This window comes from Vipera ursinii (genome assembly GCF_947247035.1).
Source record: "Vipera ursinii genome assembly, chromosome: 2".
Classification (NCBI taxonomy): domain Eukaryota; kingdom Metazoa; phylum Chordata; class Lepidosauria; order Squamata; family Viperidae; genus Vipera; species Vipera ursinii.
Window position 1 is genome coordinate 196,925,332 of NC_139513.1, and position 144,179 is coordinate 197,069,510.

The 144,179-nt window shown below is 41.7% G+C and overlaps 5 protein-coding genes and 1 long non-coding RNA gene across 11 annotated transcripts; 2 read left to right on the forward strand and 4 right to left on the reverse strand.

Moving 5' to 3' along the window:
• Positions 1-490: 490 nt before the first annotated feature.
• On the reverse strand, positions 491-13,075 carry SLC25A51 (solute carrier family 25 member 51). Of its 2 annotated transcripts, none has more exons than XM_083357182.1 (3): positions 12,925-13,075; positions 10,805-10,878; positions 491-4,021 (listed from the first exon to the last, which is right to left on the reverse strand). In XM_083357182.1, exon 3 carries the CDS (start codon positions 3,982-3,984, stop codon positions 3,103-3,105), a length of 882 nt encoding a protein of 293 aa, XP_083213308.1. In that variant the 5' UTR covers positions 3,985-4,021; positions 10,805-10,878; positions 12,925-13,075; the 3' UTR covers positions 491-3,102. The 2 variants fall into 2 exon arrangements, with proteins under 2 accessions (XP_083213308.1, XP_083213307.1); XM_083357181.1 differs by having other exon boundaries at positions 12,887-13,075.
• Positions 13,076-22,097: 9,022 nt separating this feature from the next.
• On the forward strand, positions 22,098-62,068 carry FBXO10 (F-box protein 10; the record flags this gene model as incomplete). The annotated part of the gene is made up of 11 exons (XM_083357178.1): positions 22,098-22,131; positions 27,503-28,093; positions 29,074-29,931; positions 40,620-40,769; positions 43,322-43,458; positions 49,986-50,056; positions 54,347-54,499; positions 55,488-55,763; positions 57,009-57,319; positions 60,184-60,365; positions 61,891-62,068. Exons 2-11 carry the CDS (start codon positions 27,509-27,511, stop codon positions 62,066-62,068), a joined length of 2,901 nt encoding a protein of 966 aa, XP_083213304.1. The 5' UTR covers positions 22,098-22,131; positions 27,503-27,508.
• LOC310636962 lies at positions 48,022-49,210 on the reverse strand. Its single transcript, XR_014491842.1, has 2 exons — positions 48,858-49,210; positions 48,022-48,191 (listed from the first exon to the last, which is right to left on the reverse strand). It is a non-coding gene; the product is annotated as an uncharacterized lncRNA (long non-coding RNA).
• A 2,647-nt stretch (positions 62,069-64,715) lies between the features above and the next one.
• Positions 64,716-89,955, reverse strand: POLR1E (RNA polymerase I subunit E). 3 transcript variants are annotated; one of them, XM_083355136.1, is made up of 12 exons: positions 89,802-89,955; positions 88,253-88,356; positions 87,022-87,098; positions 85,310-85,395; positions 84,415-84,470; positions 81,885-82,029; positions 80,632-80,739; positions 79,129-79,225; positions 77,080-77,213; positions 75,528-75,609; positions 70,144-70,275; positions 64,716-65,435 (listed from the first exon to the last, which is right to left on the reverse strand). In XM_083355136.1, the coding sequence occupies exons 1-12, from the start codon at positions 89,863-89,865 to the stop codon at positions 65,429-65,431; spliced, it is 1,092 nt and encodes a 363-aa protein (XP_083211262.1). In that variant the 5' UTR covers positions 89,866-89,955; the 3' UTR covers positions 64,716-65,428. The 3 variants fall into 3 exon arrangements, with proteins under 3 accessions (XP_083211262.1, XP_083211260.1, XP_083211261.1); XM_083355134.1 differs by lacking the exon at positions 64,716-65,435 and adding an exon at positions 66,852-67,658; XM_083355135.1 differs by lacking the exon at positions 64,716-65,435 and adding an exon at positions 66,853-67,658 and having other exon boundaries at positions 88,253-88,351; positions 89,802-89,870.
• A 2,296-nt stretch (positions 89,956-92,251) lies between these two features.
• Positions 92,252-104,159, forward strand: ZBTB5 (zinc finger and BTB domain containing 5). 3 transcript variants are annotated; one of them, XM_083355132.1, is made up of 2 exons: positions 92,252-92,417; positions 101,300-104,159. In XM_083355132.1, the coding sequence occupies exon 2, from the start codon at positions 101,304-101,306 to the stop codon at positions 103,329-103,331; it is 2,028 nt and encodes a 675-aa protein (XP_083211258.1). In that variant the 5' UTR covers positions 92,252-92,417; positions 101,300-101,303; the 3' UTR covers positions 103,332-104,159. The 3 variants fall into 3 exon arrangements, with proteins under 3 accessions (XP_083211258.1, XP_083211257.1, XP_083211259.1); XM_083355131.1 differs by having other exon boundaries at positions 92,258-92,497; XM_083355133.1 differs by lacking the exon at positions 92,252-92,417 and adding an exon at positions 99,450-100,097.
• A 1,228-nt stretch (positions 104,160-105,387) lies between these two features.
• On the reverse strand, positions 105,388-116,940 carry GRHPR (glyoxylate and hydroxypyruvate reductase). Its single transcript, XM_083356791.1, has 9 exons — positions 116,773-116,940; positions 115,085-115,215; positions 112,596-112,668; positions 111,560-111,676; positions 111,175-111,263; positions 109,833-109,937; positions 108,809-108,944; positions 106,103-106,233; positions 105,388-105,626 (listed from the first exon to the last, which is right to left on the reverse strand). Exons 1-9 carry the CDS (start codon positions 116,862-116,864, stop codon positions 105,505-105,507), a joined length of 996 nt encoding a protein of 331 aa, XP_083212917.1. The 5' UTR covers positions 116,865-116,940; the 3' UTR covers positions 105,388-105,504.
• Between the last annotated feature and the right edge of the window lie 27,239 nt (positions 116,941-144,179).

A 144,179-nucleotide genomic window follows, 5' to 3' on the forward strand; every position in this document is an offset into this window, starting at 1 on the left:
CACTGTGACCATCATAACTATGAATCAGTTGCCAAGCATCTGAATGTAAATCACAAGACCCTGGGGACGCTGCAACATTCCAGCTGACCGGTGCTTCTTCTGGGCTCAGCAGAAGCGCCAGGATCAGCTAGAGCTTGGTGCTGATCCTGGCACTTTTGCTGAGCCCTGACAGCCCCTAAGAAGCGCTGATTCTGGCGCTTTCGCTTAGCCCTGACAGCCCTGCAGCTCCAGCCATCTCTCGCTCAGGCTTGTGCAGTGCTGCCACTGGTTCAGCTCATTCCCCTCCCCTGCTACCACTTTTCTAGTAAGGTTGTGTACCACCTGCCAGGTGCCAATGTACCACAGGTGGTACCTGTATCACTGGTTGAAAAGCCCTGACCTATTCCACATAATGTTGAATTTAATAAAAAGTTTAAAACCACGCTATTCTCTGTAGTTCATCTTAATTAGCAATTTAATATGTTTGTCTTGCTACGAGAAACATTTTTTTAACAAAGAAACTTGCCTCAGCTTTACATGCAACTTGACTATAATATCTGCTAGCCATAAGACAGCAGATATATCCAAAGTAAAATTATTAAGAAACAAAGCCATATCAACACTGGGCAGGATATGTTTAGGACTTCCTGTAGTTTTACAAGTTAAAAAAAATAAAATTCTATATGCAAATTTTAAGTTACATTATCTCCACAGCCTCCCTGGCCAAGATACAGAAAAATCTGGCCACTAATGAAAAGACATCTATCATTTTCCTTTGACCTGATTTAAGTATTAAAGATTATTGTTACGGAAGCAGAAGGTATTTTTTCCCCTCGTAGAAGTTCACTGGTCTCCACAGAATGTTTTGGATGGTTGCATGAATGGGGAGAACTGATACTACACATACGCAGCCAAAACACACACATCCCCATTCATACAACCACATCTCCCCACTAGAAGCATAAATCATAGGATGGGGGTAGTTGAACCTTCTTTCCCCACTGATCCAGTTTAAAAAAACCCCCAAAAACTGTTCTTGCAACTCGACTATTTTAAAATATGGCCTCATGTTCTTCGCAGTTTCACTAAAGGTTGTTCTGTTGGGCTGGGTGGGGAAGACTGGCCTGAGATCCCAGCCATACATAGTGGGCAGACAAGGACTATGACATACCTACAAATATTCTCTGTCTTTATGGTCAGGGAAAAACAAAACACTATTACAGAACATTCATTTCAGGAAACTGGATTTACTTGTATTTATTCCACCAAAGGAAGTTACCAAAAAAAATCCCTCTGGCAGAATTATATTTTACCAGTTAAACATTCAACACACACACATATATATATATATATATATATCTCATTACAACATTCAAAATAGTAAGCATTCTTTCATTTTGTGCTTGGCAATCCAACTGTGAAGCTAAGTATCCTAAGCATCAAGAAATCTAGAAGATCAATTAATATTTGATTTGGGGCACTCTCGTAGGGGAGGGACAATAGACAAAATAAAGTAAAATCCCTATCGTCTCAAACCTACTGTTATCTCAATTTTAAGAAAATAATTCTAACACTTGCAGAACAATCAACAGTTTGGGAGAGCTTTCCTGTAAATCATAAATAGGAAATATTACTGCCTATTTGCACAAAATCTCCCACCCGAAATGATTATTTTGGCTGAATTTCCTCTTGCTAACTCAACCGTTGCTTCCTATTTTGTACGCACGTATGTTTGTTGGCATGATTAAAAATTCACAGACGCCCTATGTAATATTTGCAGAGACCTTTTTTGTCCCTTCTTTTTTAATATATGCATGGTCCTTCACACGAGTTCATAGACTCTGAATGGACAGGCTATATGTAAAGAAGGGATTTAGGCAATTTTGTCACTTATTAAAAGTGGACGAATCTCTTCTGCCAGATTTTTCTTGTATGAAGACAAATCTACATTAAAGAAAAAGCAAAGGGCAAGGTAGCCTTTTGCAAACTCATCTCTCTTCCACATGAACACTCCTGAGTGGTGTGAAAAACTCTGTAATTTTTTTCAACAGATTAAAATAAAATAAAATGAAATAAAAAATGGCAATAAACATTTCGTTTTGGTATACAAAAATTCTGCAGAGTTGCGTTAATCAGTTGTACTGTACCACTAACTAGTACCTGGAATTATATCTTGTTTACTTTTGGTTTGCACCAATTGTGATTTGTATCAAAATTTCTAAACCTGAAAAGGGTGTGTCTGTGTGCGTGTGTATGTGTGTAAAAGAAACCACCACCCCGGATTAGAGTATTTCACCAAAAAATAATAATTTAAACACTAATTGACGTTGCAAAATTCAGCGACAGTGAAAGATGAATATTTTAAAGCTTTTCACTGCTTTTCTCACTCATTCCTACACAGTCAACACCCACTATTTAATAGTAGAGATCTATCCAAGTTTCTAAAATTTAATACTAATTATGGCAAGATGCCAATTGCATCAGTAGTGCTCCAAAACTACTTGGAACCTGTTTTAGAACAAGAGTTTTCTATTCTACATTTGGCAGTCTCTTTTCAAAGTACAATATTCATCATCATCATAAAAAAGCAAAAAACAAGAGGGGGGGACATGAAGCTTCATGGAAACTCAAGGTCCACTTATTACAAAAATGCTACCATTTGTTACAAATGGTCAAGCAACAAATTAAATATCAGGTTTTTTGCTCTGCTATTTTCTACGAAGTGCATTCTTTGGATCACCAGGAGTGTTGGTTCAGTAAAGCTGAAGGTGACCTGCAGCAAATTTTCATAGTCCAGCATGAAATTTAGGTTATTATGCTTTTATTATGCTCACTGACTTTATATTTCAGGAAACTTCTCAGTTAATTATTTTTAGTCCAACAGCTGCCACATCCATAGATTGGAAGGCCAAGAACAAGAGTGAATACAATTATATTTTGAACTACTTAGGCACTGTTTAAATAACTGATATCCATACCAACTGAAACTACCATTTGTTGGCAATTTAGTTTCTCAAATGTTATGGAGTCAGAGATATTTGCGAGTGTTTTCTCATTATATCCTGGAAACTGACAGCTCAGGATTGTCCGATGCTCAACTGAAGAGAGAAAATTAGTAACCAATTATAGTAATTTCAATAAGAATTCGTAAGTTGCATTAATTATTCCCCAAGAAATCAGGGACCGGTGATAATTTAGATGGGCCCCTCGGAAGAGATGTGTCAGTTTCCTGTCACGCTCTAGCCAAATCTTCATAAAGACTGTGGAAAAAGACTGGAATTCCCCACCAATCTGTGACTGCATGCGGGCTTTTACAACATTCACAGGGAAAAACATAAACCCCAACATAGCACCCAATACCCCTCCACATATAAAATCATTGATCAGATGAGTACTGTAAGTTGTCGCTTCTGGCAGGCACTGCTTGAGGGGTCCTCGCAGGCCAAAAAAGAGAACGTTGCTAGGACCGTTCCGAAGTAGGATTGGCACCAAGCCCCGGTAATATTCCCTGGCCCCGTGCTCTCGAAGAACTCTGAATGCTTGGTAGGTATTTGTAAATTTGTCATGATGTTTGTAGTCCTGCAGAAGTGCCTGCACACGCTCAAAAGGGGTCAAGACGGCTTCTGTGGTCCCCGCAAGCACAGCTGCTAAGCTCCGGGCAAAGATTTCAGGCGCACTTATGTGTCTGAGGAGCACAGAAGACAAGTCTTCATACAGGCCAAACATCAATGCTAAGGTTGTGCTCTTCTGCATCAGCGGAGGAAGGACACCTCGGTACAAGTTTCTCATTCCATCTTTCTGTAGCTGACATATTGCGTCTCTGGTTCGTACCCCATACAGCTGTTGACGAAAGAGGAGTTTCTGGATTGGGAAAGTTACTGCAACATTGGTAATGGCTGCACAACAACCACATAAGTAATGTTTGCCTGAGGTAACTTTTACAATGCGATTACCAGTTTGATCTGCCTTTGCCTTGTTAAGAAAAAGGTCTTTTGAATCCGCCATGCTGCTTGTTGTGTCCTCACATAGGTATTCTCTTCTCCTACAAGAAGTAAAAGTGATTGAACAAAGCCAAAATATATCTGCCTTCAATTTAGGTTAAAAAAAAATGACCACATTAAGAGGTTTAACTCACTTCTTCATTAGTTTTCTGATGTTTTATGCTGAATTTCAGAGAACATCCTACTTCAAAAGTACTAAGAGCATGTTTTCAACTTCTGCTTTCCTTGTAATAAATAAAGCACTATGAAAATATTTTTACAGATTGTATTATAACAAATCTGAAAATATTTACTTTCCAGGATCTCAGCCAACCAATTGATAGTACACTCCTTCCCAATGGACATACTGTTTCTCTTTGTTCAGTTTCTTCTCAACTGAATTAATATTTAGACAAATTATTTAGATATATCTTACATATTAATGCATATGAGCGTTTACAATGTACCTTATTCCAGCAACAAGTCCCATGTTCCCTTTAGTAATAAATTAAATTCATTAAAAAATAAAAATAACTTTTGACTTCCACAGGGTTGAATAAAATAATAGATGCACAGACATACTTGAGATTTCCAACATCTTTAAAAAAATAACCAGCCTAAAGAAGAACTTACTTTTTCCCAATTAATGAATGGGGGGAAAAATGCAAGCCAAATAAAAAAATAAAAATAAAAATAAGGGCCTAATGTGTTTTGGTTGCTTTTGTTTTGCCTTATTAATTTTTCCCCCCTTTTTTGTTAACTCATTTTATTCAGTCAAATACAGCATACTAAATTACAGGGGTGTTACAACTGCCGGCCCGCGGGCACATGACGTCGCGGGTTTGACATGTCTGTACTAAAATTTGACTCAGGAATAGATAATGATTAAGTCTATACATATACATAGGTCTATACATATGTTGTATATAGTATTTTTAAAATGTGTGTTATGTATGTGTACACTTTGAGAGGAAGCAACTAAATTTCATTCTTAATGTGTGCCATTGTGCCCACAGCAAAAAATGACAATAAAGGTTATTGTCAAGTCAGTATGTATTTATTTAATTTTCCAAATATTTCCTTCTCATCTTGTTTTGTCCTGCCTACCCTAATTCCTTACTTTTATTTTATTTTTTATGTGCCCCTGAGTCAGTGTTGGCTCCTGGCAAACTGCCTGAACTAATCCTTGCAGTTTTCTTGGCAAGGTTTTTCAGAACCACAGATATTGCTTCCATTTTTTTTTCTTTTTCTTTTTGCTACCTTTCTGCACTTCACTCAGCTAAACAAATAGATGCTTCAAATCTGCTCTTGTTCTCAGTTTCATTTTTTGGTATTCCTTTTCCAAACCTTGAGTAAACACCTATCCTTTAAAAAAAAAAGGAAAAAAGAAATATCACTTTTAAAAAGAAAGAAGTCATCCTAAATTCTAACCACCATAGTCAGAAGAAAACGGAGAGCCTTTAGCTGCTCCTCCCACTATTAAGGCACCTATTGTCCTGATTAATAATAAGGTGAGGGGGCACTCAGCTACCACCACTGAGTTTTCTACTCATTGTTTAGCAATTGTATTAGCCAAAAGGAAAGTCTTATCATTTTATTAAGGCCCACATGCTTCCACTCCCCCCCTCCCTATCCCACATATCAAAAGCAGCACTTCAAAGGGGTAGAAACCTATTACTTTTTCTTTTAATTGGTGTGAGCCGCCCAGAATCACTGAGTTTCAGGCAACATTTAAGTCAGGGATGTCAAACTCAATTTCATTGAGGGCCGCATTGCGGTTGCCCTCAAGGGGCCGGGTGGGTGTGGCCAGGGTGGGCGTGGCCTACTGGGTGGGCGTGGCTAGAGTGCATATGGCCTACTGGGTGGGCGTGGCCAGCTCTACATCATTCGCATCAAGGGTGCCTATGGGGGCCTGGGCAGGAGTGGGACAGATCTGAGGGTCTCTGGCAGAAGGAGGGTCTCTGGGCCAGGGCCAAGGCAGTGGGGGCTGTTCCCTCACTGTTTCCAGGATGGCTTTGCGGGCCACATGAAACTACTTTGCGGGCCAGATCCGGCCCCCGGGCCTTGTGTTTGACATGTCTGATTTAAGTTTAACAGATTATAGTTGTTACCTTAAAGACAACGGTCTCCAACATTTCCAACTCGGTGGACCAGTGAAGGTGGAGGTCGTGGTGGGCTAGAAGTGACCATTTCACGCACATGTGCATGCATTCACAAATGCAGGTTCTCTCACACACACACATTCATGTGTGCTTGCCCACCACTTCCGCGGCCTGGTTCTGAATGGGCTGTGGACCAACATCAGGCTGCAGATCAGGGGTTGGGGACCCCTGATATAGGAGATACACCATCTCTCATGTTGAGCCAAACTGCAGAAATGTACTATGTAGAGATAATTCATGTGTGTTTTGTCTTTGTTCCTTTCTTGTTTAAACTTTCCAAATCGACAGCCACATTGCATGAGCAAAACATTGTATTTTTGATTATTTGTAATTATATTCTACATTAGCAATAATTTTTTATTTGCCATTATATATTAAAGCATATTTTAAATCATAAGGCCAAAACATCTGGCAACATAAAACAGAAGATTTATATGTAGGAGTATGTGATGACATGATGATTATTAGTATGTTGCATTCTAGCCAATTCCAGTAGTAGCATCTATCTGTTCTTCAGCATGAGTATCGACTGACACAGCTTGCTTTCTAGTGTCTGATCTTTCAGCTCTGGAATAGAATTCTATTAATATTAATAAAGGCTGAGTTGTCAAAGGAAGTGCTCCAAAGTCTTTCTGATATTCAAAATTATTAAGTGTTAAAATAACAGAAACCTACATGTCTTTAAATGTTTTTGTTGCTCTCTAATGTTTTGGCTGAGCTTTATCCTAAAACTACACTGCTACTTTCTACTCTGGACCAATCCAGAAGAGAAACACTTCCATTTTTGGTGTGTGGAGTATGATAGTACTCTTACTACAACAGAACTTTCTGCAATGGTGAAGCCAGTTAATAATATGCTATATTACAGTATTATGAAAAATAACAAGTGCTTAGCTGATTGACCTGCATATTGCAAAAATCAGGACTGTTTCAGTGTAGGATAATTGGGAAACTGCAGTTAAATACAGAATGTAGCTGGTTAAGTAATATCTCTGACAACATATCATACCTACAGGGAGTGCAGAATTATTAGGCAAATGAGTATTTTGACCACATCATCCTCTTTATGCATGTTGTCTTACTCCAAGCTGTATAGGCTCGAAAGCCTACTACCAATTAAGCATATTAGGTGATGTGCATCTCTGTAATGAGAAGGGGTGTGGTCTAATGACATCAACACCCTGTATCAGGTGTGCATAATTATTAGGCAACTTCCTTTCCTTTGGCAAAATGGGTCAAAAGAAGGACTTGACAGGCTCAGAAAAGTCAAAAATAGTGAGATATCTTGCAGAGGGATGCAGCACTCTTAAAATTGCAAAGCTTCTGAAGCGTGATCATCGAACAATCAAGCGTTTCATTCAAAATAGTCAACAGGGTCGCAAGAAGCGTGTGGAGAAACCAAGGCGCAAAATAACTGCCCATGAACTGAGAAAAGTCAAGCGTGCAGCTGCCAAGATGCCACTTGCCACCAGTTTGGCCATATTTCAGAGCTGCAACATCACTGGAGTGCCCAAAAGCACAAGGTGTGCAATACTCAGAGACATGGCCAAGGTAAGAAAGGCTGAAAGACGACCACCACTGAACAAGACACACAAGCTGAAACGTCAAGACTGGGCCAAGAAATATCTCAAGACTGATTTTTCTAAGGTTTTATGGACTGATGAAATGAGAGTGAGTCTTGATGGGCCAGATGGATGGGCCCGTGGCTGGATTGGTAAAGGGCAGAGAGCTCCAGTCCGACTCAGACGCCAGCAAGGTGGAGGTGGAGTACTGGTTTGGGCTGGTATCATCAAAGATGAGCTTGTGGGGCCTTTTCGGGTTGAGGATGGAGTCAAGCTCAACTCCCAGTCCTACTGCCAGTTTCTGGAAGACACCTTCTTCAAGCAGTGGTACAGGAAGAAGTCTGCATCCTTCAAGAAAAACATGATTTTCATGCAGGACAATGCTCCATCACACGCGTCCAAGTACTCCACAGCGTGGCTGGCAAGAAAGGGTATAAAAGAAGGAAATCTAATAACATGGCCTCCTTGTTCACCTGATCTGAACCCCATTGAGAACCTGTGGTCCATCATCAAATGTGAGATTTACAAGGAGGGAAAACAGTACACCTCTCTGAACAGTGTCTGGGAGGCTGTGGTTGCTGCTGCACGCAATGTTGATGGTGAACAGATCAAAACACTGACAGAATCCATGGATGGCAGGCTTTTGAGTGTCCTTGCAAAGAAAGGTGGCTATATTGGTCACTGATTTGTTTTTGTTATGTTTTTGAATGTCAGAAATGTATATTTGTGAATGTTGAGATGTTATATTGGTTTCACTGGTAAAAATAAATAATTGAAATGGGTATATATTTGTTTTTTGTTAAGTTGCCTAATAATTATGCACAGTAATAGTCACCTGCACACACAGATATCCCCCTAAAATAGCTATAACTAAAAACAAACTAAAAACTACTTCCAAAAATATTCAGCTTTGATATTAATGAGTTTTTTGGGTTCATTGAGAACATGGTTGTTGTTCAATAATAAAATTAATCCTCAAAAATACAACTTGCCTAATAATTCTGCACTCCCTGTAATGGAATAAGTTCCTTGAATTCAAATTCTGAGATCAATTTGAAATGCTAAATCTTTTAAAACCCTACTTAATCTGGGTCCTGGTATCTTAAGGAATCTCAGCTTTCTTTGTATTTTCCATTTTCTTCTAATGAGGCAGGACACTACAATGAGGACTCTTTCTAATGTGACATGTTAAGGAGCTCAACAGGAGCTTCACCACTGCCCGACAAAGATTGTTTTGTCTTCCTATGTGTTATCTATACAGCATTTTCATCTACAATATCAATAAATAAAATTGTCATGGTAACCAGGTATTTATATCTGGCAAGGAAAACTGGATTATGCAGCGGCCTGAAGTGCAAAGCATTTCAAGGTTTTGCTTTTTTATGGTTGAATTACCTTTATTATCTCTATTAAGTAATTAACATTCGTTGCATAAGTCTGCTGCTGATCTGCCTATAAACCTGTTGTGATTCAGGGTCAGCCTGTGGGTTCGGCAGTTGGGTCGGACGACTCAGAGGAGGAGGAGGAGGGGGGTGTTGAAGAGCTTGCTGAGGGGATTGGACAGCTTGATGAGAGCCCCCAACCAGGCCCCTCTCATCTGGTCACGACGCAGACCTAGCTGTGTGAGCCTGACAGCGTGGATGAAGATGACCGACAGCTGGCCCTGTTCAAGGACGCCCGACGCAGGAGGCAGTCAATCAGGAGTAAACAGAGGAAGGCAATGGGGCTCCTCGGAAGGAGGCAGAGAGAAGCCACGCCCTGAACTGTATTTAAGGGGGAATGCGTGGGAGGGCTGGTTTGCCGAAGGCAACCGCTTGAAAAGCTCCTGTTTCTTGGTTTGTGTCTTGTTCTATTTGTTTTTGTAGCAATAAATTTGGCAGGCGTAATTCCAGCCTCTTGCCTTCTTGTAAAAGGGGTTGTCCCTGCCTTTTCTGCAGGGCCGGTAGCAGGCTGGTACAGAACAAAACCTGCCTTTCCAGCCACATTCCTGTTTGAGCAAAAACAGGTCATTTTAAATCTTCCTCTTACATTTCTTTTCACCCATGTGTTACCTATTTCTTCATGTTTTCACCTTCAAATTCTGCATGGAACTGCCCTAAAGCTTTCTCCCCTTCTCATTCTCTAATTTGAACTCAACGAGAAAACAAAACACAGAAGTGTTATCCTATGTCAGTTTAGACTAGAAGAGACTAATTTAGGAAAAATAAAAAGATCACTGAGGAATGGAAATATTTTATTGCAAATAAACCCAAAATTGGAAGCTAGCAAAATACAAGACTGGATTTTGAAAAGGAGGAAATTCCATCCTTTAACTCCATACATTACTCTTAACAGGAAGTTCCAGAAAAAAGTATAGTGGAGTACAATGCTCTCTATTCTATTATTTTCCTTAATTTTGCACTTTCTTAAAAGGCACTCCATATTCTATATAGAATATTTTACTGTTCTACCATGTTAAGGCAATATAGAAATCAAATGTATGTGAAAGGTTAGATACTAGTTCCAGCGATTACAATCTACCAACTAAACACACAAAAAATGAACAATGGTGAAAGACAATTATTTTACTGAGACAGCATTGTTCTAACTATATTGAGGATGTATCAAAATACAGTGGTAATTTATCACTATATTGATAAATTATCAATAGGGGGGAAGAAAATAAACCTACTTATAGCCAAATTCAGATAAAACAATGCCTCACTTCTCAGCATGATGTGGACTGCATTCATGTGACAAACATAAAGAACAATGGGGACTTCACTAAGATTTAGGCCTGCTAGTAAGGACAAGACAATATTAAAATTTATTATCCCCGCACCAGAGGCACAAATTCATTAACAGCCAGACTGCATGTTAGTTTATCCCAGCTGCTTTCTCAGACATCACCACCTGCCAAGATGTCATAATAATAGTTTAAGAGAAGGTAAGTTATAAAAATTATATGTACTTGTCCACATGAGGGGGAAAGTTCTTTCTTCTTATTTTTTGTAGTTTGTGTTATTTTTTTACTTTAATTGTAATCTTAAAAAAATTATATGAAAATAAAAGTGTGATAACAATCGTCTACATTGGGGTGCAAACTATAAGGAAGCCATCATAGTGAAAATGAGATAATTACCTTTCCTATATGATACAAAACAAGGTTTTCTCTGTATAAGTAGCATTCTGGAGCAGGTCTTCAAACTGTTCTGCCTAAAAAGGAATCAATAGTCTTGTTTTATTTGGCTGCAAAAATTTAGTTGGTGAGAAGATTTATTTTTTATTTTTATTTTTTTATTTTATTTTAATTCCATTTATATCCCGCCCTTCTCCGAAGACTCAGGGCGGCTTACAAGCTTAGCAGTAGCCTTCATTCTATGTATATGCCTGCTTATTAGGGCTTTCATACACCCCCCAAGCGGCATTATTACAAAGTCAGCTTAATTGCCCCCAACAATCTGGGCAGCAGAGACATAGAAAATTAGATCTACTGCTGTCCAGTGCTCATCGTAATTTGTTTATTAAAAGAATATTTAATTTATACTTCAGCTTTTGTCTGAATTTACTCAATTTACCATCTGCATTTATAAAATATTCTACCAGCTTCTCTACAGCCACTCTGGTAAACTTTCCCTACTATTTGGGTAGGGAAAAAAACTTCCTGTAACTTTTTTCTTGAGCATGGGATAAAGATTTTTCATGAGAGTATAGTCATAACTCCCAAATCACTTATTTTTACAATTTGAAGAGATTGTGAATGCTACATAACTGAATAGTATTCCAGTTACACCATTATTTACATAAGGCCATCCAGCCTCTGCAATCAAGCTGGCAGTGAAATTTTTATTATCTAACATTTTAACAAGTCTTTCCTTGTTATTTACCTGTATTCCATCATAATGATATTGGCTTCCCACTATACATCCTTTCAAATATAAGCCCATGAGAATAGAGAAAGACTTGCTATTTTTTGTTTTTATTATTATGTTTTGCAACATGCTTCCTCTTGGTGCAAATTTAAAGCAAATGGCTATATATACTGATATTTGGTATTCATTTGTTACGATTTATTTAAACTGTACATGCTTTATATTTCAACTATAAGCCAATTTTCATAAAGATCTCTGTGAATACTTCAAGAATATCACAAATATTCTGTCACTGCAATGCTATAAAGAAACTCTAACATTATCTCAGAATTGTAAAAATGATTTGCCCATGAAATATGAAAGCTTCACATAGCTAAAAATTATATTATATTGTACAACTATCCGTTCCCTCCCTCCCCAAATAAAAACACTAATATTTCAAAATCCATGTTAGAACTACACTTTTACTTAGCCTATATACGTCCATCATAACATTTGTACAAATTTTGAGATCATGCATATTTTTGCAAATGTGCAATTTCTTTTACAGATATCACAGTTTTGTATTACAGCATCCAAACTGCTACACGTAATAGGCCCTATAGTGCAAATGAAAGCGAAAGTCCCTGCTATAAACAACACTCTGCAATCCAAAACGTTGTAACTTAGTATGGTAAAAATATCTTAACAAAGAACCAGTTCTACACCAGGAAAACCATTTTTTTTAACTGCTTATGGTTTAATTTAATGGGTGGCGACTGTAAGGCTAAGATCCCATACACATTATGCACATAACAGCACGCACATATTTTGGGCTAGTTTTTGAAGCATTTTGCAACTGAACAGAAACGCATTTGATTTGGGTCCGTGAAAATTTGGGGTGCGTGTGTGTGCCATTTTGGGAGTTCTACAAAATGAACCGACCCCTGGAATTAAGAAAATGATTCGAGGGCCACATGGTTAACCTCGCTGACGCGCTTCTCAATGTTTAAGATGGGCCAGGGTTCATCCCATTTTTACCCTACTGGTTTTCCACCAAAGGGGAAGCAGCTCAGGCCAGCAAAGAAAAAGCAAAAAGCAAAAAAGCAAAACACCGCTATAAAAGGCAGGATGCAATCCCTTATTTGGGGGGGTCAATAAAAGAACAGAGTCTGGGATTGGTTAATCAGGAACGCCCTTCCCCTCCTCCTCCCCCTGCCTTTGCCCGAGGTCAGCCGCCAGCACCTGCAGCACAGCCCGCCGCCGCTCTTTTCCCCTTCCCATCAGCATCTCCATTTTGCCTGCCCGCCTGCCTGCCTGTTTGTTGCATGGCTCGCCTGCCGTCTTTTCTTCTCCTTCCGCCACCTCCTCACCTGAGCTACTCCTGACCAATCCGCGACAATTCACTGACCCGCGGCGGGCTTCATGTCGGCGGCGACGGCGACATCGCTCTTCCTCACGTGCAAAGCAGGCAGACAGCGGGCTGAAACACTTGTGAATGGAGACCCCGGGCCGGCCGGGCAGCAGCAGCAGCAGCAGCAGCAGCAGCGTCGGCCTTTCGCCACGCCCTCCACCGCGCGCCGCAGAGACGAAATGACGCCAGCGAGTCAGGGAGCACGTGACCGGCGTCCTCCAATCCGCTCCACTCGCCTTCGGCGGAAGGCCGGGTTGGCGCTTAAAGAACTAATAAAAGACGAGGAAGGCCTCGCTTGGGCTGCTTTCTCCTTTCAGGAAGAAGGCGGGCTGGGTCGAGGCCGCTCCAAGCGAATGCCTTGGCTTTGAGGAAGGAAGGGAGGGAGGGAGGGAAGGGAGAAAAGGGCTTCCTGTTTTGCCTGGTTGGAGGCGGCGCTGGAGAAGGTCAAAGGCAAATGCAGAAAATTCAAAGGCAAATACAGAAAATTCAAAGGCAAATGCAGAAAATTCAAAGGCAAATGCAGAAAATTCAGGCGGCTGTTTGGCGGGTTCCCCACCAGTCCTACCCTAGAAGGATGAAAGTAGTGACAGACAGACTACGGGGCTCCCCGGTGATCAGAATCGACCTCCCAAGAGTCATTAAAAGGCCGGGAGACAAAAGAGGGCGGGGTGGGGGTCAGTAATTGATCGATAAATGATGAAACGTCATTGGGTCAGTTAATTTTTGTGTGTGGGGGGGAGGGTGGGGCACTGTAAAAACTCAAGTCCCTAATTCCTGGAAAAAGGTGGCTAAAAATGAGACTGTGTTACCCAGGGTTGGAGTTGTCTTTACTATGATGGTTGGTCACAGAAGTCAGCCAGATGTTCAGACTGGATTTGGCATTTTTATCCGCCGGTCGAGCCCTTCCCAAGGACCTGGGAGAGGCAGATGTTTATGTTTATGTTTTATGTTTTATTTAATTTATATACCGCCCTTCTCCCTGGGGACTCAGGGCGGTTCACAGGGCATATAAATAAAAATAAAATACTATACAAAAGTTAAAACAAAGATTAAATCAGTGCCCAATTAAAAACAATAATGCAATCTAAAATAACAATTTAAAACCCAGCTCCCCCATCAGGCCAGACCGGCCAATTCAAACAAATGGGTCTTCAGACCACGACGGAAAGTTCGGAGGTCCGATGCCGTCCGGAGCTCCACCGGCAGTTGGTTCCACAAAGCCGGGGCACCCACAGAGAAGGCTCTCCCCCTGGGGGCCGCCAGTCGGCATTCCCTGACCGGAGGCACCCTGAGGAGGCCCTCTCTGTGGGAACGCACAGGGCGGAGGGGAGTTGAAGCCGGCAGCAGGTGGTCCCCGAGGTACCCCGGACCCATGCCATGTAGGGACTTAAAGATCATAACTAAGACCTTGATGTGGGTGTTGCATGGTGTTAAAAAGATGAATCATCTGAGTATATAAGGCTGTTCCCAGTAAAGCTGCAATTGAATTTGTCGATGCTGATGGTGTACAAGTGGTGCTATAGTTGTTTTGGAGTTGCACCCGTGGCACCTGTTACTATTGGTACTAACTTTGCTTTCTTTTTTTCAGTTGTTCTAGTTCTGTTTGCAGGTCTTTGTATTTTGTTATCTTCTCCAGTTCTTTCTCTTCTATTCTGCCTTCTCCAGCCACTGCCACGTCCGCTAGCCAGACTTTTATTATTATTATTTGTAGTACTATTAGTTAAAGTATTGTTTATTAAATATAATGTCTGAGTGTCGAACAATCAGAAGCTTCATAAAGGGTTGGGTGAGCTTAAGAGTTTGGGGACCCCTGTTAGGAAGTGATGTAGCATTAGCAGGTTGGCTCCTTAAAAGGCTGTTTGGGTGTGGATTCGTGTTTAATAGATAAGAAAATCTCTACACTACTGCAGATCAGTCAGACAAAGAATTAAGGGACTCCTGCCCTCCCAAATGGCATTTTGCTCCAGGCATCTGTTGAAATGGACACACATGCAGGCAACTGCAGACACTATAATAATGTTAGTCTTTAAACAGCCATGAAATCACACAATCCATTACATTATATGTTCAGGAAATGATTGTACAATAAAAATTATAAATACACAATAAAAATGATTTGCAAGAAGGAAAAGAGAGAAAGTATTCTGTTTGCTTGTTAGGAAAGATTTCTAAAATATGTCTTTAAAATATTAATTTGAAATGGCTTATGACAATGAATAATAAAACTGCTGAGAGGATCCTGTGTGTAGAAATGTACTTTCCAATGTTACTTTATACAGCACCACCCCAAAATAGCAATATATAGCAATTACTATAAATACTGATTTGTTCCCATAAAGTAAATGTCCATCTCTGACTTCTAAGCAAACAATTCATTAAAAAAATCAGAAAGGTCAGCTATTGTTTCACATGAGGGAGGGGAAGGAAGGTAGAGGTCTCAGCCCCAAATCCTTTAATCCCATTTCTCTTTACACAATACTGTAATGCGTATTTCTCAGAAAACAGCAGTATCAAAGTTCACCAAAAAATCACAAGATGAAATCACTGACATACCTACATAACAAACAGAGGATGCCCAGCAAATCCCATTCCATACGTAACATAAATAAACCAAGAGAGTACTTGGCTGGATATTCCTATTCCAACTTGCTAACCCAATGCTCCTACCTCTTTTATGAAGAAAAAAGGTAGTTCCTTATGTGTACTATAGGTCACGATTACAATACAGTTCCTGAAGTACCGTATGTAACCATTAAAGATGGTTACTTTTTCCCCATCATGTCTTGTTGATGGCTGCAGAAGGCCCACATTATCCCCAAATTTAATCTCAGGGTGGTTTATAATCAGATTTACATGAAAGAGAGACCAGACTATTAGCTCCCTGTTGTACTAATTATGGGTAATTTGCAGTAATGTTATTTGGATGAAGACCTAGCTTGTCAGTTTTCATAAAATATATAAATCATTTTTTCATAATATTCTGGTCCTTGTTTGGACAATTTGGTTACTTAGAGGATCCTGTTCTCCACACAGAAATAGATAAGGCATCTCATCAACAACTTCCTTAATACAACATTTATGCTAGAGATTCCTTCACACCTCTCTTTACTGTAATCTTAATGTACACTGCTCCTCTAAAAATACAAACATGGACACAAATGAACAATAAAAATATGTAACTCAACTTCAGGAAAGATGTAAAAATTTATAACTAAAAGGTTCTTTGCACCTCACCTGGACTCTGCACTGCCACAAGAGAAATAAACCTCACAGCTTGAAAGCCCTGCTCTATGCTAATTTTCAGATATGTCTGTTAGATTATTTGAATTACTATCTTTTCTTTAAGAGGGTTATCTAAATGCAGTATACTATATTCTGTTTGGAGGGGATATATAAAATGGTGACTAATTTTATTATATTAATTATACTGTTGATTTGCTTTGCCAAAAAAAAAGATTCTGCTATTGATGAATGTTGGTGCAGATTTCAGGAAATCAAAATCTGTTACCATGCTTGAAGTCTGATGCTTGCATTTTCACCATATTTTTTCGCCATTGTATTTGGGCAGGAACATTTCTAACAAAGCACTGCGTTCCAGCCACTTACGTTTATTTTATCAGAATGCCATAGGGCTCAAGTGAGGCTCTGAAGTAGTCTTGGAAATAAAGATGTGACTAGATGTTGTTGGTTTATATTATAGCAGTTTCTTGTTTAACAGAGCTTTAAAAATATTTAAGAGAGTTTAGATTAATGTGCAGGGAAGCTTTGCATGTGAAGTATTTGTCTGCAAACACGCTGGTGGTATTAGACACTTAAAAGGCTCATACATACAAAATACATTATATTAGTATAATGTAAAAAGGGGTCACTAAGATCAACACCAACTTGATGGCATATAATCAGATCAACAAATGCAAATGGTAAAGCAATCTTTATTTCTCAGTGTTAAAGTTAAAACATTTTACTAAGAAACAAAGTTATGTTGAAATAAAACTATAATTACTGCTTGTATAAAACTAACAAAAATATGAGGAAAGATGGACTTCCCTAAAAAGAAATGTCAACTTATTGATAGAAAAGGCCATGTCCTTTATGTCACCTATTGCACCTATCCGGCCACTGTCAAAATACTTACTCTGGATAAACTATATACTTGTGAGCTCCATATGTTTATCAAACACAATAGAGAAAAGCATGTCTTATGAATATACTGAAGCAACCTTTACTATTCCAGTTCTACTGATACCGGAGCAGCTTTTCAACTTTGTAAATATTTTCAGCACATCTCAATGCATGTTTACTTGGAAGTTGAAACCCTCAAAACCTAGGTTTTACTGCCATCTGGTGGTCTCATAAAATGTTCAGGGGGGGTGGCTTCTGCACAAACTGTCTGCCTCAATGCAAGAGTGGCCCATTAACAATTTGTTGAGCACAACAATGCCATCTTGAGTTCACTCCTGGCCCACCATAAAGACAACGTCCGTGTAGCTTTTCTTGCTCTATTTCAAAAGGTGGTGGTTGTTTTATTTCTGCTGCTACAAACTGAGACAAGCCATCTACCTGTGACAAATTGTCACAAGATATTTAGAGGTAAAGGCTCTGGTCCCTGATTTTCACTAATACCGGTAGTCACCTCTAGGCAGGCTTGTCCCATTATCCCAAGAAACCATCTGGCTTACTTCTCTTGCCAACCTGTAGGTTCCTGGAGAAGCAGGTAGAGGAAAGAAATAGAACTTTTGTGTGCCAAATCTCCTGGTAGTAAAAGACCTTCTTTACCCCATAGAAGAAAAAAAAAGTGGGGAAAGGGAAAAGTGACTTTTGTCTTGTCAGGTCTCTAACCCCCCCACCCCCCAAAAAACCCCAATTATTCCATAAGATCAGAGAACAGCCAGCAGAGGCTATGTTCTCCCCTGCTTCTGTTTATTCCTTCTGCATAGTGGCCCATACCTTTGCACAGCCACATCTGTGGAGAGAGAGAAATGAGAGAGAAAAGCTTTGTTACCAGTTCTGCTGCCATCAAATAAAAAAAGAAAAAAGAAATAAAAAAGAAAAAAGAAATGCCACCCAAGAAGGTCCATTTTGCCTCAGGTATGATGCTTGTAGTGGTATTTCTCCCCATAAAACAGGCTATCCACCCCCATAGTTTGGGGAGACGTTTTGTAATTTGTCAAAGGTTGTGCCTAATCAATGGAAGAAGACAATCAGGACTGCTCCCTGTGGCTTCAGCATTAAAGTTGCAGTGAGGAAGTGGCACACGCCTCAGCTAAATTTTTGGCAAGCCAAAAGCAGGAGGCACAGGCACTTGTTCAATGATGTTCTAGAAGATCCCTGGACATGTGTTATAAGACATATCCCAGATGGTAGGATATCAATGGAACAAACAATAGGAAAGTATAAAAGTAGAAAGCAGAAGTAGAGGAGAGTCAGTTTGGTGTAGCAATTAAGGTACCCAGCTAGGGAAAAAAATGGGGATTGTGAGTTCTAGTTCTGCCTTAGGCATGAAGCCAACTGGGTGACTTTGAGGCAATTCCTCTCTCTCAGCCTTAACAAGGAGGCAAGGGCAAACTGTTTCTAAAAATCTCACAAAGAAAATGTCCATTCTTTTCCAAGCAGACTTCAGCAGTCAAGTGACTCAAAAGCAATATTTGGATTGAGTCCCACTTGGACACTATTTCACTATCCTTGCATCTTTTGTTAAGAAAATCAAACAGCAGGTAAAATGTACATTTCTTTTTTTTTTTATTGAAAAGTTTTAAAATACAGTTTTCCTTTAAAAAACCCCCCTTCCCCCTCCCTCCTCCCCTCCCTACCTCCCCCCTATCTCCCCCCCTCCCCCTCTCCCTCCTCCCTCCCCTGCCTCCCCCCCCACTTCCCCTCTTCCCCCCCTCCCCCCCCCCCGACTTCCCAGAGCAAAATACAAGGTATATATCTAAAAAGCAATCATAAACAATCATATACTAACAATTATAAACTCTAAAATCCATCACTCTCTAGCTTATATAGAGTAAACCAATCCTTAATAATACTAAATATGTATAAAGAACTAAAATAAAAGAAAACTAGCGTCATTCCCATCTATGTTCTTCCACAATTCACTATTTCCTAAACAAATTCTCATTTACACATCACAAACACCTATCCCTATTAACCTCTCTAGCCAAAATAGGCTATAATAGATAGTTCTTACACAAATTAACCCGCATTAACCCACAAAACTTTCTTCCTCTTCCTCTGTAGTAAATTGTCCATTAATTCCAAATTGAAGATTTTGTTACCATACATATCATCCCAAAACTCTTAAAAACACAACTACCACTTGACTGTAAGTATGTTGTGGAAGTTCCATAGATTTCTACTGGTCTTATTTTTTTATCTTTTTTGAGCGTTTTAAGGCAGCACGCGTCACCCTCTGTTCTCTAGGATCATCCAAAAGAGTTGCAGCTTGATCTCCTCCTGTACCATTCTCGTCTATCTGTCCATCTTCATCCTCTTGATGTTCTCCTTCTCCAGATCCCTCTGCAGCTTCCAAAAGTGTTGATGGGGTTGCTTTTAAGACATTGTTGTAAAAATCATGCGCTTGCTTCACAGTACCCAAACAGTACATTTTGCCTTCATACATGAAGCTCAACCCAGCTGGGATCTCCCATCTGAACCTTATATCTCTTTGCTTGAGCTCTTGCACAAGAAATATAAAGTCCTTCCTTCTCTTTAAAATCTTTGGAGGAATTTCTTTTAGAACCAAAACTTCTTGACCAGCAATCACAACTTTAGTATCATAGGCAGCTTGTATAACTTCATCTCTAATTTCCCTTTTTACAAAATAAACCACCACATCTCTAGGCAACTTTCTCTGTTTAGCAATCCACGAGTTCACACGAAACACTTTGTCCATGCCTTGTTTTATTTCAGATGCTGGATGGTTCAATACCACCTCAAAAGCCTCAGAAACCAGCTGCTTTAAATCTTCCTTAATATTCTCTTTTAGGCCTCTAATTCTAACAGCAAACTGCATCTGGTAAAATTGAGCCAGACTCAGTTCGCTATCCATTTTGTCTTTTAAATCTTCAATTTCCAATACTTTTGCTTCTAATATAGCATTCTTTTGAGTCAAATCTTCCACTTTGTCATCCAGCACCTCCACACATTTAGCTACTTTATGCACTGAGGACAAAATGTCTACCTTCATCTCTCTGAATTTCTGTTCCATCCTTTCTTCCATTCTCTGCTCCAATTTCTCCAATTTCTCCTCCATCTGTACAAATTTAACACCCATTGACTCCAAAATTAGCTGGGTATGTTTTTCAAGATCCTTCAACGTCAATACATCGGGAGAATGCAACGCCTGCAGTAATGATTGTTGTTGCACCGGAGAATTTCCAGCACTCCGAAAAGTTCTAGGAGGAGGTTTAGCCGCCATCTTTTACTTACAATTGTGACGCACTTTCACTTTAAGTTTTAAGCAAAGTCCATCAAGCTCGAGAGTAAAATAAAATAATCCTCTTCATCTCTTCAGTAAAATGTACATTTCTAATGTACTAATAACATGATTTATATTTATTGAGGGATGTGCAACTTACAAGAAACATACATTCTTGAGCTTTACAGCATTGCATTGGTCTCACATAGATCAGGGCTTTTCAGCCTTTTCACCCATTGCACCACTTTTAGGATATGGCAATATCCAAGTACCACCAGTCACCTAGCAAGGTATCAAAAACTTGATGACCAAAAAAAAAGGAAAAAAGTGATGGAAGTACAGGTAGTCCTCAACTTACAACAGTTTGCTTAGTGTCTATTCTAAGTTACAATGGCACTGAAAAAAGTGCCCCCCAAGCCACAGCTGAGCAAGACACCTGCCTACCTGCCTGCCTGGTGGCGCTCTTCCTCCTGTCCAAGGTTTTCATTGTTGTGAGCATTTCTGTTGAGGATTGGCAGCGGGGGTGGGGTGGTGTTTGGTTTTTATTCCCATCTACTGGGTGGTTGCAGCAGGTTTTGGTTACTTCACATGACCCTGGGACACTGTGACCATCATAAATATGAATCAATTGCCAAGCATCTGAATGCAAATCACAAGATCTTGGATATGCTGTAACGTTCCAGCTGATTGGCTCTCCTTCTCGGCTCAGAAGCGCCAGGATCAGTGCTGCTTTCCAGCTGGAGCATGGCGCTTATCCTGGTGCTTCCACTCAGCCGACAGCCCAAAGAAGCGCTGATCCTGGCGCTTCCGCTGAACCCTGACAGCCCTGCAGCTCCAGCTGTCTCTCGCTCAGGCTTGTGGGGTGCTGCCACCGGTTCAGCTCATTCCCCTCCCCACTACCTCTTTTCTAGGATGGTCACATACCACCTGCCAATATACCACAGGTGGTACCCATACCACTGGTTGAAAAGCCCTGATCTAGATCAGAAGTACCATGTATAACTTATTTGGTAATAAGGTCCTACTGAAGTAACTGGAATTTACTTCCAAATAATCATGTAAGAGCACCAGTTTGATGTCCTGGTGAAAGCATCAGGCTAGAAATCGGGAGACCCCGAGTTCTAGGCCTGCCCTAGGGCCAAACCAGTTGAGTGAACTTGGGCTAATTCCGGCCCTAGAAAGGAGGCAATGGCAAACCAGGTCTGAAACTTAGCCAAGAAAACTGCACAAACTAGTCCAGGCAGCTGCCAGGAGTCAAAGTATGTGCTGGCCTGGAACACAACCAAGCGCGACTGTGCCCGTCCTCACGGTAGGTAGGAAGACATTCAGATCAATTCTGCACATCATTCCCTGCTGCGTTACACGCGGGGATCTGATTGCTCGTTTGCGAAATTGGGAGATAAAAACCACTGCGATGAACTCGGATTGAATGGCGAGCGCGTCCCATAAACTGCCGCTTTCCCCCATTTCCGTACTCGTCCGCCCTCCCCTGGGGACCCCCAGAAATCATGTGATCGTAACGCTAGAGCTACTGAGGAGATGATCTCTCTTTTTCCTCCGCCTTCCTTCCCTTGGAAGATCTCTATGATCTGAACGCCCGTGCGCGCTGAAGCAAGGGGCGTGGCTCCCGTCCCCGGGTGTTTTCCTTCGCGCTCGCGCTCTAGACGCCAGCGGAGCGGGTAGGATGCTGTAGGAAGGGGAGGCACAGGATCCCGCCTGATCCATAAAAGAAGGCGGGCTCGCAGACTTGTGATCAGGGATCGCTTTGTGGCTCTGCTCGCTCATCTGTAAGTCCCATGGCGCATAGAGTGAGACTTTGATTAAACTTGCCTAAGGATAGGCTTGCAGAGTATATACTTTACTTAAGAGGTTCCTACTGTTGATATCTTGGTGTGTTCATTATTTTGGATTAATGCCGGGTTAAAAGCTTTCTTGCTGTTTTGGTTGGGATGGGAGCAGGCGATAGACCGAGATCAAAATGCACCTTATTTATTCCATTATAATCCTGTCACAAAACTTTGGGAGGCTGGCTTTTACCTACTCCTGAACGGCAGAAAAAAAAAGAATTGGCAATGCAGAATAGCTTCTTCTAGGACTTTTTGCTGCCCCATCTCCACTACTCCGGTGGTCTCTTGCTCAAGCAGATCTTGATCTCAGGGTCTAAGCATGCAGGGTTTGACTTCATTTTAAAAGTGTTTGTGTGCTGCCAATCTGTTTAAAGTTAAGATGTCCTTGAGTAGATCTGAAGACTGCAAGAGTGTGTAGTTTTCTTGGATTGGTTTAAAAACCCGCTGATCTAACAATGAAGTGATACTCTCAGCATTTGATAATAAGTAGTTTGTGTGATAAAGTAGAATTTAATGACACTTATCCGTTACCTTCCATCAGTAGAATAGAAGTTGATGGAATGAATTTACCTCTTTCTGTGTACCATCCAAATCTGCAGATATGGGTGATGTTTGGATGGGGAATCCTGTTGAATTTGTGGGTGTTTTTTCATGTGAAGTTGAATTTAGCCCACTGTTTGTTACTGTGTTCAGTGGAGCTTATTCCCAGTATGGGCTACTGAGCTGAACTCTCACTTTTGCTCCTTCCTCTAATGCTTCTGAATTACTTTTGAAGAAACGCTTTAAATGCAGATAGTATTAATTGCTTTTCAATTTCTGTTCTGAAATGGTGTTTCAGGAGTTTTAAGTTCACACATAATTCATACAACTACCTAATTAATAAAAGTCAGCTTGCAAGCAAAATACAATAAAGCAACATAAATAGTAGGGCTAATTAAATTCCTGTATTACTGGGCAATTTTATGGACTTTGGACAATAAATAAAAATATGGAAATTATTTGCTGTGGAAAACCATGAACAAAATGACAAATCCTGAGAAAGTAGACAACACTGTTCTGTGTGAACTACTGTTCCAGATATATCTTCAGGTTTAAAAGAGTGGAATCCAAAATGGTTATGCCAGGACCCCTGAAGACTGATAATTCTGCTCCCTTTTTTCATCATGAGTAAATTGAATGATCCAATCTCATCTGGTCCATTTGAATCTCTCTGGGAAGAAAGTAAATCCAGAACAGTGAAGCTGTGCAGTATCTGATTTCCTCTGGTGTTTTGAGATTAATTTCTTGGTCATGACGTCCAAGCAAGTTCTCTAACAGCATGTTGGAACCTGATAACTGTTAGAAGCTAATTGTTTAATATATGGACTACTTATACTGAAAGCCATTATATTAGCCAACATGTATCCTCTCTCTCCTTCAAGTCTCATTTATGTGTCAAAAAAGTGTTTGTCTCTGTTCTGTGAAAGGGTGAGGTGTTGCTTAATTCCGCATGACTCTTCCAGGTCTTTACCATGTTTCCTCTGCACAAAACTCCTTGGAAGAGAAGGCACACTGTATGTCAAAAAGAGTTCTGAGTTCTCTCATGTACAGGGCAATCTGGCCAAAAAATCCTGGTTAGTGTCATCTCTGCCTCATCTGTGGCAGAGCTGCTTCTTTCCATCTGTGCTTTTAAACAGCCAAGTGTCAAGTTTACCAGAAACCTCAAATACAAAAACCACTGGTTGCAGAGCAACGTTGTAATACAAAACTGAATCCAAAGCTTAAAAATGCAAAGCAGCAATTCTTTGTGTGTGTTTGTATGCTCTTGAAAAGCAGATCTTTTTCAACTCAATATTCTCCAGTTGGGTTAGATCAGTGGTAGGCAACCTTGGCTCTTTTATGACTCATGGACTTCAACTCCCAGAATAAAAGAGCCGAGGTTGCCTGCCCCTGGGTTAGATGGTAATTCCCCTGAATCCAAGCAAGCCTAATGGGAATTGTAGTCCGAAACATCTGCTGATTAAAATGAATTCTGCCCTAACAGCACTTTTGCAGAAGAAAAGTACTCAGACCTGTAGCTGAAGAAAATTACCTAGATAAACAATTACAGGTGGTCTTCGATTTACATGTATTCATTTAGTGACTGTTCCAAGTTATAGTGGCACTGAAAAAGTGACTTATGACCACTTTTCACACGACCATTGCAGCATCCCCATGTTCACCTGATCAAAATTCAGACACTTGGCAACTGGTTCATATTTATGACAGTTGCAATGTCCTGGGTCATGTGATCACCTTCCCCATCTGACAGGCAATAGCAATAGCTATTAGCAATAGCACATTCTCAGAAACTCATAATTCTCATGAAAAGCAGTACAGAATTAAAATAGCATACTGCCAAACAGATGGAGGCAAAGCATTTTTATCTTCAAAAGAGCCACGTTTTAACAGTTTTTTGGAAGATGATTAGAGCTGAGGATGTTGAGTGGGGAGGAAGCATGTTCCATATGGTCAAGACAGCAATAAAAAGCATGGTGTATAAGTGTGTGTAACATTCTGTGTTTGTTTTTTCTGGAAGACAACTAAAAAAGTTAATCTCTCTCTTAAGCAGATGTATCCAACTTATGCCACATGTGGCCCTGTATAGCTAGTAATGTGGCCCCACAAGATAAAAAGAAATAAAAAAATAAAAAAATGTTATTTATATACGTTAACTGATGTATATATTAACTATATATATTACATATTTATATGCAGCCCAAGACAGTTCCTCTTCTCTCAGTGTAGCTCAGGCAAGCCAAAAGGTTGGATAACCATGCTCTAAAGCATATATTTTAGTTATGAAATTACATATCAGGGAGCCATAGAGAATTCTGTGTCATATAAAAGCTGCTCTGTGTTTGTGTTTGTGTGTGTTTATGTGTGTATACAATACAGTTGCAGTGACAAGTTTGCCTAAAGGTAAATATACACATTTGTACTACTGTACTATTTTTTAAATTAAATCAGAATCTGACCCAGGTAGGGATTTTCTCCACAGTTGAGCTTGCATTATATATTCTTCTATTTATTCAACCCCATTTATCTCCATGTGGTTGAGTCATAAACAGTTTCAACAGCATATTCTTTGCATAATGGTTTGCTGTTACTATTTATAATGTGCAAGATCACAAATTGCCTTTGAAGGTATATTTATTCCACAAGATTTTGGGGTTTTTTAGTTGCAATCCCATAGCTACAGGAGCAGTCTTCTAGATTTAAAACAGATCTATCATCCGGTCTACCTCCTCACACCAGTACAGATTAGCTCTTTAAATTTTCAGCAGAGATTAAAAAACAAATATCAATTCAAATGTATTTCATACCGTGCAAAATCAAATATATTTAATATAACACATACACTTCTGCCAGCAGCGATTACACTACCTGCATAATTCAAGGGGGTTATATGTATGATCAATCTGTGTGACCTTCGTGTCTCCCATTTTATGTCCATAGTGTTTTAAAGAGCATTTATAGGCTGTACAGATGGGGAAAAAACCTTTCTAATTTAATTTTTGCCTCTGTTATAGAATTTGTATTTGAGCAAACAAATATCTAAGTATCTTGCTAACTAGTTTAATTAGAAACTGTCCTGGAGAGTTTCTTCAGTTTAACCATTTGGAGCCAGTCCAAAAGGTGGATATCCTCCATATTTATAGTAGGATTGTACAAAGCATTCAAAACTGATGTATTACATCAGAGGTCCCCAACCTTTTGGGCACCAGGGACCGGTTGTGTGGAGAGACGTTTTCACGCAGACTGAAGGGTGCATGGTTTTGTGTGCTGCCCGCATCTCGTGGATGGGCTTTGCTGGTTTGTTCGGCCCGGTTGCTGACATGCCATGGCCCGGTACTGGTCCACGGACCAGGGGTTGGGGACCCCTGTTTTACATAACTTGGTGCATGTGAAGTACCGCTGCTTCATAGTTAAAAGCAGCCATGTTCCCCAGAGGCACATGACTATTTCAAAGGCTTTCCCCAGTTGTAAGCCAATGTGGTAGGAGAACACAGCCCTTTTTAAGCAAACTAAAAAGTGATATATCTATAATCCTCACACCATGCTGGAAAAATGGTCATTGAATCTTTTCAAGAAAACTTTCAGTGATGGCACATCCTTAGTTTCTGGAGAGAGGTTGTTCCATTGCTTGCCAGTTCTCATAGTCAGGAAATCTCTTATTTCATGTTTATGTCTCCCTCTGTAAATCTTCCATCCGCTGGCTCTGTGAGGATAAAGTTGGAGTCATACAGCCACTGGAGGTATACCCCAAAATATATGCAAATAGAAATCAAGATCTGAATTACTGTAGATCAGGAAATGCTCAAAGACCTGAAGACTACTGTTTAATACTTATATTAACATAGGCCATTGTAGTAGATTATGATGTTAAAGAAACTAACTTGATGTTGAACATGATAACGGCAGCACGGTTACTGGTGGGACAATATTGGAAGAAGGATGTAGAAGAATGGGTGTTTAAAGTTTCGAATCTTGCAGAAATGTCTAAGATTTCTGCTTATCTGAAGGATCATTCACAGGAAAGATATATTTCAGTTTGGAGGAGATGGATAAATTATATTCAAAACAAATATGGGACTAAAAAGTATCATTTAGCTTATGAGTAGATTTTAGTGGAATATTGTTATTGGTACGTTGTTTAGTTATGTTAAAAGAGAGTTAAAGCGCATTATGAATTTGGTTAATTGTATATTATGCATAATTTTTATTTAGAATATGATTATTGTAACTATAATCCTGTATTTAGCTCTGGGAAGTGGGGGGGGGAAGTGGGTGGGTTTGGGGTGGGAGGGATTTGGGGATATATTGTAAAATTTTGTTTTTGTAAAACTCTTTAATAAAAAAAAAACATAGGCAAGGAACACAGAAGTTAAGTGATTAACCCAAAACGGTGCATGTCTGAGTTTTTTTTTAAAGCTTTTGATTTTACTCAGCCAAGCTATAAAGGGTCAGAAACTTTTGATAATCTAAATTAAATTATGTGGTGAGCTTTCCACTCCCCTTTTAACTGTGATTGGAAAGTCAATTACTATTCTACTTTTCTGCCTCCTTCTCTTGTGAGCTGTGAATTCACCGTCTGGTTTGTTCCTTCATCTAGTCCTCTAGTACAACCTGCTGTTCAGTCAGATAAGTAGAGAAAAGAGGAAAAGGGAAGCATTGGTTTGATGAGTATATCTCAACTCCCTCCATGTTCAGTTAAATCCAAACAGTGATGCACAGAAGGCAGATGATGACTTCTTAAATCTTTCTTTTTGTGCTCCCCCACTATTCCTAGGTGATTATGGAGGTCAGTGGGCTCCCACTAGAACTGTGGCGCTTAATACTGTCCTACTTGCGTCTTCCTGACCTTGGCCGCTGCAGCTTGGTGTGCAGAGCATGGTATGAGCTCATCCTCAGCCTGGACAATACTCGGTGGAGACAGCTGTGCCTTGGCTGCATTGAATGCCGGCATCCAAACTGGCCTAACCAGCCCGGTGTGGAGCCTTGGTCATGGAGAGAAGCTTTAAAGCAGCATTATCTCTCTTCTAAAACCTGGACCAAAAACAGCCACCATCTGGAATCCTCCAACTGCTTCTACTTATTCAGAAGGAAAAAGGACAGGCGGGTTCTCTGCGTTGGTCCTGGCTGCGAATTTGACAATCTAAGGAGCGCCTTGCTTTCAGCCGGCATGTATGACCGGATTGTCCTGCTGCCAGGAATGTATGAGGAACAGAGTGAAATCTTTCTCAAGGCTCCTGTGGAAATCATGGGAAAAGGCAAGCTTGGTGATGTGGCCCTTCTAGTGAGCTTTGACCAGCACTGTCCAACAATGAGGTTATGCAATTTGGTCTTTATGCCAGCCTGGTTCACACCAGTAATATATAAGGTGAGTATGAAGGAAGGATCCAAAGAAGCATTTGGGTCTTGGGATTCCCTGAAGAACAATAATGTGAGAATTCGGGAGATCTGGGCAATGTGGCAGAATCAACACTGAGCTTTTCCCAACTTGGTGCCTTTTAAATGCACGCCCCAGTGTTCCCTACCAATGTGCCTATTATTTCCTAGTTGCCACCAGATTGGGGAAGGGTTCAAGGGAGCCTGATTTGACATGGTGAGCTGCATCATCTGGAATTTCTGGCTAACTCAACTTATAGTTGGTACAGTTGGTGGGAATTTAATCAACGCATCTGGATGGCACCAGGGTAAGTAGGGTACCCTGCTAAGTTAGGTCAGCAGTAGACAAAGTATTCCTTTTTCAAGCATGAAAGGACCCCTGGTGACCCGGTGGTTGGAATGCAGTATTGTAGGCTAACTCTGCCCACAGTCTGGAGTTTGATTCTGACTGGCTCAAGGTTGACTCAGCCTTCCATCCTTCCAAGGTCAGTAAAATGAGGACCCAGATTGTTGGGGGCAATGTGCTGACATTTGTAAACCACCCAGAGAGTTTTGTAAAGCACTATGGGACAGTATATAAGCCTAAGTCAGGGGTCCCCAACCTTGGAACTTTAAGACCTGTGGACTTCAACTCCCAGAATCCCCCAGCCAGTGCTGTCTGGGGAATTCTGGGAGTTGAAGTCCACAAGTCTTGAAGTTGCCGAAGTTGAGGAACCCCTGATCTAAGTGCTATTGCTATGAACGCATCATGAGTTAATCAGGGGAAGAATCAATACTCGTTTCATCTCCATGTTGGGTTAGGAGCTATCCTGATGTCCTGGTCTCTCTCTTTCATTCCCATCAGCGCAATTAGAAGATAGTAGACTAGGAGGTTCTGTATCAGTTTGCAGGCAATATTTCTCTAGAAAATGAATTTCCTCTTTGAACTGCTTTTTTAAAATAGGCTGATCTAGTCTCATTCTCTTTTCTTAGACAACCTCAGGCCATGTCCAGTTTGACAACTGCAATTTTGAAAACAGTCAGCTGCAGATTCATGCTCCTGGGACTTGCCAGGTTAAATTCTGCACTTTCAATCAGTCCAGCATCCATTTCCATAGCGTGGCTATCTGTCTCCTGGAAAACTGCGAATTTGTTGGCAGTGAAAATGCTTCGGTGACAGTGGAAGGAAGTCCATCTTTGGACAGGAACTGGGCCTGCAAGCACTTGACCATGTTGGCAAAATCTCGCTCTGTCTTGCTGCAGACATCTGAGTCCTCACATTGCAACATATCAAAGTTTGAGAGCCAGGGAACTCTTCCAATGACAGATATGAGGACCTGCGACATTGTGGTAGCTGAAAACCCAAGTCACATATTTCCTGTTTCACAGACTCAAGTGGTGCCAAGGAGAGGCTTTGAGAAGGAAAGGGAGCTATCTGGGAACCTTAACACAGCACACAAAGAAGAGGCCATGACGATAGACACGGATTCTAGTGACAGTGAAGTAAGCCTGAGCAGTGAGAATGAGGACGAGGACGAGTCGCTGTACAAACTGCCTTACCAGGCTCATAGCTTAAGCCACATGCTGGCCAAGATTGTCCATGGTAGGCCATCAACCGATGGATTACCAGCCCTTCAAAGTGACTATGAGCTAAAATCTTTGGCTCAGGAGCTGCAGCAAGATAAGGAGGCTCAGGGTCTCGCCAACACCATGCAAGGATGCCTTGTGAGAAAATGTCTTTTCAGGGATGGAAAAGGTGGCATCTTTCTGTGCTCCCAGGGACAAGCCAGAGTGGAAGGGAGCATCTTCAGGGACTTGACCTATGCTGTGCGATGCATACAAAACAGTAAGGTGCTGTAAAAGGCAGGAGCAGATCTTGCATGCTATAGTTAAATCTAAAGTAATGTTTAGCCATTTTGTTTTAAGGCCAACACGATCAGCCTTGAAATTCTACCTACAAATATTTGTGAATGTGTATGTCAGCCTGGTAATATTTTTCTAATCGCACTCTTTCAAAACAAAATGATAAATAATTCAAAGGGCATAATTTTGGTTTACTTTTCTTTTTAAAGTTAGATTTTTTTGTCTACAGTATGCAGAATAACTTAATTTATTAATGAGTTGCCTTATGTTGCACAGTGGTGTGAATTATAGGAGAGGCCAAGATGCGTGAAGAACTGTGGAGCTTCACCCTTTTCCTATTTTAAATCTTCTCCAATAGCTCTGCTGGCTTCATAGTATCCCCAAATCTTACATATGCATTTTTAACATAACTTCCTCAATAAATTGAATAAATAGAAGAGTAGAAACATTAAAAAAAATCTAATAAAAGTGGTAAGAAGAGATTCATAGACAGTAGGATTCTATGCCTTTTCCCTCATCCTTATTAATGAAATTGCAAAACTCAGTTTGCCCTGCAGGTTTGTAAATAGGGGGAAAAAAAGATCCTTGGTATCTTGTCGGACTGCATTTACGTTTGGTGGGTCAGATATTATGAAGACCTGGTTAAAAAGCATTTCAACTTTTGCTGCAGAATGTCAGTCCGCAGAGCATTTCTTCGCTTTTTTGTTAAATAATGTAGTTGATCTGTGAATCCAGCCTGTTCCTTCATCATCATCCTAATTAATGTGCACGCACAGAAAAACACACTCTTGAAACGGGGATTTTATAATTCTTCACTGAGCTTGGTGAAGTGAACTTGATCACATGATTCCTGTTTTGCAAATCCCACTTCACCGTACCGACAAGTGCCTTATTTAGCGCAGCGTGTGAATCATTCCTGACAGGCAGAACTTGGAAACAAAGGCCAGGTTCCTGACAGCCCTCCTGGGTTGTTGCTTCTACTGAGAAAAAATTTGAGGCATCCAGCAAGAGAATTTGGGTAAAGGCTGCAGAAGGGACGGGAGCAACTGCACAAGATTTATGGCTTATGTCTTAAAGCCTGTTTGCATCTTTTCAGCCATCTGGCAACCACCTTATTTGCCCTCTGTTTAGCAAGACTTGAGCGTTTAGAACTAGCCTTTTGCTTTGGACTGTTTGCCTAAGGATTGGATGGAGGCTCGTGGTCCTATTTATTGAAAAAATATTGTACGTTTGTAGTCAGTTGGATAGGTGAAGAGGAAATAGATGGAAATAAAAGCTGAATCACAGGAATTGCTGTCACTAATCCTCCATGACAATTGCAATACAATAATGCCTTGCTGCAGGCAAGCAGGGTAAAGACTTCTTGGTGAGGGCCAGGCTTCTTATGCAGGAAAAAGCAGAGGGATGACATGGTGGCAGCATTCTTTGGGGTGAGGTGGCGGAGATGTTTGGAGTTGGCATGTCTTTGGAGTGAACCATTAACATGGGGTTCGAATGCCATTCCCGATGGCTCTAATGTTCTCAGGTGAAAATGCCTTCTGGTTAGGCTTGCATTTTTTGTTCCCGTGTTCCAAGGCAATAATTTACTTCAAAGAGTAGGGAGAAGGCAAGGTTTTAACGATATGCTTTGATTTAGGCTTCATTTATATCAGGGAGGGAGAGCGGGAAGGAAAGAAGGGAAGGAAAGAAGGAATTAATTCAGGAATGATTGGCATCACCTTGGATTCTTAGATATGTTATGGAAATGAACTATGAGCTTGCTCTGAACAGTGCGAGGAGTGATGGTGATGTATTTTTCCATATGTTTAATACACCAAAGACATTATTGGAATTAGCAAGCCCAGAGAAATGGTAGAAGTGGGGCTGATCCTGTGTACTACAGCACACGTGTTAAACCGTAATATTTATTTATTATTATTATTATTAATGTGATTTGTTTGGGTTGGGTGGCATGTTCTACAAACCCAGTACTGATGTTAGTAATTCAGAATTTCTGGTTTAATGTACTCGTTTTTCCAGTTGTCATTGACCAAGACTAAACCATTGGCTTAATGCAATGCAAGAATTCAGCCTTTAAGGTGACCCTTTTTTTGCTGTTTCTTTTGAGCCTGTCTTGATTCCAGGTGACTACATGGACCCATTCATACTGTATATTTGGACAATGTTTTTAGCCGTGGTTTGCCCTTGCCTTCTTCTTCTTAGGACTGAGAGTGACTGGCCCATAGTCACTCAGTTGTCTTCCATGCGTAAGATAGGACTAGAACTCACAGTCCTTCTGCTCTTTGTCCAGTGCCTTAAAGGTATCATTTAACCGAATCAAAATCTAAATTTGGAGTCATCGGGGTATAGTGGCTGAATCATGAAACAAAATGTTCCATTTTTCAGACCACTGTCTGGGGAAAAAAAATCCATCTGCTGAAATATTTTTTTTTTTTTGCCTTGGCATTGCTTAAAAGGTTAGGAGTCTTCTCATCCAGTGCATTTCCCCCACCCTCGTTTAATATCTGGGTCTTGTCTCTTGAAATGGCAAACAGTGAGAAGGTTCGGTGTTCCAGGTTGATGGAAGTGGGAACCTGAAATGAGAGAATACGCAGTATCCTTGGAATTGCATCTGAGCCTGAATCCTTATCATATATTGGCAAAAGCTAAACTGAGCATGAAGGCAGATGTGTCTTCACAGCTAGCTTGCTTGTTTTTTTTTTCCAAATGCAGATTGCATCATGGGGAGGAGGCTGACAATAAAGAAGATCTGAGCTAATTTAAGCTTCCTTCTGCAATCTGGAGAGAAGCTCCTCCTTCAAAACCCACATTTGCATTGAAAGGAAACCTCCCGCTGGTGCCATTATCAGAGTGTCCCAGCAGGTGCCATTTACATTTTTAAAATACCTGCCCTTTTGATGCAAGGATGAATTTCGTGTCTTCTGCTATAAGTCAGGCATCGCAGAATCGCTAGGGTGCAAAAGACTTGAAGGAGAAGTAGCCATGCATGATAGGCAAAACAGTTCTGCGCCTCGGTCCGTAAGCTTGAGCTTTTCATCCCATTAGCCACTTGCTTCCATTTCATTTAAAACACAGCAAAGTGGAAACTTTCTTTTGCTTTGCTTGGGCAGTCTCAGAAAAGGGCTGGTTGACGATGTTCCATGCCTATGCTCGTCATGTTCAGAAACTTAGCAGTAGCCTTCATTCTATGTATATGCCTGCTTATTAGGGCTTTCACACACACCCCAAGCGGCATTATTACCAAGTCAGCTTAATTGCCCCCAACAATCTGGGTCCTCATTTTACCTACCTCGGAAGGATGGAAGGCTGAGTCAACCTTGAGCCTGGTGGGATGCGAACCTGCACTAATTGCAGGCAGCTGGTGTTACTTAAGGAGGCATTAGCCCACTGCTCCACCAAGATTATTCTCTTCTCATAATCAAATCTTTTTTAGCAGGAGATCTATAAATCACTAGTTCAGCCTGTGCACAGTCATCTTCTCAACTATCAGCACCTGCTTGAAGTTAGATAAGAATCAACAGAAATCAAGTGGGATTAGATTTATTCTGCTCATGGCTACATAGGGATTCCTGGCTGATCCCTCTTTTAACTCCGCCCCCAGATTCTGCCACTCCTTCTCCTACATCAACAGAATCTTGAAGGTGCTGAGTTGATTGTATTTGATTGATTGAATTTTAACAGTTACTTGGACTTCCAGAAGGCCTATTTTATTTTATTTGGTTTTGTTTTCTTATTTTATTTTTATGTATTATGATAATGAACTTTGGGTAAAGGATGTGTGAAGTTCTATTCATTGTTTTTGTTGTATTCATTTCATTTTTCCTGCCTTTGTTCCGACTTCCCTTCTTTTTGGCATCATAACAATCCTGTGCAGTAGACACTTAGAATAGGAGATGGCAGTAGCCAGTCATGCTGCTTTCCATTATTGTGGCTTGCCACTAACGGAATGTCAGATTTGTAAACCCGGGTATTGGTGTGGTGTGGTTAAAAAATAATGGTGCAATTTATTTCCGTCCCCTGTAAGACTCTGAAGGACCCAGGTGCCGAGCCACTGTGAGAGAGTGGCTCGGAGGTACCATCTGCTATACCCCCTAGAGGTGAGAGCTCTATGGGGGCAGGCCTTACCCTGGATGTATTTTCCATTCCGCTTCCTGGTGCAGGCCTGCGGCCATCGTGAGAGGATGGTGGCCGACCTGTTCAGAGGTTACCAACTCGAATGGCAGTGGAGTTGGTTAGCCGGTCTGGACATTTATTTACCCTCTGATTTAAGATCCTCCTTTTAATTATGGGTTTGCCTCTGCTGGAACCTCATGGACAATTATGGTCTGTTTACACTACTCCAGCACAGATTTACTCGCTCTCAGGGGTACCCCCCCTTCCTGGGTACGACCCGCCTGTTTTTCTATTTCTCCTCTTGATGACGGGCCCAATTATTGGGACCCTGAGAGATGGTTGGGTAAGGACAGGAACCCCTTGTATAAATTTAAGAAGAGGCTCCTGATTTGTTTCTTATCTAAATATTTTATAGGGTTAGGGAGGGGGGAGGGTTTGCGTTCTTGGTTGGACTTTGGGGGGTGTCCACCATTCGCTGTTCAGGCCAGGCCTGGAATAGATCACGGTCGGACGGGGCTTGGGCGGGTTGCCTCCGGGCCCCTGGAGCGGGGTGTGGGAATACCTATTCTCACGACGTTAGGGAATGGCAGCAGATGCTTGAACAGAGGGCCGTATCAGTACCCAGGAGTGCGTCCCCGCTGTCTTCAAGCGGTGGTGCGCTCTGACCCTCTGGTTTCGTCCCGTGGTCCCGGGAACAGTGATGAGCAGCCACCTGAGCTCAGGCTTGTGTATTTCAATGCCAGGTCCGTAGTTAATAAGGCTCCGCTCATCCGTGATCTGGTTGAGGAGGAGCGTGCGGACCTGGCTTGCATCACGGACACCTGGCTGGGCCCAGAGGGAGGTGTCCCCCTGGTTGATATTTGCCCACCGGGTTTCCGGGTGCTGCACTGGCCTCGGGCTCAGGGTAGGGGCGGAGGTGTGGCGGTAGTCGTGAGGGAGACCTTATGTCCGCGGGAGGCCACCGTTGTCCAAATAGCCGGGTGTGAGTCTCCTCATGAGATGTGGCCCTAGGGCTCAGTTGGGCTTGCTGCTTGTGTACCTTTCGCCTAGTCGCATAGCAGCAGCCCTGCCTGAGCTTCTCGATATCCTCTCGGGGTTGGTGATTGAGTTCCCCAGATTTATAATTTTGGGTGACTTCAATCTGCCATCCCTGGGGGGATCATCTGAGTTAGCTCGGGAGTTCATGGCTTCCATGACGGCCATGGACCTGACGCAAGTAATTCAGGGCCCGACTCATGGGGGGCTGTCACACGCTCGATTTGATTTTTCTATCTGGCCGGTGGTTGGATGATCTGGGTGGGGGCTCTCCAATTGTCTCTCCCCTGTCATGGACCGATCATCATCTCCTGCGGCTGGTCTTCCATTTTGCCAATCCCCGTCGTGGGGCTGTTGAACCAACTAGATGGTTCCGCCCCAGGCGCCTAATGGACCCTGAGCGGTTCCAGGCGGCCCTTGGGTCCCCACCTGCCGCCTTAGTTCACAGCTCGGCCGAGGCCCTAGTGGAAGCCTGGGAAAAGACAGCCACTAAGGCACTCGACCAAGTTGTACCCATGCGGCCCCTGACCCGGTGCAGATCCCAGTGGGCTCCGTGGTTCTCCGCAGAGCTCTGGGAGATGAAGCATCGGAGACGGGGCCTAGAGAGCTGTTGGAGGTCCAGCCGGTCTGAATCCGACCGATTGCGACTAAGGTCCTTCACTAGGTCTTACCTTGCGGCGATGAGGACAGCGAGGTCAAACTACTTTGCTGCCCTCATCACGTCTGCAGATAATCGCCCGGCTGCCCTGTTTAGGGTGACTCGCTCCCTCCTGAATCAGGAGGTGAGGGAGGAGCCCTTGCAGGGTCGTGCCGAGGAGGCTGAGCTCCACCACGTGTTTATTGGACCCGTGCCCCTCCTGGCTGGTTTATTCGGCTCGGGAGGGGACACGAGGCTGGCTCTAGGCAGTGATAACTGCTTCTCTGAATGAGGGTAGCTTTCCCGCCGCCTCAAAGGAGGCGGTGGTGAGACCCCTCCTCAAGAAGCCTGCCCTGGACCCAGCTGTTTTAAACAACTTTCATCCAGTCTCCAACCTTTGCTTTCTTGCGAAGGTTGTTGAGAGTGTGGTGGCGCAGCAGCTCCCTCTGTTCCTAGAGGAAGCTGATTATCTAGACCCGTACCAATCGGGCTTCAGGCCCGGGTACAGCACGGAGACGGCATTGGTCGCGCTGGTGAATGATCTCTGACAGGCTCAGGACAGGGGTTGCTCCTCTGTCCTAGTCCTATTAGACCTCTCAGCGGCTTTTGATACCATCGACCATGGTATCTTACTGCGGCGTCATCGGGGGTTGGGAGTGGGAGGCACCGTTTTACGGTGGTTCTCCTCCTACCTCCTGGGATGTTCGCAGTCGGTGTTGGCAGGAGGGCAGAGGTCGGCCTCGAGGCCTCTTGTTTGTGGAGTGCCTCAAGGGTCGGTCCTCTCGCCTCTCCTGTTCAACATCTATATGAAACCGCTGGGTGAGATCATTCGTGGTTTTGGGGTTGGGTATCATCAATATGCTGATGATACCCATCTTTTTATTTCTACCCCAAACCACCCCAGTGATGCCCTCTCCGTGATGTCCCGTTGCCTGGAGGCGGTCCGGGTCTGGATGGGGAGGAACAGGCTTCAGCTCAACCCTGACAAGACTGAGTGGCTGTGTGTGCCGGCGTCTAGGGAAATTCAGAATATTCCATCGTTAATTATGGGGGGTGAGATATTACCCCCCGTAGATAGGGCTCGTAACTTGGGTGTCCTCCTAGATTCACAGCTCTCCTTGGATGATCATATAGGAGCTGTGACTAGGGGGGACTTCGCCCAGGTTCGCCTGGTGCGTCAGTTGCGGCCCTATCTAGACCGGGATGCCTTGCGCACAGTCACTCATGCACTCGTGACCTCCCGTTTGGACTACTGCAATGCTCTCTACATGGGGCTGCCCTTGAGGACTACTCGGAGGCTCCAGCTGGTGCAGAATGCAGCCGCGCGAGTGGTGGTGGGGGCTTCCCGATACTCCCATGTAACACCTCTACTCCGTGAGCTGCATTGGCTTCTGGTTGTCCTCCGGGTAAGATTCAAGGTGCTGGTTACGACCTATAAAGCCCTAAATGGCATGGGTCCGGGTTACTTACGGGAGCACCTGCTGCCGGCATCAACTTTCGAGATTCCTTATTGACTGCCTGCCAGGATGAAGTTGTGATTGTCCACGTCTGTAAATCAGTAACTGCTAGACCATCTAGGCCAACCATCCATAACTACTGGGTTTGCTAGATAAAGAACAATGGGAATTCCTGCCCAATAGGTGTAAAAGGAAGGCATTAGGAACCAACTGGCCGAATGCCCATATTCCCAGGCCAGTGACTGTGAGGTCCAGTTGAGTGAGTTGAGAAGCCAGCCTCCGTAAGCTGCCGAAGCTGATCCATCACAACCAAAGCTAAGACAGCTGTAAACACCTGCTAGTCTATTACTGTGTTAGGATAAGGGCAGTATTTTCTGTTAATATGCTGGTTTTCCAGCTTAATATTCTAATCAGGGCTTGACCTCTGTGCCAGGTTAGCAGTGAGTAACTAATAGGGAGAGGAACACAGCCGCTTCTCTTTTCTTTCTGCATTTTAATTAACCGATTGGAAGGGGAGGCAAGCCATCTTTTTAAATGAGCAAATAAAGGAGTTTGTAATTTCATTATCAGCTTTGATATGCGCTGCTCAGTAAGGCAAGAATATTGCAATTTGTAGATTTGTTTCTTTACGCTTGTCAGGCGAGAGTTTAAAGGTTTATTGGACTGGGAAGGAATTACATGCATGCGTATTTAAACCACTTATTTGCTCAAATAAACCAATGCCCGGATTTCTTTTTATTTTTTTTAAGCTATGTAAATTAAATCTCAGGGCGATATGTGTTTGCTTTCAGCATCCTCTTGTTTTGTAAGCCAGTTAGCTCTAAATCATAAGCTCTTTTTCAGATAAAATAGCCCCAGCAAATAAATTACTAAGTGTCCACTACAAGGGAGGATTCCTAACATTTTTCTGCACGTTTGACTCTACTGCCTTCCACTCAGCCTTCTAGGTGACATTCTGCAGGTAAACATTTTGTCCTTGGTTCATTTAAGGACTCCTGATGCCCTCATTTGTCAGAATTGAAGACAAATACCATGTGTCATATTGGAAGCTATTGCTTTATATGCAAAAACATCTCATAATGGAGAGGCTCTCAAACTTGGGGGGGGGGAAATCACTCCCCCTGGTGCATTATAAGCAACTTAGGGAAGTTGAAGATTTTAAAAGCCGATCAAATTTCTGCAGGTGAAGCAAGAATGCTCTGAAATCTCACTCTTGTTTTAACTAGAAAAGAGTGAAGCCTGGAGCAAAATTTGGGGCAGGTTTTGTCTGTCAAATCTATTTGCCAATCCCAGATGTTTTATTACACACAATTGAGCCCCATTTTTTTAATTTTATTTTTTGCTAAGTGAGTCGTTTAAGTGAATTTTGCCTCATATTATGACCTTTCTTTGGACAGCTGTTAAGTAAATTACTGTAATTGTTAAATTAGTGACGTGGTTATTAAGTGAATCTGGCTTCCCCATTGACTTTGTCAGAAGGTCGCAAAAGGTGATTGCATGGCCCTGGGACACTGCAACCGTCATAAATATGAACTAGTTGCCCAGCATCTGAGTTTTGATCACAGGACCACGGGGATGTTGCAATGGTTGTGTGAAAAACAGTCAAAAATCACTTTTTCAGTGTCGTAACTTTGAACAGTCACTAAGCGAACTATTGTAAGTTGGTCACCACCTGTACTTATTATTTAATTGTATTCCATGGCAATTACACGGATTCATTTTAGTGAATTGCAACCTTGAAAAGTTTCAGAACCTCTTCTTAATGTGTTTCTGTTTTAGCAAAACTTATTTTAGCAATTATGGAACATAAATATGATTTTGAAAGAGACCATCACATTTTCCTGGGTGTTACATAAACAGCAATTTGTGTTTTTTGAAGTATTTTCTAAACTCAAAATGTGTCTTTCTCTACTTTTCGGGGGGGGAGAAAACCTTTTATTATAGAACCAAGTACAACGTATCAGTGTCAGAGGTTTAGACCAGGAGTTCCCAACCCCTGGTCCGTGGACTGGTACCGGGCCGCCGCATGCCAGCAACTGGGCCACACAAACAAAAAAAGCCCCATCCGTGGGATGCAGGCAGTGCACAAAACCATGCACTTTCCTGTCCGTGGAAAAACCTTTCTCCACGGAACCAGTCCCTGGTGCCCAAAAGGTTGGGAACCTCTGCTTTAGACCACATAAATATGATAAATAAACAAAGTCCGTATATCAAAATAACATCAGTACAGATAGTCCTCAACTTACAACCACAATTGGAATTGGAATTTCCATGTAGCTTTAAGTCAGTTAGATTTTAAGACAATATTTATGGTGGTTGGTAAGCAAATCACACTGTTGTTCAGCAAATCCAGCTTCCCCAACGGGTGTTTTTTTTTTTTTGCCAGAAATTGGCAAAAAAAAAAAAGGTTGCAAATTAGAATTACGTGACTGCAGGATGCTGCAACCTGTCATAAATGCAAGACGGTTATCAAGCTGTTGAATTGGGTGCTTAAAAAGCACAAAGTTTCTGCTGATAAGATCTCTCAGGTCTGGAATTGGCAAAATAAGTGAATCCTAGAGCAAAACGGAACAGTCTCATTCAGGAAGAATGCTTTGTTTGAAATAAAGACAGTGAGGTGAAGCACCTGTAAGCCAGGAAATAAGTAGGTCAAGCAGCTGTTCACCAGGAACTCAGAAAATGATTTTAGAAAGCTGGCTGGAGAATTCTGGAAGTTGAACCCCACACATCTTAAAGTTGCCAAGGCTGGGAAATCCTGTATTACAGGGGTGTGAAACTCAATTTCATTGAGGGCCGCATCAGCATTGTGGTTACCCTCAGGGGGCAGGGTGGGTATGGCCAGGGTGGGCGTGGCCTACTGGGTGGGTGTGGCTAGAGTGCGTATGACCTACTGGATGGGCGTGGCCAGCTCTACATCGTTCACATCAAGGGTGCCTATGGGGACCTGGGCAGGAGTGGGACAGATCTGAGGGTCTCTGGCAGGAGGAGGGTCTCTGGGCCAGGGCCAAGGCAGTGGGGGCCGTTCCTTCACTGTTTCCAGGATGGCTTCGCGGGCCACATGAAACCACTTTGTGGGGCGGATCCGGCCGCCGGGCCTTGTGTTTGACATGTCTGCTGTATTAGATTGATAACATGGACTGCCTTAAGGGCACTTAGTGGAAAATATCAGAGTTCCTGCAGAGATGGCCATATTTTGATACTGATCTGTATAACTCCCAAGGTCATTCCTGCACTGTTTGTTTGGCCTGCCTGGGTGCTCCTTCACTGGAGGCTTTTAAGAACAGACTGGACAGCCAGTTGTCTGAAATGGTCCAGGGTCTCGAAGCAGGGGGTTGGACTAGAAGACCTCCAAGGCCCCTTCCAACTCTGTTATTCTCTTATTCTGTTATCTTTTCAGTGAATAAATCTAACTCATTCTCTCTTCCTCCTTTCAGATCATCATGCTCAAGAACGACATTCACCACTGCAAGACCTCAGGGATATTTCTGCGCCTTGGTGCAGGTGGCTTGATTGCAGACAATAACATCCATTCCAATTGTGAAGCAGGGGTGGATATTCGGAAAGGAGCCAACCCATTAATCCTGGTATTGATGGTGGTTTTTTTATTTTTATTTGACTGGATATTTATAGAGAAGAAGCAGGTAAATCTCCTTCCATAGATCCCCTGCTCTTATAATTCTCTGCTTGGGATCTCTGTTAGAAAAAAACAGGCCTGTATGAGGAGGAATGCAGAGGCAAAGGAAACTGACAGTTCACATTCTGTAGGCATCTAATCTAATCTAATCTAATCTAATCCATGTGTTCAACAGTGAGGAGCTTTCTCCTGTACTGTGCAGAGCTGAATCATGGATTGTGGATCAAGGCAAACAGATAATAGACCTTGTTGTATTTCTGGAAGTCAGCCTCGTTTTAGAGAGGATACATTTATAAGAGTGTTATAAATCTTGGGACAGAGTTTGATGCATCTCAAAGTGATGCTCACAAGCTGAACTGTCTGCTAGATCAGCTGTTCTCTGCCAGGAGCCATACGGCCTCCTGGAGGTCCTAGGATATTTGGGGGCCACAGGTGAAAAATATGTAGTGGGGCCATGGCACATGCTGAGGGAGCCACAGAAAAGAAAAATTACTATACTACAAATCCTGTTTTGTTAATACCACAAGACGCACCAGTATTTTGAGTAATGGAACCTGCTCCTAGAGGGGCTACAAGAGAAAACCAAGGTCAGAAGGTGGGCCATGGGTGAACAAAGATTGAGAAGCACTGCCCTGAATCAACAGTTCAGGATCTACTCAACTTAGATAATGAGATTCAGATACAACGGATCTGATATTTAAGGACCAAATATTCCAAATTCCAACTAATCAGATTTTTTTAGAGAAATATTCCAATATTGTCCTGAACATCTTGACAATATTTGATGCTTAGAATAAGATGAAGATATAAGATATAAGATAAGGTGATAACCTTTATTGCCATTTTTTACTGTGGGTACAACGACCCACATCAAAAAATGAAATTTAGTTGCCCGCTCTCAAAGTGAACACATACATGACACACACCTAAACATACTATATATAACATATACGGTACATACTATGTTGTTGTTAGTTGCGAAGTCCTGTCCAACCCATCGCAACCCCATGAACAATGTTCCTCCAGGCCTTCCTGTCCTCTACCACCTTCTGGAGTCCATTTAAACTCACGTCTACTGCTTCAGTGACTCCATCCAGCCACCTCATTCTCTGTCGTCCCCTTCTTCTATTGCCCTCAATCTTTCCCAGCATTAGGCTCTTCAGTGAGTCTATACTATACATACTATATAATAACTCTTTTTCAAGGTTGACACAATTGTTTTTGAGGTTGAAACAGGTTCTTTAGAGCTTGAATCCAAACCAGTTGATTAAAACAGAATAGTGGGATTGGCTGTTTTGAACCCAGGACAGAGGCTTCGAAACTTGAAACAAATAGTTTGCATACAATTGTTAATGACTTGATTGGACATATGCTTTTATGTATGGAGTATGTGCAAGAAATTATGATTTAATGCCTGACTACTCATCCTTCTGATTTTTTTTAATGTAGGAGACCCCAAGCCTTTTAATATAACTCTGCTTACGCTTACAATTTTAGCCTCCAATGCCATGTATTCTTAAACCTTTTGAGGTAGTTATCTGATTATACTCCCTTGTAAATGTAGATTCCCCTCACCGGGTTGATTGCCAACTAATCAGGAACTAACATTTGCTTGGGCTTCCTCATGTACCTGCAAAAATAAGCAGGAAACACACTTTTCACTAATTAAGATCAAATATGATTATTTACTAATGTCTGCTGTGAAGCTATGGTTAGAGACACAGTAGAGAAACTGAGAAGTAGCAAAGAGCTTCTTGATGCAACAGCTTCTCTCCACCGTGAGAGTCCTTGGAATTGCCGAATTGTATTAATTAATTAATTAATTAATTAATTAATTAATTAATGGGACTTATATCCCGCCCTATCTCCCGAAGGACTCAGGGCGGCTAACAACAATAACATATAATAAGTACAGAGATTAAGATAAAATTAAAATTAAAGTCATCTGTGCAATAAATTAAAATTAAAAATTAAAATAAATTAAAAATTGTAAACATAATTAAAATGCCTGTCAGTCCAGATCAGCCAGGTGGAAAAGGAGTGTTTTGAGGCCGCGGCGAAAGGACTGGAGATCTTGGTCTGTGAGCAGAGTAATAGCTGAGAGGTGAAGGCAGAGAATGACAAATGATGTGCAAGGTATATGTTCTAATTAGGGGTAATAGCTGAGAGTACAGATACATGTTCACCAGGACATTCTTTTTTTTCATTCAGTTGCTCTAAAGTAGTTTGATGATCTTAGATTAGAATAGAATAGAACTGGAAGGGACCTTGGAGGTCTTCTAGTCCAGCCCCCTGATCAAGCATCAGGCCTTCTTCAATAGGATCCAAAAATGGACATATATTTTTCTGAAATGAAAAGCTTGTAGCATTTTTAGGATCTGGATGTCTTGGTCTGAAAGCATGTTGAAGTTCTTGATTTAGTGTGATGGGCCTCATTCACTCTTGTCTTCTCCTTTTATTCTTTTTTTTCCCCTCCCCACCATGCATAAAATAATGTGGCAGTGTAATAGAATCCACAGTGGCCTTCGCTCCGGCATCGTTGCCCTTGGCAACGGAAAAGGCGTCATCCGTAGCAATCAAATCTATGGGAATAAGGAGGCTGGCATTTACATTCTATATAATGGCAATCCTCTGGTAAGGTAGGTATGTGGGTTGCAGCATTGTTTTGCTATGTTTAAGTGCCACTTCTGTGAGGAAACGGCTCTTTCTCCTGTTAAAGGGCAGACAGTAAAGATGTTGCTTTTTCTAAAGGCTCCAAGGAGGCAGTTTGGCATTTGACAATTGCATAAGGCTTTGAGAGAGTGGCTTTCATTAAATCCTCTCAGAGATTCAAGAGAAGCCCTCAGTGAGACATTCAAACATGGTGGGGGAGCTTCCACAGCAAAGCCTATTGTTACTAAGCAAAGACAGGTGAATGTGCTCCTTCATTCCTGACAGTAGAGTGCCCCGTCAATTTCCAACCACCTTTGTCCTGAACAACAGCCTTCTCCACCTGGTGTGGATAACAACTCCCATTATCCCCAGCCAACCTTTTTGTAAGCACCTTAGGTGTGCAAGATCTGTACTGTGTCTGACTAGAGCTATGTGTTCCAGAACCATAGCCTAGTGAAAAATAGGTGTTTTTTTAACTAAAAAAGAACTTTGAGACATCTTAATTTGTCTTTAGGTATGGAAACTTCAACACAACCATTCACATATTCTTTTAATCTGTGTTTAGTTTTGGCTTAGCGTGATGTTTGATTTTAGAAAATATGGTTTAGGACTTAACTGTGACCCTGGGCAATCTGGCTTGTTCATCAAATTGCATATTGCAAGGTGTAAACTGAGCCCTAAGTCAATTTTTGTTTTGAGTTCAGTACTAGTATGTGTTTTGGATCCTGTCCCAGTCTACCTTCTGCCCACCCTTCCTCTGTAGAATGCCTCAGTAGCTTTTTTAATGTAAGGCAGGGGTCTTCAAACTTGGCCCTTTTATGACTTGTGGACTTCAACTCCCAGAATTCCTCAGCCAGGCATGCTGGCTGAGGAATTCTGGGAGTTGAAGTCCACAAGTCATAAAAGGGCCAAGTTTGAAGACCCCTGATGTAAGGAAATCTCCACTGTAGGTTGCACATTTCCCCTGTAAGCTGCATGGAAAGCATCCAAGAAGCCCTTTTCAATTAATAAGACTCTCACCTCATTGCCATCTACACAGGAGGATTGTGTGAAGCCCCTTTCAGCCCTGAGACTATTCTATGGATTTGATTTCTCCCACTGTGGCTGGAGAGTGGTAACATGTTCATATGACTTCCAGTTCAAATGGAAATGATCCGAACAACAGCTACAACCTAGTTAGGTTTAAGTGTTTGAGAATGGCTTATTCCACCATAATGGTTTGATAAGTAGAACACTTTAAAAAAAAAACCCTACAAACTATAAGAGTTGAGGTCAAACACTTCTCCAAAGCCAGTGGGAATCAGATTTGTCAAGTGAGTATCATTTCTAAGTAGGGAGCTGCCCTGGATATGATAATGATTCAGGCAATCCACCTGGAAGAAAACATGCATAAAGGAATCAGCAGCTCAATGTGGAGGCTTAATCTCCCTTCCCGGCTAGTGTGTCAGCAGCAGCTGCAGCCAAGCATTCGCAAAAGGCTGTTGAAATCAAAATGTCTATTTGTGTCTAAACAAAACAAGAGGCAGCCCCATTAATGATTTAGTCTTATTCCACAAGGATTTGTTGTGCCTAAGAAAGTGTTGCTACACTAATTGTTCCTCAGTGACTTATATGTACTAAAAAGATTCTCACTTGGGTCCATTCTCGTAACAATATTCCAAAATGCATGGGTTTTCATGGGGAGGCGTTCTCAGAAACCAAAGAAAATTGCATTGGGAAAATTTTCTTTTGTTGTTTACTCATGAGTCTGAAAAATTTCATTTTTAATTACAATCATCAGAGAAATATCCCAGAGTATCTTTTGGTTCCTCATCCCCGCAATAAATAAATCATATTCCATCCTCCACTTCCTCAGTAGTACACAGAAATTGTGCTTTGATTTTGTTATAGCAAAGTGGAGAAAGCAATATAGAAAACCTTGTTCCTTTCTGATAGCAAGCAGAAAATGCAGCATCAGAATTAAGAATGTGAAATTAGGAACTAGGTTTTTCCCAGTTGTCATATTTCTAAGTACAAAGGGTTTTGAATTTGAACCGCTTCAAATGTGAAACATCCCATTTGAGTTCAAACTGGCCATTTCAATCACACGTGAAGTGTTCTGAACTCAGAATATTTTTAAAATTATTAGAATGACCTATTCCGAATATATAATAAATAATTTTGCTCCCCAAGCTACTATCTCAGTCTTGATTTAGGGCATTTCAAATTGGAAACAGTTCAAATTCGAAATGTTTTACAGACCTATCAGTAGTTGCATTCACACTACATGCTAGCCATCTGTCAAGAATGAAACTTTGGCAGCTATGTGCCTGTGTTTCATCTTGCTTTTAGATTAAGAGAGGGGGGAGATGTTACTTTCAAGTGGGTTAAATGGAAAAATGAAACCTCTTTGATTCAGCTGAACACCGTGAGAGCCCGAAGCCTTGTCAAGGACACCAGAACAGGTGTGGGTTTGAAGTAGACGGTTCCCAGAACAAGTGAACTTATTGATATGAATTACATAGGATGTTGGAGGTTTTGCTGGGAAAGTCTATGAACTGGTGTCAGAATTAGTTTTGCTTTGACAAAACCATGCAGTGTATTCAATAAACAGTAAGATTTTCAGAAACAGAATGAACCTGGAGTTTTATTTGGATTCTTGAGCTGGATGTTAACACCATCATATGATTTGCTGGTTTATATCTTAGCTTAGAGATGTGGAAAATTCCATGATTTAGAATGGGAATCTAGAGTTCTCTGAAATGTTCTATTCCTCTTTTGCTGAACTTCTGCTAGCATATGCTATGTGGGCGATGGGGGTAGACATTTGGCAATTTTTGGAAATCTCAAAACCCATTAAAGGCCTGAAGAGATTTGGCATAGTCCAGAGGAAAAAGGAAACATTTCAGAGTGTTTTTGGTAATGTTCAGTTGCTGAATTGGCTGAATTAGCTCATCCATTTTTGTGGGAACCCAGCTAGTTGTAATTTTTTCAGTAAAAGATGGGTAGTTACTGGTTCCCTCAGCTTAACCTCCCTCATAGAGTTGTGATTATGAGGAACCACGATTGCTATAAGTTCCTTGGATAATGAATTGTATAACTAAATCTTCAGATTAGAAGGTAGCAAAAAATAAAAGTGGTTCTTTCTGGATTTTAACTACTGACTGTCAAAGATAGCTTCTTTGAACTGGCAGTGTTGGCCTTTTTATGCAAGACTTGTCTCGGTGTTGGTGAGTTGAAGGCCCTGAATCATCGGTGCTCCTTTGATCTCCACCTGAAATATTCCATTCCAGACTCATTTTTGCTCTGGTTAAATTTATTCCAGTCCTGGACTTGCATATTCCACTTAATTTAGGTTGTAGCAGTTTTCATACTGCTTGAAATGAACAGTTCATGTTTTTCCAGGTGGCTGTTTCACTTCTAGTGTGCTTTGTAACCTGTTTTCATTGTGCTATGTTATTTTGGCCTTTCTACAGAGAGCAAGTTGTCCCTAACCATTTTTCTTTTAACACTATAATTTGTCAAGAAAGCACATTACTTCCATGGGGCTGTTAAACTTTCCAAAGAGCTCCAGAAACACTTTCTGCATTGCCTTGTTTATCATTTGGAAAATAAATAAATATTGCAAAGGATGGTGAGGCTGTTTAGTTGTTTGCTCACTATGCCCAAAGCAGCAACCAGGACGTTGTGCCTTCACACTACACAAAGCGATGCATCCCCTGATACGGTATATTAGATTCTTATATATCTTCCACCCTCCACACTTAGCAAAGAACTTAAAAGTGCAAAGGGATGCTCCTAAAGAAAAGGCAAGATTCATAAGCATTGCCAAAATAGCAGGCTTCAGAAAGCCTCATTCATCAATCACAGGGAAGGTAGAAGTAGATTGGGAACTGCAGATAGTCCTTGACTTACCACAGTTCGTTTAGTAACCAAGTTACAATGGCAGTGAAAAAAGTGACTTATGACCGTTTTTCACACTTACAACCCTTTCAGCATCCCCATGGTCATGTGATCAAGATTCAGATGCTTGGCAACTAGGTCATACTTACGACGGTTGCAGTGTCCCAAGGTCACATGATCACTTTTTGCGACCTTCTGACAAGCAAGGTCAGTGGGGAAGCCAAATTCACTTAACAACCAGGTTACTAACTTAATAGCTGCAGTGATTCACTTAACAACTGTGGCACGAAAGGCCATAAAATGAGGCAAAACTCACAACTGACTTGCTTAGCAACAGCCATTTTGGGCTTAGTTGTGGACTGAGGACTACATGTAGTGATGGATTTGAGGATGATTTGCAGAAATGCTTACAAATTGAAAACAATAATTGCTATGACAGGCTGTTTATCTCTTCGCTCAGCATTCCTCAGCTAAGAGGTGGGAAATTAATTGCTTATCTGATTCTAGTGCTGCACTTAGAATGTGTGTACTCCAATGAACATCTGTATACACAGTATAGGTTTTAGTAGTGATACTTTTATTTGGTATGCAGTAAAATATTTAATACAAGCCAAATAATATCAGCACAATATTAACCAGTACCTGGAAAATAACAGCGTAACGATCAGTTTTAAAACATTGTTTAATCCCAGCACAGCCCTAATTTAAACTGGCACCCAGCACTGCTGTTGAAAAATTGCTCCAGCTTAATAATAAATGTTTGACAGGCGTTTTTTATATCTCAGGAAATTGGACCTCAGGTGAAACTCGAAGGGGCAATCAGTTGCAAAGAGTAGGACTGGAAGGAGAAAAAGAAGTAAAATGTAAAGAGATGGCTGTTCATTTCCCCAAATATTTTCTTTAACATCCAGTGTCATTCATTGCTGCAAATAAAAATAATGCTAAAAACTAATGCCGGCTTTCTTCCTATTCCTTTTTAAAATTATTTTTAAGGAGCTTGGCAAGCACCAAGGGAGATGGCAGAACATGGTGCTGTTCTTTGCTCATTGCCTTTTTATTGCTTATTAGTTTTTTTTAATCCCACCTTTTATTATTTTTATAAATAAGGCAACAAACTTACCTAATAGTCCTTTCTCCTCCTGTTTCCACCCACCCACCCTAATATCAATAGCCTAAAGTGGAGCAGTGGGCTAATGCCTCCTTAAGTAACACCAGCTGCCTGCAATTAGTGCAGGTTCGCATCCCACCAGGCTCAAGGTTGACTCAGCCTTCCATCCTTCCGAGGTAGGTAAAATGAGGACCCAGATTGTTGGGGGCAATTAAGCTGACTTTGTAATAATGCCACTTGGGGTGTGTGTGTGTGAAAGCCCTAATAAGTAGGCATATACATAGAATGAAGGCTACTGCTAAGTTTGTAAGCCGCCCTGAGTCTTCGGAGAAGGGCGGGATATAAATGGAATAAAAATAAAAATAAAATAAAAAATAAAGCAGAACTAGAACTCACAGTCTCCTGGTTTCTAGGTCAGCACCTTAACCACTGCAGCAGACCGGCTCTTCCTTGTCATCAGTGAACTTGGGTTAGCATCCACACTCAGAAAAAGAGCCTAATATATGTTGATTTCTCTCGCATGGAAAATTATGAGGCAAATGGAAAAGGATAGTGTCAGAATCCATTTATATCCCATTCATAAAACTCTTATCTGTATCTTCTAAAATATTACATCCCTCACTGGATTCTGCCATTCCCAAGGAGGAGGAGAAAAGATGTTAATTGGCTATCCTTATCCATTTGTTGCAAGGGTGTTTATTTCAGCCTGCCTGGAGGCCGTCATTAGACCAGGGGAAGAACCTTTGAACTGAGAAGAACAAAAAAGGGAGCGGGGGGGGGGGGGGAGAGAGAGATCTGGTTTGTATCTCCCATTAGAATCTGAAAGGGAGGAAGGAAATGTCGTAAAGGCATGGAAGATCCCTCTTCCCTTGGAAGGTTTTGACACCTGAAACTTAATTGATCCGGGACTGACCAAATGGACTTTGGGGAGGGGATTTCACTGGGGGACACTTTAAAAGTACCAACCTGTAACACAGTTTTCAGATCCTGTCTAGATTTCCCACTGACAACTATGTTTTAGTAAAAGTTCCTTTTGGACAAATTCTGTCTCCAAGAGTTCTTCTTTCCTAAGACGTGGAGTTGACTCACAAGCTCAGCTTGGGCTGCCTTAAAATCTGGTCCTATGAAAAGGCCTGTCATAAGAAAACAAAGGAACCCCTATAGAAAGGAGACAGGTTCATATTGTACTAATAACAGGATTGCTATAATAATAGTTTATTGAACAAGCCAGAGGGGACCCATTCAGACAAAACCCAAAATTTAAACTAGAATGGTAAGCCATGCACAGTGAAAGCCAAACTACTCTGGAATTATGCAATTTGTACGTGTAAGTGAAGACTGAGAAAATGTAAGAAAGCAAGTAAGCAAACAAGCTGCTTTTAAATGTTGGAGCAAAAATTTGTGTTGTTGCTGCTGCTGCTGCAATTGAATCTCTTCATCTAGAATGAACTATTGGGAAAACTTGTCAGCAAGTACATGAGTGGCGTGTAAAAATTGGCTGTTCCTCCTTTCTTTTCGCTCCAGCGGGAACCATATATTCCAGGGTCTTGCCGCTGGTATAGCTGTGAATGAGAATGGAAGAGGCCAGATCACAGGTAGGAAAAGACAACATTGTACTCTATATTTCATTCTTACTGAATCTAATAAGATGTCACCCTCAAAGCATTGTATTCTAATTTGAATTGCTGCATTGCTTCATTTCGAACAAAGCAGTTCGAAAGCACGTAAAAATGCAAGTAGAAAAATAGGGACCACTACGGTGGGAAGGTAACAGCGTTCCGTGCGCCTTTGGCGTCTAGTCATGCCGGACACATGACCACGAAGACGTCCTTGGACAAGCGCTGGCTCTTCGGCTTTGAAACGGAGATGAGCACCAGCCCCTAGAGTCGGAAATGACTAGCACGCATGTGCGGGGGAACCTTTACCTTTACTTCATTCCTTTTTGAACCCACATCCTCTAAAATAAATGGGTGCAAAGATTTCAAAGTATTTCACAAAAGATCTCTCTCTAAACCTTGGGTGTCTAACCTTGGCAAGTTTAAGACACATGGATTTCTCGCTGGCTGAGGAATTCTGGGAGTTGACGTTCACATGTCCTAAAGTCGCCAAAGTTGGCACCACTGCTCTAAACCTCACACCAAGCCTGCAGGTAAGCAAAGGATCTTTTCTCCTGTAGAAAACTGAAATTATGCTTTCTAAAACCATCTTCTGAGTTCCAGGTTGAAAGCTGCTTGACCTACATTTCGTAGCTTACTGGTGCTTCACTTCACTGCCTTTATTTAGAACAAAGACATGTTGTTGATGCTTTCTCTTGTCTAGTTGCTGTGAACATTTAAGGCAACTTTTCTAGATGCTTTTTGTATTCTGCCTAGGAAGCCACAGTAGGTATGATTGAAGACATCATGCCAGATCTGCACTGCTGGCTGTACCTACTTCTGGGAGTGCTAAAAATGAGTGCTGTGTGGAGCCTACGAATCGTGTGTTGCCTACCTTTACAATGTTGAAAAAGCTACAGGCTGCGTTCCCATCCCAAATTCTCACATTGTATACCAAGATTAATAGGTTTTCAGAACTAGGTTAGAAAAGGAAGCCCAGTTCCTTTCTTTTTCTAACCATTTCCTTTTCCATTCCTGAAAAACTGAAAATGCCGGAGTACAGAGAACTTTTTCCCCCGGCAGGGGTGGAGGTGGAAAATAGACAGTTTAAAATACTTAAACTTTGCTCCTGAAAATGCAAAATGAGGAAGCAAAGATTTTCCCAATATTTTCAGACATTAGAGATTTTTAAAGAATAAAGGTAAAGGTTCCCCCACACATGCGTACTAGTCATTTCTGACTCTAGGGGCCGGTGCTCATCTCCGTTTCAAAGCCGAAGAGCCAGCACTTGTCCGAGGACGTCTCCGTGGTCATGTGGCCGGCATGACTAGACGCCAAAGGCGCACGGAACGCTGTTACCTTCCCACCGTAGTGGTCCCTATTTTTCTACTTGCATTTTTACGGGCTTTCGAACTGCTAGGTTGGCAGAAGCTGGGACGAGTAACAGGCGCTCACTCTGCTACGCGGCACTTGGGATTCGATCCGCCAAACTGCCGACCTTCCGATCGACAAGCTCAGCATCCTAACCCACTGAGCCACCACGTATTTAAAGAATACAGTAGTCTATTAAGCTTTGCAAGGTTTAAAGAACCCCAACCCTTCCAAAATGCCCCTCCCAAATCACAATATTTTAATTTTCCCCACCAAGAAAGGCCCTGTGTGTTGGAAGGTTAGACTTTTTGCTATCCTGTTTTATGGTATTTCCCTGCTGGTCTTCTCTTGACTGACTGCCACAGTCAGAGGTTTGAAATGCACTTTGAATTGATAGGCTATCCTATCTCTAGCAAATAACTCATCTTCAAGAAAAATCCATCATCATCTTTGGAATCAGCAAAAATATCTGTACATTTCTGAAAGCAAATATGCAAAAAATGGAAAACAATCCTAACAGCAAATGGGGAGAACATTGGTGAAATCAACATCAGACGAGGAATCTTCCAAGGGGACTCACTTTCACCACTACTGTTCAGTATCGCATTAATTCCGTTCACAATAATTTTATGAAACACAAAACTGGGATACTAGTGTTGTGATTCAGGGTCAGCCTGTGGGTTCGGCAGTTGGGTCGGACGACTCAGAGGAGGAGGGGGGTGTTGAAGAGCTTGCTGAGGGGGTTGAAGTTCTTGCTGATGAGAGCCCTCAGCCAGGCTCCTCCCACCTGGTCACCACGGAGACCCAGCTCTGTGAGCCTGACAGCGTGGATGAAGATGACCCACAGCTGGCCCTGTTCAAGGACGCCCGACGCAGGAGGCAGTCAATCAGGAGTAAACAGAGGAAGGCAGTGGGGCACCTCGGAAGGAGGCAGAGAGAAGCCACGCCCTGAACTGTATAAAAGGGGAATGCGTGGGAGGGCTGGTTTGCTGAAGGCAACCGCTAGATTAGTTCCTGTTTCATAGCTCCTGTTTCATGGTTGGTGTCTTGTTTGCTCTGTTTTATGTTAATAAATGTGGCAGGCTTAATTCCAGCCTCTTGCCGTTTGTAAAGGGGTTGTCCCTGCTTTTTCTGCAGGGCCGGTAGCAGGCTGGTACAGAACAACCACATCTCAAGCCAGCATGGCACGATAAACCATCTACTACACATGGATGACTTAAAACTGTATGCGAAAAGCCACACTGAACTTGAATCAATACTCAACGCAGTTCAACTGTTTAGTAGCGACATCAGAATGAACTTTTGACTTGGAAAATGTGCTATATTATCCATGCAACGAGGAAAAATGGGAAAAATAGAAGGAATAGAACTGGGAAATGGATGTATTGTGAAGGCACTAGCAAAGGATGACAGTTACAAATACCTAGGCATATTGGAAGCAGATAACATCTTCAATGGAAAAGTCAAAAGAGTCAATGCAAAAGAATACATCAGGAGAGTCCGCAAAATATTAAAATGAAAGCTGAATGCTGGAAACATAATTAAAGCCATTAATACATGGGCAGTCCCAGTGATACACTACCCAGCTGGAATTATCAACTGGACTTCGGCTGAACTGCAAAACCTAGACCGGAAAACGCATAAACTTTTGAATATGCACCATGCTCTACATCCACGAAGTGACATCGACAGGTTGTACCTGCCAAGAAAAATAGGGGGCTGAGGGCTATTGGAAATCCACCAAATTGTAGAAGAAGAAAAATGAAGTTTGCATGACTATGTGAATCAAAGTACAGAAAAATTGCTGCAGGCTGTGAAAATAGAGAGCATTATAAAAATAACAGAAACAAAGGCAGAATATAAAGAAAAACAGCTGGATGAGAGATTGAATAGATGGAAAACCAAAGCTTTGCATGGACAGCATTTGAAAAACATTGAAGGGAAATGTGATAACAATGTGATAACAACTTGACATGGGCATGGCATGACATGGGAATCGTCAAGAAAGAAACAGAAGGCTTAATACTGGCTGCTCAAGAACAAGCACTACAAACAAATGCCATGAAAGCGAAGTTACAGAAATCCACTGACAATCCAAATTGCCGACTTTACAACAACAAAGTTGAAACTGTTTGACATCTAATATGTGAGTGCAGCAAAATCACGCAAACTGATTACAAAGCTAGACATGACTGAGTTGCTAAATTAATCCACTGGGCATTGTGTAAAAAATACTACTTGCCTGTGTCCGAAAAGTCGTGGGAACATAGGGTGGAAAAAGTTGTTAAGAATGAGAGGGTGAAGATCTTGTGGGACTTTCGAATACAGACAGATCGCCATTTGGAACACAACACACCAGATACCGCAGTCATACAGAACCGAAGCGTACAGCTGATTGATATCGCTGTACCAGGAGATGCCAGAGTCGAAGAAAAAGAACTGGAAAAAATTATGAAATATCGCGACCTGGCCATCGAAACTGCATGATTATGGATGAAACGTGTAACAGTGATACCCATTGTCATCGGGGCACTGGGAACTATGTCCAAAAACTTTCCAAAATACATCAAGAAACTGCAGCTTCCTGCAATAACTCCAACAATGCTACAAAAAACTGCACTACTCAAAACATCTTACATTTTAAGGAGGTACCTGGTTGATTCCTAGGATGCTGGCAGCAACCCGTGTCAACCATCAGCGCCAGTAAATTTGAATGTTCAGTTGACTGAGGTTCATGTTTAATGAATGTTTTATAATAATAATAATAATTAAGAACAGTGCACTTTTGGCATAGAGAACAATGGTATTCAGTTGGCTTGATGGAATTTCCACCTAGGGCATCTTTAGAAATCAACTGCTGGATTTTTCTTGAAGATGACTATTTAGCAAGTCTTCATTGACTGATTTTCCTTCCTTTAGAAAATGTCATCCGAGAAAACCAATGGGGAGGTGCAGACATCCGGCGTGGGGGGGATCCTGTCCTCAGGAGTAACCTGATCTGCTGTGGCTATTCGGATGGAGTGGTTATCGGAGAACGAGGAAAAGGACTTGTAGAAGGAAACACCATTTATGGTAAGCCTGTTCTAAATCTCCTTTTCAAATGAAATCTGGGGTGTATTTGGAAAATACAGGGTTGTTGGGGTTTTTTAAGTGACCTGGAAACATTTTAAGACTCTCAGTGTAATTTGAATCTGCCCTGAGTAGCTGTTGATTCTCCTGCAGAACATGAAAATCCAAAAGAAAGACATTTGTAGAGTGTCTAAATTGTATGATATCTTGTGAATTTGGCACACGGGTCATTTAGGTTATCTCATTCTTCTGTTGTTTGTGGTAGAAATCATTGTCTGGTGTTTGGCACAAAAGCAGGTTGAACTCATGCCTTTTTTCCCCCGTGGAGATTTCTCTTCCACATCTGTAGGATTTCTGTGGCTGGTATAGTGTTCAAGCCAATTGATAGGTCAAAATAGGACAAAGACCTCTGGTTTTTGATACCTGAATCCAGTTTTAGAAATGGATGTCTTCTATTCCTGAACCTCAGCTTTCCATTGCTAGGAACTGCAGGAGACTTGAGCTCTTCCTGGGAAGGCTGGAGACCCCAAGCAAGGGCAAAAGCCATCTTCCTTGTATCTATACCAAGTACCACTAAATCAAGGGTCTTTCAGCCTCCCAAGTCAGTGATCAAAGCTGATGGCCTAAATATTTGACTCTTCTTGATTAGGACCTTGAAGTCTTCTCCAGTATATAGCAATGCCAATAGCACTTAGACTTACATACTGCTTCACAGTGCTTTACAGCCCTCTCTAAGTGGTTTACGGAGTCACCATATTATCCCCAACAATCTGCGTCCTCATTTTACTGACCTCGGAAGGATGGAAAGCTGAGTCAACCTTGAGCCAGTGGGAATCGAACTGCCGAACTGCTGACAGCCAGCAGTCAGCAGAAGTAGCCTGCAGTACGGCTCATGGTTATAGCCTTGGACCAAAGTGCTTCTCGGTTCTGGTGCCAAAGCTCTGACATAATTTGAAAGGAAACCTGACAAATGTATATGCTTCTCTTGTAGGTAATAAGGGCTGTGGTGTCTGGATAATGTCATCCAGCCTTCCCCATGTTACCAACAACCAAATAGGGCACAACAGCATCTATGGCATTGCAGTGTTTTGCCGCAAGGATGATGCTAATGATTATCTTGTCAACCAAGGAGGCAATGAGAATTTCAATGAAGAAGGAGAAGCAGCCAACTGGGAGAATGACCTGGAAAGTGAAGATGAACGCTTGACTTCCCGGCGGCCCATCAACGTGGCCCTTGTGGAGTCAAACAACATCAACCATAATGGAGGTGAGTCCTCATTGGATAACCAGCTTAATATGAAGGAAAGCTTAAAGGGGCCACCCCTTAATAATTTGTGCAAAGTCCCTGCAGAAACACAGTAACGTAGAGAGATGTCTTAATCCTTTACAGAACATGTTAGCCATCCTGCTACATGATACTTGCGTGGATAAACCACATGCTAGTTTCTAGCACACAAATTTCTAGTTTACTCCTTTTGATCCAGTTTTAGTCTCTGGATAGAAAATAATTTATAATTATCATTTTACTTTCAATACTAGATGAAGTTGGGACAGATCCCATTTTAAGTTTCATTGACTGACTTTGTACAGGTAGTCCTCGACGTACGACCATTATTGAGCCCAAAATTCCATTTGCTAAGTGAGACATTCGTTAAGTGAGTTTTGCCCCATGTTACGATGTCTCTTGCTACTGCAGTGAAGCACCACAGTTGATAAGTTAGTAACCCAGTTGTTAAGTGAATTTGGCTTCCCCCATTGACTTTGCTTGTCAGAAGGTTGCAAAAGGTGATCACACGACCCCGGGACACTGCAGCGGTCATAACTTGGAACCAGTTGCCAAACGTCTGAATTTTGATCACATGGTCGTGGGGATGCGGCAAAGGCTGTAACTATGAAAAACAGGCATAAGTCATATTTTTCAGTGTTGCTGTAACTTTGAACTGTCACTAAATGAACTGTTGTAAGTCGAGGACTACCTGTGTAGGCATTTGGGTTACCGTCTGAAATTGTGTGTATGTGTGTGTATATGGCATGCCAAAGAGAAGATTGCACTGCTTTGACTTTTCAGTGAACCTCAACCGGGGATGTGCCATTTTAACTGCTGAAATATGTGAATTGCAGATGAAGCAGAGAATTAAGCTGTAGACTGTGATGCTGATCCTACAGAATACAGTAGGCATGAGGATAATATTCATGATGATGACAAACTCTAGTCTTGGTTTTCTGGGGTTCAATGTTGTGCCTGTACCTTGCTGCCCTATTACTGCCCCCAAATTACACTCAATAGCTGCCTGAAATTACTTTATTCCCTCAGTGATCCAGCGATGCACCGCTATGGTTATCTTTTGCCATTTGGTATATTTGCATTAGCCCCATTTAACAAAAGCTAACCATCTATTTTAAATGTAGATATCAACTAGGGAACCTATTTAGATCGCACGCCAAAGTCTATTTTGTCTTTCTCTCCTCTTCGATTCCCCCTCTATATTCTCTTCTTCTTTTTTTTTCATAGCTGCTGGCTTATATGTCAAAAGCAGCGAAGCTCTGAATATCATTGGAAATGCCATCCACGCCAACCATGACTACGGGGTTGCTGTGTTTCAAAGCTTGCAACTCACCCGAATAGCAAATAACAGCATTTCTTGCAATAGCCTCGGGGGAGTCTCGGTGGAAGCCGAGTGCCGGGTGGAGCTCCGTGGCAATGGGATCTATGACAACAGCAGCCATGGCGTTAGCTCCAAGGGCGATGGGGTCATCATGGAGAATGACGTTCTAGGAAATCAAGGATGTGGCCTCCGGCTCTTGCAGGCAGCTGACATGAAGGTGGGTGCTTGAAAAAAAGAACAGGCTGATTAGTATAATTGGTAGTATCCCCTCCTCTCTCCAAAAAGGGATGCTCTCATTGTGAAGTTGGCAAGATTAAGATGGGTGGCTGACTCAAAGTCTCTCCATGAATTTCCCAGCTAGATTGGCACTATGTCTCTGAATATTGCAATGCTCCACTGGATAACTTCAGTCAGAAGCCTGAGGATCATTTGACGCTGCTACTTGGAGTTTGGCCAGGATCCATTGTTTTCCCAAGAGAAGATGCCAAGAAGTCAACGTTTTGGATCATTCCTTGGAGGGTTCTTCTGCTTTAGGGAGAAATTCATTATAGAACATTAACGCTATGCTGGCGCCAAGAATTGATAGGTACAAAAGAGATAAAAGCAGGGTTGGATTCGGTTGTTCACTAAGTTGGGTGAATTCTTCCACCAGATGCATTGGTAATCCAATGTTGCAGCCTTCCCATTTCCAGGGCTGCAATGTAGTTTCATAGCCCCAAAGATGCTTTTTCAAAAGCCAACTAGATTTCCTTTGGTTTTGTTTTTTTTCTTCCTTGAAGACATTTCGCTTCTCATCCAAGAAGCTTCCTCAGTTCAGAACTGAAGAAGCTTCTTGGATGAGAAGTGAAACGTCTACAAGAAAACCAAAACAAAAGGAAGTCCAGCTGCCTTTTGAAAAAGAACCTGTGGGACAACCATGATCTGGATGAGTAAGAATATCCGTAGACATGTAGTTTCGTAGCCTTTTCTTCTATCTCCTAGTACAGTGGTAGGCAACCTTGGCTCTTTTATGACTCGTGGACTTCAACTTCCAAAATTGACATTGCCCTGAGGCAACTTAAAATTATTCTGTCATGCCAACTTTAAAGTAGCATTTCCCAATTTTTCTCCTCACACAATATTCACAGTGGAATCTGCAATCTGGCCTGCTTCACCAACAGTAAGGTTGCTATGCAGGTAAGCAGGGGGGTCTGCCCAACTTCAACAGTGTATTTTAGGGTGCAGCATGCACGCTGCCTCCTTTCTACTAGCTGGGTTGGGCCCTCCATACTTATTATGCCTTCTCCTGGCTGCTGGAGAGGCAGAGCCCTGGGCTTCCATAGAAAGATTTGCCAGATTGTGCTGTTCAAAGTACTTATGAGGTCTTACAAAAACTCTTATCAACATGGGTTTATCACTTTACCCCCCCCTCCCCCCAAGTGTTAAACTTGTTTTTGAAACTTGGGTTTAGTGCTCTTATGAAAGATTTCATAAATATGCCTTTATCTTTAAAAAGAGGTCCAATCCTATAATACTTGGAAGAGTGTCAGAATCTGCCAGCTATGTGTTGCTGGTTCTTCACTCTAGATCAGGGGTAGGCAACCTTGGCTCTTTAATGACTCGTGGACTTCAATTCCCAGAATTCCTGAGCCAGCTGGCTCAGGAATTCTGGGAGTTGAAGTCCCTGTGGCATAAAAAAGCCAAAGTTGCCTACCCCTGTCCTAGTAGATAGGAGAACTGCATCAATATAATCTTGCTGATATAGCTTCCCTTCATTTAATGGAAGGAAATGCAAAAACTAGCATAAACCCTAAAATACTTAAAGAACAATTCTCCCTCCCTGTCATTAAAAATCAAAGAATGTCCCCCCACCCCCATGGAAGGGTGCGTTAATGTTTATCTAGATGACTTGCTTGGCATCATACCACTCTCTGTGTATCCAGAATTAAGTGGAGCCATCAAACATTGTCCTCTAGGAAGCCTACTTTGATCTGGGATTCAAAGAACCAGGAACTGCTGGCATGCATGCAGTATCCAATATGACAGATTAGGTTTCAGGAATTCTGAGCTATTAGCTACCAGAGCATAGCGGGCCTCATCAAATCTGAACATAGAAATTTATCCAGTAGTATGAAGGGAAACAGGCACATTATATGTGCAGAAGGAACAGATGCTTTTCTCTTCCTCCATCCCTGAAAACTCCCAGTGGGTCAGAAAGCAATTCTCTCTCTTTTTTTTTCTGTTCTCCATTTCACACCCATCAAACTTACAGACCTTACTCAAGTGTAGCATCTAAACAAGAGGGTCCCAACTGAGAGGAACATTTGTCACAGGGGAGAATTTGGTCAACAACAAAATAGTTGCTAGAGCAGGCATGGCCAGTCACAATATACCGTATGTGTTTTCCAGAAGGCAAATAGGTAAGGATGTTGCCACATTTGTTTACCTCCCAGTAACTCCCTACCAAATCCCATCTAATATTTGTCTGTCTGGGAGGGACTCCTGGTGGACTGAACTGTAGCCACTTACCCTTTATTTTTCTCCTAAGAATGTGACATGGACAGAAACATTGTTGTGAGAACAGAAGGAGCATGGGAAATAAAGCTGATGCTAGATGCTGATGTTTGGCTTCTCAACATGCCAGCTGGTAGCATTAAAAGTCAAGCAGGGCAATGATAGATGCCATGGGATATATTCTGAGCACATTGACCCCCTTAAACAATAGATGAAGGCCCCTCAGGTGGCAATTAATTTTCTCAACGGGCCACATGGGAAACTGGGACTGTTGTGGAGAGCTGAATCAAGAGGGGCGCCACTGCAAGTCCAGACAGAGATAGCCAAAGGGTGAAATGTGGCCCGTAGGCCGTAATGGGTTGGATGTGGCCCGCAGGTCTGTTTTTGGGCATGAAAATGAAAAGCACTCAATTAAAAATTTTGCTAGTGATGCTCAAGCTTTTTCAGTGTGGCTTACATATTTCTATGTACTGAAGTAATTTTAAGAACCTAGTGCATTCTTTAAATGATGGTTGTGCTCTTCCAAATTTGATAGCCATATTCACTGTGAAAAGGAATGACATGTTACTGTTCTGTTATGCGCTCCAGGTAACCAAAAACAGAATCCACTCCTTTCGAGCTTACGGGATTGAGATGCTTGATCAGACCAAGGCTCTAGTACAAGATAACTTGATTTTTCAAGGGAAGAGCAAAAAGACTATTTTACAGCAAGTGTCCAGCATGGAGGATTGTGTCATTCAGAATAATAAGATCCTTGCTTTCAGAAAAAAGTAAGTTTGAATGGGACTTCAGTAAATGAAAAGCTCTGTCAGTGGTAGTTCTACATTGGGGGTTCGTGGATGAACTTGTTACGACAACATCCAGGAACTGAGAGTTGCCGTTGGTTTCTTTATTGAATAGTATTTGCAACCCACCCCAACCCCAAAGGAGACTGGGTAGTACTCTGGTGATCCTTGTTTACCAACCTCTCATTCAGCAACCATTTGCAATGACATTAAATGAGTAGTACTTACAACTGGGCCTTGACGTTCCAGCCATTGCACCACCCCTGCGATCACGTGATTATCATTTGCACTCTTCCCTGATAGCTTCTCACAAGCAAAGTCAGTGGGAAAGCCAGCAGGTAAGTCCCACCAGTCTCCCTGTGCTCTCGTGGCATCACTCCGTTCATTCACCAGTCATCTTGCGTGGTGCTGCAGTATAACCCCACAGCCAGGTTCCCCCTAGCCTAATCCATCCCCGCTGCAGGCTCCACCTTCCGGAGCTCCTACGCGAAATATTTCTTGGAACTCACTCATCTAGACTGGGTGATTGCCTTTTTAAGCCTCCCAGGTCAAGGGCTAATGAACCCGGGTAATGTGGAGAAGTTTTTCATGGATTATGAAGTTTTTTTTAAAATTCTATTTATATCCCGCCCTTCTCCGAAGACTCAGGGCGGCTTACAAGCTTAGCAGATATTGTAGGAGGTGATGTTCTGCTGGGGTGATAGTGGGAATCTCTCTGCACAGAAGACGAATGGTATATCATGAAGAGGAGATGTTGGAATTCTTCTCCTTGGTGTGTTATTGTTGATGACGATGTTGTTTTACTGAGTAAAATGCCTTCTCCTTCCCTGGCCTGCACTAAGGTGGGCGGTCAGTATTTTGTTAAGCATCTGTGTATAGCTAGATCAGGGGTAGGCAACCTTGGCTCTTTTATGACTCATGAACTTCAACTGCCAGAATTCCTGAGCCAGCTGTGCTGGCTCAGGAATTCTGGGAGTTGAAGTCCACGAGTCATAAAAGAGCCAAGGTTGCCTACCCCTGAGCTAGATCAAAGATAAAGTTTGGAATTTTCCATTCTTTTTTTTTTTTTTTGCTTTTCAAAGCAGAAATTCTAAGAGAGCAGTTGCAAATAGTTAGAACCATAAGCACTGTATCCTAAGATATTTGGCAGATATTCAGCCGCCTGTTGCATAGCAAGTGTCAAAAAAAAAAAGATTGTAATTTCATCGCTAGCGCTTAACCACCAATTGAGAGCAGCTCTTGCCTCCTTTAGAAAGGCAAGTTCAGACTTTGGCATCATTCTCGCCAAAGGAATATTTATTCAGTTGGGTGTGCGTTATTACCTTGCCTAGCAACTTCAACTGACGCTGGCTGGTAATGAAAATTGTATTCCCAACTCACTGAGCTAAGAAAAAAAATAGAGCTACAGAAATTAATTGTTTCCTAACATAGGTTTCCTTAAATGCAATCCAAGTATATTTCCTGTACCGTATTAGGAAGCACCAATGACTGTGGTATTTCTGTTCTTCAGGTCTGATGTTGCCTGGACCTTAGAGAATCCTCCAGCCAGGCCTCACATCGAAGAATCGTCTCGAGGAGTGTCAACAGCTGGAAGCAGCCAGAAAGGATCAAACGTGACAGCCAGGATAGCTGCTAGAGTAGATGGGGGTTGTCATAACAATGGTAGTATCTTTTGCACTATTTTGTGATGGTTTACAGACTGGCCTCCATTTCCCTGATGACGTTCAACTGCAACGTTGAACAAACTTACATCCAAATGTTTTTCAGTTGACTAGCTTTGTGAGCGCATACGAATTAATGGGAATGTGACTGGACCAGGAACTGTAGTTATGACCTTGTCCAGCTGACTGTGACGTATTGAGTGTTTTGAGAGCTTGCCTCAGCTTTCACATCTGCATCCTTGCACTAGGTATGGTTCATTCCTTAGAAAGTGGTATTTTTGTAGCACCAAAAGGTTGCTGTTATGCCTGCTTATCCCTTCCCTTTGTCGACCTGATTATTCAGAATCATGTCTGACCAAGGGAGGGAATTGGCCTAATAACTGTGATGTCACAAAGGCATTTGAGAGTCAGCGACCTGCACTTTTCCCTCCTACAGTTTTCCGAAAGGCATAGTTGCAAAGGAGGAGACGGTTCTGTTCCGTGTGAGATGTTAAATTCCCAGATAATCTTTTTAACCTTTCATTCCTCTCTCAGTTTCAGTTAATACCTTTCACGAAAGCAATGCGGCTTAAAGTGGAGGTGATGTGCAGAGGCAAACAATATTATCAGAAGGAATTTATCCCTTCTGCCAAATACAACATCATTTGTTATTTAAATCAGAGGTCTCCAACCTTTTGGGTTTGGCGGCCCAGAAAGGGAGGCAGGCACTACGTGTGCGTGTGTAAATGGGCTGTGTGTGCGTGCAAAAATGAGCCCTGTGTGTGCGCACAAAGGGCTGTGCGTAAGCCATTGCACACACGCAAATGGCCTCAAACAGGGCTGCGCAGGTGCGAGTGCTGCAAATGGGGCAGCGCTAGTGCTGGCGGGACGCTATAGGCGGCACTAGTGCCAGTGGGATGCTCTGGGGCGGGGCGGCGCTAGGGCCAGCAGAATGCTCGGGGCAGTGCTAGCGCCGGTGGGATGCTTGCGGCAGCGCTAGCGTGAGTGTGGGAGGGCAAGTGCATGCATGTGTGCATGTGCACTGGCCACCCCTTCACGGGGCCCGGTGGCCTACTGGGCCGTGGCCCACAGGTTGGGGACCCCTGATTTAAATAATGTGTAGGTAAAGAGTGGATGTAGATTCACTTAGGCTTATGCTCTTTTAGCGATTTGCCAAAGAGCCACTTGGTTTAATGTCATTGAAATCCTGAGTGCCTTGACCTATTTATTGGCCTGCTTGGCACCAGTATCTTGACATAGCTTGAAATTAATTTCCTTTTATTCCAGAAACAAGAGTTTCTTTCTTCTATGTTGAAAAGAGCCAGTTTGGCAATTGTATATGATTGCTTACTCCCATCTGGTGCCTTCTAGATGTGCTGAACGTATCATCGAAAGCAGCATGTTTTTGCAATGATTGGTGTTATCATCCAATACACACAAAGGGAGCATATATAATTTACCTAGTAGTAAGTCCCATTGAAAATAGCAAAGTGGAGTTACCCATAAAGATACAAACTTTAAGGTTCTGGAGTATTAGATCAGGAATATGGCAAAATATATGTAAAATTACATAAAGCAGAGATAAGTTTTTTTTTTAATTTTAATTCCATTTATATCCTGCCCTTCTCCGAAGACTCAGGGCGGCTTACAAGCTTAGCAGTAGCCTTCATTCTATGTATATGCCTGCTTATTAGGGCTTTCACATACCCCCAAGTGGCATTATTACAAAGTCAGCTTAATTGCCCCCAACAATCTGGGTCCTCATTTTACCTACCTCGGAAGGATGGAAGGCTGAGTCAACCTTGAGCCTGGGTAAGTTAGAACTCTTACCAAAATATAGTAGGGTAGTAGGGGGGTTTTTTTTGGAAGAAAATAAGATCCCTCAAAACTGGGTGGTGGGGTTGCCTTCGCAAACACCTAAATACAGGTGGTCCTTGGCTTACAACCACTGAAAAACTTACAACAGCACTGAAACAAGTAATTTATGACCATTTTTCACACAACCATTGCAGCATCCCCTTAGTCACATAATCAGAATTCAGATGCTTGGCAACTGGCTTGTACTTACGACAGTTGCAGCATCCCAAGATCACCTTTTGCGACCTGATCAGAAAAGCCAATGGGGAAGACAGATTCACTTACCAACCGTGTTACTAACTTAACTGCAATGATTCACTTAACAACTGTGACAAAAAAGGTTGTAAAATGGGGCAAAACTCTCTTAACGACTCTTGCTTAGCAACAGAAATTTTGGGCTCAATTGTGGTCATATGTTGAGGACGACCTGTGTGTATTAATTTTTTTAAAAAAAATCCTGGGCGAGCTATTTCTTGGAACTCATTGGTCTAGAGCATGGGTAGGGAATCTTGGTTTTTATGACTTGTGGACTTCAATACCCAGAATTCCTGAACCAGCCATGCTGACTCAGGAATTCTGGGAGTCGAAGTCCACAAGTCATAAAAGAGCCAAGGTTGCCTACCCCTAGTCTAGAGTCTGTGAGTGATTTGCCCTTTGTCAACCTAATATCTTAAAGGAAGTAAGATATGGTGACTCAGCAAGTTTATTTCTTGGAGTTTATTTAATGAAATTCTCGAGGATGAGTAATGGAGGTATTTTAAAAGGACCAAAGTGAAGTAGCCTTGTCATTTTTCTTCACTTCACAGAGCTTGTACATGTTATGTGGCAAGCAGTAATGCAGCAAGTAAAAACCTCAGGATCTCGAAGAAGAATCCATTTGTGTCTGCCATACAGTTGTAACTAAAACAAGTGTTCGAAATGAAAAGGGTGCGATTGCTGCTCTAGTAAGGTTATGGAGGGTAGTATGTATTATTCAATGAACATGTTATTGCCACATCAACTCTGGCTCAGGGAGAAAGGACAGAATTATAGGACAGAAACTGAAAAAAGAAACTCTGTTGACTTTTACATTTCAGAGGAGACTGTGAGGGTCTCTGTTGATCTGAAGCCAAGTCTAATGTAGTGCTGCCACTAAACTGCATTTGTAGCATGGAAATAAATCTCACTAGCTCTCAGCTGATAAGCTGTAATAGATCCCTGGTAGAACAGCGGTCAGGAGCACTTGATTAGGAGACAATAGCATTTTGGTTTATTCACTTACATCTTATCTTCTGTTGTCAGAACATAAGACAGTGTTCTTGAGATAGCCAACAGGCCTTAACAACACACATTTATAAATATTACTGAGTTTGTGTGGGGCATAGAATTTTGCCTTGTATCACATATAGAAAATTCAGCCCTGTTCACTCCAGTCATAGCAGCTAGAGTAGGATCTTAGGCTACTTTATCCTTTTTAAAGTGGAGGATGCCAGAGGCTGAACCGGGAATAAAGGGAGACCTTGTACTGCTTAGTTTCTCCTTTGTTATGTACGTTCACTCATCATTTGCTCATCATTTCCTAGAAAACAGTAAAAACAGGAGGCTTTAAGAAAGAAGCAATGTTAATAAGAGAAGAGAGATGGACTTAATGGTTCTGTTATCTTCATATGTATGAATAATTGTTAAAAAAAACCCTTTTTAAAAAGTTGTGATCTACAACTAGAATGGTTTTGTAGAAATTCTTTGTAGCTGGGACTGAAATCTATGCACACGTAGGAAAGTCCAGTTGTAACTATTCCATTTTGGAATAAATATGCATTGGTTTAAGCTGCAAGTCAGCAAAATTAATGAGCCTGAAGTATTTTTACAGGGCTGGATCCAGTTTTTCAGGCGCAGAAAGCATTTCCCTGAATAGACAGTGGAGAAAACTGCCAGTTAGGCCTTCTGTCTGAAGCTCCTTCTTTCCAGTTCTCTTAGCCTTCTTAAGGAAGGAGTAGAAAGAATCAACTGATGCCTACTGTTGCAAGATCAGAAACTTTTTACTTAATTAGACGTGGCTTTTCTAACTACCACAGATTGTGAATTCAACATCAATATTCCCAGTACGATGTACTCCCTCATGAGTTATAATTGCAGACAAGTCAGCCCACTGTAAACAATCAACTGAATGTCTTATTAAAAAAAATAGATCTAACTTAATTGCCTTGCTTCTTTGACTTTTAAGGTGCAATTTTATAGCACACACCTGGTAGTAAACTCTGCTACAGTCTCACTTCCCAGTAGACATGAGAACGCGCTGTCAGCAACACAGTGCATTTGAGCCATAGACTACTTCTTAAAGCATTTTAGCTTAACTGGAACTGACCACTACTAATATGTTTAAGCTTATAGCTGGGAATGGATGATAATCTAAGTATCTTGTTTCACACGTATCTTGTTAAAAGAAATGCAAACTAGTCTTTGAAAAGTTTTATAAAGGAAAAACTCTGTACTACAAAATAAAATATATTTTAAATGCAGAGATTTTTGCCTATTTATTTTTTTCCTGATACAGTATGGAAGGTGACAACAGGGTTCCTGTGTCTTCAGTTAACTGCATAATGAAGAGAAATTCCTTAAGCATTCTGTAAATTGTCTGTGTGTGAGACAGGTGGGAGTCAGGGAAGAACTCAGATACAGCACATGCCCCAAAAATTCAGTTTATATAAACTTGCCTTTATGAGTACTATTTATAATCCCAGCCCACCACAGAAAGTTTTAGCTGAGCAAAGGTTAGTAATAGACCAACGTCAGCCAAATATAATGTGTGTATGTAACTGTTGTTTGTCTGTTTATAAAACATGGTTCATCTAGTAGAAATCTGAGAACAGACTCTGGGCATTAGGGAGAAGGAATATAAGGTACAACGTGGGAAGGACCGAGAGACAGATGATAGCTCTGCAGTCCTTAAGAAGCAAACTGTCTTAATAAACAAGTCTGGATTGCTTGTATCAACATTTATTCAGTTATGTTGACTAGACATTATGACACTTGAGGCCCAATATGTTTATAGGTGACCAGATTGGTGTATCATCTCTCTTCTTTATAGCAGTTGCCTTCTTTCAATGCCCTGATCAGAAGTCAAAAGGCATTACTTTAGATCATTCACCTTGTTCAAACCATACACTGCTTTAAAGAAAGCAGATGAATCTTCAACTGCATTCCTGTTTAAAAAAATAGACTAAAGAAGCTGAAAGGAACCTAGAAATTAACCCAAGAGCTGTAGAAAAATTAGGTGGGAATGTTACAACAAAATACATAATTAAATGAAGATGATTTAAGCGTAGATAATTTTTAAAAAATGTTTAATATTACCAAAAACATAAGGACCATTTTCAACATTAAAATATTTAATTTTAATATTAAATATTTTAAATATTCAGTCATGCATGGATGGAGGATTCCGATATGGCTGTTTTGAACCAAGATGCCAAATGTTCAGATATCCTAAATGACTTCAATAAAAGTGCCAGATCTCTGCTAAACTACCTCAAGGCAGAAACAAACCTGTATAACCACAAGAACAAATCTCTCCAGTCTCTTCAGGACAATGAAGCGATAGCTCTGTTCACATGATCTAGATGTCCAGCTTTTTTCTAGAGGAAAAAAGCATTCTTAATTTAGTTTGCGTTTCCTGCCACGTGCGGGCATTTTGTAAGCAGGTAAAGGCAAGCACAGTGTCGCTAACTTGTGTTCTTCAAATCTAAAGAGGTTTTTGCTTTTGCTGATCTTCAGTCTCAATGCCTTGGCAATGTCAAGTATTCTGCATTAAAAGAGAGAAAATGTCAAGTTATAAAAACTGTTCTGCTCAAAGAGTTTCTTCTTTTTTTCTTCTAGCAGTCTTCTCTTCACAGTTTGTGACTTTGGCTTTTCCTGTTCCTTTCCCCCTTTTGACTGTCAGATTAAAGCCAAAACTTACAGTCTAGACTCCTCAGGCTAAAGAATTGGGGTTTCTGCTGATGCCAGCAAATTTCTTTCCACAAAGCAAGGCAAGATGCTAATTGAATCAAGAGCCGATCACGTTTGAAGAAAAGCCAAGCTTTAAGCCAGCCATTCTAACCAGAGGCTTCCTGATGAATTGGACTGTAAGCATTTGATGGGACTTGCAGCTCAACATAGCTGGAGACTGGAGAAGACTGCCAGAAGCAACGATATTCTACCCAAAACGTTTCTGAAAAATGGAAAACAAACGTCCCCCATTCCTTGATGCAGCATAAAAAAAACGACCACCCAGCATTTTAGTTTTGCTTTTTGTATTTTTATTGGACAGAATTACACCACTTCCCCCATAATTCACCACTGACCTCTTGCATGAAATATAGGTAGTCCTCAAGTTATATGGTAAAGGAGCATAACGTAATTGTCATAAAGTGTGACCCACTTTACCCAATTCTTTAGCCTGAGGAGTCTAGACTGTAAGTTTTGGCTTTAATCTGACAGTCAAAAGGGAGAAAGGAATAGGAAAAGCCAACCTGATTTTACAATTTTAGTTATACTTTTTTCATCACCTGAGAGATGGGAGACGCTGACTAAGCCTGGCTGAACTAAATTGCTGGTAGAGGGTAAATATGTCACAACTTCAATCAGTCACTGACCACACTTTTCAGACCCCAAATCAGGGCTTCCAAGTGGATACTTCTAAGATTTATATCTTTCACTCTCAAACGTTTTCAATCAGATTTCAGTATATTTTATATGAACGCTGAGCTTCAAGATTACTTCCTCTTTGCACTCTGCCAAGGAACCTATTCGAACCATTTACTTTATGACAGTCTAATCAATAACCAACTAGCAGGTCATAGAGGCCATTTCACTTGATTACAAACATTAAAAGGGTTGAGCATAAAACAGGATGCAGTCAGATGTGAGGGGGAAGTTGTTGGCAAGGGAGTTCTGTCTGTCAGATGTGAAGGGGGAAGGTATAGGTAGACCTTGTTTAGTGACCACAATTGGAACCAGCAAAGTGGGCAAAGTGGTCACCAAGTGAAACAGAAACTAATGATGTCACTTAAGTTTTCCTTTGCTTAACAAATGCACAGACTGTAAATTCAAGGATTGGCTGTAGTAAAGTTACTGTATTGTAAGTGAATGGTCCTTAAACAAGGCAGTCACTAAACTGAGTGGCGATACGGCGATAGGAATGTAATCTGCAGGCAGAGCCTGGGGGATGGAGTCAAGAGAATGATCAGCCTGGAGTCGTTACGTTCCCACAACGGTCTTCAGTTCAGCCCCTTTTGATTTCCCTTAACTCTTATCTAGAGCTAATTTAGCGTTGATTGTTAACTGACTAGATTCTTGTATATACTGTAGGCCAATCAGCATTCTTGATTATCTATCCAAGCAATTTATGTGTTTTGTTGGTGTTAAAGACGTGATCTGGGATTTGACTTAATATGGCTTCAAAGGGAAGTTCCAATAGATCCTTTCCTACTGAGACTGGTTGGTTATTCAGCATGAGAACTAAGAGGCCCCTTTTCCTACCATGCAATATGGCTCATAGGAAAAACATAGCATACTGATCTTGCTAAAATTTAATGTATTTCAATCGGAACTTCCAAGTACTACTTTCTAGCGTTATAGGACCTAAAGATGGGATATACACAGCATTAGAATGCTTTTTATTTTTCTTCCAGGAATGAATGTTACTCCCTCATGTAGGGGTAAACAGAATTTGTACCAAAGGACACCATATAGTTAGGCTCCATACTTGCCATCTTGTTCTGCATAGCCCTTGTTCGTCTCCTCTAGTTCAAGTTATAATCATACTTAATCTGCCCCAAGGAAGATATTGAAATGAACCAACTGTTTTCGCCTGTTCTATTCTTTGCCTTGTTATCTGGCTTCTCTGGTGTTCCAAAAACAATATATACAAGACCAAGGAACTATTGTAGACATTAATTTGTTGAACTTAATCATAAGGGTGCTTTTGGGAAAAAAACATTAATTTCTCACAGTTTCTAAAGATTAGGGGAAAAAATGTTTTCCCTTTTAAGGGAGAAATGTCAGCCTAATTCTTAGGAATGTTAATTACAACCCCTATAATTCCCAGTCACAACTGCAGAACCTACTGAATGGAAGATATGGGCATTGTGGCCTAGAACATTTGGAAGGTTAGGGAAGACTAGTCCCAAAATAATGGGGGAACATATGGTTTTCTAGGCACACCTCAAAAGTCAGTGGAGCCCCTGAAGTTCTTAGTCCATTAGTAAGAGAATAGATTAAAAATACAATTGTGCTATTAATCATACTTGTTTTCACGTAATTTCAGATCTCGCTGCAAGACTGTCAGATCTGTTTGAAAATCATTAATATGCAAAGCCAGGGTTATGACGTATGCTGTTATCTTAACTTTCATTGAAGCTGAAATTACGTTTTGTATCCTGAAATATAAAATGGGAAAAAAGGATAAGAAAACCATGATACAAAGACTATGCTACCTTGCTGCTATATTCTTTCTACATCTTCCTAGAAAGCAGTAAAATAAAAATGTGTCAGTTTCCTATATTTTGCACAGTGTTTTGTGCCAGTAGAATACAAATTCAGCAGTCTGTACAATGTAAGCATCTCTGTTTTAGATGTTTCATTTTGTATTATTGTTCCTTAATTACAACCTATGAGTGGATTGGCTATAGATGTATATGTAGATAAGTAAAATGAAATATAGGACTCATTTATACAAAATACAGCATGTTCCTTCAAATCAGTATCGACTCTTAGAAAATGGCTGGACCAGTCCCTGAAGTTTTCTTGGCTACATCTGGGAAATGATTTGTTATTGCCTCCTTCTTAGGGCTGAAAGAGAGTGACTGGCCCAAAGTCACTCAGCTACTTTTGTGTCCAAGGCAGGACCAGAACACATGGTCTCCTTATTTCTAGCCTTGTGCCTTTAACCACTTTACTAAACAGAGTCTCAGGAAGCTCTTAAGATTTCCAATAGTTACAAAATAGACCTTTAAAGCTTCTGCACAAAACCTTTATGCCTAACAGTCATAATTTTTGCCTTAATAATCATAATTTCCATTCCACAACTTTTAAGTACCGTATATACTTGAGTATAAGCCGAATTTTTCAGCCCACTTTTTGGGCTGAAAAATCCACTTCGGCTTATACTCCAGTGAACAAAAAAAAAGAACTTCCACCCCCCAGTTTGGAGAGCTGCTGCTTTCGTCAAACATGGACGAAGGCAGCAGCTCTCCAAACGGGTGGCGGCGGTTTGGAGAGCTGCGCGCGCAGCTCCGCCGCCACCTCTGCAAGCCTCCGCTGAGAGAATGGGGCGGTGGAAGCTTGCCACCCATTTTCTCGGCGAAGACTTCTTTCGGGGGATCCAGCCTCTGCCGCCCCTCTCTCAGCTGCCCAGCTGAGAGAAGGGGGTGGCAGAGGCTGGATCCCCCGAAAGAAGTCTTCGCCGAGAAAATGGGCGGCAAGCTTCCACCGCCCCATACTTCGCGGAGCGCTCCAACGCCTCATTCTCTTGTCTCAGCGCCCATTTTCTCGGCAAAGACTTCTTTCGGGGGATGCAGCCTCTGCCGCCCCCTTCTCTCAGCTGCCCAGGCAGCTGAGAGAAGGGGGCGGCAGAGGCTGCATCCCCCGAAAGAAGTCTCCGCTGAGCGAGAGAATGAGGCGGTGGAGCGCTCCGCGAAGTATGGGGCGGTGGAAGCTTGCCGTCTTTGCCGAGAAAATGGGTGGCAAGCTTCCACCGCCTCATACTTCGCGGAGCGCTCCAACGCCTTATTCTCTCGCTCAGCGGAGACTTCTTTCGGGGGATGCAGCCTCTGCCGCCCCCTTCTCTCAGCTGCCTGGGCAGCTGAGAGAAGGGGGCGGCAGAGGCTGCATCCCCCGAAAGAAGTCTTTGCCGAGAAAATGGGCGCTGAGACGAGAGAATGAGGCGTTGGAGCGCTCCGCGAAGTATGGGGCGGTGGAAGCTTGCCGCCCATTTTCTCGGCGAAGACTTCTTTCGGGGGATCCAGCCTCTGCCGCCCCCTTCTCTCAGCTGCCCAGGCAGCTGAGAGAAGGGGGCGGCAGAGGCTGCATCCCCCAAAAGAAGTCTCCGCTGAAACGAGAGAATGGGGTGGTGGAGCACTCCGCGAAGTATGGGGCGGTGGAAGCTTGCCGCCCATTTTCTCGGCGAAGACTTCTTTCGGGGGATCCAACTTCTGCCGCCCCTTTCTCTCAGCTGCCCAGCTGAGAGAAGGGGGTGACAGAGGCTGGATCCCCCGAAAGAAGTCTCCGCTGAGACGAGAGAATGAGGTGGTGGAGCGCTCCACCAAGTATGGGGCAGTGGAGGCTTGCTGCCCATTCTTTCGGCAGAGACTTCTTTCGGGGGATCCAGCCTCTGCTGCCCCCTTCTCTCAGCTGGGCTCTGCCGAGACGAGAGAATGGGGCAGCAAGCCGCTGAGAGAATGCGGCGGTGGAGCGCTCCACTGGGAGAATGGGGCGGTGGAGGCTTGCCGCCCATTTTCTCGGCGGAGACTTCTTTCGGGGGATCCAGCCTCTGCCGCCCCTCTCTCAGCTGCCCAGCTGAGAGAAGGGGGTGGCAGAGGCTGGATCCCCCGAAAGAAGTCTTCGCCGAGAAAATGGGCGGCAAGCTTCCACCGCCCCATACTTCGCGGAGCGCTCCAACGCCTCATTCTCTTGTCTCAGCGCCCATTTTCTCGGCAAAGACTTCTTTCGGGGGATGCAGCCTCTGCCGCCCCCTTCTCTCAGCTGCCCAGGCAGCTGAGAGAAGGGGGCGGCAGAGGCTGCATCCCCCGAAAGAAGTCTCCGCTGAGCGAGAGAATGAGGCGGTGGAGCTCTCCGCGAAGTATGGGGCGGTGGAAGCTTGCCGTCTTTGCCGAGAAAATGGGTGGCAAGCTTCCACCGCCTCATACTTCGCGGAGCGCTCCAACGCCTTATTCTCTCGCTCAGCGGAGACTTCTTTCGGGGGATGCAGCCTCTGCCGCCCCCTTCTCTCAGCTGCCTGGGCAGCTGAGAGAAGGGGGCGGCAGAGGCTGCATCCCCCGAAAGAAGTCTTTGCCGAGAAAATGGGCGCTGAGACGAGAGAATGAGGCGTTGGAGCGCTCCGCGAAGTATGGGGCGGTGGAAGCTTGCCGCCCATTTTCTCGGCGAAGACTTCTTTCGGGGGATCCAGCCTCTGCCGCCCCCTTCTCTCAGCTGCCCAGGCAGCTGAGAGAAGGGGGCGGCAGAGGCTGCATCCCCCAAAAGAAGTCTCCGCTGAAACGAGAGAATGGGGTGGTGGAGCACTCCGCGAAGTATGGGGCGGTGGAAGCTTGCCGCCCATTTTCTCGGCGAAGACTTCTTTCGGGGGATCCAGCTTCTGCCGCCCCTTTCTCTCAGCTGCCCAGCTGAGAGAAGGGGGTGACAGAGGCTGGATCCCCCGAAAGAAGTCTCCGCTGAGACGAGAGAATGAGGTGGTGGAGCGCTCCACCAAGTATGGGGCAGTGGAGGCTTGCTGCCCATTCTTTCGGCAGAGACTTCTTTCGGGGGATCCAGCCTCTGCTGCCCCCTTCTCTCAGCTGGGCTCTGCCGAGACGAGAGAATGGGGCGGCAAGCCGCTGAGAGAATGCGGCGGTGGAGCGCTCCACTGGGAGAATGGGGCGGTGGAGGCTTGCCGCCCATTTTCTCGGCGGAGACTTCTTTCGGGGGATGCAGCCTCTGCCGCCCCCGAAAGAAGTCTCCGCTGAAACGAGAGAATGGGGCTGTGGAGCGCTCCGCCGAGAGAATGGGATGGTGGAGGCTTGCCACCCATTCTCTCGGCAGAGACTTCTTTCGGGGGATCCAGCCTCTGCCACGCCGCGCCAACAGCAAGCCACCCCATTCTCTCGGCGGAGCGCTCCACTGCCCCATTCTCTCAGCGGCTTGCTGCCCCATTCTCTCGTCTCGGCAGAGCCCAGCTGAGAATAGGGGGCGACAGAGGCTGGATCCCCCGAAAGAAGTCTCCACCGAGATGAGAGAACGGGGTGGTAAGCCGCCGAGAGAATGGGGCGGTGGAGTGCTCCGCCGAGAGAATGGGGCGGCTTGCTGTTTTCTCGGTGCAGCACGGCAGAGGCTGGATCTCCCGAAAGACGTCTCTGCTGAGATGAGAGAACGGGGTGGCAAGCTGCCGAGAGAATGGGGCGGTGGAGCGCTCCGCTGAGAGAATGGGGTGGTGGAGGCTTGCCGCCCATTCTCTCGGCAGAGACTTCTTTCGCGAGATCCAGCCTCTGCCGTGCTGCACCGAGAGAACAGCAAGCCGCCCCATTCTCTCGGCGGAGCACTCCACCGCCCCATTCTCTCGGCGGCTTGCCACCCCGTTCTCTCATCTCAGCAGAGACGTCTTTCGGGGGATCCAGCCTCCAGCTGCTGCATTTCCCAGCCTCGGCTTATACTCAAGTCAATAACTTTTTCCAGTTTTTTGGGGGTAAAATTGGGGGTCTCGGCTTATACTCGAGTCGGCTTATACTCAAGTATATACGGGTATATGCATCAGAAAAGCCCAATTAAAAAACAACACAAAACTATTTTTATCAACAAAAATAAGGCAGCTTGAAATGGAATAAGACATTAATAGCTTACCATTTTATACAATCTTTTTTTCATAAAATGGGAGAGGATGTTACTTACCCATGTTTCCCTGAAAATAAGCCCTAGCATGATTTTTCCGGATGCTCGTAATATAAGCCCTACCCCCAAAATAAGCCCCAGTTAAGATCGTCAGCCAGACGGACGCATTTAGTACCATATTTTCCCCAAAATAAGACCTAACCGGGAAATAAGCCCTAATGCGTCTTTTGGAGCAAAAATTAATATAAGACCCATCTTATTTTCGGGGAAACACAGGTAGTAAAAAGATAAGCCTTGGTGGAGCAGTGGGCTAATGCCTCCTTAAGTAACACCAGCTGCCTGCAGTTAGTGCAAGTTCGCATCCCACCAGGCTCAAGGTTGACTCAGCCTTCCATCCTTCCGAGGTAGGTAAAATGAGGACCCAGATTGTTGGGGGCAATTAAGCTTACTTTGTAATAATGCCACTTGGGGGGGTGTGTGAAAGCCCTAATAAGCAGGCATATACATAGAATGAAGGCTATTGCTAAGCACATTGGTTTGTGCTTAAATTGTAAGCCGCCCTGAGTCTTCGGAGAAGGGCGGGATATAAATGGGATTAAAATAAATAAATAAATAAAATAAATAATATCTTAACCCTGAGCCCTGACAGGGCACAGAGCTGGGAGATGGTACTCTTGAATAACGTTCCCTAACATAGTGCTTTAATGTTAGAAGAGGTCTCCCTTCCATGGGATTATCAAAAACACATCAGATGGAAAAAGGAAAATAACAATTATATGAATTGCCTTTTATTCTCATTGTGTTTCCTTATATTCTCTCTCTTTTTTTTTAAGAACAAACATCTGTACCTTTCAGTTAATTGCAACTACTAAGGATTTATGAGCAGTTTCTTGGCATGACCCTCCTGTATATAATGCATTTGAAATAAAGAAACATACCTGTTTTCTTTTGATTTCAAGCGTATTTTGCATGCTATTTCTTTTTAAGCAAAGATGTATTATTTTGTAAGTCTCTAAAGTATAATAATTAATAAACCTATTGATAAATTTATAAATTTTACTAGACTTGAAATCAAAGGGCTGCTTTTTTTTACCTGCCGTTGCCGTAAGATAGCGCTGTGAAAGTTTTCACAAGCTTGTTGCTGATGATGTCTGGACAAGTGGGGCCCATGGCATCTACAGTTGGAAATAAAAAAGTTAAGTGTTCTGAAAACCTCCAAATCTCCAATCCAAATAAGAATCAGAATAACCAGAGGAGTCTGGATAGTACAAAGTGAAGACGTTGTAAACAAACAGAATAATGGACACAGAATACAAAATCTTAAAAATTATCAATTTTCATTTTAAGGAAAAAAAAAACCAATATAGCTGAGAGTACAGCAAATTGGTAAGACTGCAGAAGAACAAATTGGAGTTCAGTGGGATCAAGAGGACAGAATCCATCCATCCATCTATGATTAAAGGCTGAAGTTGTAAAAAATACCCAAACACTGCATAAAAATCATGAGGTTTGTAGAAATGCCAACCTTAAATTTTCAGAAAAATCTGTTCTGTTTCATAGGATCCTATAATAAGAACTGAAAACATTTCTTGCCCCTAAGTGAAAAATAAAGCATAAAGTGTGTACTCCAATGCCTAATTATAGCTCAGGATGCTCTATAGGCCACTGCCTACACTGCAATAAAACCTTGTCATTTCAATATGCTGATTCCCTTCACAGAGGTTTACAAATTATTTTGATGTTAGTACATCCCAATCCTGAAACCTCTCAGTCCAAGTATACAATTAGCTACTCTAAGCTTATGGGGAAAAAATAGCCTAACTTCAAAATAAGCCATTTTGATTTCTATTTCACAGTTAGAACAGTCAGTTCCATGCTACTAAGGAGCTGGTTTGGTGTGGCGGTTCAGGCATAAGGCAAGAAACTGGGAGACTGTGACTTCTAGTCCTGCCTTGGGCACAAAACTATCTTTCTCAGCCATAGGAGGGAGACAATGGCAAACCACATCTGGAAAACCTTGCCAAGAATACTGCAGGGATTTCTCCAGGCAGTCTCCAAGCATTGGACACGACTGAACAGAAGGGGGGGGGGGAAATCAAATCAATCAATAAAGAATTGAACTGGGCATTTTATACAGTCTCCATGGTCCCTGTTCATTTTCAAGAAATCTAAAAGATGTATTAAACTGCCTGAAAATAATACAAATCAAATTACATTAGGCTTTCCCCAATTGGAGCGCATGAGGTATTCTGGCCTCCATTTCTAGCTAACTGAAATTTCTAAGAGTCGGACTTCGATACAGATGGAAGGCTAAAAAAAAAAACCACTTACATTTTCTGGTTTAATTTCCCCCCAAGGATTAGGCTCTCTTCTATAATGAGAGCTAGTGTGGTGCAATAGTGAAGGTTTTGGACTAGGATTGGGAAATCTGGGTTCAAGTCTTCCTCACACTCATACATAGAAGCACAATGGCTGATTTGGGGGCAATTCCTCTCTTTATACACTCTAGCTCACAAGTTTTTTGTGGAAAGAAATAGGAGGAAGGACATTGTGTACAACTGAGCTCCTGGAGGACAAGCAGGATATAAGTCAAGTAAATAAAACAAAAATATATTTGATATCCGAGAGGGGAAAAAAATCCTTACGTTTCTTTTTAACGATCTTTTGTGAGTTCAGCTTGACAAGACAGTCAAGAAACCAGAGGCAACGTGCTTTGTGATCGTAACTCTTCTCGTTCAAAGGCATGGATTTAAGTTCATTCAAGACAAAGGAACAGTAGCTAAGCAAGACAGAAAAGATTTAGTTTACACCTCAAAAAGCAGTTAGGAAGTAGCTAGCAAAAGCTGCAATTTCAGCTGCTGTTGACAAAACTGTGTGTGTGGATCGAAAGTGATCAAGTTTATATCAACAGAAACCGTCTCCCTTTAAACACACCCAGTACAGCACAATCTACTACATATTACCTGCTGCAGTGCATATTTTGCTCAGATTTAAACAGGTGGATCCTCAGTCTGCATTTCTGGACTAGAAGTATTGTAGCAATAGATGTATGTTCCTTTCTCTTTTTCCTTTTCCTCTCTTTGCAGCTCAGGCACAACCAGTGCTAATAACACATCCAAGTAAAGGCATGTTCTCCACCCCCCAAAAAATCAAAAGGTGGAGAGCAGTAGCTGAGAAATGGTTGATTCGTTTTATATGCAGTAGGACCCATGTTCAGTCCCTGGCCTGTACAGGTAGTCCCTCGACCTACGACCAAAATTAAGCCCAAAATTTGTGTTGCGAAGCGAGAAATCCGCTAAGTGAATTTTTGCCGCATTTTATGACTTCCGTGGTCACATTTGTTAACTGAATCACTGCGGTTGCTAAATTAATAACACAGCTGTTAAGTGAACCAGGTTGGCCCGTTGACTTTGCTCGTCAGGAGGTTGCCAAGGGGGATCACGTGACCCCAGGACACCGCAACCGTCATAAAGGTGAGCCAATTGCCAAGCATCTGAATATAAATCATGTGACCGTGGGGAAGCTGCAATAGTCCGAACTGTGAAAAATGGTCATAAGTCACTTGGTGTAAACTTTGAATGGTCACTAAATGAACTGTTGTAAGGGCTACCGGTACAGGAAAGACTGGCTGGATAGAGGTCCACCTGAAATTGTGGAAACTTCTCTCCATTCAGAGTAGATAATACTGAGCAGTATTATACTAAGCAGACAAATGCTCTTACTTTCCTAAAAACAACCCACATAGACAGGATGATTATGCAGATATTCCATTTCAGATGATATATTGGTACCACAAGAATAAAACCACGAAAACCTTAGAGAAGTGTTTTCCTGTGCATTTTCTTTTAACTCAGGGCAGACACATTGTCAAACTGGGAGGCCTTTGTTGTGATTCAGGGTCAGCCTGTGGGTTCGGCAGTTGGGTCGGATGACTCAGATGAGGGGTAGGAGGGGGGTGTTGAAGAACTTGCTGATGATGGCTTTGAGGCTCCGCAGAGCCCCCAGCCAGGCCCCTCCCACCTGGTGGAGACCCAGCTGTGTGAGCCTGACAGCGTGGATGAAGATGACCCACAGCTGGCCCTGTTCAAGGACGCCCGATGCAGGAGGCAGTCAAGTAGGAGTAAACAGAGGAAGGCAATGGGGCTTCTCGGAAGGAGGGAGAGAGAAGCCACGCCCTGAACTCTTTATAAAGGACTTGTGTGGGGAGGGCTGGTTTGCTGAAAGCAACCGCTCAGATAGTGTTTCAAAGCTCTGTCTTGTTTGTTTTTGTAATAAATTTGGCAGACGTATTCCAGCCTCTTGCCGCCTTTAAAGGGGTTGCCTTTTCTGCAAGGCCGGTAGCAGGCTGGTACAGAACAGCCTTAGAAACATTGCTTCAGAATACTCTTACACTAATTCCACAAAATAATATCATGAAAGATAAAATCGTAGATGCCATTTGAGAACCTTCATTAGAACGTGCAAAGCACCTTAGGGCAAAAAGCAAGAGGACTTGTATTGGATTCTAATGGCTGTTCACACAGGAATATTTTACCCATCCCTTGATCTTTCAAGTCTTCAAGTGACACATATGATGCACCGGTTCCTTCTTTACAAAATTAACCGCTAACTACATTTCTATTTTAAGCCATGTAAATCATGTAAAGACTACATGAATAATACTTTGCCCCAAATTGTACTCAAAGGATCTTTACCTTTTCTCTTCAGTCATCTTGAGAATGTCAGCTGCGGTTATGTTCGTGAAAACTGCAGATGGAGCCTGAAGTGCCTCAAATTCAGCAGGTGAAATGACTGGATATATGTTTAGGATGTTTTAGGCAGGTATTTCTTACTCACCAAGGCAATCTCAATATAAAGCAGATGCTTATACACCAGAGGATTGAGGCTGGATCCTCTTAAGGATAAAAGAACAAACAGCTTCTGATTAAAAGGAAAAAAAAACCACCCAAGTAGTCCTCCACTTATGACCATATCTGAGTCCAGAATTATGGTTTTAAGTCATTGCAGTTGTTAAGGTCACACCAAGACTGCACTTAATTTTATGACTTTTGTGGCAGATGTTAAGTAGACACCAGGTGCCAAGCGAATGATACAGCTCTTAAGGAAATCTATTTTATCCAATGGGCAGAAAACTGAAAGTAAATGCCAGAAACCAGCAAAAAAAAGGCAGTCATGTGACTGTGGGACAGTGTGAATGGCCATAAAGGTGAGCTGGTTGCAAAGTGACCAAAATGCAATCATGTGTCTCCAGGGTAAATATGCTTGCAGCCATTAGAACTTTGCAATCATGTTGTATGTACTTTTTGGAGGTCCATTGTAACTTCAAAAAGCTGCTAAATGGTTGGTCGTATTTCTGCTGGATTAAGTAAAACATATTTTCCTCAGTAGCACAGCAAAGCTTTTATCTACTTAAATCAAATCAGAAGGAAAGAAACTAAATGATGATCTGAACTGCACAAATGCTTTCCTAGCCTCTCCAGCTTGGAATCCTCCAAATTTATTGGGCATACAACTTCCAGAGTTCCCACCTAGTTATAGTAACAGCATTATCAGAGTGCCATCACTCTGCTGATCACTTAATTCCCACAACACTGTCTCATTTCTCATCTTTTCTTTCCCTATTCTATTCTATTCTATTCTATTCTATTCTATTCTATTCTATTCTATTCTATTCTATTCTATTCTATTCTATTCCATTCTATTCTAATTCTATCCTCATCCCCATTCCTATTCATCAGAAGTTATAGGGCTAAGGAAGACTTTCAATGTGTACTTACTATCTCTGCAAGATTTAAGATGATAACATACATTAAGAAGAGAAGAGTTTAGAATGAACGTGTCGGTGATGCAGCAAACAAAGGAAAATATTGTCAGGTCAGATTTTTTGAAAATGAAGAAAAACATCAGCTTTCTTGTCCAGTTCTGCTCTGTGACTAAGTAAAATTCTCTCTTTCTTGTACAGGATAAGATTTTCCAGAGACATTTATGAGGAAGGTAAAAATTCTTGGCAACTGTTTCCTTTCCCTAACTCCCCGGTCCAATGGTTTTTAGATACTCAGGTTGTATGCATAACATATTCACAATAGAACTCGTGGTCTTTCTCTGCATGTGCTCTTCAACAAGAAAGGGCATACTTTTTCTTTAATATTCATGTTAAGGTCCGTTCTCTCAGACTTTATTTTGCTTATAAAGGATACTATCTTCAAACTTGTAGACGTCCTCTGGATTTGTAGCATCTTCATGGCACAGAGGAAGAACCAAGGAGACATCAGTTTTCTCATCTTCTGCTGCATCATGAACCAATGCTTTGAAAACAAATTTTTTTAAAAAAGAAATATTTTATTTATTTAACAGGATGTTTATTTGAAAAAAGTTAATACCTTAACTATTAAAGAGTCTGCCTCAACTTTCTCTGTATGTGTTGGAATATAGTTCCCATCATTTTCAGACTGCCTGACTGTACTGGCATTCAGGAAACAGTTTAGAGCAAACTAATGCAGTTAAAGCACTGAAGCAAAGGTAAAGTAAAATAATATGAAATAACATGAATATTCAAGATTAAACAACATCTAAGAATATTGGCCGCATATTAGTCGGAACAAAGGATGTTAATAAAAACAATGAATAAATAAAATCGTGCAAATGGTTTTCAGAAAGGGGGAGAGGAAAGAAATTAGGGTTCTCCTAAAGAGTAAAAGAGAGGACGTCAAGTATAATTTTCCTAGGATGAAAATTCTGAAATAACAGAATACAAGGTCTGTGTGCTATCTGTTTCTATGCTTTGTTAGTTAATCACCAACGCTGGCTAAATACCCCAGTTTGGAAAGGCACAGAAGAAAGTTCAATAAATAAGAATATGCAATTCAGCTAACTTATAAACTGAAGATACAAAGGATTTTATTGTAGGTATTTATATTTGAAAAGATGTGAATTGTTGCAGGGGTGTTGTAGGATACAAGGCATAAGGAGGACAAATCTAACCTATAATTTTAAAAGGAACAACAAAAATGGGAAATTTGAAAGATATTAAAAATATTTTATACTGAATTACATTGGAACATTTTTTTTTTAAAAAAACAAGTAAGCAGCAATACTGAGCCATTTAACAAAAAATTTAAAATCATAGTAGTAAATATCTGAAATGGCCAAGTAATATAAAGAACCTTTTAAACATTTAGAAAAGAGTCTGATTCAAATAATGGAAAGAAGATTATTAGTGGGCTGCCTAGATGGCAATCACATGGAGGTAAATGGCAGGAGAGAGGCCCTTTCAACATTTAATAATTATTTTTAGATAGATGAGATTCATTTGCGTGCAAGGTTGCCACTTTATGATTACGCCCAAAATAAATTAAATAACCAGCAATAAGCTTCTCTATTACATTAAAAAAGAGAGATCTTAGATTGACTCACAGCTCCAATTCTTTATTTCATGGCTTTTGATACCTACCAGCAACACCTTTTGTCTCTATGATATCTTCTGCAGCTTTAATCACTGCTTTATTTAATACCTCTTTTCTGACTTCATTCATTCTCCGGGAATTCAAGGCTTTTCTCTGTTTGTTGGTTCCAAAGGCTTCAATGCAGAGATCCACCTGTAAAATTATCAAGAGATTGCTATACAGTATAAGCTACAAAGTGCTACTCCTACTGGGCTCTCTTGCAGGGGAAATTCAGCTTGGAGGCAGCTAGCAAGAACACAAAGTACTAAAAATGTCAAGCCCTTTTCTGCCCGTAACAAGACAGCCTAGAACAGGGGTGTCAAACTGCTGGCCCGCAGGCCGGATGCGTCACCAGGAAACCCCGCTGTTATTCCCCAGCAATGGGGGGAAAGATCCGAGACGTCGTGCGACGTCGCGAGTTTGACATGTCTGGCCTAGAAGAACATTACTCCAAACCCACCTCCAAACTTCATTTTGCGGGAAAGAAAACAGAAAATATTAGTTGTCTTCTAAGTAATCAATTATCTTATTAGATTCAGCTGCTTTTTTAAAAGTTCTTTTTAACAGTCATTTTTAGTAAGGTAGCTGAAATAGCAAACTCAATCAAGTTTGCTAGAAAGCTGCTCCCTATAATCAACCTGGATTTTTTATACTTTATATTGTACACTTATCTGCTGTTTTAAGCAGAACCAAGATAAAGATGTGGATAAAGAGATGATAAAAACTATACTTACATTACCTTTAAATGCAATAAAATTTATGTTAACAGAAAGAAAAGAAATATTAAATACTTGTGTGTCATTTACTATTAATATTAAATATTTCTTTTCTTTCTAAAGTTAATACTTTCATGTGAGAAATCACATCAACATGTCAATAAAATTCAGTGGCAGCTTTGGGAGATGCTTCACTGAAATTATACTATTTAATTACAGCCCAATATTCTAGAAAGGTTTCATTTTGTGGGAAAGATCCTATTTTTCAGTGGGGTGATTTCATTTTTTTCTTTTACCATTACATTTGCATTGTTATTATTAATGATTTGGTTACTAAAAGCACAACAACAACAAGAGGAAAGTACAGTATCTGTCAATAATTCATACAATGCCAACATGAGAACAATATTCACTGTATAGGGAGTTGCATGAATTAATTTGTATACTGCTATACTGGGGCTTTGGGGTCTCATGGTTTTCAAGGAGAGACCTGAAGCTCTCAAGAATCAATGAGATGAGGACCAAAGTTAATTCTGAATAAAAAGTTCCTCCGGTAGGATTCTGTCTTATCAATTGTTGACCTTGTTGCTGCAACAGACTTTTCCAAGCCACTTTCATTAGCCCTATCCAAAATACACCTAATCTGGAGAAGCTGGAAAATGACCAACTACAGCACAGATAGTTCTCGCTTAACAACGGTAATTGGAATCAGAAACACCATTGTTAAGACACAAGGTTGTAAGCTGAAAAATCATGTGACTGCACAGCTTAGCAACAACAGCTCCAGCTGTCCCAGTTGTAGTTGTTAAGTGAGGCCTTCATGTGGCCATCGCTTCTGACTTCCTGATTACTTTCCATTGACTTTGGTTGTGGGAATATGGCACGAAAGGTTACAAATCATGTGGGGATGCTGTGCCAGCTACAAGGATGACAACCAGTTGTTACTACCATTACCGTCATAAGTTTGAATGGTCACTGAACAAGTGGTGGGTTAAATGAGCAGCACCTGTATAGAAAGGATATGCTCCAAGGTTGAGCAATGTTCTCCCATCAAACGAGATTCCTTATTTAAGGGCATGAATCATGCGGAATGACTTCAACATGGATTTAAGCATTCAAATCAGAAACAAGTAATGTGAGGGGACGCGGTGGCTCAGTGGGTTAGGACGCTGAGCCTGTCGATAAGAAGGTCGGCAGTTTGGTGGGTCGAATCCCGAGTGCCGCGTAACAGAGTGAGCGCCTGTTACTCGTCCCAGCTTCTGCCAACCTAGCAGTTCGAAAGCAGGTAAAAATGCAAGTAGAAAAATAGGGACCAATACAGTGGGAAGGTAACAGCGTTCTGTGCGCCTTTGGCATCTAGTCATGCCGGCCACATGACCACGGAGACGTCCTCGGACAAGCGCTGGCTCTTCGGCTTTGAAACGGAGATGAGCACCGGCCCCTAGAGTCAGAAACAACTAGCACGCATGTGCGGGGGAACCTTTACCTTTATCTTAATGAGAGGGGGATGAAATATCAACAGAGTTTAAAAACAGTGTTCTAGTTTCCATTTTTTTACTTACGCTGGACTGAAACCCTTCTCACCGAAACACTGAAATTATTTAAGAATGGCAAGTGTGCTGAAATTCTAGCAAAGAGAAACCACAAGGAGAAATAGTCCAGAATAAGAACATTAAAAAAATATGGCTGAAAATTTAACCCAACACTATTACCATTTACATGGCAAATTTAAATAAATAAATAAATAAATCTAAAGTCCTTTGAATACAGCAAGGTATTAAAATAAATTTTCCAATCATAGTACCCCAATTGCTTGACATACCTTCTCTCTATAGGATTTAGCCAAATATTCTGACAGGTCATTATCTGCTACATCATCTATTAAGGAAAACAACAGAGGAAATAAAGTAAAATCAGAACCGACAAGACTCCTGATCCATGAATCCATCCATTGTGCCAATCAAATAGTATTAAAGCACTCTTGGAAAGAAGATATATTAGCTGTCTATGATCAACACATTCTTTTAAATTCTTCTGATCAAGAATTATTGTAAAAGGAGCTGTGTTGGTGCAGGGCAGATAAATCTGATAGCCTCTTTTCAGAGATACAAATGTTATTAAAAGCTAGATCTTTCCTCCATCAAGCAAGGTAATTCTCAAATCCTGACCAGGAGATGGGAACACATTCAGAAAAAAACAGGCAGCACATTCTTTCAGGAATTTACTATTTCCAAATGCAGTTTGGGGATTGAAGTTTTAAAATGTTAAAATATTCCTTTCTATAGAAAACTAGTGCAATAGGAAAACTTGAACTGAACCCACTCTGTGGATTGCTTTCCTCAGATTGGGAGTATCTGGTACAGTAGACCACTTAATTTCATTTGTATTCTGAAAATCTTCAACAGAATGAGCACTGTGTCTAATGTTCTTGTTAAACATTCAGGACAATGAGTTCTGCATGAATCAATAATGGAAAACATCTCCCAAGCCCTGCATAGGGAAAAAACAATATGAAGCAGTAAATAACTTTTATTGATTGATTGATGGCTGTGTATAAAAAAGGACATCATGAAGACGTTCACTGGCTTCTGAACTGTCTTAAGTTATTTATACAAAAATTAAGGGGGAGAAATAAGTAAAATTAAAAAAAAAATCATTTTCCTACTCCGGGTAACCATGCCAATAATTAAAATAAGAAAAGCCATGCTTTAACCTACCTGAAAGTAATGGATGCAAGTTGAACAATTCTGCATTGTAGACTTCCATTTGCCCAGAGGGTTCATCTAACACGCCAACAAAATATCTAATGGAAGAGAGGGTGTTGAGTAGTTTTCTCCTTAATTTTAGAAGTTTTTAGAATGGCTAGTCTGGCTTCAGAAGTGTCAGAAGTAGCATTTTACAATAGAATGGGTTTTTTAAAAAAAAAACTCCTTTACAACTCTCTTTATACCTCTTAAAAGTGTAATAGAGGATTTCCCATGTAGGTGGGAGGTAGAAGGGACAAAGAGAGAAAATTACAAGTTAGACCCAGTTTCCAAAATATTGGATGTAGCCCATCATATTTATTTGCATTTAGTGTCTCCCTTCCTTCCTTCCTTCCTTCCTTCCTTCCTTCCTTCCTTCCTTCCTTCCTTCCTTCCTCCCTCCCTCCCTCCCTCCTTCCTCGTTACTTTTTTAAAACTGTAAAATAGTACTTAAAAACTATTACGAAGTCTCTTAAGGTTACTTGAATGCTGAACTAGACAGCTCTTCTTTTCCCCAGATTACTAAGTCAACTCCACTACTGTAGCTCCATTAGAACCAAATATTATTCAACTCTTCCTAGATTTGTCATTTGCACTACAAATTCTATGTGAATTCAGGAGGGTTGGGAGATAAGTCAGTATTGACCCTGGCAAATGCCCGGACAAGTCCATTCAATTTTCTTGGCAAGGTTTCGAAAGTGGTTTTTCCACGGTCTCCTTCCTAGGGCTGAGAGAAAGTGACCCCAGTCTGGTCATTTGTGCCTAAGTCTCCCAGGTCTCCCAGTTTCTAGCTTGGTGCCTTAACCATTACAGAACATCAAAGTGGCTCTTCAGGTGACTTATACTTATTTTTTTTTCCCCCACCTTTTACCTCCCCAACTTTCAGATTGTGTTAACTATAGTACAAACTACTACAGGTAGTCCTCGACTTTATGACCAGAGTTGAGCCCAAAATTTATGTTGCTAAGCGAGACGTGTTAGGTGAGCTTTGCCCCATGTTACGGCCTCTCTTGCCACAGTTGTTTAGTGAATCACTTCAGTTGTTAAATTAGTAACACAATTCTTAAAGTGAATCTGGCTTCCCAAATGACTCTGCTTGTCAAAAGTTGATCACATGACCCCGGGACCCTGCAAACGTCATGAATACGAACCAGTTGCCAAGCCTCTGAATTTCGCTCATGTGACCGTGGGAATGCTGCAGCGGTCACAAGTGTGAAAAATGGTCATAAGTCACTCTTTTCAGTGCTGTTATTACTCTGGATGGTCACTATTATGAACAGTTGTAAGCAAAGGGCTCCCTGTACCTGTTAATTTGACTGTATTGATTGAGACAACAGACATCTTACAAATAAAATTCCAAAATTAAAAAAATGCAATAGACAATTACCACAAAACACAAGTATTTGTTCTATTCTGAACATATAGAAGCATCACTGTAATATATTTTCAGACGTGCATTATGATTTGCTTTCAAGTCCCATCAATCTTCAAAACAGACTGTCTTATTTATAATCACAAATATCCTGTTATGACACCGAGAGGAAATCAATATTGTTACTCTGAAGCTATTAATGCTTGGCCAATTCTGACTTGCTAAAGAAAGCAAATATATTTTAATATGTTTATATATAAATAAAATAAATATTATTTAATGCATTTTAGAGATACAGACATATTCATTATACCTGCAAAGAGTATTGCATTTTAGGGCTCCTGCACCAAAGTTATTTCCTACGTAAGAGAGCCGATCTGTTTCTGCATTCTGAATGGGGGGAAAAAAAAAGCTATAAGCTATGGATGCTGGTTTTCCAGGTGAAGGCATTTTCCAGAAGGTTTTCCCATTTTATCCTTAGACTTCCCAGGTATGAATTAATTACAACAATGTATAAATGAATGCCAAGTAAGCAGATCTATAGTCTCCTCTAATATATCTGTTAAACGTTTACTAATGTTTACTAAGCTCAGCTATGTAACTTGGTTTTACTGATTGCACTCATCAGAAATTTTCCATTATTTTTATTATAAATTATATCCTGAAAGCAATGTAATATATACAAAAGCTCAAGCAGATAACAAGGAAAATGGACAACAGTGTCTATGATATTTTATTAATTGCTTTTGACCCAAGCACCTATACATCTCTAAACTTTTTATGTTTCTCTATTTTGGTATTGTATATTGTATACTAAAATGTTATATATCAACTGATTTTTGACTCTGTACGATTTAGGCAGACAATATTGCATTTTAATTCAGTAAATTACATTGCATATATTAATGTATTAAAAATATATCATTTTAAAACAAATGCAATTTCCACAAAAACCTACCAGAGGCATTCAATTCAAAAGTGAGAATTTGATAACAGCAATTATAACTTCCTTACTGCATGATGCTAACATGAGGCTAATGGTTAAATTGTTTTTTCTATTAACTTATTTAGTATGCATGGGCATAACTAATAACAAATTTCAGATATAATACTCACATATGCAATTAACCCTTATATGCCTAATAAATTATACCAAAACTTCTAGGCAGTGAAAATACATGCATATGAATAGTTTTATTTACTATAACTCAAACATGTATGCACTTTTCATGGGTCTAGTTGTGTACAGTTTTTTTTAAAGCTATGTACTGAAGCAGCTAAAATTCTCAGAGCCTAGACTTGGCTTTATATAGTAGAATGACAAGAAGCAATTTGAAAAGATCTTCCATTCCTGGAATTTATACAAGATAAACCTTAATCTCTATGACATCAATTCCCCCACAGAGCAGATACCTCAAAGGGAAACTGGTGCTATGAAATTCAATAGAGACATGAATGATTGCACAGGAACGAATGCATATCATAAATTTAATAGACCAACATATTTAAATTAACACAAAAATATGGAACAAGTTTGCAATTACCAAAATTGTATAATTCTTCTTTCTGGGATTACTGATGTCTTTGCTTCTGTACAAAGTGAAATTCATATTTTCAGTATTTTTCAGTTTCCCATTTGTAAACTGAACTGAAATTGAACAGCAAGAAAAGAGCAGTTAAGAATCCTAGAAGAAATCAAAATGACTGTGTTCATCATCCTCATCAAAGGTTGTCACACCTAAGCAGATCTCAATATGCTTAAATCAGTTTGGATCCTGTCCAGCACTAAAAACTTACCAGCACGATTTTTAGCCAAAAATTTATGAATAACATCTTACATGTTAGACTAAATATCTAATTCATTCTTTCCCAATGAGATGTTGTATAAAGATTATGTCCTGGTGAGCAGTCCACATCTTTGGATGGGGTGCAATGAAAAAAAACTGGCATGGTCCAGACGCCTCTACAGTTCAGGTAGTCCTCGACTTACGATCACAACTGATCCCAAAATTTTGGTTACTAAGACGTTTGTTGAATTTTGCCCCATTTTATGACCTTTCTGGCCACAGGTGTTAAGTGAATCACTGGTTACATTAGGGACATGATTGTTAAGCTAATCTGGCTTCCCCATTTACTTTGCTTGTCAGAAGGTTGCAAAAGGTGATCACATGACCCAGGACAATGCAACTGTCAATGACATCAATTCCCCCACAGAGCAGATACCTCAAAGGGAAACTGGTGCTATGAAATTCAATAGAGACATGAATGATGCCTTGGTGGAGCAGTGGGCTAATGCCTCCTTAAGTAAAACCAGCTGCCTGCAATTAGTGCAGGTTCGCATCCCACTAGGCTCAAGGTTGACTCAGCCTTCCATCCTTCCGAGGTAGGTAAAATGAGGACCCAGATTGTTGGGGGCAATTAAGCTGACTTTGTAATAACGCCGCTTGGGGTGTGTGTGAAAAGCCCTAATAAGCAGGCATATACATAGAATGAAGGCTACTGCTAAGCTTGTAAGCCGCCCTGAGTCTTCGGAGAAGGGCGGGATATAAATGGAATTAAAATAAAAAATAAAATAAAAAATAAAATTGGGAAGCATCTGCATTTTGACCATAGGGACGCTGCAAGTGTGAAAAATGGTCATGTCGCTTTTTCCAGTGCTGTCGTAACTTTGAACGGTCAGTAAATGAACTAAACGAACAATAAGTCGAGGACTACCTGTACGTTCATTTCTCTTGATCGAGAGCACCACCCGTTCCTCCTTACTGCTCTTCTGGCCTTGGAGGAACCACTCCGTTCGAGGACTCAAGACTTTTTCCTATCCCAGGAGTAGACAACCTCGCCTCTTTTAGGACTCATGGACTTCAACTCCCAGAATTCCTGAGTCAGCACAGCTTGGAAGTCCATGAGTCACAAAAGAGCCGAGGTTGCCTATCCCTGTCCTATCCTCTCGTGCCATCTCTATCACGTTGTCCACGCCTCCTGCAGGGCTCCCAGCGTGGAAAAACTAAAACCCGGTACAGCTGAGTGGAACAAGAGCCTCGAAGAAGCCACGCTCACAGTGCGACAGACTGCACTTCCCCACGGGAGTCTCACCTAGCGGAGCGCTCTGCCCCTCCTGGGGATCTCCTCGGTAGATCCACCGAACCTCCCCCGCCATGGCAGCAAAACGCGGCACCACCGCTGCCGCCGGATCCCCGGAAGAGGCGGGCCTCGGCTCCACGTCCTGGCCACACCTCCCTTCCTGGGCACTCGCTCCGCTCACTTAACCTCGATCGCCACCTACAGGCCAGGAAGAGGATCTGAGCAGCCGGGGAGGCGTGTTCCGAGGCAGTTGCTCTTAGAAAGGATTAAAAAAACAAACATAGTTAAGGTCGAGTTCGACTGCTTGTGACTTCAGCACCCCGTCGGTGGAGTTTTCCTGGCCACTGCATGAGTTGTCCCATTGCCTTCTTCTGGCGTGTTCCTTTCTCTGTTTAGAATCTCCTCTTTTCTAGGAATGCGGCTTGATCCATAATCCAGGGAAGAATTCTAGGAAACTGCTGCGAGCTCAATTTCCACTCTTTAAGAAGAGTTCGGCGTGTTAAAGTTGTAGCAGCCATTCTTTCTTCTGCTATTTCCTTAACTCAAAGGGCATGATATTTATTTCCTGGGACTGTTGGGTTTTTTTTTTTGTTTTGTTTTGTTCGTGACTAATGTCTTGGATTCAAGGGCTTGCTTAAAAATGTATGGGCAGTGCTCAGTATTTGAGAAGTCAGTTTTACCTGAAAGAAGTTTTAATCTTCGCTTTAGGTCTCATTTTACACGATTCCACAGTGCCTTGTATTTTAATCCCTTGCTTTTAATAATAAGCTGAAGAACAAATTGTGCAACACAATTCATGTAATAGGTGTAATTTCCTCTAAGTGAGAGCTGAATGCAACGAAATTTCATTTTAATGTATGCTTATTAGTGTACATTTAAAGTGACAATAAAGTTGTTATTCTATTCTATGCAGAAATTTTTTAATTCCCCCAAATCCTAGTGGACTCAACTGAATAGACATGAAAAGTACTTTTTAGCACTGATATGGAAGAGAAAACCATTTTCAGGAAAGGTTTATTATTTTCCATCCCATGGGATTTAGAATTTACGATACATATTTCTTGCCTTAAAGACACACTTAAACGATCTGCCTGAATTCTATTGCAGTTTCCAGAAATGTGGACTATTGGCAGTGTGATTACAAGGATCATAAAAAACAAGCATAAACTAAAGAGATAATTAAAAGATGATTGTAAGGATTCAAGTGAATTGCATGGTGTGGTGTTTTTTAAGTAAATTTATTGGGATGTCCAAAAAAGGTCCGATGCATGCTTACTTAGGATTAAGATTAATAAATACAGTCAACAATTATCTTTAATACTTTTGCTTTAATGTCTAATATGTTGCAGAATCATGAGACTCGGAATCAAAAGAAGTTTGTTTTATTTTGCGCAAAAGGTTCAGAACAAAAAGCAATATCAATGTCTGAACACATTTTCATGGAAAAGCAAGTACATAAATAGTCTCCAAAAGTAGCAAACACGGAAATGTAATTTATGAGCTCTGATTGGTTACATGAGTTCTAGGCCCCTTCTAGCTCATCCCTAGCCCCCCCTTAGCGATGCTAAATTATAGCTAAATGTCTTGCAACCTTTTCTCTGGCAAAGGTTGCAGGTGTCTTGCTAAGCGTCTAAGTTTCCAGCACCATGTTTGAGGTTAGCTACAAGCGAGACTTTGGCCACCGAATGAGAAGGAAGGACTCACTGGAGAATAGCCTAATGCTGGGAAAGATTGAGGGCAATAGAAGAAGGGGACGACAATGAGGTGGCTGGATGGAGTTACTGAAGCAGTAGGCGTGAGCCTAGATGGACTCCAGAAGATGGTAGAGGACAGGAAAGCATGGAGGAATGTTGTCCATAGGGTCGCGATGGGTCGGACAGGACTTCGCAACTAACAACAACAAGCAAGACATATGTGGTTAGCTGTAACTGAACTCTGTCCTGGCCTACGAGGTGTGACCGACAGATGAACTTGTGGTTTGACATCTTCCATTTCCTTGTTCTTCCACGCATTTTCTTTATGTCTCACTTTTATGTCCTACCTCACTTTTATATCATGCAGCATTTTTATGTATTCTTTGGATAAAGAAATTTATGGCCCGCCTCAAATATGCATTGGGTTTTATAAAATACATATGCGAAAGCATTTGGGAGAATTCTTTGTTGTTCCTACTTTTTCTCCTAACAGCATATTCCCAATGTAGGAAAACACACGGAACGGTGCACGTCTCTTGAAATTTCTGGTTTAGCGCTAAGTCATTTATAGATTTTCCATCTGCAACTACCAAGAAGCTTTTCTATGCAGCCATCCCGGCTTCTGCATTGGCCAAGGACCGAACGCGCGCCGAGCGTCCTCCTCCGGTTGCTGAAATCCCAGCGTCTCCGGCGGATTTTGCGAGCAGCGAGTGGGCGACCGCTTGGGTGACGTCACTTCCGTCGGGAGTACCGCCACAGTTTGGGGGGGGGGGGAAAGGCGGAGACTGGCAGCGAGTCCGCCCCCCTAAGGAACGGAAGGAAGGACAAACGGACGCCACCAGAGTAGAGAACAACGGGTGCCCCTCCCTCCCGGAGATACGGAGTTCGGGACGGGAGGGGACGATCGTCGCCTTATTATTTTTTTCCCGCGCAGGTGAGGCCGTAAACGGGACAGTTTAAAGAACGACCAAATATTGGGCGCGCGCTGAACTGTGATTGGGCAATGACACGCGAGTGAGGATGTGTGGGGCGCGCGCGAGGAAGGGGCGTGACGGACGGCAGCGGGCGCGCTGCGCTGCGATTGGCTGCGAGGGGCGCGTTAGGGGCAGTGGAAGGCAAGAGGATGCGTGTGGCGGTTGGAGGGGTGGGGGTGGGGGGGGAGGGAGGGAGGGAAGTGGGCTTCGCTGAGATCTCGAGAGAGAGCGCCCTTCTCCGCTTTGGGCTCGAGCGGAGGAGCGGGTCGTGATCCGCGCGCGGAGGCATTCCGAGAGCGCGCGCTCGCCGGGTGATTGGTGGAGAGGGTGGTGGTGGTGGTGGTGGTGGAGGGTGTCGGTCGCCTCATTCTTCCCAGTGTGGCCCGCTCTCTCTACTCGTCGGGGGTTGGGGGGGGGGGGAGAGAGAGAGAGACTTCAAGGGTGAGGTACGCATGCTCCTTGGTGGTCCGAGGGGGCGGCCTGAATCTCTCGCAGACGTTGACGAGGCTGTCAACGCAAAAGAGAGCGCGAGGGTGCTGCTGCCGCCGCCGCCGCCACGCCCCCTTCCCCCCTTCCTGGGTTCCCGGCGAGGGCGGGGCATGGATTGGTGAGTGGCCTGAGGAGGGGCATCGCCGGGCCTGAAGTGGGGAGGGGGGGGGGGTGCGTGCTCGCTTGCCGTCCACGGACCTTATTGGCCTCTTCCTTTGGGGGAAGCCAGAGTGGGGCCTCCCCTGATGACTCTGGTGGTCTGAAAAGGGGTCATGGAGGTCTCTTTTTTTCTCCCCTCTCCCTTTCCCCCCCCCCCCCACAAGAAGCGGGTTTCCAAAGGGCGCTGTTTTGCTCGGCCAGTTGGAAACTTCTGTTGGGTGCTGAAGAGCCCCACTTTCGGTGTGTGTGTGTGTGTGTGTGTGAACTTTTGCTCTTGACCCTTCCGAATATCTGTTTTTTGGTTGCAAAGTTGAATTTGGTTTGGGCCTTTCCTGGGGTAGGAAAAAAAGTCCAGGTACTTGAAAGCTGAACTTGGGTATCTTTCTCCCCCCCCCCCTATCTTGTCTGTCTCCTTGAAACTCTAAAGCAGGGGTCTTCAAACTTGGCCCTTTTATGACTTGTGGACTTCAACTCCCAGAATTCCTCAGCCAGCGTGCCTGGCTGAGGAATTCTGGGAGTTGAAGTCCACAAGTCATAAAAGGGCCAAGTTTGAAGACCCCTGCTCTAAAGCTATTCTTCCTATAGGAACCTATCCAACAGTAGAGATTAATTTCCATGGTATTCTGGATTCAAAGGCGGATATATTTGACGGGATTTGTGTGTGTGTGTGTGTGTGTGTGGGTTTGTTGGGACTTCTAGAATAAATATACGGGTTAACGTTATTTTGAATGTTGTGGGTTAGGTTCTGTACTGTATCACCATATTTTCCCAGTAGGTAGGTTTGGCTGTTTTGCCTTTTGCAGCTTCCTTGCCTTCAAATCTGCTCTGAATGACCCCCCCTAGGCCTCCAAGGCAAATTTAGAAGATTTGTAGGAAGCTGGGGGAGGGAGAGAAAAGTGATGTCTGTCAGTGAACAGGTATCTTGCATGTTATCTCTTACTAGGAATATAAACAGCATGTATGGCATTCATTAGATGGTGTTTTTATTGTTTATTGAGATTTGATTTGGTTCTATGTAAAAATACCAACAAGTCAGTCTAGTTCAGGGTGATTATATTATATTATATTTATTAAACTTATATACCGCCCTTCTCCCGTAGGACTCAGGGCGGTTCACAAGGATTATCAGTTACAGTTCTGGATATTCAAATTAATTTACTTGTTGAGATAACTTCTCACTCGGATCTTATATTTGTGAAAGATGGGGAATGAATGGGTATAAATGATGCTACCATTGCCATGCCCACAGTTTTTGTCTAATAAAACAAAATTCTAAAATGTAGTTTAGAAGTCTCCATGTCTGCCTCTTTTCAGTTGGGTGTGCTGCATGGTGCTAAGCAGCTTGTTGTGATAACCCCAAATACACAGATAACTGAAAGGGAAAGCTAAATGTGTTAATATTTGTGTTTTTTTTTTTTTTTTTTTTGAAAAATACACTGACCAACTGCTGTTAAAGTTGGCCATCTAAAAAAAAACCTTTCAGAATTATGTGGTGCATTTTTTCCTGCTATATTCATATTATGATTAGATAGTAATAACACTTGAAAATAAAGTGACAGGAAAATAAACAGCCTTCAGTTAGATTAGCCTATTGGTTTGTATAATTGTATTAATTAGACCAAAGTTGTTTATACCAATAGACAACAACTGTTTGGAGTTTCAGACAGAAATCTTTCTTCTCCCTATCTTCATGTGCTTGTGGTTATACCAGCGATCTTTCATTTAAAGGATTAGAAGTCCACAAAAAACATGCTTAAATTCTATTTTGTCCCTCAGAATAATTAAGTATAGTAAAAAGCAATAGTTTATATTAATTTTGAAAAACATGTTTTGGTAGGATTTCTATATGGTAATAAATTATATATTACTTTTTTGTGGGATAAAAATATGTTTTGGGAGGTAGATTTTACTATATTTAGGCAAATGCAATTAAATATTTTCCATTGTTCATATTTTTCTGAGATCATAATAGAGTAATAATTATATATATAGCACATGATAAGAAGCAGTTATCCATGAAGACATAGTTTTGTAAATCTTTGAAACTGTTGAATTGTTAATGAAGTAAAATATACACTTGGAAGGATATTAAAAAGCATCCCTTTCTGAAAGTTAGAGGTGCCTAAATAGGACCGTGAAACCATAATTACTTGCTCCTTATCCTGTTTTGCGTTAGAGCTGCAACATCAAAATCAGATTGAAAACAGTATTAACCTTTTCAAGAAACGTCTGAGCACCACAGTCATATAACCATCTTAAATTATTCTATCTCAAATAGACATTAAGACTGTATATAAGAAAAAGGAATGGTCCTATATTTGTGGCAGGTTACTTATTAAAATATTTATAGCATTTAGATAACATATTAGATAAATATGCAGTAGAAGCCAAAGAAAATGCATCCAGCTTCCTAGTCCTGAATATTGAATCTTTTTGCACAACCCCTCCCCCCCAAATAAAAGATCATATCAGCAAAAGAGCTTATGGTTGTATTGATTTTGCATCTTTTGCCGTCACTGCCAATAGCACATGGGAAATGAGGAATGACGTATTATAGCAAAGTATTTTGAAGTGGCTCTTGAAGATACCTGGCTGGCTATTATTGGAAATAGGGCTTTCATGTGTGTGAAAAAATTCTACAATTAATTAGATACGGATTTAGCATGTTTGTGATGGAAATCTATTTTATTTAAAATAATTTCATTAATGATATAATCCCCCTAAAACCAACACCTTTTAAGAAGCCCATCCTGATAAGAGCAGGTTTCTCACCTAGGCTACCTTTATGCATCTTGTTAATTTTGCTACAGACCAAACTACTGGTAAAAAAATCTTCTCTTCAACTAGGAAGTAATTTCTATTTTCCCCCCCAAATGCAGTACAAAACCTTATATCAGGCTATTTAGAATGGCACTCCTCTTCAATTTTTTGATCTACCTGCTCTATCCCTTTGTATTTAACATTTTTTTTGCAAGTATAGCCTACAATAGGCAAGAAACATTGCCATACTCACCAAAATTCCCTATTTAAGATAACAGATAAACAAATGGGTTTGGTTGTCCTTTACATTTGTTAAATTCCAGAAACGGAGGAGCTTCTTATTAGCCAGCTCAAACATAGCTTGTTAAGTATTTCATGCAGCTCCAGCTGAAGAAAGTCCCTATAAAGTAGAAGAATCAGCCCTATGATCCTCAGTGTCTTGAAACGGAGTCATTCCAATCTCTTGGTATTCACTTCTTTAAAAATATGGAGCAGCAAATTATTAAGTTTTAAATATTATTTAATTCTAAGTGAGTCAATCAAATATTATAAATAAAAATACCTTACATTTTATATATGTATATAAAATAAGAGACTAAATATTGCTTTTCTGGTTTTTGTTAATGAGCCTTTGCATTTTTGAAAGTCATGAACAAATCTGTTATCTGTCTTAGCTACTTAACTGTATTCACTGAGTATATTTAATAATTTGAATTTCTAGTGCTTATTACATCATGAGCCATCTATGGTCCTTTGTCTAATTTTATACAGTGGTATGTAGTCCAATAATAGAAAAGGAGGGAGAAGAGAAAAACAAATGAAAAAGCTCAAACTAAGAGAGCAATGGGAATAATCCTCTGCAAATAATCAGTTCAAAGCTGCTAAGACGGATAAAAGAGGGAGAACCCAAAATGAATATAGCAGTGGAAATTGCAAATAAGTTCTGTACAGATTATAAGATACTTGGTGGGCCAGGAAGAACATTGAAATGAATAAGATATATTCAGTTCTTTAATATACTAAAGGGAATATGTCTTTTTTTAAAAAAACAAAAAAAACCCCAGATTTCTGTTCCTGGTTTCAGTAGCATCCAAAACACAACAGTTTGTGGCAACTGCAAAAGTATGGACTTGCTCTATTTTTGTACCTTGACATACATTGACTTGAGAGAAGACCAAAATTATTTTAAGAACTTGATTTTAATGCTCATTAATCAAGAGATATATCTGTGTATCCTCACAAAACACTGAATAAGATGCTAGTTATGTATACCAGAACTTGACTGTAAAATATAAATAACTACAAATACAACTGCCTTAAAAAGAGCCAGAACTTTAGTCTAGCTTGCTGAGTTCGGTATTTGAAAAAGCAAGGGTTCTCCAAAGCTTCAAGCTAAAATTGTTTTAGTTTGATTGATGGCTTTAAATGGACATGTTTGAGACTAAATAAGAGCTTTATTTATAAAAAGTGTGAGCTGCATAATTAAACTATTTTTGTCATACTTGACCCTAGTTCCAAAATGTTACTATTGTGCTGTAGTAGAAGCCAGAAGACTATAGATCAAGTTTTAGCTCTGCCATTTTTCTTGCTGTAGGAGATAACAAATAGTATGCCATATTTCTAATTCAGTGAATTCTCTGTGCCACTGGCAGATCAGTAGCTGGGAAAAATGGCAAAATGGTACTAAATTATAGTTTCTCTCTTTCCATAAAAGAATCTCATATTTGTCTTGGAAGTTTTATTTTTTATTAATAAGCAGTGAGAGTCTAGCCCAAGGACTAGATTGTATTTTCATTAACCCAGGGTTTTTATGGACTTGTGCTAGTAGGGATATTTTTTAAGAATGGTATTCTCCTTTGGCAAATTTTCCTATTTAAAATAGACTAATTCGCATAAAAGGTGTTTCATCTTGCATTAGAAAATGTTTAGATAACTGTTTAGATAAAGATATTTTCTAGTAAACCAAGCTTTAAAAATGGTTCTATTCATTTTTGTCCCAACAGTGTCTGAATTATTTGAGGGAAAAGGTTCACTAAATGTAATTTAACTGCTATATTATGTAGAAGTGTACTTCATTTGTTTTCCCTTCCATTCAGTTCTGTCCAATTTTCAGTGTCTGCCTGAAGTTTCCTTGGCAAAGTTTTTCAGAAGTGGTTTGTCATTGCCTCTTTTCTAGGGCTGAGAGAAAATGACTGACCAAGGTCACCCAGTAGACTTTTTTTTTATCTAAGGCAAGATTACAACTCACAGTCTCCCCCCCCCCCCCCGTTTTTGTGCTGGTTCCTTAATCACTGTACCAAATTGGCTCTCAAAATCGTTTGCTTCTATATAATACTTGAAAATTGAACAGCACAATTTATTTTCTATTGTTTTAATTGGGAAAAACCTACAAGGTTAATGTTGTATTTGCAATTTGTATCATTCATTGTTACTACTAATAAATTCATGACATGGAAAAACTAGAAACTGGAAGTAAAGGTCATCCTTGACTGAAATTGGAACTGGAATTTTGGTTGAAGCACTCACATGACTGGATCTAATTTTATGACCATTTTTATGGTGGTCATTAAGCAAATCACACAGTTGTAAGCCTAAATCATGCAGTTGTTAAATGAATCTTGAGGTCATAAGTGTGTGAAGCCATTCTCCCCAGAGGCCAGAAAAACATTGCAAATGGTCACATGTGGCCGCAGGACACTGCAACCAGTTGTTGAGCTTGTTACTGAGCTTCCCAAAATGGAGTCATGTAACTGTGGGGAAGGGCAACATTTTATGGTGGCTGGAGGTGTTTTACAGGCCTTAACACACCTTTCCAAACCCATCATTAAATGACTGGTTGTAGGTTGCAGGTTATATTTCATCCTACAGTACACACTTACCTTATAGATTTATGATATATAGATTATCAGGCAGTGCTTGAAGAATGCTTGGAATCCAGATTTTTGTCTGAAACAATAACATTTTTTGTCTGAAACAATAACATTTTATTGGCTTGTCAAACTGTCATCAATCTTCCCTTTTATTTAAGATTCCTGCAATATCCTTTCTCTATTTAAGGATTTCATCTGGTTTTCTTTTCCCAATACAAAAGGTCAATAACCCCGATAATATCTTAATTAACAGTAGATTATTGATTATTAAGGGACGCAGTGGGTTAGGATGCTGAGCTTGTCGATCAGAAGGTTGGCAGTTTGGCGGGTCAAATCCCAAGTGCCACATAAACAGAGTGAGCACCTGTTACTCGTCCAAGCTTCTGCCAACCTAGCAGTTTGAAAGCACGTAAAAATGCAAGTAGAAAAATAGGGATCCACTACGGTGGGAAGGTAACAGCGTTCCGTGCATTTTTGGCGTCTAGTCATGCCGGCCACATGACCACGGAGACGTCCTCGGACAAGCGCTGGCTCTTTGGCTTTGAAACGGAGATGAGCACCGGCCCCTAGAGTCAGAAACAACTAGCACGCATGTGCAGGAGAATCTTTACCTTTACCTATTGATTATTAGCATCTATAGTGCATTGTTAAGCCACAAAGGAAAAAAACACAAGGAATATGATATCTAAATAATACTTATCAGACAGTTCAAGAAATATTACTTTTTGTCTTGAGGACAAGTCAGAGAGATTGTTTGTTTCTTGTTGTGTATATCAGGGGTCCCCAAGCCCCCGGTCCCTGAACCAGCATGGGTATGCGGCATGCTAGCAACCAGCCTGCACAAACAATTGAAACCCCATCTGCGGAATGCAGGCAGCATGCAAAACCACGCCCCCTCCGGTCTGCAGAAAAACCTTTCTCCAGTGAACCAGTTCCTGGTGCCCAAATGGTTGGGGGCTGCTTGTATATATAACTATTTTGTAATTAATCACCTATACAATCCAGAGACCTTTCCAGTGTCCCATTTGTAATATGTTTGTTAATCTTCAAAGTGTCAGAACACTATGTGTTGTTTTTATTGCAACAAACTATAATGGCTTCTTTTCTGGTTCCAAATAGAATTTTTCCTTTGCAGTGATATTTTATCTAACCAATTCTCTTTAATATTCCATGTCATATATTAAGTATTGTTTAGTGCAGGGGTCCCCAACTCCTGGTCCGTGGACCGGGGCATGACAGCAAAAGGTCCGCACAAACAAGCAAAGCCCTATCCGTGGGATGTAGGCAGTACACAAAACCACGCCCCCTCTGGTCCGCGGAAAAACCTCTCTCTCCATGGAACCGGTCTCTGGTGCCCAAGAGGTTGGGCACCTCTGGTTTAGTGAAATCATATTATGCGTTTCATTTATATAGACCAAAAATTAGTTCATTCTTATTCCTATGTTTATTTTAAGTTTCCAAAATGATCTTTCTGAACACTAATATTCTAAGTGCCCCACTCCTGGAACACATTCATGTCCATGGCCCCACCTAACTCTTTATTGCTTTGCAAGGTAGCCCTTTTTAGTGACTACAGTTGTGACCAGCAACTTGGTTGCTAAATGATGCAGTCGCTAAGTGGGAAATCAAGTGACTGTAACTGTTTTCCTTTTCCTTACTCTCCTGCCTTTGAAATGCTTACCCAGCGCTGGGATAATTATCAAGAAAGGAATTGCTTGTGTTTACATACATTGAAGAGGAAGAGATTACAAGAGAGTAAGCAAGCACACAGCCTGCTTGCTCTCTTATAATTCCTTCCTCTCCAATTTCTTAACTCTGGTGGAGGGGAGGGAAAAGAAAGGATTAGCACAGAAGAAATTACCAAAAGATTGCCTCTCTACTCTGTGAAGAGCAAAACGAGGGCAAAAAAAATATGATCAGGCACAGAACAATGTATACTGACTGTAATGTCAATTATGTGATTGAAAGATGCTGTGCAGGTCATAAATGCATGTCTTGGTGGCAAAGTTATTTTTCCAATACCACCGTAACTGAATCCTTGCTGTACAAGTAAGTGGTAACTAAGATATCGCAGTAGGCAAGGTCTACCTATATTATCAAAGAAACTTTCATAATTGACAGTGCAATATGTTTAATAAATGAGAAGTTATTGTGCTGTAGGATACCAGTATCATCAAAAAATGATTCTAAGTTTCATTTAGAATTTGAGATCTTAAAACCAAAAATAATTGATGTCTGTAATATAGAGCTTTCTTTGAGTCCATTTACTAAAAAACAAGTTATGTTAAAAGAGGATAGGCAACATTTGGGGATGCTTTTAGTGCTGATGAATAATCTTGCCAGTTTGCCTTCTGATAAGTGAGTTCCTTTTATTTAGCGCACCATTGTAGCAAGTATTTTGTGAGAGTAATTCCAAAGTTATTCCCAGACTGAAAAGTTTTGGAAATTGTAGTATAATAGAATCCTTTTTGTTTTTAAATCTTCATTTTTTTAATTGGGGGGATAAAATACCAAGATGTTTATATTATTACTTTTTTTAAAGCATGTTTTATTTTCTTTTGTAGGATCATGGATTTTCCAGGGCACTTTGAGCAAATCTTCCAGCAGTTGAACTATCAGCGGCTTCATGGTCAACTTTGTGATTGTGTCATTGTGGTTGGAAATAGGCACTTCAAAGCCCACCGTTCTGTCTTGGCAGCATGCAGCACACACTTCCGAGCTCTCTTCACTGTAGCAGAAGGAGATCAGACTATGAATATGATCCAGTTAGACAGTGAAGTAGTGACGGCTGAAGCTTTTGCTGCTCTCATTGATATGATGTACACCTCTACACTCATGCTTGGAGAGAGCAATGTTATGGATGTGTTGCTAGCAGCTTCTCACCTCCATTTGAACTCTGTGGTAAAAGCATGCAAACACTATCTCACTACAAGGACATTACCAATGTCTCCACCAAGTGATAGAGTTCAAGAGCAGAATGCACGCATGCAGCGGTCTTTCATGCTTCAGCAACTTGGGTTAAGTATAGTGAGCTCTGCATTAAATTCTACACAAAGCACAGAAGAACAGACAAATTCTATGAGCTCGTCGGTCAGAAGCAACATTGAACAACGAAATGCTTTTCCAATACGGCGTCTCCACAAACGTAAGCAATCTTTTGAAGAAAAGGCTAGACAACGCATTAGGCCCTCCATGGATGATTCTATCATGTCAGATGTTACTCCTGAAAGTGCACAGACTGTGGTTCATTCACGAGATGAATTTTTTTCCCCAGACTCCTTGAAAATTGTGGACAATTCCAAGACTGATGGTGTGAGTGATAACCAGGAAGATAATACTGTTATGTTCGATCAATCCTTTGGTGCCCAGGAAGATGCTCAAGTGCCCAGCCAGTCTGACAACAGTGGGGGAACTATTTCTCAAATGTCTATGGCATCACAGGCAACTCAAGTTGAAACTAGTTTTGATCAAGATACCGCTTCCCAAAAGAACAATTTTCAGTGTGAGAATCCTGAGGTTGGACTAAGTGAAAAAGAACACATGAGAGTAGTGGTGAAATCTGAACCTTTGAGTTCTCCAGAGCCCCAGGATGAAGTGAGTGATGTCACTTCCCAAGCAGAGGGAAGTGAATCCGTTGAAGTGGAAGGTGGAGGAGTAAATGCTGAAAAAATAGAACTGAGCCCTGAAAGCAGCGATCGTAGTTTTTCTGACCCACAGTCTAGTACTGATAGAGTCGGGGACATTCATATTATGGAGGTAGGAAATAACCTAGAACACAAGTCCACTTTTAGTATTTCAAACTTTCTGAATAAAAGCCGAGCCAGTAGTTTTGTTGCCAGCCAGAATCACGAGGACAACATTCCAAATACAACAAGTGACTGCAGAATGGATGGTGATGCCTCTTATTTAATTAGCCCAGAATCTGGGCCTGCTAATAGTCATTCTTCAGCTTCTGTTTCTCATGTAGAGAATCCTTTTAATGAGAGCACAGACTCACATTTTGTCAGGCCTATGCAGGATGTCATGAGCCTTCCTTGTGTACAAACCTCTGGCTACCGCACAGCAGAGCAATTTGGGATGGAGTTTCCAAGATCTGGCCTCGGATTGCATTCTTTATCCCGGGCGGTAATGAGCTCAAGGGGTGGCGCCAACAACTTTCCTGGGTATCGTCGCATAGCTCCCAAAATGCCTGTTGTGACTTCTGTTCGGAGCTCTCAAATGCCAGACAATGCTCCAAATTCTCAGTTGATAATGAACGGGGCTACTTCCTCTTTTGAAAACGGGCATTCTTCCCAACCTGGCCCACCACAGCTGACCAGAGCCTCTGCTGACGTTCTTTCAAAATGTAAAAAGGCCTTATCTGAACACAATGTCCTGGTAGTAGAAGGCGCTCGCAAATATGCCTGCAAAATTTGCTGCAAGACTTTTCTGACCCTAACAGACTGCAAGAAGCACATTCGCGTACATACTGGGGAGAAACCATATGCCTGTTTAAAGTGTGGCAAGAGGTTCAGTCAGTCGAGCCATCTGTATAAACATTCCAAAACTACTTGTCTTCGCTGGCAGAGCAGCAATTTACCCAGCACTTTGCTTTGACTCTTTTCCTCTCTCCCATGTTGCCAATAATTTTAGGAATGCGTGGAGTGCAAGAGGCAAACACAGTGTGATTTTGCCACACACATTAAAAAAAGGCTTGATTCTTTTTAATACTTGTACCATACCTACCTCACAGGGGTGTTGTGAGGCTTAAACAACTTTTTAAAAGCGCTTTGAAATTAACCAGTTCTGTCACAAAATAAAAAGATTGCAATCCTTGGGAGAAAGCCCCTTTGAATGTCCTGGGGTTTATTTCCAAGTACGCATATTTAGGATGGGCTGTACACATTGGAATTGTTAAATTCTTTCGGATTGGATGGTCTGAAAGAATAAAACCTACTTGTACAGCTAATACATAATTAGCTAGTATTGTTATAAGATGAAGGGCAAACTTTTTAATGGCGTTTTTTTTAATGATGTGAAAACATTTATCTGTACAATAGGTCGCTTAGTGTGTGTGTGTACAACCTAACAAGCTCTGTTGTGAAAGATTACATATCTTGGAAGATGAAACCATCTTTGCACCTCAAAGTGCTTTTAAAGTGTGTGATAGTTTTAACATAGTTTTAGGGGCCTGAATGTATTTTTGGGTTTTGCAGTAACATACACTGTAATGAAGGTGCTTACCTTGAATACAATGCAAGTAAGTTTTAGACTGTCTGATATATGTGTGTGTGTATATACACTTTTGAATACTGCAAAATCTAGGTGTTTCATAGTTTTCCTTTTGTAAAATCTTGTACTAGAAAGTGAAGTGTTTATGTATTATCCTTGATAGTGTTTCTAATCAATTTGTATTCAATGTGTTAAAATTCAGCATATGTCTTATTTGTCTACTGTTGTTATTTTAAATAATTTTCATTTTGGGAAGTTAAAAATAATGTTTCGTTGTGATTAGGGATTCCTTTAGAAATTTCTCCTTAATGCTTCCAAAATTTTCCTTCTCTTTATTGCTTTATATTTAAAGCTGAGTGGGTCTCTTAAGAATATTGTCCTTGTATCTATGATAATGGGATTTACTTTGCATTGGCAGTTCAAGAAAAAACTACTTGGCATTTATCATGGCAGTTAGATTGAGTGCCAGGGCCTCCCATTTAAACAGAAGTTTTTCTGTGTATCCAAGTTTATGCACATTTTAGAATATTCCAGAGTTCTGCACCATGTTTTCATTTTTAAAAAATATCACTTCTATAACTCGTTAAGTGGTAAAATACCTGTTACTTCTTCCTCATATTTTCCCCACAGCAACCAACCCGTGAAGTGGGCTGGGCCAAGGAAGAGTGGCTACCCTAAAAGACACCCAGCCTGCTTTCATGCCAAAGGTAGGATTAGAACTCAAGCTCCCTCAGTTTCTATCTGGGTGTTTTCAACCACAAGATGAAGGTGGTAGTTTTTTGTTTTTTTTAAACATTTTTTATCATTCTATAATCAAATTGTAATACATCTCTTTTCACCAATAATTTCTATTACTAAATGGGTTAGCTATAACTATACAGTCTCTGGGTTTTAGGCTAGCTCTGCAATCCTTAATGTACCTCATACATTTTAATGTGGCTGAGATTGTGGATATAGCTGTGAGGAAATCAAGGGACTGTATAAAGCAGGGGTCTTCAAACTTGGCCCTTTTATGACCTGTGGACTTCAACTCCCAGAATTCCTCAGTCAGCATGGCTGGTTCAGGAATTCTGGGAGTTGAAGTCCACAAGTCATAAAAGGGCCAGGTTTGAAGACCCCTGGTATAAAGTTCTAGTTTATTATAATCTATGCAGATCACATGAAAAAGAAATGGAAACACTAATAGGTTTTTTTGCAAAATTCTAAAAGGGTTTTCTTTACAGGGTTTTACAGTGACATCTGGCAGCAATTTGCAAGTCTCTACTTAAATGCATATGTTGAAATAATTGACAAAAGGAATTCTTAAGTTTGCTTCCTTACCTGTGCTCTGTTAACTGGACCACTGTAGAGGCATATGCAAACCATAATACATAGCTTTTCATGAGTTTTTGAAAGTTTTAGCATATTGCTTTTAAAATGTTATGACACAAGAAACCATGATTTATGTGCTCTTATTTTATTTGAAAGGCAACAAGCCCAATCAGAATTGACTGGGGACAAAAAGTTAAATCCACCACATTTAAAAACCCCTTTATATTAGCTTGAATAGACTAGCTTCTCATAGTCTTAGTTCACTTGGCATATTTTCTCCTTTCAAGCCAGCCAAAAGATTGTTAGCGGCCAGCACTGACATTGTATTCCTTGTTGAATAAGTGGCACTTCCAATATGAGGCAAGATTACTGTTTAAGGTGTGAAAGAGGGAAAAAAAGGTATTATTAGTACATGCTACGTATAAAGTGTAAAAACATTTAACCCTTCATTATATTAGTTTATGAAAACAGTGCCTTTTAATTGCAATGTCAGCTTAGCCACAGTTTAAGTGTGCCAAACTGAGAGAAGTTAGTGATTCATTGTGAGAAAAGCAGAGTGAATGAATCTCTGTTTCGGTTCTTTTCCTCGAGCTCTGATACCTTGGGAAATACTTGGCTTATGCTGTAACTGTGAGGAAGCATAGACAATGACAAAAGAGTATAGGATTAGGGATGTAGAATTATTTAACAGATCTTTTATGTTAATCCAACAGGATTCTAGCCCTTAAAATTGCAAAAATCTGCTCAACTATGCATCTTTTCAAAACCACAGGTCCCCATCTGCAAACTGATCAAAGTGAATGAAAAAACTACAGAAAGTAGCAATGCAAATCAGATCATCTTACCACAATTTTTGAGAGAAAGAAGTTGGTTGTCTGTTGGTAGAGGTTCTGGGGTTGTAACATCTAAACCAGCTGCGGCAATTTGCCCATTCACTAAAGCTTCATAAAGATCATCCTGATTGACTACTGCCCCCCTGGATAAAGCACAATAAGAGAGATGGGATTTATATATATTTCTTTTTTTATTCAGTCATGTCCGATTCTTGGAGACCAAACAAGTTCCTCTGGTAGTCTTAGCAAGATTTTTCAGGAGTAGTTTGACATGGCCACTTTCCTAGGGCTGTGAGGAAGTGACTAGCTCAAGGCTATCCAACTGACTTTGTGCCCAAAGTGGGACTAGAACTGTTGTCTAGTTTTTGATGCCTTAACCACTCCACCATGTTGTTATGTCCCATGGAAATATTTTATAACAAAATTCCTTATTTTGTCCCTTTGCAGATTTTGGCAATTCATAAATAACACTAAGGTATTTTTCCATTTTAGCACAGCCTGCCTTAGATGTCTTCCAGATATAATGGACTTCCGTTTCCATAATTCCCAGTCAGCAATTGTCACCAGTTTGCTTGATCATACGGTCAATGCATACGTTTATCTTAGAAGTGAGCAACCTTCAGGCCGCAAAAAGTTCGTTACTTGTAGCTCTCATAGCAGGTGTGACAAACAATCTTGCACTTTTTTAAAAACATAAGGCTCCCTATCATTCCTTAAATCTTCCCCCCCCCCCATCATACTGCTTTTTCATGTTTGGAGATGCTTAAAGTACAAGAAGTATATCCCAACATATTGCAAGATTTGGTGCTCGTGAAACGCCCCTTTCAAAGCCTCCAAAACAGAAAATAACATTTCTAAAACTTGTCCTGCTAATTCCAGTGATTATATCTTTAGCCACTCGCCCTGTGGCCCACTTGCAGATTAGAAGAGGATTATTAATTCCTACCTTTACAAAATGTTTTGCTTGGTTGTATCCAAAACAATTCCAAATATATAGGAAAGCGTGAGAGAGTACCAATGTTCAAATCGAGGACAGTAATAGTGCCAAAAAACGATGCTAAGGATCAAACGGAAGGTGTAATCTAAGGCGTAATCACTTCCTAGTTTTAACCTTAAATACACTGAGCGGAGGAAAGTAGGTTGATTTCTTTCTGGAGTAGCTGAGGGCTAAACAGCATTTGATTATTTTCAACATGGTGCTTAAATATAATGGATGCATGAAGAAGAATTTAATTTGAATTATTTAAGCGAGACAGCATTCTAATAACACAGGAAGAAGTAAAACTACATGGAAATATATCACAGCAGTGGTAGTAACCTCCACAAAGATGGAACTCTAATCCAGGAAACAGGTACATTTCTCTCGCGTTATACACAGTGCCATGTCCCTGAAACAGAAGCAGCAGCAACAGTAGCAGCTAATGCAAGGATGGAGAAATAATGTTTGAAACATTGGTTGAAATATAATCCATTTTCTTCAGCAATGGAAATTTAACTATGAAGTTGTTTAAGCAGTTGAAGATAAGTTTGAGGTGCAATGCATACAAGATACTACTAAACAAACATATAGATACCAGGGGATATTGGTAGTTATCTCTTTGGGCAATTTCTGCATTTTCCCTTTATTTGTGATGATTATATTTGTTGCATACAATTATAAAAACATACAGTTTTTAGATAAGGTACCTAATGTGGTTTGATCACCAACATATTATAGTTTCCTACCTTGATAAAAAACCTATTCCTTTAAGAATAATCTTAAGATAACTATAAATAATATAACAACTGATGCAGAATATCCCATGTAGCAATCGCAGGGACACTGGGTTTGCTCTTTTAGGAACAACATGGTTTAAAATATTGGCATTATAGATAGTGGTGGATATTCAAAGAGACACAGTATTTATCCAACTAGCTGTAGAATATCCTGTTGGGATGTTTATATACACAGGTAGGTATTCTTTAGTTTACCCATTTAATGAGTCACCCACCAGATGCATTTGTTTTCAACCCGTTGAGAAAAGCTGATCTATTTCCACGTGGCTCAGCTTTCCTCAACTAGCTGAAAGTGGATTATTGGCTAGAGGGCAGCTTTCTCCTCACAGGTGCAAAATCAAGAATGTGTTGTGATTCAGGGTCAGCCTGTGGGTTCGGCAGTTGGGTCGGACGACTCAGAGGAGGAGGGGGGGTGTTGAAGAGCTTGCTGAGGGGGTTGAAGATCTTGCTGATGAGAGCCCTCAGCCGGGCCCCTCCCACCTGGTCACCACGGAGACCCAGCTGTGTGAGCCTGACAGCGTGGATGAAGATGACCCACAGCTGGCCCTGTTCAAGGACGCCCGATGCAGGAGGCAGTCAATCAGGAGTAAACAGAGGAAGGCAATGGGGCACCTCGGAAGGAGGCAGAGAGAAGCCACGCCCTGAACTGTAAAAAAGGGGAATGCGTGGGAGGGCTGGTTTGCTGAAGGCAACCGCTTGATTAGTTCCTGTTTCATAGCTCCTGTTTCATGGTTGGTGTCTTGTTTTGCTCTGTTTTATCTTAATAAATTTGGCAGGCTTAATTCCAGCCTCTTGCCGTTTGTAAAGGGGTTGTCCCTGCCTTTTCTGCAGGGCCGGTAGCAGGCTGGTACAGAACAGAATGGCGAGCTGTGTGCTGTGGAAAATACAGGTGAATCTGGGTGAGTTCAGTGGTATAGAAGAGGAAAGAATAGTTTTTTTCACCTGCTTGTGTTGATGAATACTGCTGTTTTCTTCATCTTACGAAAGAAGTCCCGATTGCACATCCCTTGAGTTTCAGGCACCAAAGAACAAGTTACAATGACAAAGTCCGACTCCTCTGCTAGCTTGTCAAGGGGTACTTGTAAAAAAAAAAGGAACAAGAGATTGATATAAATTATTAAAAGACTAGCTTTCTTTTTGCTGGCTTTCAGTCACCCGTTTTTCCAATAGGTCAGTTTAGCAAGGATACTTTCCAACGAGTCAGGTGTGTGTGTGGGTGTGGGGTGATGTCATATTTAAACCTAAACAATTTTCCTTTTACTACTTTTTCTTTTTTTTTTTTACACCTCAGTGGTAAAATCAAGATCAACAATTGTTAAGCAGAAAGTTTCTTGTACTAGTTTTTAGCCAGTGATGTGAAGGAATAATGGCAGCCCTATCTTTTACATTTGCCAACAATCACATGAATAAAAAAGGGGAAAATAATGATCCTGATTATTTAAAAAGAATCCAATTAACGCTTAGATTTGAATGATTTAATAGATCAGTTTTGAGTTGCTGTGAGTCAATAATCTAACGTCATCCAATTTATGCTGCATTTTGATAATTTATCAATTCCCCAATCTGCCATCATCCAACGTAATACTTTTTCAACAATGATCCCGGTTTGTTCTGCCAACCTAGGGCCACGTTCAACATTCTTTAGAGAAGCCTGACAAAGATCAAAGTAAATGAATTCTTACTTTCCTCCTATTTATATATCAAATTATTTAAGGGTGGAATCTATATTCCTCTCTGAGGAAAGGCCTGTACTACTACTACTTTTACAATTCCCCCCATAAATACAAAAATAAAAACTTTGTTAAATCTCCCCACAAGTATAATCAAGTATCCCAAGAATTACTTCATGTATATCTTGCTTAATCTCATGTTTCATTAAAGTTGTTTTCTATTTAAATTGTTTACAACAATCAGTGGACAAAAAACAAATATAAAGAAATTCATATAAATAAAACACAACTCTCACCAAACTCTGCTTTTAATTCCACAGCAGCTTCAGGTTTGGGGTGATGACCTGAATACAAAAACCTTTTGACTCCAAAAGGTTTCAGACGATATGCTACGGCCTGCCCTAGAAGCAGAAGGAAAATACAAAAACTCTTCACTCTTGACGTGGTAGTTGTAAGAAACATATAGTCATTTCTGAAAGATTCATATATACCAAAAGTTTTTTTCTTCCCCAATTTGGTGTCCCTTGGATCTTAAGATTTCAGTTTCAAGGATGCCTTCCAAATAGGCAAAGGACTGCATTATTAGCCAAACAAGGAAAACAATTTCAGAATTAGAGACATGGACCACAGCCATGTTTGATGAATGCAACTCCTACACTGACCCAACTTGATCAAGTAGGAAAAAAAAGTAAAGAAAAGAAAGACTCTTGGCCTTTAGCCAAAAGTATACTTTACTAAAGCCAAAGTGGTTACAGAAGAGGCAACGCTGGATTTGAGATTTTCATCTGCAAAAGATACTGTTAACTTTCCCTTGATTTACAAGGAGCCCAGGCCAGACAACCAGTGGTCTATTGAGTAGAAAAGTACTTTTCTGTGGATGTCCTGCTAGAACAGGGGTCCCCAACCCCCAGTCCATGGACTGGTACTGGGCCACAGCATGCCAACAACCGGTCCACACAAATAAGCAAAGCCCCATCCGTGGGATGCAGGCAGCACACAAGACCACGCGCTCTCCGGTCTATGGAAAAACCTTTCTCCATGGTACCGGTCCCTGGTGCCCTAAAAGTCAGGGACCTCTGTGCTAGATGATATAGCAAACCACAGCTAGTCATGTTCATGTTGGTCAATGCCTTTGTGATAGCTAGCTAGCCAGTATTATAGACTTTATTGCTAATCTCAATTCATTATAATGAGCTTTACTTTGACAAGGTACTGTCAGTTGTATCAAATATACTTATTTGAAAGTGTATTCTCTTATTCTTATCCAGAGCAATATTTGAAAAATCTCAGATCTGAGTGACAGCAATGACAAAATCAAAAACCAAAGGCAAATAGTATCTTCTGGGATAACAGCTATTTGTTTAAAGAGTAATCCACAGGAGAAAGTCCACTTTGCACTAGAGTTGCTGACAACCTGAATCAGTTTTTAAGTTCAAGTCTCCAATTTTGAAAAGATAGCACAACTACACCTCTCCATTGTGTTGTGCTTGCTATGTAGATATTCAGTTAACAATAACTGGCAGTGATTTGAGGTTTGAGTTGAGCTGCCATTTGCTTCTCCCAACCTACGTAATGGAAATCTTTTTATATATAAAATAAATTTACATATAAAGGTAGATATTTTTAAAAAAGGATTACCTATTCTTCCCAGCCCTATAATCCCAACTGTGCTTCCCGAAAGTCCATAACCACACATCCAAAGAGGCTTCCATGTTGTCCAGCCTCCGCTGCAACAAAAATTGAAATGCAAAAGGGGCATTAATGAATTACTTGCAAGATGCCAGTGCTACGGTTACAGAGTTCTCCCAATGCAGTCCAACAACAGACTTACAACTGTTGCAAACTCAACCTTTGTCCTAAAGGCAGTTGCTCGACCAACAGCCTCCCCCTCTGAAATTTGCTAACATACAGCAGCCATTATCATCCCAGAATGGTAGGTATTTGATTACCACCACCTCCAAATATTCAAGCCAGTACAATATGCTCCCCACCTTTTACCCTAAACAAAATTGTAGACACTCACTTCTTCACTTCCACCACTGATTCAGGCAGCCTGCGAGATGTTGCTAAGAGTAAAGCAACTGTCAACTCAGCAGTGGCATCTGTCAGGATATCAGGTGTGTACCCCACACGGATTCCACTAGAATTTAAAAAAGAGACTTGTTCTTCACATTTTCATCACCATTTCTTTGAGGCAGGCACTTTTAAGCAGGGTAGTTAAGCACCTTAATCATACAGTGCAGCGCCCCCCAACCTTTTGGGCACCAAGGACCGGTTCTGTGGAGAAAGGTTTTTCCACGGACCAGAGGGGACGTGGTTTCGTGTTCTGCCTGCATCCTGCCAATGGGGCTTCACTTGTTTGCACAGCCTGGTTTCTGACATGCTGTGGCCCAGTGCCGGTCCATGGACCAATGGTTGGGGACCCCTGATATAGTGCATACGTCAAGGAAGCAACTCTTCCCTCATAAAAGAATGGAAGTAATCCCTTGAATAAATCCTTTGTATATAAGATAATCCACAAAGAACCAACAACATGTTTTGTTTTATAAAGTTTATATAATCTGAAAAGAGCTGTGTGAGTGAACTGGCCATAGATGGGTCTATGTAGCATAAAGAAAATAATAAATGGAAGAAAGTGTTCTGCTTCCCCTTTGACATAATTGGCTTCTAAAAATGAATTTATACAACAATATATTCTGAAATAATCGTACTTTAAAACCCAAATGAGAAATAGTCTAGGTTCACTGAGGCAAGTAACTGCAGTTCTTAAAAAGGACACAAATCTTTGAACCTTAAAACCCAAGCTGCTTGAACCAAGCCCCATCCAAGGATCTTATTATACAATTAGTAATCTTTACAAAAGAGCAGCCTTTCCTTTAAAGAGGTTGGGCCTAAATTATATACACTTCGGTTGGTGCTTTTCCAGGAAAAAGAACTCCAGTTTTTCGTGGAGAAAAGAAATTGGCAGACTGTATCACTTAAACCTCCCACTACAATTCTCTCCTAATCAACCCTGCTCTGATCTAGAATGGCTGAATTTTAAATTATACAAGTCTTACCGTTTTTTAATTTCATCCATAGCTAGATGGTCATATCCCACTGACAATGTACTAATTACTTTGAGGCTTGGCCCTGGAAAAAATGAAGCTGGTGAGAATCAAACTGCTGGCAGTAGGCAGAATTAGCCTGCAATACTGCATTCTAACCGCTGTGCCACCACGGCTTTTGATTTTATATTAGCCTTACCACCCAATCAACTGCCATAATATTGCCAAAGGTTAACAAGCAGCAATAATGTTTTACAAGATGTCTATCTTACTCATTAATAAAACACAGAAAAATTGGGTAAAATTTAATATGAACATTTTTTAAAAAATCAAAAGAACCAATGAATGGAAGCATACTTTTATCTAAATAGGTTTACAAACTTCATTTGCATTATCAGTCAACAAAACCTTAGCTCAGCCATTAAAGTCCACTAACCCCAATCTATGGAATGGCAACTATTTACTGCACAAGGACCATTATTTCTCAAACAAACATTTTTTAAAAGATTGTTTTCCCTTTAGTGTGCATCCAAAGCAAACCACAAACCTTCAGTAATGTTCTGGAATATGTAAAGGTAAAGGTTTCCCCTGTCCAGTAATGTCCAACTCTGGGGGGTGGGGGGGTGTGCTCATCTGTTTCTTAGTCAAGGGAGCCAGCATTGTCTGAAGATATTTCCGTGGTCATGTGACCGCATGACTATACGCCAAGGCACACAGACTGCCAAAATGGTACCTATTTATCTACTTGCATTTGCGTCATTTTGAACTGTTGGGCAGGAGCTGGAGAAAGAACGGGAGCTCACTCCGTTCTGTAGTGCTTGGGTCTCAAACCAAGGCTGTCAGCTTTCCAGCTGGTAAGCTCAGCAGCTTAACCAGGAGCCATTGTGCCCCTTTCTGGAATATATAACTATCTAAATTGAGCTAAACATTTATTTTGAGTGAGCAGTCCAAACGATATATTGTTAACGAAGCAGAAAACCATGGTTCTATTTTCAGACTGAAAAGCTGCCACAGCAGTGTGTTTTAATACACCAAACGTTTAGCAAGTCTTTCTTTTTCTTTTCAGCTCACTAATCAACTGCCACATTATGAGGTCAATGTGTGCTGGTAAAACTCAACACACAAAGATTGTGCACTTGCACAACCGATAGCTGTGTAAGAGGAATCTTTTGCACAGGGCTGGAAGATCCAAAATCCCTTTGCCCAAAATCCATACAACACATGGAAGTATGCGGGGGAGAAGAGAAAGAAATTAACAGAGCCTTCCATGCATACTTACCAAGGGTCAATAATAGTAAACTGGGCAGTTCTAATAAGTGAGTCAAATCCACACAGACTGTGCTCCATGTGTACAATCCTAATTCAGACATTAAGGCTAATACATAAATCTACAGCTCCAGAATAGACTGTTATGAGGTGCTCTAAGGGCTACTCATGTATTCAAATAAAGTCAGAATGATTTTTATATGCAAACAAACCATCATGTACGGGAGAGGGTTAATTTGTTATACATTCAGCATTGAATATAATCATGGCTTAAAAATTTTTGACATTATGGTTTATTATACTTAAAGACCAAGGCCAGACAGTGTGCATCTTCAGCAGACAGCACAGAAACACAGAGCTATGAATGCAACATAAAATTGGGATTTAACAGCACATCTGGCTCAAGGGATGTTTTTCAGATCCAGAATGTCTGGCCAGATATCCTGAGGGGTTGGAGGCAAGCTATCACAGAAGGAAGGAGGTAGGAAGGAAAATAAAGCTGAAGCTGGATCCAATCCCAAGCATCTGAGGCTTTATTCCTCTGAAAGGAATTAGAAAACTAATTTTGTTCTCCTAGACCAGGGGTAGGCAACCTTGGCTCTTTTATGTCTCATGGACTTCAACTCCCAGAATTCCTGAGCCAACATGGCTCAGCATGGCTGGCTCAGGAATTCTGGGAGTTGAAGTCCATGAGTCATAAAAAAGCCAAGGTTGCCTACCCCTGTCCTAGACCTAGAGTGAAATATGGCATTATTCTCAAAAGTTACCAAAGCATCTAATAAATTTTTCCCTGCCGTGTAAATAGTTTGGTGATACTGAGCGAGCTAATGTCTATATAGGTAGCCTTCAACTTATCACCACGATCGGGATCGGAAAAATCACGGTTAAGTGTTCATAGAATTAAGCGACACATCACATGATTGTGACTTGGGAGCTTCCTTGCCGGCTTCCCCTTTGACTTTGCTTGTTGGAAGCTGGCTGGGAAGGTCATAAGTGGCAATCATGTGACTCTGGGATGCTGCAACTACTGTAAATGCAAGCCCTGGTCAAGTGCCACCGTGAGGATGCTGCCATGGCGTAAGTGAAAGGACTAGTTGTAAATCACTTTTGTCAGTGCCATCGTAACTTGGAATGGTCGCTAAATGAATGTTCATAAGTTGAAGACTACCTGTAGTACCTCCATACACATAACCTTTTTTGAGCATATTGCAGGTCACCAGCTTTTCCATGCCCACCTGCTGCATCTAAGACTTCCTTGTCTATCCGGTCAGACAGTAGACACAGGAGGCCATCTTTGCCAGCTATCCCTGCTAACAATTCTGCCTGTGGGATTGGTTCCTCTGAATCCCACTGTTGGACGCTGCAACTAAAAGGGAAGGAAGAAGCAGACCAAAATTAGACCAGGCAGCGATCCAATGTTCTGAAGGTTGCAAAATTGTATTGCTTAATAAAACAAGGACAATTAATTGCGAAAATAAATGTAAACATTTAGGGCAAAGTTACTTAACTTTGGGGTTATTCTGCTACTCGTGTTTTCCTATGTCAGAGAATGAAAAGCCAGCTATTCTTTCTCACAATGAGTTAACAAATTTGATAAACCAAAGCTCGCCCTGTTGAACGTTTCACAAAAAGTAAGTTATTGCTAACATGAACATGGACTTTGCATTTTAGACGATGAGTCCCAATCACGGAGTAATTCCACTCTCAGGGATCAACTACAGAGGATCCCGAGAGCTTATGACCTCCTTCGGTTTGGATTGGCCAAAAACTGTGAAGGACGATAACAGTTTTGGCAGCAGAAGTGGGAATTTTTAACAAGAGCTAGTTACTTGGCCAAAGCTAGTTTAAGGAATTTAGGCAGGTGAAGGAAGGCAAGAACAACTGTGGATCTCCCTTGTTGCTCTAAATCAGGGGCAATTGTAAGACTTGTGGACTTGGAACTCCCAGAATTCCCCAGCCAGCCAAGGTTGGAACCCTGCTCTAAATTAACACTTGAGACGGGACAGATGCAAAAACGAGACGTCTAATCCGTGTCTTCATAGCCCAGGGGTAGGTAACCTCAGCTCTTTTAGGACTCATGGACTTCAACTCCCAGAATTCCTGAGTCAGCTATGCTGACTCAGGAATTCTGGGAGTTGAAGTCCATGAGTCCTAAAAGAGCCGAGGTTACCTACCCCTGTCATAGCCCAACAATCCCCAAACGGGGCCAAAGAATGAAGGAGGAAGGAGAAGAAACGTCTGAGAAACGAGCAGGAAAAATGTAGCTTGGGGAGAACGTTCTTCTCAGCCGTATCTGCCCGTTGGCTAACACGTAACAGTGTGAACTCGTGGTTATACCTGCTCGTCCCGCTCCCGGTCCCGCCTCCGGGAAGAAGGAAGCAGCAGCAAAGCGGGAACCTCGGCCTGCAGCAACCCGCGCCCTCCCCGCGCTCGTAGCCCCGCTGGAGGGCAACGGGCCCATTGCAGCTGCGGGCCCTTTACGCGGCCCTGCTCCGCACCAGTTACAACGACTCCTCGGCTCTGACGGGAAGCAAGGTTTTTGACCGTGTCACCCCCGCCCCTCTCCCCAAGCACGTGAAGGAAAGTTTGGACACGCATCCGGGCTGCACGATTCCGGACGGTCCCCAGATGTCAGCGATGGGTTGAGTGGAGTCGGTTTGGGCTCTGCTAACCGTCCAGATGTTTGCAGCCCTGGAAAACCGGGACCTCCCGACCCCCTTCTCCCCCCTCCCCCTCCCCCGGCCGACCTCCTCAGCTACGAACATCCAACCGGGGAAGGGCGCCCGCAATGGCCGCTCCTGCGCAGGTCTTTCCAAAGATCAAATCCTGGAGGAAATATAAGACCCGCACACACACCCCCTTCGGGAAAAATCAAGAGAGCCCCTTCCTCTCTTTGCATTAAGAAGCAAGGCGAGCCACTCACACGCCGCCGGCCTGAGCCAAGACCGCCTGCCCCGCCGGGGGGATCCTGCGAGTCACAAACACCTTCATGAGCTGCTGCACCGCTGAGCTCATCGGCGCGTCTCGCCAGGAGTGAAGCTGGCGCCTTCCGCCCCTCGACGCCTCTTCACCCTTGGCCCTGCGCGCCGGCGGGTGCAATTGGCCCGGCAGCGCCCCCTGGTGCTCGTCGCCCGCCAGGTCAAAAAAATGCTTCCTCTTGCAGGCGCTTTGAGGGGAGGGGGAAGAGGCCCCGCGCGGTATACCCATCGGCGCAATCCCGGGCCGAAGGTTGAGCTAAAACAGGGGTCTTCAAACTTGGCCCTTTTGTGACTTGTGTACTTCAACTCCCAGAATTCCTCAGCCAGCCATGCTCCCATATGACTAGCTATGTTATGGTTTCAGTCTGTTTAGTGCGCATGTCTAGAAGAAGTTCCCACAGTTATTTTCCTTATTGTTTTGTTCACTTTGTTGCTACTGTCTGTTACGTTAGGATGTAGTGAGCTAGCTCTTCTTTATAATATATATTTTTGTAATTAAAAGGTATTTAGTAAGATTATGCATCGTGTTTTATTTCCTTCCTGCATGCACATCATGCATTCTCTGAAGCACGGTCCTTCGCCCTCTACAAATTCTGGGAGTTGAAGTACACAAGTCACAAAAGGGCCAAGTTTGAAGACCCCTGAGCTAAAAGGAGCCTATGAGCCTTATTTTCAGATGAAAAAGAAGAAAGCAACTGAACCGCAGATCAGATTGGGCGCCATGGAGCCTTGGTTTGTGGGTAGTAGGTTAGTTCGGAAGGTGAAACGGGAATGATTGCGCAGATGAGCTCAGAATCCCGACACTAGCCGTGTCTGTGTTTTTGCGTTACCCTCTAATTCAGGGGTCTTCAAACTTGGCCCTTTTATGACTTGTGGACTTCAACTCCCAGAATTCCTTGAATTTCTTGATTCAGCCCTGAATCAAGCCTCCAAATACTAAAGGGGGCATGCTAGGGCAGGGGTAGGCAACCTCGGCTCTTTTATGACTCATGGACTTCAACTCCCAGAATTCCTGAGGTGGCTCAGGAATTCTGGGAATTGAAGTCCATGAGTCATAAAAGAGCCGAGGTTGCCCACCCCTGTGCTAGGGACATGAGATTCAACTAGTCTTGTAGTTGCTTGAAGACTCATTCAGCTAAGACTGGACAGGCCAAGCAATGACTGATCTCTATTAAGGACACTTTTATGTTTCAAAAAGTGAAATTCTAATTCTGATTAAAGAGAGGACTTCGTTAATGAACTGAACATTGTAGACATTATGTAAAAAAAAAAGTGGGGTTCAAAATAACTAGCATGGAAAAAAGTTGAAAAAAAGCCAGAAATAAAATTTGGATTTATTTTAATGAATTCAGAGAGAAAATGCAAACTGTAGCTCAACTTTCTAAAGTAGAAACAAGTTACTGGACAAAACGACATAAAAACAGAGGGGAAAAAATAGAACAAGAATGCTTTATGAAGGAACAACAAGCTCACTAACAAGCTGAGAAGCCAAAATGAAGTATATGGAGAAAGAGGGCTAATAATTAAGAAGGAATTCAAAATTTGGATATAGGCTAAAGTCCAGCAGGATGCTGTAAACTATGCATACCTGTTCTAGAGGACTTAGTGGCAAGGATATGTTTTAAATATGAAGGCAATACCAAATTATTATTAGCAGGGAGAAATCACAGTTGAAAAGTAATCCAACAGCTGAGTCAACTGATCCCCTTTTGGGGTTCCTACCACACACTTTTAACACCTTGATTAGATATTGTGGGAAGACACTATATGTCGTTGTGTTTTAATAATAGGATTAGGAATAGGCATAATAAAAATGACTTTTACATGCCTTTTGCCTAAATTAGGCCCCTTATAAGCAAAAATATGGACAGCAACATGTAGGGTTTGGAAATACCTATTTTGGTCTTTTCCATCACTAATCTGACTAAACACCTGTGCCATATCTGCATTGTGGGTCCTTGAGCTTTAGGCCTCCCATCTATTTCTACAGGTCAAATGAGAGTAATGAAAATCGTATTGTGGAAAGTGGAAGTGAGAGAAGGAAAAAAAAAAGGCCCGTTTAGATGAGAATATTATCCCCTCCAAATATGGAACTTTGGACTGCAAGGTCATTCAGCCAGTTTGGAATGATAAAGGGAATTACTTTATTTAACAGAGACAGGGAACATTTTTATCAGTCTCTGTCAAGCCATCATTGGAACAACTGATTTAAGCAAGTTTAAGCAAGAAGAAAGAATTAGATAAGGGGCCTGCCAGAATAATGCAGAGGGCAAAAAGGGCATAGGCAGCCTTCTTTGAAAAGCAGCTAAAAAGATCTGCTCTCTTTGTTTTACAAAAAGGGATAAAAAGAAAAAGGACACCTTATGACATTGTCAAATATAATAAAAGATAAAATACAATATAGAGACTTAGCTCAGAAGGAACATTGGGAGCTAAGTATAAGTTGTTTTCCATCTCCAATTTAACATAAAAAAAGCACAGTGCAAAAAAAAATGTGAAACTTGCTTGTCTATCTCAAGGCACAATCCTCAGCTCTCTGGGATATTTTTGAAGGTTGTAGGCATTGCAAACTTTCCTTCCCCCTTCCCATCCTGTATGCAGAGAGAAATGTCGAAGGACAGAAAGGATAAGGGACACAGGCAACTGTCTTCCTTCACCAATAAAAGAAGTTGAGAAAATGGCTGATCAAAGGAGGTTCCTTGAATGTATCGTATTTACTCTGCAGCTCACCTGTCCCAATCAGTAGCAGCCTGGCGAGGATGCTGCAATTCCTCTTTTGTGGATTTTTTTTTCTTTTGTACCCAGATACACTCTAGCTTGGCTACAATTTTAGGGTCCTTTCCTGGTGGAAAACCAGCTTAAAGTCAAAGGGGTAAAATGACTCTAGGACTGTATAGGATGTAATGGTATGAATGTAACAGAACGCACTCCTTCATAACAAATTATGGAAGAAGGAAGTTTCAGAGGTTTCCAGTTTGTCAAGGAAAAGTGAACATGGCAGACATCAATAGGATATTTCTCTCTCTCTGCTCCATAACACCAAGAGGAGAGGCAACAAAAAGAGTTTGTATTGTGCATCTTGTAAGGGACGTGGTGGCTCAGTGGGTTAGGACGCTGAGCTTGTCGATCAGAAGGTCGGCAGTTTGGCGAATCCTGAGTGCCGTGTAGCAGAGTGAGCACCTGTTACTCGTCCCAGCTTCTGCCAACCTAGCAGTTTGAAAGCACGTAAAAACGCAAGTAGAAAAATAGGGACCACTACGGTGGGAAGGTAACAGCGTTCCGTGTGCCTTTGGCGTCTAGTCATGCCGGCCACATGACCACGGAGATGTCCTCGGACAAGCGTTGGCTCTTCGGCTTTGAAAAGGAGATGAGCACCGGCCCCTAGAGTCGGAAACAACTAGCACGCATGTGCGGGGGAACCTTTACCTTTACCTTATTGTGCATCTTAATGACTGAGCTCATAAGATAGGGAAAAGTGAAAAGACCTAAGATCTCATGATGTCATAAGCCTGCCAACTGATATATCACAGATAGTCTGTGAATGAATCACAGTGACTGGTTAAAAGGGAATGAGAAGATTTAGCTTTGAGAGCATTAGGAATCCCAACAGAAAAACACAGATCCATAGATCGGCACACCTACTTCATTTGTTTCAAAGGGTTGCCTGTTTAACAACTTGACAGATACCTTTTCATGCTTTGAAACTATCATTAAGTTATCAGGGAACTTTTGATTTATCATTTCCAATATTTCTGTTCATAAGCCATATATACCAGCTTAAGAAATTTGTCTTTTATTGATTTCCCCTCCACCACCATGTTCCCCAAAGGAAGAAGTAGGGTTGACACTGTGATGTTTGCCATTCCTAGAACTGTCAGAACTATATCTTGTCATTTCCCATTTAACCAGTGACTGTGCTTCATTCTTCTTTTTCAGCTAATTACAGTAAGAACGTAAGAGTCAGTTTAATTTTCTTTATGCAGACTAGATTATTTAATATTCCCAAATGGCCTTGTTTATACTGCTTATCGCCAGCCACATTTGTCCGTTTTAACCGTGCATTCTTTCATTTTCTTCATCTCTCATTTCATTCATGCTTTTTATTATCTAGGCTTTCACTTTTCTATAATAAAAATGCAAGTCATACAAACACTTCACACTTTTCCTTTTTTTTTTCTTTTCTAGTTGCTTCTTCTGTTTGTGCTCTGGTTTCTTTCTTTGAATTCCACCACTTCGTTTCTTTTAAAGTATAAAATATCTGTTAAATCTTGGTTACATTGCAGTAATGCACTAGATTTACATATCTATTTTAGTTTTAAACAGTTTCAAAGATTTGACAAAAATGCTGATTTTTTTCCCCTAGGCTTAATTCTCTACTATTTTTTTCATTTTCTTTACTTTTTGTTTTTACCTACTGTTGTCTGTTTAGATTGAAACCCAGAGAAAAACGAGCTCACCTTTATTCAGTTACTATAAAAGGTAAAGGTAAAGGTTCCCCCGCATACAGTCAGGTCCAGAAATATTGGGACATCGACACAATTCTAACATCTTTGGCTCTATACACCACCACAATGGATTTGGAATGAAACAAACACAATGTGCTTTAACTGCAGACTGTCAGCTTTAATGTGAGGGTATTTACATCCAACTCAGGTGAACGGTGTAGGAATTACAACAGTTGGCATATGTGCCTCCCACTTGGTAAGGGACCAATAGTAATGGGACAATTGGCTTCTCAGCTGTTCCATGGCCAGGTATGTGATATTCCCTCATTACCCCAATTACAATGTGCAGATAAAAGGCCCAGAGTTCATTTCAAGTGTGCTATTTGCATTTGGAATCTGTTGCTGTCAACTCTCAAGATGAGATCCAAAGAGCTGTCACTATCAGTGAAGCAAGCCATCATTAGGCTGAAGAAACAAAACAAACCCATCAGAGAGATAGCAAGAACATTAGGCATGGCCAAAACAACTGTTTGGAACATTCTCAAAAAGAAGGAATGCACCAGTGAGCTCAGCAACACCAAAAGACCCGGGAGACCACAGAAAACAACTGTGGTGGATGACCAAAGAATTCTTTCCCTGGTGAAGAAAACACCCTTCACAACAGTTGGCCAGATCAAGAACACTCTCCAGGTGGTAGGTGTATGTGTGTCAAAGTCAACAATCAAGAGAAGACTTCACCAGAGTGAATACAGAGGGTTCACCACAAGATGTAAACCATTGGTGAGCCTGAAAAACAGGAAGGCCAGATTAGAGTTTGCCAAACGACATCTAAAAAAGCCTTCACAGTTCTGGAACAACATCCTATGGACAGATGAGACCAAGATCAACTTATACCTGAGTTATGGGAAGAGAAGAGCATGGAGAAGGAAAGGAACTGCTCATGATCCTAAGCATACCACCTCATCAGTGAAGCGTGGTGGTAGTGTCATGGCGTGGGCATGTATGGCTGCCAATGGAACTGGTTTTCTTGTATTTATTGATGATGTGACTGCTGACAAAAGCAGAAGGATGAAGTCTGATGTGTTTCGGGCAATATTATCTGCTCACATTCAGCCGAATGCTGCAGAACTCATTGGATGGCGCTTCACAGTGCAGATGGACAATGACCCAAAGCATACTGCAAAAGCAACCAAAGAGTTTATGAAGGGACAGAAGTGGAATGTTATGCAATGGCCAAGTCAATCACCTGACCTGAATCCCATTGAGCATGCATTTCACTTGCTGAAGACAAAACTGAAGGGAAAATGCCCCAAGAACAAGCAGGAACTGAAGATAGTTGCAGTAGAGGCCTGGCAGAGCATCACCAGGGATGAAACCCAGCGTCTGGTGATGTCTATGCATTCCAGACTTCAGGCTGTGATTGTCTGCAAAGGATTTGCAACCAAGTATTAAAAAGGGAAAAATTGATTTATGATTATTATTCTGTCCCATTACTATTGGTCCCTTACCAAGTGGGAGGCACATATGCCAACTGTTGTAATTCCTACACCGTTCACTTGAGTTGGATGTAAATACCCTCACATTAAAGCTGACAGTCTGCAGTTAAAGCACAATGTGTTTTTTCATTCCAAATCCATTGTGGTGGTGTATAGAGCCAAAGATGTTAGAATTGTGTCGATGTCCCAATATTTCTGGACCTGACTGTATGTGTGCTAGTCGTTTCCGACTCTAGGGGCCAGTGCTCATCTCTGTTTCAAAGCTGAAGAGCCAGCGTTTGTCCGAAGATGTCTCCGTGGTCATCTGGCCGGCATGACTAGACACCAAAGGCGCACGGAACGCTGTTACCTTCCCACCGTAGTGGTCCCTATTTTTCTACTTGCATTTTTACGTGCTTTCGAACTGCTAGGTTGGCAGAAGCTGGGATGAGTAACAGGCGCTCACTCTGCTACACGGCACTCGGGATTCAACCCATCAAACTGCTGACCTTCTGATCGACAAGCTCAGCGTCCTAACCCACTGAGCCACCTATTATGTTTCCTCAAAGTGCTGTAACCAGTCAGTGTTTTTCTGTGTCCATTGTGTGTTTCTGTCTCTCTCTCTCTCTCTCTCTCTCTCTCTCTCTCTCTCTCTGTCCTTCCAGATTTAATTGCTGAACAGAAACCCAGTACTAAGAAATTAACTTGGTAATTTTCTTCTCATCATTTTAACTACAATAGCAAAGAAAAAAAATCCTTTTCAGATAATTTCAGTCATCTATTCAAGGCAAGGTAAAAAAAAATCAGAGCATGAGGAAAAAGAGTTTCTTCTAGGGCTGCCTCATAATATAAATTCATATTTTGGTTCATATGCTTTCCAAATGATTGACTGCTAGAATGGAAATAATCTGTTAAATTCTGTTCCCCAAAAATTCTCTGGATCTCTGGGTGTTTCCATTTTATAGAATGAATAGATATGCAGATGATGGCTCATCAATTTATTCCTGGAAATCACACAGTGGTGTGAGGATCTTTCCCCTGCACCTTCCCATCTCTGAATCAGCAGAAAACTCCTCCATGCGAAATATTCCCCCCACAAACACTCTGTTGTCTCTGTTCAAACATTATAAGACCACTGGTGCAATTCAGAAGACTGAAATGTTTCTCATTCATGGGCTGATGAAATGAAGACTATTTCTTAGAGACAAAAATGAATATAAGTGCAGTTGGAGAAGACCTTCAGATCTAGGTGGCCCAACCAGAATACTTACTGCAATATATTCAGCGATTTCTACAAAAATAAGGAAGACTGTTCTGGCTCCTTATTTTTGTAGAAATAAATTTATAGTATCAGACTCAGCTGCATAGAGGGTGTCCCCAGGGTGTGGTCAAATATGTCAAAATGGTGGTCATCATGGTGCCATTTTTTTCTGTCCCTGAAAAAAAACACCATCATGGCTGCCATCTTGAATTTTTTTGACCTAACTCTGGGGATATCTTTGAACCATATATTTGGGAAACTGAAACTAGGACTGAGTTATATACAAAAACAATTAAGGCTGGATACAAATAAATACAAATTTAGCTTGTTTATACAATCCCTGTAGTGAAGTGCTTCAGGGATGGATATTGAGTATCAGTGGTTTATACAATATGTTTAAACAAGTGATATTCAATATCCATCTCCTGAAGCAAAGAAATTTAATCAGTTTCACTTTTTTAACCTTTAGATATTAAATATAGTTATGGGCCTAATATAAGGGGTAGTTAACCCGCTAAAAAGAAATATGAGGAGAAATAACAATACATAAAATACATACATTAGCAGTCCACCAGGAGAAAATTGTTTTGCCAGTTTCAAAAAATGCACTCTCCTCCCCTTCAGTATTAAGGTTTTTAGCAACACTCAACTTCTCATTTAGGAAAAACAGCAAGAATATAACTCTAAGATACCTACATGTTAAACCACTAGGTGTCTCCATGACATCCGCCCCATTCCTCTGACCATTTAGCACCTGCATTATACCAACAGTCTCGGCTATCTCATGATTTATACAGCGTAGGTTAAAATTTAATTATTAGGTCAGTTGACTGGAAGACCAAAGTCTCAGCCAAACAAAACACTTTATGTTTACATTTTATAGAAACCGAAAACAATCCTCAACATTAAAAGCCATTTTTGAAATGTATTCAAAATATCTTATCTGTATTTTATGAGTACTACACTGAATGAACCAATATACGGCATGGTGAAAAGAAACAATATAAAAAAAGAAAGGATGGTATAAATCTTTGGCCAAAAAAAAAAACGACGGAACCTTGAGCGGTCTGCTTTCACTTTTGTCAAGACTTGCCCTTCAGACATTTGGCCAGGCTAGCCGGGTGCGTCAGACCATTGCCGCAACCAACAGCATGAAATGAATTCAGAGCACTCTGGCTCGGAAAAACAGATCCCTAACAACAGCAAAGAACCGTTTCCTCCAACGTCTTCCCTGGTCTTCGTAGAGAATCTTTCCAATTCTGATTTCTCGAGGAAATCCAGCAGAGCATTATTACTATTATTTTTGCTAGGGTTTTGCCTCCTCGCCTGTGTTAGCCCACAGATGTCTTCCCTTGAATGAAAAAGACATTTCGGGGGGCTACAACCTGGACACGGTGACCATCTTCACCAGCCTTTCAAAATGCAGAGGGCAAAAGCCCCTGCAGGAACCATCAACCTCCTAGGATGTCCTAAAAATCCTTTTCTAGGGAATCCATGGTTGCCCCAAATACTCGTGTCTCTCTGTGACAGATTAACCTCAGTAATCTCAGTGAAGCAACCTGCACATTCCACTGTCACACATAGTTTCTTTGATTGAGAGGCTTTTCCTTCCCCCAACACTCTTTTATTTTTGAGTTCGGAGTCAGCCACTGAAAACCAAGGTCTCCATATTAGTAGCGTTTAACTTAGTTTTACCAAGAGATGTGCTGCGTGGCTGGCAAGCATCTTTACCTAATGCAGGTAGTCTTCACTTAATGACCGTTCACGTTCAGCAATCATTCGAGGTTACAATAGTGCCGAACGAATGGCAGTTACAACCAGTCCTCAAAGTTTTATTTATTTATTTATTTATTTATTTTATTTTAATCCCATTTATATCCCGCCTTTCTCCGAAGACTCAGGGCGGCTTACAAGCTGAGCAGTAGCCTTCATTCTATGTATATGCCTGCTTATTAGGGCTTTCATACACACACCCCCAAGCGGCATTATTACAAAGTCAGCTTAATTGCCCCCAACAATCTGGGTCCTCATTTTACCTACCTCGGAAGGATGGAAGGCTGAGTCAACCTTGAGCCTGGTGGGACTCGAACCTGCACTAATTGCAGGCAGCTGGTGTTACTTAAGGAGGCATTAGCCCACTGCTCCACCAAGGCTCAGTTATGGCTGTTGCAGGGCCCTTGCAGTCATATGATCAAAATTCAAGCACTTGGCAGCCCATCCACATCCACTCACCTATCCTTCCCTCCATCTCTGTCCTTTTGGTTGCCCTGCACTCCGCCACTAATTACTGCTGCTGAGATGTGCCCAGCTGCTGGACCTTCCTGGAGGCCTTGTGCAGTTTTGTGGAGGCCATGTAAGACTTCAGAGAAGCCTTATGTGGCCTCATGAAGGGTCAGCAACTGCCTCGGCTGTGTGTGCTTCATCAGCAGTGGGAAGAAGAAAACTGTAAAGGGGCAGTAGGGGGCAGCAGGGGGAGGCAGTAGTGGAAGAATTCGGTGTGGCCAAACAAGCAAAGATGGAGGGAGAAAGCAAGATGCGGGGACGGGGGGGGGGGGAAGAGAGAGTTGAAATGGAGGCGAGCACAGCAGGGCAGGAGAAGTGTGTGAGGTCCTTGTCTATCAACTGCAACTGGGACTGCTGTTGCTAAGTGGTGCATTTAGGTGATGTTTTGCTTACCAACTGGTTCACTTCGGGATGAAAATTCTGTTCCCTATTAGGGTTGGTAAGTGTTCTGTACCAGCCTGCTACCGGCCCTGCAGTAAAGGCAGGGACAACCCCTTTTACAAGAAGGCAAGAAGCTGGAATTACGCCTGCCAAATTTAATGCTACAAAAACAAATAGAACAAGACACGAACCAAGAAACAGGAGCTTTTCAAGCGGTTGCCTTCAGCAAACCAGCCCTCCCACACATTCCCCCTTAAATACAGTTCAGGGCGTGGCTTCTCTCTGCCTCCTTCCAAGGTGCCCCATTGCCTTCCTCTGTTTACTCCTGATTGACTGCCTCCTGCGTTGGGCGTCCTTGAACAGGGCCAGCTGTGGGTCATCTTCATCCACGCTGTCAGGCTCACACAGCTGGGTCTGCGTCGTGACCAGATGAGAGGGGCCTGGCTGAGGGCTCTCATCATCAAGATCTTCAAAGCCCTCAGCAAGCTCTTCAACACCCCCCTCCTCCTCCTCCTCTGAGTCATCTGACCCAACTGCTGAACCCACAGGCTGACCCTGAATCACAACACTAAGTGAGGACTACCTGTATGTACCCTTGGGGGTGCAGAAGCAATTTCTAAACGCTAGGATCTCGTGTTGCAGGAGGTGAGTAGGTAGTGCCTGCTCATGAATAAGGAAGCCCAACAGAGGGAGTAAGGTGATCGTAAGCAGCTGGCTGGCCCATTGTAACTGATGTTGATGTCATCAATTCACTGCTCCATCCACTACCGCCCTGAACCGTGCAAAAAAAATCTGCCCCCAAAAGTCTTACCCCAGCTGAAAAGTTGTTTTTCACTCCCTGCAATAAGATGTGGGACCAGACGCCACAGATTTCTCTGCCGGTATTATTCACACATTTATGCCAGAAACGTGAGCTTAGCACTCTCGGAAAAAACGTCCATGCAGGGGGGGGTGCATGGAAAGAGAACACTGGATAACTTTAAAGATAAAGCAAGGACGGTCATTCTATCCACACTATTGGCTGAGTTACCCAACTAAAGCTTCCACATTCAAGGTCAAGATTTCTGAGCGACAGTGTCCTGCTTTTATTTAAACTCTCCAGAAGTATCTGTTTGGCTACTTTGAGGAATAGAAAGTTTGGTTAGAGGGGCAACTAATCTGTCTAATCTGTGTTGGGCAACTTGGAACTCTCTAAATGCAGCTGGCTCATCTTTTCCACCATCCCTGACTCTGACAGAAGTCGGAGTTAAATACCATCTGGACTGGCAGAGGTTCCTCATTCAAAGTCCAATGTTAAAAAAGCTCTTCCTATTTATTTAGCCCTTAAGATTCAGAGTAGTTATTGCAAGAATCTCCCTTCACACAAAAACAATTACTATTGGGGTTCTGGTTGGGGCAATAAGCACACATGTACCTAAACACAAATATAATACTGGGATAACTAAGTAACTATGATGCATTTGTTTTATTTAACCACTATGATGGAAGCTAGTTCAAGGTTTGCAAGCACCTGCTTTAATGGTGTTGAAAACCCTGAGATTTTTGTGTTTTTTTATTTTTATTTTTTTAATCCCATTTATATCCCGCCCTTCTCCGAAGACTCAGGGCGGCTTACAATTTAAGCACAAACCAATGTGCTTAGCAATAGCCTTCATTCTATGTATATACCTGCTTATTAGGGCTTTCCCCCCCCCCCAAGCGGCATTATTAGAAAGTCAGCTTATTGCCCCCAACAATCTGGGTCCTCATTTTACCTACCTCGGAAGGATGGAAGGCTGAGTCAACCTTGAGCCTGGTGGGACTCAAACCTGCACTAATTGCAGGCAGCTGCTGTTACTTAAGGAGGCATTAGCCCACTGCTCCACCAAGGCTCCTTTTGATGAGTGTTGTCTCTTTGAAGGTTCCTTTGCAAGAAAATATTAGCTGAAGCACCTTTCTATACACAAGGAAAATGGAAACTAAAAAGTGCCAAGGTTGATAAGGTATGGAACCAGCTACCGGTAGAGCTCCGGATGGCACCCGATCTTCGCTCCTTTCGTCGCGATCTCAAGACGTTTCTGTTTGTTCAAGCCGGCCTAGCCTGATGGGGATTGGTGGGGTTTTTATACTTGTGTTTTAATTTTAACTTGGCGTTTTAGAACTTGATTCCAACTGTTTTAATATGGGCAATTATTTAATCTTGTTTTAACGTTTGTATTTAGTATTTTATTCTGCCCTGTGAACCGCCCTGAGTCCTCAGGGAGAAGGGCGGTATATAAATATTATTATTAAATTATTAAATTATTATTATTAAATGTTGATAATTATTATTTTTATTATTATTATTTCTGGGAATGTGTCCATTCTCTAAATGCAAATATATTGGAGATCGTCCCTGCAGATTACCTAATACTCAATAAGAAATACAGATAATTTTAATGAAATGGCTTTCCTTTAGCAAATGCCAAGTTAGCTAAAAAAAAAAAAAGGTCACATTCAAAAAAGATTGCTTATCTCTCAGTGACATTCATGTTCCACAATGAGCAGAACAGCAGCACTAACATCACTGCTAATGTCATACTGATGTCTACAGGCCTGGCGGCATGGCTAAAAGCTTTGGCGAGACACAGAGCAATATGTAATTAATTAGAAAAAGCTATGTTTAACACAGGTTCCAGTTGATAGGATTCATCATGTGCCAAGAGGCAAGGAAAGAGCTGCTCCAGCCCTCTTGACCGACGCTCAGTGATTTTCCACATTCATTATCTACCCTAGACACTGCTGCTGCCGGAACCTCTAGAAGGCAAATCCACGGCTCTTCTTCACTCCTCTAATGCAACTGGAGGAAGACTTATTTTGCCACAGCTGATTCCCATCTTTTGTGGACAAGAAGCTGAAGAGATGGGAACAGCAGCCAGGTGAAATCTCTCTCTCTCTCAAAAAGCATGCAAAAAAGCAAAAATAACCTTTCCTCTAGGTCACGGGTGTCAAACTCGCCATGTCATGTGATGTGTCGCGAGCTGGGCTGGGCGCGGCCTCCGCATGAAGTAACCCACCCACGGGCCGGCAGTTTGACACCCCTGCTCTAGATGTGTTGGACAATTGCCATCATAACCGAGATTCATGCTGGTTGAGCTGCAGTCTAGCAATCTGGAAGACATCAAGCTGGGGAAGGCTGACTAAAGGGCAAGATGCCCATGTGCAAAAAGCCTTTTTTTGAGGGGTGGGGGCATAGGGAAGATTCCTCTGATGCTGAAGACCACATCTAGATGTGGTATATTTAGGGAACCCTCATCCTTCACAGTGTCACTGTGAGAGACCTCGCTACTGGGGACAAATGGCCAACGTCATTCCTTAAGAGGGAATGGGTTGCCCTCAATGCCGAGATAACTGTTTCTCTGGCACAAACACAACGAGACCAGCAGAGGCTGAGGAAAACCTTGCCTGAAGATATTTCAACAACATAGCTTCTATCTTGAAGGCTGTACGTGTTTCTAAATGCATATAGCTTCTTGGAGTCCCATTCACAGTTGTAGTAGATGGCATCTAATTTTTCAAAAGTTACTATATTCCCTCCAACCCCAGAAAATCCATTTCCTTCTTTTGCCCTTGGAGCTATTCAGCTTGGCATTTTACCATTATTCTTTCCTACCAATCACACTGTTTTCTTCTTTTGGAGAATAAACTACACAATAAAATTAACCCAGGCTATGGGAAGAATCCCACTAAATCACAAGGGGGGGAGGCATACAGGAGATCTGAGGGCCATAAAGCATCCTCTATTCTTGTGAGAATCCTTCTATTCTTTCTCTAGATTAAGAGAACAATGGGGCTCCCACTCAGCAGCTGGTCAGACAGCTTGTCATTAAAGCAAAATGTAAATGAACAAAATCATATACATGTCAGGACTCTTGCATTAACAGAATATCATGAGACCTTTGCAGCTCAAAAGCTTCCTAACAACAACAACAACAGTGGGAGATCAACTAATTCAGTCAGGAGGCTTATCTGGATTGTGTCCGCCAGAAGCATTATTCTGCCAGCCCTTGTATTTGTTTCAAAGAGCGGTATGATCAATAGCCATCCCCCAGTTTACAATGGATTGGTTGTATTTGTTGTATTCTATAGACAGCAGTTAAATTGGGAAGATCACCAAAACAATAATATCAAAGCAACAACAATACAACTTCATACAGTCCCTGTATTATCAGAAGTATGGATATTGTTGTGTACTGGGTTCGTTGCGCAGGAATGAAGACGAGGCGAGTGAGTTCAGCAAAGATCATGGTTTATTGCTCTGGCTAGCCTTTCTAGGTTGGCCCACCCCAGAGTCAGTTTGTTCAGCAGAGTTAGCACAGCGGCTGTATAACTCAGGTTGGCTTTCTCCGTCAGGGGACCCATGTTGCACTTCCGGGCTCCCCCCTTCTACGGCCAACTCCCCGTTACTTTGGCTGCTTAAGCCTTCAGAGTCTATGTCTGGATCAGCCTGGCTGCCGGTTTGCGGCCCTGGGTACGGACTTATGACGAAGTCCTTGCTTTGTGGCTGTTCTGGGAAACGCTTCCTAAGCTGATCGATGTGACGCTGGACAACTTGCCTGTCCTCTAGTCCCACTTCGTAGGAGAGAGGGCCTGTTGTTTTAGTGATTTTTCCTGGCACCCACAAATTCCCATGCCCATAGTTCCTGGCCCACACCCTGTCGCCCACTTGCAGCCCCCTTGGGGGTTTTGGACGAGAGGCTTCTGCTGCCACCCGGTCTGGATGCAACCTGTCCAGTTTCGTGATCAGTCGCCTCCCCCAGCGCAGCTCTGGTGGGCTTTTCCCTGTAGCTGTGCATGACGTGGAATGTTGGCAAAGCAAAAAATCTGCCAGTCTGTCGTGCCAGTCCCCAGTCCCCATACACTTCAGTGACTCTTTTGCGGTGTGAACCATGCGTTCGGCTTGACCATTAGTAGAAGGGTGAAACGGGGCCGACGTTGCATGCCTAATTAGGTTCACTCTCAGAAACGCCTGAAATTCTGCCGCAGTAAATTGGGCTCCATTGTTGGATACTATGACGTCTGGAAGACCGTGCGTGGCAAAGAGTTTCCTAAGCACCTGGATGGTCCTAGCAGTAGTCATGTTTGCAACTGGTATTACTTCAAACCATTTAGAGTGGCTGTCGACCACTATAAGGAAGAGCTGTCCCTAAAAGGGCCCAGCGAAGTCTATGTGAATTCTAGACCAGGGAGTGTGAGTCTCCTCCCACCTGTGAACTGGAGCGTGTGGCATTTCAGGCCTTGATTGCTGGCATGTATAACATCCATGCATCTGGGCCTCAATGGCCTTGTCTAATCCTGGCCACCATAAGTAGCTTCTAGCTAAAGCTTTCATACGGACAATACCCGGATGGCCTTCATGCAATGATTGTAAAACCCTGTCTCTTAGTGAGGTAGGAACTATGACCCTGTTCCCCCAAAGAATACAACCCTTGTGAGCTGATAGCTCATGTCTTCTTGTAAAAAAACTCTGAAATTCAGGTCCTGGGCTTTTATCCAGCCACCCTGTGTGTACCCAAGAAAGCACTCTACTTAGTGTCTTGTCAGCTGCCGTTTCTGCAGCTATGTCCCCTGCATGGAGGGGAAACTCTGGCAAGTCCTGAATGGACAAAACATGGGCCGCTGGGACCGGATCTGGTTCGATTTGCAGTAGTGGAAGCCTGCTCAGGCCATCTGCATGGCCGATCTCTTTGCCGGGTTTGTGAATTAGCTTATACGTATAAGCTGATAAAAAATAGACCATCTCAGCATTCTAGGGGATAATATGTGGGGTGTCTGTTTGTTGGTAGTGAATAACCCCAATAGCAGTTTGTGGTCTGTGAAGACCGTGAAGTCCCTGCCATATAAGTAGTCGTGGAATTTTTTAACTCCAGCTACAATGGCCAATGCTCTTTGTCAATTTGAGTGTAATTACACTCAGCAGAGGACAGTGTCCTTGAATAAAAAGCAATGGGAACTTGAGTTCCATCTTTCTTTAAGTGACTCAAGACTGCACCCACCCCGTATGGGGAAGCGTCACATGCTAAGCAAACTGGTTTAGACTCCTTGAAATGAGTGATAGTGGAACTGACCGACAGAAGTGCCTTCAGGTCCTGAAAACTTTTTCTGTGAATGCTAGTCCACTTCAGGAAGCTTTTTTATCTAGGATCCTGTGAAGTGGCTCTGCCACTGTGGCCTTGTTAGGAAGGAATGCATGGTAGAAGTTGAGGAGGCCCAAGAATGCTTGCAACTCTCCTTTTGTTTTAGGGCTAGGTGCCATCTGAATGGCTTTTACTTTGGACTCAGCAGGGTGGATGCCATCAGCATCAATGCGAAACCCCAAAAAATTGGTTGAAGGGACCCAAATACTGCACTTGCTCTTTTTTAGTTTGAGGCCTGCTTCACGCAGCCTCTGCAGGACGGCTCTGAGCCTCCTTGCTAGCACCTCTGTGGATTCTCCAGCAATAAGCATGTCATCAAAATAAGGGCAAACCGCCGGATTGCCCTTGAGTGTGTGTTCCATGATTCCCTGAAAAATGCCCGGGGCTACATTGACCCCAAATTGCAGGCGCTTAACTTTGAATGCCCCCCTGTGGGTTACAATTGTCTGTGCTGCAGCTGTGGCTTCATCAACAGGAAGTTGCTGATAGGCCTGTGCCAAATCTAATTTTGCAAAAGTGGTGCCACCCTGCAAGGATGCCAGGATGTGGCTCACTACTGGAACTGGGTATGCGTGCTGTTTAAGGGCCCGGTTAATTGTGCATTTATAATCTGTGCAGATTCTGACTTCCCCGTTGGCTTTGAGTAGTGTTACAATAGGAGTTTCCCACTCCCCACCATCTACTGTTTGCAAAACGCCCTGTTCAACAAGTTTGTCTAGTTCCGTGTCTATTTTGTGCTTGAGGGCAAATGGGACCCTACGAGGCTTAATCCTGACTGGTACTACTTTTGGGTCTAGTTTCAATGCTATTGGCGGGCCCGTGTAAGTTCCTAGAGCTGAATCAAATATGTCCGCAAATTCCTTGCAAACTGTTGCTAGACTCGCGACTTGTGTCTGGTTGATTCCGGTTACTTGGATGCCTAGTGCATCAAACCAATCGAGTCCAATTAGGCTCGTTCTCTGGCCCCCTACTACGACAACATCCAGGTGCCCTGAAAACCCCTTAAATTTAACAGCCAAGGTGGCGTCACCCTTGACTACGACTCTGGCATTCTGAAAATCTGTTAGAATTATGTCAGAGGGCCTCAGCTTAGCCCATCTCTTACTGCGACAACAAACAAAATTAAATGTTTCCAAGGATATAATGGAGACTGCAGAGACTGTGCCCAGCTCCATCTTACAGGGGACCCCTTGCAACTCCACCTGCAGTCTATACTTGGGCTTAATGGGGTGGTGGACCCTGGTACGGCAGACACTTCTGCGGCTTGAGCAAAACCCCATGCTGTATGGCCCCGGGGCCCCAGTACCTCTCCTGGTTGGATCTTCCAACTGGTGATTTGCTGGCCGGTCCCTCTGGTGACCTCTGCAGATGGATGCGATGTGGCCGGGTTTTCCACAGGCCCAGCACGTGGCTGTCTGGAACCTGCAGTCCAAGCGTTGGTGGAGGCCGCCACAACCTGGACATCTAGGCAAGGGATCTGCCTTGTGAGTTGTCTCTTGTTGCTTGCTGCTGTGGTGCTGTTGGTTGGGTTGTCTGTGCAACTTGTCGACTTTGGTGTTTTCTTCGGGGCTTTCTGTGAGTTCTGCGTCCTTGTGGTGGACGGCTTCTTCGCGTTGCGCTGTTTTGGCGGGCCGGATAAGTAGGACGGCTCCTCTGGCAGCTTCATCCTCCATGACTTCCTTCTGGGCATCCAAAAATGATAGGACCTCCCTGGCAAATAGTTTCTGCTGTAGCTCTCGGTTGCGGAGGCCACAGACGAGCCGGTCTCGAAGTCTCTCTTCAACGTCTGAGAATCAGCACAGGCGTGCGGCCTGCTTCAAGGCTGCGATGTACTCGGATGTGGTCTCTCCCGGTTGCTGTATTCTTTGCTCGAAGGCGTAGCATCATTTAATCACTGACATCTTTGGTTGGAAATGTTCTCCAAGCTTCTTCTTCAATTCTGTGTAGGAGATGTACTCCAACGGTGTTGGCGCGAACATGTTCTCTGCTAGATCGAACGTCACTGGGCCGCACACAGAGTAGTGTGGCGGCCTTCAGTCCGTCCTCTGAGACCTGGTTCGCCCGAAGGTAGTTCTTGACCTGGGACAGGTACGAGGGCCATTCTTCTGGTTGCTTGATGTTAAATTCTCGCAGCCTTCCGACGTTGGGCATTCTGCTGGTCTTCGCGGCTGGATCTCACCGTCTTCAAATCCTGTATCTCCATTGCCCAGGGACTGGTCCTCTGAGCGCGTGGTTGCTAGCGTGGCTTAGCTAGCCGACCGTAGGGGGCGGAATTGCTTTCCCACCAGGCGTGCGCTGCCTCTCCCCTAGTGACTTTCAGCTTCAACGGAGAAGCAGGATCCCACCTTTATCGCCAGTGTTGTGTACTGGGTTCATTGCGTAGGAATGAAGACAAGGCAAGTGAGTTCAGCAAAGATCATGGTTTACTGCTTGCAGGATCTGAACTGGAGAATAGGGCTGCAGATGCAGCAATTTATACCCTGACCCTAGGCGGCAGCCAATAGGTTTGAAGCAACCTATTGCCGCCCTAGGGGCAACCAATAGCAGCACTGGAGACGGGTTGTCTGAGGAGCTGGGAGCCATTAGCTAGCTTCCCTGCTCAAGCAGCCTTCCAGCAATTACCACGTGGTGTTCTCTTAACAAAGCAAGCCCAATACATTACAGATATGATGCAGAGTGTGCTTCTAAGAAGGGAAATACATTGTTAGGCAGATGTATATAATGTACAATTGTCCGTTCTTTAACGTGAATTCCTGTATAGAATGGAATTTTTGGCTTTTGGACTTGAGTGCTGTGGATCTCCAAGTGCCCGGGATATTATGATGATGATAATTTCACAGTAATTTTATAATGTTTTTCTGTTATGTACATAATTGTATGCCACCATTTTGATTGTTGTATCAGTGCAGCTGTTGCTTTTGGACACTGCTTAATATAACCTAATTGAGGTTTACAATTTATAAATTCATAAATTGGATGAATGAATGAATGAATGAATGAATGAATGAATGAATGAATGGCAGTCTTCCCCAACCTGTTGCTTTCCAGATGTGTTGGTGACAACTCCCAAAATTCCCAGCAAGCTTAACTAAGGTTTGGGAATTGGCATCCTAACATAGCTAGAAAGGGCCTGATTAGTTAAGGATATTGTCTAGAATAGTTCAGTCGCCTCAGGCGAGATGGGTGACATACAAGTTTAATAAATAAACTAACATTAATGGTCTGTTTTCCAGCTTCCTTGCCAATAAAACATTCACATGATTGGTAACTGCCCTCATTTCCATATTTTCTTGGGAAGGGAACTAGGAGCTCTCCATATAATAAGTGGCATCCCTGTCTCTTGGGTTGAGCCTTGGCAACTGGGTCCAAGCTTTGAACCTCAAGTCTATCAAGAGTCTGAAATGTCCTACAGCTTTAATACATTCAGACACTTGAGTATTACACCTCCTGCTCCCTCCACAAATCACACATTAGATTATGTGTGGGATCAGCTTATCTAATAAGACTGAAGCTTCCTGACAGGATTTTCATTTTATCGCTTATCCATCACTTATTCCACCATTTTGCACATTGTCAGATTATGCAGACTTAAGCCTTTTAGTTTTAATAATTGCTTAAAAAAGTTTATTATCTTTCTCCCGATCAAGCAAAGGATTTATGTCAGAAGTGCATATCCTCCATTGTGACATCTTTGTGCTTATCTCATAGAGTGGCTACTGCATGAAGATATGCCAGGCTCTCCCTCCTTCTGTTATTTCATCTGCTACTAGAACAGCCAATTGCTTCCTGGGTTGCAGAAGCCACAAATCAAAGGACAAGATAGGATATCCTTAGAACTTCCTTTTATGGAAGAGTTGAGAGAAGTACACATAGTCCTCGACGTAAGACTGCATTTGAACACCAGAATTGAGTTTGTAAGTCATGCCAGTCATTAAATAGGTCACCACATGACTGTGCCTGGTTTTATGATCATGGTCATTAAGCAAATGCAATAGTTGTTAACAGTGGTGAGATTCAGCCTGTTTGCACAAGTTTGGGGAGAACCGGTAGCTAAATTTATCTGAATTCGGAGAACCAGCTGGCTTCTGGAAGTCCAGTCTAGGCCTCGGACGCCTCCCAGGCCTAGAACGGCCCACCGGAAGTGCATTGATGCCACTTCCGGAAGTCCATTCAGGGATCGGAGGCCCAGGCCTACATCACATAATAGAACCGGTTGTTCAGGTGTTTGAATCCCACCACTGGTTGTTAAGTGAATTCATTGCAGTGGGTGCTTTTTTGCCAGAAACTGGAAATAAATGCTGATTTGGGGTTAAAAATATCATAAATCATGGTCATATGACAATGGGATACTGCAAATGGTTATAAATGCAGGCCAGTTGCCAAATGTCCAAAATGTGATCACATGACCATGGGGGAAGGGCATCAAAACTTCGAATCCAGGTCCTAAATAGCCCTGGAGAGAGCCATCATAACTCTGAATGGTCATTAAGTGGCTGGTCACAAGTCGAGAATTACCTACACCGCTGCTGGATTGCACTAAAGCAGGGGTCTTCAAACTTGGCCCTTTTATGACTTGTGGACTTCAACTCCCAGAATTCTTCAACCAGGGAAGCTGGCTGAGAAATTCTGGGAATTGAAGTCCACAAGTCATAAAAGGGCCAAGTTTGAAGACCCCTACACTAAGGAAATACCTAACCTAGCTTTCTGTTGTTCAACAAGGGCCGCATCAGATGTCAGAATTCCTGAGCGTGGGTTGACAAGTGGGCAATTGGACTCAGGAGCTGTGGCTGCAGATGTACTGGAAGTACAACAACCAGAAGACAAAAGTATACTGTATGGGAAAATTACACCATGATGACCTGCTACAGGTAGTCCTCAGCTTACGACCATAATTGAGCCGAAGATGTCTGTTGCTAAGTGATGCGTCTGTTAAGTGAGTTTTGCTCCATTTTACCACCTTTCTTGCCACAGTTTTTAAGTGAATCACTGCAGTTGTTAAGTTAGTAAGACAGTTGCTAAGTGAATCTGGCTTCCCCATTTGACTTTGCTTGCAAAAGGTGATCACATGACCCTGGGGCACTGCAACTGTCATAAATATGAATCAGTTGCCAAGGGTCTGAATTTTGATCACATGGCCATGGGGATGCTGCAAAGGCTGTAAGTGTGAAAAATGGTCACAAGTCACCTTTTTCAGTAGTGTAACTTCGAACGGTCACTAAATGAGCTGCTGTAAGTTGACAACTACCTGTATTATAAATCAGAACCAACAAAGGGAGGATACTGAAAGTGAACGTTCAAACATTGGAAAATAATTCATCCAGACTCAAATATTACTGTGGGCTAATGCCTCCTTAAGTAACACCAGCTGCCTGCAATTAGTGCAGGTTCGAGTCCCACCAGGCTCAAGGTTGACTCAGCCTTCCATCCTTCCCAGGTAGGTAAAATGAGGACCCAGATTGTTGGGGGCAATTAAGCTGACTTTGTAATAATGCCGCTTGGGTGTGTGTGTGTGAAAGCCCTAATAAGCAGGCATATACATAGAATGAAGGCTACTGCTAAGCTTGTAAGCTGCCCTGAGTCTTCGGAGAAGGGCGGGATATAAATGGGATTAAAATAAATAAAATAAATAAAATAATTACCAGAAATAATATATTCAGGGATGAAGAACTGGAAGAGATTCAGGAAAATTGTGAAAAAGGAAGACCCCAAAACCATAGCAGAACAGTAGAAGAAACTCAGATAACAATAACTTCAAATATAAAGGAAACCACTTACACAAACTACAGAAATGATAACTAAGGAGAAATAATAATTGACTCCCTTGATAATTATAATTAAAAAAGAAAATTATAGCGTATGCAGATTTACCAATAGAAAGACAAAGACTGCCAGCACTCAAGGTAGTGCCCCCAAGAGATCTGGCACCTATAATGAAGGGTGTGAATAAGACGCTTACAAGGATTAAAAAAAAATCCATCAAACAAACCAATCAGCTTGCCTATAGTGTAGTAGTGATGGTGACAGTAAAGCTCATGTATCAAAATTAGAAAAGCAAAAGCAAAATTACATTCAATCCCAAAGCGGAAGATCAGACTGCAGACCAAGATTAAGAAATTAAGATCCGATGCAAGTAGTAATTTAAAGAACATGAAAGAGGGGAAAAAATTGAAGGATGAAAGAATCAAGAGAAAGCTAATTAAAAAAAATATTGATTTAGCATCAGAAAAACTGAAGCAGCTTCAGAAATCATAAAGCAAGAAATAATAGCGCGTTGAAGGCTACGGGGAAAATTGAATATTACGAAACACAAATCATCCATATTAAACAAAATCAGCTATTTCCGTCAGACCAGAAGTGGTTCTGCCAGAGTATAACTGGCAATGGAAATTCTGAAAACGGAAAACCAAAGCAAAAGAAAACAATCCAGTTCTGGAAAGATCCATGAAAAATTCAACAAGACTATAATAAAAATGCTGGGGGGGTGGGGGAATAAAAGAATTTGAAGATGGATTTAGTAAAAATCAAACGGAAGAACTAAGAATAGCAGAAAGGGTTAAAAATTGAGTGAAAAAGATTAAAAATTTGACATCTCCTGAAAATCATCAATTGCATCGCTTTTAGCTCAAGTATCTGACTAATATACACCCAATTATAGCTAAACAGCTTAATGAAGTATTGCATAAAGGAGAGATCAGTGATTGGTTAATAACTGGCAAAATTTATCTGATTCAAATAGAGCCAGTGAAAGGGGTAACACCAGAAAACTTATAGGACAATAACATACTTAGCTATAATGTTTAAATTTCTCACAGGAATAATAGCCGATAACATCCAAGATTATTTGGAGGAAAACAACATCCTACCAGTAGAACAGAAAGGAAATAAAAGGAAAGGCAGAAGTGCAAAGATTCTGATAAAATAGTTTTCAAAAATTGCAAAAGCTGAAAAACTAATTTACCTATGGCCTGGATTGACTATAAAAAACTTTCATTTATTATCACTTAGCTGGATCATTAAATGCCTGGAAACAACTGATGTCAATAAAAACATGAGAAAGTTTATATAAAAATAATGAAGCAATGGGAAATGGAATTGGTAGTGGAAATGAAAAAATACGGGCTTATCAATATTAGAAGAGTCATCTTCCAGGGTGATTTATTATTATCCTTATCATCACTCTTAAATGCTTATATACAAATGCTCAAAGCTTGGGGAACAAACAGGGTGAACTAGAAGCAATAGTACATGAGGGAAGGTATAATATAGTTGGCATTACAGAAACCTGGTGGGATGAAACCCATGAATGGCATGGACTGATGGATAGATACAAATTGTCCAAAAGAAGAGGAGAGGGAGTTGCATTACATGGAAGAGAATACTACATATCTGCAGAAATGCACATGATTCAAGATAAAATCTCTCCAGAATGTATATGGGTCAATATTAAAGAGAAAAAAAGTGTCATCACCATAGGTGTATATTACAGGCCATCCAACCAATCAGAAGAAATAGATGAACTCTTTGCCAGTTAACAAATGTATGTAGGAAGCATACCACAGTAGTAATGGGAGACTTCAATTATCCAGATATCAACTGGGAGACAAACTCTGCAGCGAGCAGGAGATCAAACAGATTCCTAACCAACCTAGCCGACAACTTCATCATCCAAATGGTGGAGGAGGGAACTAGATGTAAAGCCATACCGGACTTTATTCTAACTAATAGAGAAGAAGTGATAGAGGGAGTTGAAGTTGATGGAATCTTGGGCAAAAGTGACCATGTCATACTGGAATTTACTATAACGCAAACACTAGCAACAGAAAACAATCCAACTAGTGTCTTGAACTTCAAAAGAGTTGACTTTAACACACTGAGAGAGAACCTAGGAAAGATCCTATGGATGAAAATCCTAAAGGGGAAAACAACCCAAGAAGCATGGGAAACTCTGAAAAATGCGATCATAAAAGCCCAGATCAGCACAATACCACCAAAAAAGAAAAACAAGAAATTCAAGAAGAAACCAGCATGGCTGCACAAAGATCTCTCTGACAAACTGAAAGACAAAAAGGACAAATGCAAAAAATGGAAAGAGGGGCACATAACTAAGGGCGATTATTAGCAGACAGCCAGTACATGCAAAGATGAAGTCAGGAAAGCAAAAGCTCAGAACGAACAAAGACATGCAACAGAAATCATGGATAATTAAAAAAAAGTTTCTTCCAACATATTAACAACAAGAAAAAAGCGAAGGAAACTGTAGGTCCACTAAAGAGAGAAGATGGCAAGGAAATAACAGGCAATAGGGATAAAGCAGAGCTGCTTAACTCATACTTTGCATCAGTCTTCATGCAAAAAGAAACTATAGCCCAACATACCAAAAAAAACCCACTGCAAAAGATAAAAGAGAAACAAAAATTAAAATAAGCAGGAAAATGGTAAGAGAACACTATCTGACCTTGACAAATATAAATTACCGGGGCCTGACAGATTACATCCCAGAGTTCTGAAGGAACTGGCAGATGTTATCTCAGAACCATTGCACCATATCTTTCAAAAATCCTGGAGCACCAGGAATGTACCTGAGGATTGGAAAAGGGCTGATGTGGTTCCCATCTTCAAGAAAGGAAAAAAAAATGGACCCAGGAAACTACAGACCAATCAGTTTAACATCAATACCTGGGAAGGTCCTATTAAAGATAGATCTGCGAACAACTAGAAGCAAACAAAGTTATAACTAGTAGCCAGCATGGGTTTGTTAAAGACAGATCATGCCAAACCAATCTTATTTCATTCTTCGACAAAGTGACTAAACTAATAGACCAGTGAAATACTGTGCACATAGTAAACTTAGACTTCAGTAAGGCATTTGATAAAGTAGACCACAACCTACTCCTTGGTAAGCTAGAAAAAGGTGAAATAGACAACATCACCACCAGATGGATCTGTAGCTGACTGGCAAACTGTACTCAATGAGTAGTCCTCAACGGCATTACATCCACATGGAGAGAAGTAAGCAGAGGGGTACCACAAGGTTCCGTCTTAGGCCCAGTACTCTTCAATATCTTTATCAATAACTTAGATGAGGGAATTAAAGGGGAACTCATCAAATTTGCCAATGACACCAAACTAGCAAGAGTAGCCAACACCTCAGAAGACAAACTCAGGATCCAAAAAGATCTTGACAAACTTGAATAATGGGCCCTATCCAACAAAATGAGTTTTGAAGTGGAGAAAAACAAAGTTTTACATTTAGGTAGGAAAAATCAAAGGTACAAGTACAGATTGGGCAAGACCTGGCTTAAAACAGTAACAAAATAAGTTTCCCCAAACATCTCTCCCTTCTTTCACATAATACTTACCTTGCGGAAGCAAAGGTCCATTTGAAGAATTGTTCTTTGCTCTAGATTATTGTGTTACATAAGTCAATAATGGAGATAATCATGGGCGCTCCATCATTGGAGTTCTTTAAGAATAGATTAGACCACTTGTCTGAAATGATATAGGGACTCCTGCTTGAGCAGGGGGCTGGACTAGAAGACCTCCAAGGTCCCAGTTCTATTCTATCCTATCCTATCCTATCCTATCCTATCCTATCCTATCCTATCCTATCCTATCCTATTCTATTCTATTATTTGTTATTGCTATGATCCCACTTTCAGTGATTTTGAAGAAACCAAATCTTGGCTACCAAACAACAAAAAATGATAATGAAATGTCACAGGTCCTTTTTATGGAGGATCTGATGGATTTAATGAAAAATCAGAAATCAAATTCCAGTCAATGACAAATACTGTAAGGATTTTTAACACAGATACAGAATTTGGCCTAGAGAAATGGTCGACATTAGCAACAAATTAGGGTAAAATCATGAACAGTAATGGAATTGAAAAGCCAAATGACCAAACCATCAGGGGCCATCAGGATGAAACCTATAAGTATCTGTGCATCTTACAGTTGGATAACATCAAATGTGGACAAGATAAAAATAAGACTTTTCTTAAGTAAACAAAATTTCCATTGTTTAATTACAAATTAACATTGCCTGGATCTGCACATATACTACACCAATATGTTATGACATCCTAAATTCTTAGGAAGAACATGATGCATATGAAGGCCAAAACAGGCTAAAGAAATGGCAGATGTGATTTGACATTGTGGTGATGGTGATGATGATGATGACGACAACAACAACAACAATAAAAACAATCTTATCAGCTCTTAGGTCCTTGGTTAGGACTTGAACTGTTAAGTTTTTACCAGTCCCAGACTGTGAATCAAATTGAAGATTAACTACTACTATTACTACTACTACTAATAATAATAATAACAACAACAACAACAATAACAACAATAATGAGAAACCAAAGACCAACTGATGATTGGTTTTGAAACTGGTTTTGAAGAATTCAAAAAGAACACCAACAAATTTGTTCATGGCCTGGATTGATTATAAGAAAGCATTTGATTTTGTTCCACACAGCTGGATTGAGAAATGCTTAGGCATTTTTGAAATTAGCAGCAACATCCAGAAATTCCTGAAGACTTCCATGAAGCTATGAGAAACTAAGTTGATGGCCTGTGGAGAAGAACTTGGTGAAGTCGAAATCAAATGAGGAATCTCCCGAGGCAACTCATTGTCATCTCTGTTATTTGTACTTTCAATGGCGCCACTAACAAATATTTTGAACAAAATAAACTGTGGCTATGAATTGGCTAAAAACAGTTGAAAATTTCCCATTTGCTCTACATGGATGATTTAGAATTGTTTGGAAAAACAAAAGCTGAATTGAGCTCATTGTTGAAAAGCACTGAGGAGTTTAGCAGAGACATTGAAATGCAATTTGGCATTGACAAATGTGCAACAATTGCTGTTAAGGCAGAAAAAATTGTTGAAGGTGATGGATTCGAACTTGATAATGAGAAGCTGATCAAAGCGGTAACACCAGAAGAATGGTACAAGTACTTAGAAGGTTTGGAAGCTTCTGACCTATTGCACAACCAAGTCAAGGAAGCTACTTCAACAAAATACATAAAGCAAGTCTGGAAAATCTTGAGATCAAAGCTGAGTGGAGAAAATATCATAAAGGCAATTACGGTAATACCTGGACAGTGCCTGTAATACAATACTCAGCTGGAATAATTGAGTGGACTCAGCTAGAACTTGATAATTTGGATCGAAAGACAAGAAAACTAATGACAAGGCACCATCCTCTGTACCCAAAAAGTGATATTGATCGATTGTACTTGCCTCGATCTCAGGGTGGCAGAGGACTCTTACAGGTGAAACAAACTGTGGAGGAGGAAAAACATGGCTTAAATGACTACATAAAAAAGAGCTGAAGGAGGTAA

Excerpts from the sequence above, each read along its gene's own strand:
- SLC25A51 (XM_083357182.1), bottom strand. The coding sequence starts at position 3,984 with ATGGCGGATTCAAAAGACCTTTTTCTTAACAAGGCAAAGGCAGATCAA.
- POLR1E (XM_083355134.1), bottom strand. The coding sequence starts at position 89,865 with ATGGCGGGGGAGGTTCGGTGGATCTACCGAGGAGATCCCCAGGAGGGG. Across the intron at positions 84,471-85,309 it reads CTTGCATCCATTACTTTCAG|ATGATGTAGCAGATAATGAC; the intron begins GTAGGTTAAAGC and ends TTTCCTTAATAG. Across the intron at positions 80,740-81,884 it reads AGAGACAAAAGGTGTTGCTG|CATTGGTTCATGATGCAGCA; the intron begins GTAGGTATCAAA and ends TTGTTTTCAAAG.
- GRHPR (XM_083356791.1), bottom strand. The coding sequence starts at position 116,864 with ATGAGCTCAGCGGTGCAGCAGCTCATGAAGGTGTTTGTGACTCGCAGG. Across the intron at positions 108,945-109,832 it reads GGAATTAAAAGCAGAGTTTG|TACCCCTTGACAAGCTAGCA; the intron begins GTGAGAGTTGTG and ends TTTTTTTACAAG. Across the intron at positions 105,627-106,102 it reads TCTTTCTCTCAAAAATTGTG|TAATCTTGCCTCATATTGGA; the intron begins GTAAGATGATCT and ends CACCTTAAACAG.